Source organism: Emys orbicularis, chromosome 2 (assembly GCF_028017835.1).
Source record: "Emys orbicularis isolate rEmyOrb1 chromosome 2, rEmyOrb1.hap1, whole genome shotgun sequence".
NCBI classification, from domain to species: Eukaryota; Metazoa; Chordata; order Testudines; family Emydidae; genus Emys; species Emys orbicularis.
This window is the reverse complement of record NC_088684.1, coordinates 80337490-80471620: the sequence shown is the minus strand read 5'-3', so window position 1 is coordinate 80471620 and position 134131 is coordinate 80337490. Positions and strand designations below refer to the sequence as shown.

The following is a 134131-nucleotide window of genomic DNA, read 5'->3' as shown; positions in this document are numbered from 1 at the left end:
GCACGGCATTTACAGAGACTGACAAAAGATACAGCCCCTTCTCTGAAAGGTTAGATCAACATTTCCAGACCAGGACACCTACAGTTAGGCATCTAAATCCATATTTTGGTACCTACATACATGTGGCCTGATTTCCAAAAATGGTGAACACCCACAAACCTCTTGAAGTCAATGGGAGCTGTAGGTGCTCGATACCTTTGGAAAATCAGGAGTTAGAAGCCTAATTTTAGCCACACAAGTTGAAAATGTTGGTCTTTACAGTCTAAGAGCCAGATCCTGCTCCCACTCAAATCAATTATCCACAGGAGTAGAGTGGAGTTCTCAGTTGGCGAACACTAAACCATGATAATAGACAAAGGCAAGAGGTAAGCAAGATGGCACAAGGATTAACATAATCGGATTATGTTAAAGATCCAGGAAGAAAATTGTCCAATTGTACAGGATTAGAAGAGAGAGATGAGACAAATGGCGAAAAATGGCAAGCGAGCTATTGAAGAAGTGGGGTTTCAGGAGGGATTTGACGGAGAATGGAAGAGGGATGTAATTCCTGAAAGAGGGAGAGGCGCAAGAAAGGCTCCCAGGTGAGTGTGGGAGGAGCCAAATGGAGGAACAACGTGTGGAGAGTGCGCCAAGCACAGAGGGTGAGGAGCGATCAGAAATATGAGCAAGGGCAGGGCCTTAGAGAGCAGGGTGAGGAGTTTGAACATCATGCAAAAGAGACAGGGAGCCAGTGAAGGCGCTTGAGGAGCACAGTGGACAGTTATTTTAACAGTAGCATGTTGAATGCCTTGGAAGGGAGTGGGAGTCAGAGTAAGGAACGTGGGGTGGAGGGGGAATGCAGCTGCCCTTCCTTTGCCAAAAGCAGAAGGAGAACTCTCCTCATGCGTGACAGGAGCTGGGAGGGTGCAACGTGAAGAATATTCAGAAGTGGGAACAGAAGGAAGAGCTGGTGCTTGCTGAGAAGTTTCTGGGGCTCCCAGGCTTCCTGCCAGGGGTGGAGCAGCAGCAATAGCAAGAGGAAGCCTTCAAAAAAAGAGAGCCAGCTTTTCCAGAGGGGCTAAGCCCCTGCCGTTCTCATTCAGTTCAATGGGAATGGAGGGTGCGCAGCACCCCTTGAGGCTGCTTTAGTTTAGGTTCCTACGTATGGATTTAGGACCCTAAATTTAGGCCCCCAAGTTTGAAAAGTTTGGCCTTTGTCTGTTACCAGCGTCTCCAAAGAGAGCAATACTGGGTCACATTCTGGTGTGCAATTCAAACCAGTCAGATTGTGTTGCTGCTTGTCTTATAACCCTGAGTGCCCCAAAATTCTTCTGCTACTCGTGGATCCTTGCCTGGGACATGCACACAGCCAGCAGCCAGCATACCCTCTGTGTTCTGTATGCTGTCCAGCCCTGATCCCAACTCCCCCCCCAGTCCCGAACTTTCCCAAACTCATGTGCTCTTCAGTGTCCAGTACCCTCCTGCAACGTTCAGAAGAAGATGATGATCCATTTGCTTCTTTAAAGAGACAAAACCCACCAGTTTGCTGCATTAACTGGAGTTAACTAACATTTGAATTCAAATACAGCACTGTTGGATTAGATTAAAAGTAAAACAAGTATTGTTAACAAAAGAAGAGAGGATTTTAAGCAAGTTTAAGAGATAAAGTTGAAATGGTTACAAGCAAATAAAAGTGAAAATTTGCATCTAAAAGATTAAAACAATCTAGCAAGGTATTTCTCACTCTCAGTCTTCCAGCAAGATGGTGGCTGCCCCCAGTCAGGATCTCCTCCAGAAGCCCAAAAGTGCTGGTTCCTTTGTCTTCTTAAGTGAGAGAGAGAGAGAACTTGGGGTTTTCTGCCCCTTTCTTTTATAGTCCAGTGAACCTTTGAGGTGGATTCTAGGTTACCCCTCTAAGTACAGTTTATTCAAGCTGTAGGGAAGCCAACATGGAGTGTGGTGGTGAAGGAAGCGGTTCCCTTCCCCCCATTGGTATTTGCAGGAAACGGAACATTTGCATTTTAGCAATCTCCACCCTCTGTGTCTTGATGGTCCTGTTTACTGCTTATATGTAAACTGAAGTTAACCCACATTCCTTTGTCTAGTGCAGACCTGTTTACCAAACTCCCCTGACATGCCTGGGCTAAGCACACTTTAGCTGTAATTTTAGCATATATCCATAACTTCATACACACTGCATACATACTTCACGTAAGAATATGAATGATCAGCAAGTTATTTGTTTTCAAATGATACCTCACAAGGCATATTTTGTACAAGGAGTATTACAACACTGTGTAGGGTGTGAATACCTACGTGCTTGGGGTTACTATGGTCTTCTCTGCTTCCCACTTTGTCCAGTATAATGTTTGCCCAGCACCCATTGCAAGGGCTCAGTCCCAGGGAGTTTAACAAACACAAACACACATTTTTAGATTTGTAAGTACGCTGAAATGAGGCAGCTGTTTGTTTTGTCCATGGTGGGCAATTTAGCTAATGTGATGCTGAATTCATCTGTTTAAAATACCCAGATGCTACAGCAATGAGTGCATAAAAATCATTCAATAAATAATGGAAAAGTAGATTTTTTTTTTACATTAAAAAAAGAAAATGGGAAAAGTAGTGGTTTGCTACTGTACATCAGTTATTTAACATGACATCTAACTGTAGTAACATTCCATCAACATCCACTATTACTCATGATTCATAAATAGGTTTATGACTGCGGTGGAGCTGTTACTGCCAAGTCAATTATATATATTTTACAATAATAAATTATATATATTGAACTGAGAATGCTGGTGTGTTGATTGCTTGCATTTTTGTAGGGGGAAAATGTGGCTCATGGAGTGATTATTAGGGTACTGAGAACACAGCATAAGAGGATGCTAAATCTGCAGTTATTTTTACGTGGGGAGAGATTGAAAATAAATATTTAATCCTATGTTACCAGCACTTAAAAACAACAAACAAACAAAAAATCAGAAAGACCAACCAATTGGCTAAACCTTTCTGATTTCTTCTATCCCCTCTTCCTCCTGGACACCTAAGCCCCAGCTCAGCAAGGTACATAAACGTGGACCTAATGTTAGCATCATGAGTAGTCCCACTGAAGTCAGGACTACTCAAGTGCTTAAGTATTTTGCTGAACTGGGGCCCTATATACTAACTCTAACAGGTTCTGGCACTAGCGATTCCAGTCAGCTTTCTAAGTCCTCTATCATTCATTCTTCAGTAATGAGAAGTAACTATGAACTACTGTATGTTCTTCAGTTCATAAAACTTCCAGGAGTATTAGCTTCAATATAGTCTTTCAAAGGAAATTCAGTATTGATACCTGGCTGTGTGTTTCTAATCTGCAACTATGAAAGATTGTTGTAAAGTCTTAAGGCCCCAAGCCTGGTCTCTTTGCCTAGAGGAAAAACAAACCCCAGAGAATGGGAAAGGAAGGCAAAAAAGGAGAAGAAAGTTGGGACGGTTTTGGGAAACTGCAGGACAGTTTGATGCTGCAGCAATGTCCAAAATAGCTTAAAGGTGACTGTACAGGAAGAGACATGTTTGTGTTCCTTTTTGCATCTTTACAATGGACAAGGAAGCTTGAAAGTATGCTTCTGATGGCTTTCCTTTACATACAGAAGGACTAGAGAACTAATAGGATTTAGCTGTGAAACTAAAACTAGAGATTGTAACACATTTTTAGACTGTTTAAAATGCTTTGTTTTTGTGTACACCTATTTAACTCCAACTCCCAAGAAGCACTTGGGAGAAAAAGCTCTTTCTGAAGGATTCAACAACTGTATCCCTTTGCATGATGACTCAGAAATCTTCCCCTGCAGTTCTCTGCTTCCCCAAGGAGTTCTGTAATCTCCTTTGCTGTTACTGGACTTGGTATGTCTGATATTTCTAAAGCTCCAAAACTCAAACAGAACAAACATTTTCAAGGGGGTATATGTGGGAGGGAAGGTCAGGCAGTCAGTATTTATTAAAAAGAGTAAAAAAAAAAAAAAGTCATTTCTTTTGCAGGTCACTTTTAAAGTCCATTACACACTTTGTTCAAAGTATAGGGAGGTAATGGTCAAGCTGAAGACACAGACGGTCTGTAGAGCAACATACAAATCTTGGGGAGGAGAGGAGGGAAAAAAAGGCAAAAAACTTAATTTGCAACAGAGCAACTTTCCCCAGAAGTCTCTTCTTTCTTGCCTGACATAAATTTAACATGGCTGACTTGTCCCTTTCATCACAACAGGAGACATACATTTACTTTCCCCCTTCTTTAAAGAATGAAGGAATTCAATGCCAGGCACCCACCCCCACTCCTAAGCCTGATTTAGGTCATTCTGCTTCCTCCCACTATTCTGAGTTAAGGAGAAAGTACATTACTGTCTTTTACTCCCATAAGTTTCATACTCACACACATCTATAGCACTCCCAGGCTGCTGGCTTGCCATTCCTGTTCAACAATGAACTTCAGTCCATACAAAACACTACCCCCAGAATTGTCAGTGATTCTCAGTGCTCAGTCCATGCTATTACTGTGCTTAACTCTTTCCATCAGCATCTGGTTATTTTGACAGCTAAGGCCCTTTCTGTTTGCATAATATTGCTCATTTATATCCCCACATGCACTTCATGCTCCTCTGGCTCTGAAGTTCAGGGTGGATTAGAGATCATGGAAAGCTAGGACTGGATGCAGCAGTGTGCTGGGCATGCTGGCCCCCCATCCAACAAAGTACTCAAGCATGTGCTTAATTTTAATGTAAGTCTAGAATTAGCCCCACTCTACTGATGTTCTACGCCTGCCTCATTCTCCAAAGTTAGGCATGTGCTTAAGTGCTTTAGTGACTCAGGGCCAGCATGCTCAGCGCCTTGCAGGCCCCTGAAGTCTTTTCATGTAAGGTTTTGTGGGTCTTCTCTTGCCCGTTTCCATATTGCTGTTTAAAAACAGCTCTTGAAATGTGGCTGACTTCTCTAAAGTGGTTGCAAGCTCTGGATTCAGACTACAACTTGCGCATGTAAACTGTTGCTTTACAGCACTATACAATGGTACATGGCACCGAATCTTGTCTGGACCCACCCGGATGACCAAGTAGACACTCATGTACAGTGTGTGTCTGTGTAACCTCACTATATTCCCACCCTTGTGTTGGGTCTTCATTCAGATTGTAAACCCTTTGAGGCAAGAGAAAACAGGACAAATGCCAAGTTTTGCCAAAAAAAGTTGTGACATTTAGGACAGAGCTTAAAAAAAGGACTGTCCTGGCCAAAATGGGATGTATGGTCACCCTATCTTTATCTACTGCCCGTGAAGTGGCTTGCATGCTTTGAGCACCATGGCAGACACATTGGCATAGGCAGTGCTCTGGTATTACTGTCCTGGTGCATTGGAGGTCACAATGGTATAAATTCCTAAGTCCTGTCTACACTACTGTATCCATCATTGCTACCATGAGGTTGTGCTGATGGTGAATTATGGGTAATTTTTACTGTTCATGTTGTGATCTTGACACTTCCTTGTTCAGATCTTCACAGATTAGCTACCACCAAGCGATATACCTCATAGACAGTGGGCACCATTAAAAACTAGACCCTTACCACCCAGAGTCATTTACCACAATACTTTTCATTTTAAGATTAGGGAATGCCACCTCTTGTCTATAGAGGGCCTAGCACAATTGGGTCTTCTGGGTGCTTCTGTAATACAAATCGAGTAAATAGAGTAAAGCTAAACAGTGAGGTGCGGTAAATATCCAGTTTTTAATGAAACTCACTATAAGAGGCAATGTGTCATTTATTGGAGCTGTTGTCATGCCATTGTAAAGAAAATACTCAGCCTAAGATGTGGCTGACACTGTGTACTAAAGAAGAGAACAACGCGGTCAATTATGCGACCAAAAGGACAGACAGGTCGGGGGATTCCAGAAAATGGGAAAAGATAACAAAGTAGTACTCACCTACCTGTAGGTGCAGAAACATCTCACTTCTCACCTCCTGACCACAGCACAGACTCAGGTAGGTGTGTAACACTCTCCCCCAAAGGAGATATTAAGAGGCCTATACAACATAGAATGGGGAATAGGAAAGATACATTTCCTAAGCATTTTACTAAAAACACTTATTTTCCATCAAAATCGGACTATATTCCAGTCCCTTTGATATATCATCTTAGCAGCACTCTTATGCTTGATGGACACATTAACATTAAAAATGTGAGGGCTTAAAATAACTTAATATACAACTTACAGCAAAGTATTAGAACAGATCAATTTATGTTACAGTATCTTGAAAAAGTCAGCAACGTTCTGTTCACTTTATACAAAAAGCCTGGGTGTTTAAATGCATCAGTGATAAAGTGTGAAGAAAACAGAAGTGAGTGGATCTCATTATTTAAACTAGTGCAAGGAACAATTTAACCCAATTAGCTTGGTCATTACAAAGATTGTCAGTGCTCTTGGGTGTGAATACTGATTTGCTCACAGAAAAGAGACATAGGTCTTTTTTTAAATGTTTCTCCAACAAAGGGGAAGATCAGTCAGAAACAAACATGAATGGATCAGACATGTTAAAAACCGAAGTTATATGGAATATACTTGATTTTTCCTAAACATTGTTTCTTTGTACTTCCCTTCAAAGTACTCAAAGTCCACTGCTCATGCAATATCTGGCAAACAGCATGGCAGTTTGCCTGAGTTGAAGAAACATTATTGAAGTCTGTATTCACAGGCGACTTTAACATTCTACGGAAAGTGCTTGGGTTTTTTTTAGCCTGAAAGTATGTCACAAACATGAATAGAATTATATGCTTGCTCTCCCGAGCCCTCTTTACCTTAGGATAAAATTATACACTTCCAATTACTGGGCCAGTTAAAATCAATACAAAGGTGGGAAAAAATAGATCATTTTTCTTATGGAAGTAACTGTTTTCATTAATTTTTCATTAGTCCTGCTTTTGTTTTGCTATCCATCACTGGAGGAGCTGGTAGGAAGTAGATTACATTTAGGTTATCTTACATGCTTCCAGGATTTAGTAGATATTGCCTGATAAAGCTGCAAGTTTTATGGCTTTAACTTATATTTATCAGTAATGCATCAGAAGAGTATTTTTGGCAGTACTGTTATCTCTGAGCCAACCAGTAGAGTATTTGAGAGTTGCATTGGCTAAGGTTGTTAATATGGTACTCTCTTTGAGCTACACATCCAAACACAGTACTACTGTGAGAAAGATAAGCAGATACTGAAGGACCAAGTTAATGTAGAAGTTTAATCCTCATCTTTTTTATTTCGCAATTTCAATTTTGGATTTTTTTTAAGCTAAAAATCAAGCCATGCCTTGAACAAACGTATCTATTAGCGCCCATCGCTTTAAAAGACTCCTGTCATTGACAAAAATCAAAACTGAACTGTAATCCCTTTAAGCAGGTATATTTTCCTGGATTTTTTTTTTCAGATGGCTAATATGAATTACCAGAACTCTCTCACTTATTATACAGCTTTTTTTTTCTATGCCACCTTAGTTCTATGGAAGGGAATTGAAATATCAGAAATAGAAGATTATAGATACTAATGAAAGAAGTGGCCCAGAGGACAAAGATACAGAACCAAATAGAGGTTATTTAAACCCTTTGATTTTTTGTTTTATAACTAGAACAAGAACAAAATCCAAGTGAATATGCAAGATTAACACAGTAATTATTTTAAAAATTGAAACCGAAAGGCAGTGGCTATAAAGCATCTATGCCACATTTGAGCAAACCATAAAGTAATACATCATAGTATATCAACGTTCCCAAAGTGGTTTTGTATTGCAAATGTAACTGTGAAGGAAAATGAAAGGACAGTGATGGCATGGTGGGTTAGTGCCAGGAACACCTGAGTGTGAATCCTGGCACTGCTACTGCTTTGCTTGCAGCTTTGCACAAATCATTGCTCATTCAGCTTTCCCATCTGTAAGATGAGCATGCTACCACTTACTTCCCTCACAGGCACTGAGATGTTTAATTAAATATTTGTACAATCTTCTGAGCAGGCTAAGTATTACTATGGAGCTGCCCAAATACACCCAAGCAGAACAAATACAATATAGAGGAAAAGGCAAATAGATTCACAACCAATTTCACCATTTATCTGGCAATAACTGTATTCAATGCAAGACACCAAATACAAATCTGAAATATGTTATTTATTAGGAAATTGTAAGGATTAGTGAAACAGCTGCTACAGATCGAACTAGCATCCCATGTGCTGATTTGTAGATCAAGTGTAATTTCTTCTGGATTAATCAATTGAAGCATCAAACATCAATTTATTTGATCCTCACTAATCCATAAATTTGAATGTAATAGAATGGAAAATCAGAACAAATACAACTAACAGTACATTAAGCTAGAGTGTCAATGTAGACTTTATGTATAGATTAAAAAAAGGTTGACACCCAATTGAGGTGAGTACTTAACATGTTGCATACCTATAAATTACAGGCTGCTTAATAGTGGTGACTAGGCAAGGTCAGGCATCCAATATTACATATTTTCCTCAGAAAAAAAAAATACTGACTAGCTACATAGTAGAACAGAAACAGAAAGACTATTTGGTGTTATAGATGAACTCATTTATCAGTCCCAACTCAGAGTACAGAGACAAATCACATGGATCTCTTTCTTTCCTCCACCATCCATCCAAGAAAGCTAATCAAAGCTGTACTCTTAAATGCAATAGAGCTGACCAGTGTAGCTCGGCAAGCGCTCAGCACGACTTGCACGTACAGTCAGAGGAGCTGGTCACTTCAGGGCAAATTTTTCATACTAATGGGAAAATAGGAGGCGTTGTCAGGAATGCAATGTTTAAACTTTGCTGTGAGATGAGGTGTGTTTCTCTCACTCTGATCTGATATTAAAACGTAAACTTTTTTTTAATTTTTTTTTTTTTTAAATACAGGATTGTGGTCAATTGATCATTTTGGCCCAGATTCTCACCTCCTACCCCCATTACGTAGCCCCTTACTCCATGAAATAGTCTAATCAAATCCAAAAGAGATTAATTAAGGAGTAAACTACTATTCAATGTGAGCAATGGGGAGCAGAATCTGGTTCTTAATAGCTAACTTCAGATTTTCTTTTGATAATTTCTCTTGTTTATTTCATGGACATATGGCACAATAAACAATAACGTATTAAACTGCAGGCCAAGTAAGTTATAAAAATATATATATTTACAGAAAACAAAGGTATCCAGAATCTCTCACGGGACATTTCTACTTTTGCAAACAAGTGTCTTATCCAAAAGAGTGACAATTTCAAGTGCTAATATTAACATGCCATAAAACACTGAAGTTAGTCATTGGCTAATATGAAAACAATGCTCTAGCTCAAGTTACAGTTATAAAATGTTGGGAGGAAACTTTTGTACTATCAATTCAACTATATATCTTGCATCTGTGTTGGAAGAAGGGTGGTGATTTGATTTCAACAGTTTCTATCTCAAATACAGAACATCTGATCCAACATACTCAGTTTATTTCTGGGGGCCTGAATAACCAGCTCAGTGAGGTAATAGCCAAAGACAACAGAGACTTAATGCAAAGTATTGATTTTGGTGCTGGTGATCCCTGCAGCCCCTCAAGAAATAATAAACCATTCAAACTGAAGTCTGAGAAAAATCAACTGGTCTGAAGGCCCTGAGGGTTTCTTGGTTTCATTTCCACTGTAAATAAACCGCAGGCAACAAGAATGCCTGCATTCAAATATCAGTTGTCCACTAGAAATGATTCATAATATAGAATTCCTCAGTAAAGAAGTGACAGATTCAAGTAAATTGTTTTATTTCTCTAAAAAATAAACATTGGTCAATAGAATTCGAAGTTCTCTTTTAAAAAAATGTGGACTTTAAAGTGATAAGTCGCTCATGGGAATGCAAAATCTTGTAATTAATGTATGAATCAATTTGAAAAGGTCTATGGAAAATATTCAGGGTCCACGAACAAGTTATTTCTTTGTAAATTAAAAATCAGCTCATTTAGCATAACAATGGGAGCAAGAATAATTGAATGGCTTGCTCAACTTCTATACCTTCAGATGGTCCTCTGTAGCCAGTCAGGCTCCACTGACGTCCCTTCTGGCTTTTGTTACAGCTTCAGTCATATGACTTTTCATCCTATGGATTAACTTCACTGTGCAGCATGACCAACTTAGTCAAATGTCAGTGTGATACAGCCTTCCCTTCCTCCCCCCCAAATTGCTTCCCAATTACTCATGCCCCTGCTAGCCAACAATTGAAAATACGAGCATGCTGACTAGTGCAGTTTAAAAAAGACACAATTCAGCTTTCTCCTAGATTCATGGCAATGAACTGAGAAAAGCAACTGGGCAAAGCTCCTGTTATAAGAGGAGTGGGGAACAGAATTACCAAGTACTTTTTGATATGTAGCAATTCTACAAATGTGACTAAAATAGGGACTTAATTTTTTTCCCACCTGACCAAAGGGAGAGAGGATTGATTAGTTCAGTTTAGGGACTCATCAGATCTGGGATTTTCAAGAGTCACTATATATAAAGACTTGCATTACACAGTGTATATTAAGGTTGAATTTGGGAAAGAACTGTACTTGGTTTCAAAAGTGAAACCGTTGAGCGCTACTTGTAAAAATCCAGTGTTAACTTTTCAAAAAGCAACAATGCTGTCACAGTTCTTTGGAAGTCAGAGTTTTTCCTCCCCCTAAGTTTTATTTGAAGGAAGAGTGTGTCACATGGCATTTTCGAGGACATGCACAGCAGTCCCTTTGATAGTTGCTTAATCAACCTGCCAGACATGTAGAGTTGGAAGCCGGCATTCATTGCAATTTTTCCACTCGGTATAGCTAAATAAAACACACACTGATGGCATAAAATACAGTTAAACTAAGAAAATAGATCAATAAAACTATTGTACACGTAAAAATTATTAGCCTCCAGAAATGAGCTGTCCTTATACTCGTCCTTTCTCTTTCTCTTACTGGATATGTTGCTCATGTGTCTACTGATCAGATTTTCTAAGCAACATTTTAAAGACACATTGTTACAAGCGTGACCTTCATGTGCACCAAACTAATCTGTTTCCTCTCTAAAATCTATGTTTTGTTTATTCCTGCATCTCATTACTTTTCATTAGTCATTCCTTTGTCTGTGACCTCTTACTCCATAACTACAACATAAGTGCAGTGACATTTACATTCAGGGTCTCAGAATGATTTATGACTCAATTCTTAATGAATGAACATTCAGTGAAAGCATATCTGGCCATTCAGGGATTTGGAAAAAGCAGGAAGTTATCTCCGGCTTCAGGGAGCTGAGCAGGTATGTTGTACAAAGAGCCACAAAACTTCCATCTGAACAAAACCCAGAAACTTGAAACAACAGCAACAAAAATGTTTTGTAGTAGAATTTAAGAGGAAAGAGAAAGTGAATTCTTTTGATGCCTGTTTCCCATCCACCCCAATGATCTCTGTGCTTACACAGACCAGAGGACAGGCAGGTGCATTGTAATAAGCCAGAGGCCCCAGTAGCAACATTACACTCAAACAGCCTGGCAGAGTTTCCATAATGTATATTCAAGTTTTTCAGATTCAGTCTCAACCATTTCTGACTACTTTGCACTAATACAAATATCAATCCCTGGGATGTTTCCTTTCCCACCTCTGTGCAAACTAACTACTAACTTTTTGGGGGGCGGGAGGGAGAAGTACAAGCATTTATTTATTTTGTAAGAGGAGTACTTACTATTACTCGAAAACAAGCATTTTAAAATGATGCAGCTATTTCAAGCTTTTCATAAGTGTATACCTACACATAAGCAGGAAACTAAAAACTGTCTACCCAACTTAGATTTCTGGAGTTCCTCTCCTGCACCTCTCCACCCCTCCGCTTCCATAACCTGCTCATTTCAAATCCCAATGGGATGCACTGCCAAGAAGATATTAAATATCCCTCCCTCTCCTAAATGTTAATAAAAAACAGAAAAAATGGTTTACTTTTTTCAGTTATCAGAACTATATTAAAAACCTTGTTACATGGAGTATTTACTTTTCACAATGTTTTTTAAATAAATAGCAAGGTCTCACTGAAATGAATGGAATGCCTGCACCATTGATTCAATAGGATTTTCCATAGTAATATACAGTCATATAGTGTAATATTGCATAAAGAAATACTTTGGATGAAAGATAATGTGGTTGCTGGTGCATCTTATGTGATAAAATCATCAACCCATGAACAGTTTGTGCAGTAGTGTCATTTACGCATTATGTTTACTTTGCAAAGTCTAATTGACATCAACTGGGCATGTGCACAATTGATTTCAATGAAATGTTGCACAATAAGAATAACTTGCAAGGTAACTGTATACAAAGTTACTGCCTAGTAATAAGAATAATAAGGTCGATGGTGTAGCCAAAGGGTCTCACTTCTAGGCAGAAGCTTATTAGCCCTAAACAAGGGAAATTAACAACATTAAAAACAAACATTCTGACTTACAGTCATCAAGGTAATTCAGAGTTACAGCTGCCAACTCCATGTTTAAAAAGGAATGATGTGACTATTATTAGTTATAGGTTTCAGAACATTTACCTGGCATTATTTTCATGACTGATTTCTCTGGGCCAAACTTTTATTATTATTATTAAGTTCGACCAGTATTGAAAATGTTCCCATCACCACAATAGCCTCTTTTCAAACTCAAAGCTTAAAAAACTAGTGTTGAATGTAAACCAGCAATATAGGGTGCACCAGACAGGTTTTCCAATATAGGCCAATGAGAGCATCTATTTCCTGTAACTCACTCTACCATGCATAGGGATTGCAGCTTGCTTACTGTATGCAAGATAACTTACTATTCTGCAACCCTAACAGGACTAGGGGAAGCATAAACAGAGTGAGCTACTGACTGATTATTTTAATTCAATTTCTTTTGCTTTTGTTGGTTTAATCCACACCCTCATTATTTTAAACAGAGTTTATTGTATCCAATACATTATAAAATTTAAAAAATTGTAGGAAAGCAGCAAATTCAAACTAGAGCAACTCTACCAAGTATTAATTCTGGTCCCATTGCAAAAACAAAAAACTCAACTCATTTAAAACAAAAAAAAAAAGGTAACTTTTCACATCTGTGAGGGCAGACAAAAGTGTGTGATGTCTGTACAGACTATGTTTAAAATCTCTGTCAACTAGCTTTCACTGCAATGGATGGATGTTTCCTGAAGTCCTACTGCCTGGTTACCTCTAAAAAGACACCGACATAAACCTCCAAACGCAAATAAACTTGAATCAAGACGTACACACGGGAAAGTGGATGGATCTCTGGTAATGGAAAATGTATCGGAGTACTTTGTCTCCCCCTGATGGTAATGGCTTGTTTACCGTTAAGTGGGCCTAAAGAAGGCCTAGGACACTTAATGGCTATCACAGCACCAACCCTAACTACCCATTTTTTTTCCTTCCTTTGTTTGCATTTCCTATCTTTTGACATATAATTACACCTTGAGGTTATTATTATTACTATTCCAAATGCTCCCGTATGAATTCAGGTGTGGTCTCTATATTTCATACAAAGGCGTCTTTATTCAATTTTAGTTCCAGGACTTGTTTGGTGTCCAAACTGCACATGTAACGTCCCTTTTTTGCATAAAGAAACATGTCCATTTAGTCCAGAGGCTCTTGCTTTATTCGAATGACGGAGGGTGCACGAGATGTCCTTCTGAGTTCTCGCCTCAGTACGTATTCACTGAATTGGGAAGAGTCCACCCCTCCTCCACATGAGCCAACAATCTCAAATCCTCTTTGCTGCAACCTCTCAAGTACCTGCAAAGAGAGTAAATAAATGTAAAAATAAACAACAAAAAACCAAGACTGCTACTACTGGTGAAGGATGATCAACTTGCAGTAGCCAAACTGTGACCTTCTGTAAACTGTGATCCAGGTGAAGAACAAATAACGCACAGCTCTGCTAACAGACTTTGCTAGAATGTCTTAATTAGTAGATTTCCTTTAGATACCATTGCATTCCCCCCCCCCAAACTTTCTAATGCATTTAAAAAAAAAAAAAAAAAAAAAGAGAGACGTTACTTACCTTCCAGTAACTTGAGTTCTTCAATTTGTTGTCCCTATGGGTGCTCCACCATAGAACGTGTGTGCCCCCATGCGCTATCAACCAGAGATTTGAATCTACAGTGTCCGCGGGTCTGCACTTGAGCACCTATGCGTCCTTGTGCTCCAGAGTGAAGATATATAGGGAGGAGTGAACCCACTGCTGCTACAGTTCCTTCTCAACTACAGAGTCAGAGACTCTGCAGCTGATGGGAAGGAGGGCGGGAGGTGAAGCACGACCTCCAGAGCTGAACGCCCCTTGGGAAGCCAATAGTATTGAGAGAACCTTCATGAAGACCCGTGGGGCCATGGAGAGTTAGAAGGGAAGGACACGGTATTGATAGTGTTCTGAGCTGACGATGTAATGTAGAAAACGTTTCTGGGAAGGGTGCATAGCAATGTGAAAATACATGTCTTGAATGTCAAGGGTAGTAAACCATCCCCCCAGATTCAAGGATGGGATTATGATAGCCAGAGTCACCAATCTCAAGTGCTGCAAAAGAATGTAGGTGATTAGTGGGCTTTGGAAACGAGGGCTTATTACTGCTCCCTCTTGTCCTGTGGCAAGTGATCAATAAAATGAGTACATTTTGAATAGTTATTGAAGTCATATTTTGGCATCAGGGCATGATAATTTGTTACTCAAAATTGAAGAGCAGCAGACGAGTGACTCTTCCTGCTGAGGAGGTCTAGGCATTGAGCCTCTTTGTCAGAAGGTGTTAATCTTGAGTGAGTTTGGCGGTTTTTCTTGTTGACTGCATCCACCACAAGGGAGCTGGGGGGGTGGGGTTTGAGGGAAGAAATACTCCAGCCCTTTCACTCATACATAATATTTTTGTCTGTCCATTTGAAGGTATGTGCAAGAGTGGCAGGGATCTGCCATAATTTACAGGCTAGAAACAAGAGCGCCTCATTAATAGGCAGAACTATCTTACTTGGGGGTTGGGGAGGGGAACGCATGGAATGTCCAGAGAGGGCTGAGATACTTGTACCTCCTCTGAGGAGATTTGAAGAGATTCTGCAGGTGGCTTCATTAGGTCCCGGAATACCGTAAAATTGACGGCATAGGAGGGTGTTGGTGGTGGCAGCATCACTGCACCATCGGGGAGGAGGACTTGTGTGAGGAAGTGTCTCCTCTTCTGCAGGTAGCTCCTGAATGTCCTCCAATATTGAGGAGAAATGTGGTACTAGGGACTGTTGCTGCCATGCCAATGGCTGTTGCAGCACCTGTGGGAAGCCCAAACATGGCTTTTTCCGGGCAGGAACCCTACAGAATTGGTGCCCTTAAGAGGTCCAGGGATTCCAATAAGGTGGGTAAGGGGAGAGTCCCCAGGGATATTCGTGTTCTAAAAGCCCAGAGTGCCTTCTGGGCTCTGGTGATTTCTTGCTGGGGTACACTTCAAGCAGCGTAGGATGGTAAGTTAAGGAAGAGCCCTGCCCAGACATTTCAGATTCTGAGGCAGCATCCCATGTCCAGAACTGGAGCTCTTGGTGTTGTTGCCGGAGAAAGAGCTGGGGGCTATGAAGGCACTGGAAGATGGGTGAGTACTGGGAGCCCGACTCCTAGCGTGAGATGAAAGGAGGAGATAACCGGTGGACATATCGATATCAGCAGGTAACTTCTCTCAGTGCCCCTTAAGAGGTAGGGACTCCAGTTCCTCCGAGATAAGCAGACCCTCCTGCAAGAACCACCGCTAGGGTGCTAGAGGCCTCTGGCAATGGGCAGTTGGAACTGGGAGCGGCACCGAAGCTCTAGCTGGGGACGAGAAGTGGGGGCTGTTGACGTCGGTGATGAAGTGGCCACCGAAATGTTATCTCTATGCTCCAAGTGCATGCCACCCAAAGTTAATGGTACTGGAGAGGGAGCAGAGGCTTGAAAGGGCTCTATATGACTTCTTGGAGGGCTTTTGTACCATTGCCTCAGATTATCCTGAGTCTTTGGATTTAGATGAGTCGCGATGTCAAGACGGTGCTCAGGAAGGTGCTTATCAGAACTGTTTGCTGGCAGGCTAATCTGAACAGGACCTCTGCTTAGGTGGTACCGAGGCCTCGGTGCCAATGTCTGTTCAAGCCTTGGAGGTACTCATTATGGGACATGAGGTCTCCCTGGGATCCATTCTAAGGAGGTGAACTACCCTTTTTTCTGGAGGTTCTCTCAGAAGAAAGGCTCTCTTTTCTTGGAGTGCTTCATTTCTGAAACAACCTCAGTCACTTCCGAAGTATTGGGGGGAGGGGAGGAAGGAATCTGACCCCACAGACCTTAAGGAGTGTGCCATGAGGAGAAGCTTCAATCTTGCCTCCCTTTCTTTGTGAAACATGCTTTTAATCCCCGTGCATCTTTGCACTTGGATGGGATGTGAGAGTCTTTGAGACACCAAAGACAACTAGAATGCTTGTGAGTCTGATGAAAATTCTATTATAGGTCTGGCAGGATTTGAATCCTGGAGGCACTGGCATACCCCAGAAGTTAAGCCAATGAGGAAGGCCAAGGAATCAATGCTAAGGAACCCGGGGTGGAGGCAGTCACAAACACACATAAATTTGTGCAAAATTAAAAAAGGAAAGCAAATATTGAAACAAAAACAAAACAAATACTGAGTAAATAAAACAACAGAAATAGCTTCCAGGAAGCACTGGACACCTCAGTTGTTCCGTCTCAAGTGGCCGGCATTTGGGAAGGAACTGGAGTGGTGATGGGTCTGCTCCTCCCTACATACCATTGTTCTGAAGCACAAGATTGTGTAGTGTGCAGGCGCGGACCCATAGAACATTGCGGATTCAAATCTCTGGTTGAGAGTGCAGGGGTGTGCACACATCTTACAGTGGAGCATCCATAGGGACATATACTTGAAGAAGAAAAAGAATTACTTCAGAAAAATTATTCCTAATCTGTCTTTAACTGAACTGATCTCATCTGACCTGGTCACTGAGTGTTACATAGGTAGCATAGTGATGGGTGAGTGGGAGAGGAAAATTTGTAGGCTTAATTTAGAATTTTTTGCAGATACAAGTATCTGTGTCTAAAGCATTACACGGGTGCATCTAAATAAAATAACAACAAAGGTATTGATGAAAATTCCAGAACTGAAAGGTACTTTACCTCCAAACACTTGTTGAATATGGTGCAGTTGCTAAAAGAAGAAAATTCCTTACTGTCACCAGTCCAGGGGATGAGAGAGATAACATTGCAACTGACTAGTTTATTACAAACTTCCTCTAGATCTGCTAAAATTTATCTCCCAGGGTTCCTCAGCCATTTCATGACAGATTTATGTACTATTGCTTCTCATTATTTCAGAATAAAATGGAAGAAATATCCAAAGAAGAACAGGAAGAAATCAGCACGTTTCCATGGACCCTGAAATACATATGCCCATTTTCTCAGAAGCAGACACATGTCCTCATTGATGTTTCTTCATAGAGCAGGAAGAAAGAATAGATCTCACATCCAACACAAAGCATATATGGCAACACAACACATGCCCGAGGGTGTTCCTGATCAAACACAAAAGACTTGACTAACACTGGAGAAGTTGCATAGTTTTCAGAGTAATTTGTTTCAGCAATGTTTGTTCTTTTGCAAGGATGTTTGGAAAAGATACATGTGAAATAATTTGAGGAAGTCTGCCCTAACCTGTGGAACTAACTCATTCTTACTAGCCACCTCAAAGTCTCCAATTGCTTTTGCCCACTGAAACCTTCTGGAGTTAAGGTAAAGAGAGTCAGTCCATTGGCACAAAATCAATCATTGGTCTACTTTTAAAATGATGCACTCATGACTTCGTACCTGAACTGAGTTGAGGTGACAGTATCCATTCAATGGAAACCTGATGACATGGGTGGAGTCGTGATTCCAGCCAGCATTGACGGAATTACACATCACGTCGCCAATTTCTGGAAAAACTTCTTCTATCAAAGATTTATCGCCACTCAGTGTAATCCTCTCTCCAAGATCTGGGGCAACACGCACCACCAAGCACTCGCAGGACCTTGAAAAACGGCTAGTCTCCCGATCCTGTTTCCACCTTTCCATTTCACCTAGCATGGGCTGAAGCTGAAAATACTTTGCCTCTTCATATAGCAAACTGTAGTCCTGAAAGATATATATTTTACTGTGCACAACTAAATATGACGCATTGTGAATATACAGTAACTGCTTATGTGTACGGTTATTCTGGCAAAGAGGCTAGGATAGCTCGAGAGTTGAAACCCCTTCTACACGTTTCATAATTACTACATACACAGTTAAGGAACAAGCAAAAACGGTCTCTTAAAATCTACTGCCTGAAATAATACCTAGAAAAAAGCTTTTTACCTCCATTTTTTTTGAAGTGTGTATTATGGACCACATCAGATTGTCACAGTCCACCTTTCTCTAAATGTTTATCCCCATAGTGATGTCATAAAATGACGACCTGACTGAACAGATGGAACAGAACTAAATCAGGATTCAGAAAATCCATCATTAGGATCCATCATGTCTTACAGCAATACTAGCAGGCACAGTAACAGGTATAAGCATGTAAATGAGGAAGACGGCAATGTTTTTAAAAGTAAAATGATTCAGATATTTGCATAATGATTTGCATATATTACTCCATTTTAAAAATTAAGTATTTTGACTATATCCCTATTTGTCTACAGTATTGTTTCTGCTATGTTGCCTCAAACACAATAGAAAATGCATTCTGAAGCATAGCAAGTATAGAAATTATTTAGAACTGATGCTTGCTTCCAAATTTTACATTTCTATTTTGCTGTTGCTGTATTTTTTTTTTTTTTTAGTTTAACGCATGTATTTGGGAAAAAAAGTGTCTGTATGAAGAAAACCAATGTGAGAATCAGGGAAGATAGAGGAATGTAATGACAACAAAGGAGCAGTAGTAACAAGGTCTATATTGCACTGAAATTGAGCAATAGACTTAATGCTTAATAGGCACATGATAAATGGATAATTGTCCAGCTGCGTTTATAATTAAATGAGAGTCATCAACTAACCCGAGCATCTGTCCTGAAGAGGGAGAGCTATTTGTTTTAAACATGCGTCTTTGTAGAAGACTCAAAATGTGACTGGAAGGGACCTTCTGAACACCACAGTGAATGTGCTGTCTAGAGCTGTTTTTTTTTAAATTTTCAGCAGAATTATAATATAATTATATATTAAACTACTCTGCAAGAGTGAACTATTAATGTTATGAAGAAGGCAGCCTTTAGACATCTATGTTACTTAGGTGGGTCTATACTAGTCATGAATAAAAAAGGATACGTGTGTTGATACCAGAGATTATTCAAAAGGTTGCTGCAATACAGCTCTTAAACTGAAACTAATGTTCATTTCACCAGTCAGGCAAATTAATTTTCCTACTACGTAGACAATTACGGCCAGATTTTCAAAAGAACTCAACATGTTACATGCTTTTAAAGATGAACAAAAGGTTATAGAACATTCTAAATTGCCTTCCATGTTACCTTTCCTATCCCATCCTAATGTCATGTCTCCTTATGTAAACTAATGGCGGGACACACTGCATACTCAGATGTACATTCACAGGGAGAAAGGATGATAAAGATCCCTTCTGAGCCGATCTGTGGCCTCCAGCTTGCATTTCACTGACAACCCTCCCCCCCCACAGGAAGTTCTAAGATTTTCACAATTTTCATGAAAAGATCTCTCTCTCAAAAAAAAAAAAAAAAAGCTTAGTCCAGACTGATAAATATCTGGCTTAGATAATGAGGTTGCAAGAATTCACCCTTGATTTCTCAGCTAAGACACTAAGAACGAGTCACATGTGTGTCTCTCAGGGGTTAAGGGAAAATGAAACTCTGCAGTTCACCCATTATACACATTTTAACGTTATTTACTTTTGGCTGTCAGGACTCACATCATTCTTCCAGTGTCAGCCTGTGATCACAGGACAGAGTCCTTTTAATTGAAGGAGAAGAAGGAGAATTGATGGGGAACCCTCTGCAGAGGTCATATAGTTTAATGCATAAGCATGCATACTATGCTACGGTTAGGAAGGCAAAATTTAGCATTAATACCATTCAAGAAAAGGCCAACAGATGTCACTTTAGTGAGACAAAGCTTACTTCTGCCAAGTGACTAAAAGCATTGTCAAATGCTCCAAACCCACTCCTGCCTCATAGACTATTTTAATTACACTCCCAAATTATCTCCTCTGAGGAGGCGAGACATTTGCAGAATAATTTCAAACACACTTAAGTCACTTAAAATCTCACCTTGAAATCATCAGGAATTAGGAGTTTTGATGTTCGTAGAAAATTCAAGATATATCTGAACATTTGCCCATCTCTGTCAATGAAATAGTGCTGCTTGAGACTGTCCAAAACAATGGGCTCCGTGCCATCAAAAAGCCTTCCAATTCTGGAGAGGAAAAGAGGCGAACACCAAGGTCAAATTACAAACCACATTTTAGCCATTAACCACCAACAGCTACTCACCTTGTTACCGAATAGTAGCACTGCTACAGAAGAGAAGGACACCCAACAGCCTGATTTTGCACCCCCTCACACTGCAGAAAACTCATTCACATGAACAGTTCAATGGCTTCAATGTAGTAAGCTCTTTGACTTCAGTAGGACTATTTTTGCACGTAACTACTACTCAATGTAAAGGCTGCAGATTCTGGCCTTTAAGGAATGCTACTGCTTACTAGGGAGAGCTACATAACAGAAATGGAAACTTCAAGACACGTTTGTTAAACCATGTACAATTAAATAAATTATAAAAATAGTAGGTGAGGAGATTTCATAGTAGAAATGTAATGTGATTGTAGCAGGTGTCTATTAGCTTGTTCTAAAGTTATGGGCACTTTTGTCCACCTTTATAACACCCCCCTCTCCCAAATCTCATGTGCTTAATCTTCCTGCAACATTAACCTTTAGGTCTGAAATTTTCTAGGGTGACCAGACAGCGAATGTGAAAAATTGGGATCGGGTGGGAGGTAATAGGAGCCTATATAAAAAAAAGACCCAAAAATCGGGACTGTCCCTATACAATTTGGACATATAGCCACCCTATCTAGGTTTGGTGTCTAAGGAAAAGATTTGGGGAGGGGGGTAATAAAGTTTGAGCTAAATCCCTCATGCTGTTTTTGAATTTTTTTCAAAGAGAAAGAGAGTGAGTGCACATGTCCATACATTTAATCACTAAAACTCAGCTAAGGGCACTTTTGTGAACAGGGCTGCATCAAATATTGCATAAGTCTGAAATGTCACATGGACAGTTTTCAGGGAGGAGGTCGGGGCTTTGCTTGATTTGGGATCCCACAATTTTAGAGCCTTGTTGCAATTTGCTATACTGTATTCTGCAAATTCTACCTTTTCATTTTCTTAACTGTCATACAGGGGGTGACACCAATTGAAACAATATTAGTTTCTAAATCAATATAGTTAAATTGGAACAAAAACTCTGTACATCTGGCCAAAGTCTCTTTTTCCAGTTGGAACATACAGTCACCACAATGTAAACTACAGAGACTGTTTTCATACTAAAATAGTAATAGAGGGAACAAACCCCCGCCCCCAAACTATTAGATCTCAAATAACTTCCATTGTTGCATGTAATGTTGTTTTAGATGTGTTCGTTCCTGGATATTAGAGAGACAAGGTGGGTGAGGTAGTATCTTTAATTGGACTAACGTCTGCTGGTCCAATAAAGAAAAGGTCTGCATAAGCTCAAAAGTGCATGTCTTCCCCAACAAAAGTTGGTCCAAAAAAAGATATTTCCTCATTCGCCTTGTTTCTCTAGATCACGGGCGGACAAACTTTTTGGCCTGAGGGCCGCATCGGGTTTTGTAAATTGTATGGAGGGCTGGTTAGGGGAGGGGGTCGTGGCTCGGCCCCCACCTCCTATCTGCCTCCCCCCCCCCGAGACTCCTGCCCCCCTGTTCCCTGACGTGCCCCCCCCGGGACCCCTGCCCCATCCACACACCCCTTCTCTCTGTCCCCTGACTGCCCCTGGAACTCTTGCCCCTGACTGCCCCCTGCCACCCCATCCAACATCCCCTCCTTCCTGACTGCCCCCATTCAACCCCGTTCCTCCCCCCGACCCCTATCCACACCCTAGCCCCCTGAGCACCACCCCGAACTCCCCTGCCCTCTATCCAAGCTCCCGTGCTCCCTGCCCCCTTACCGGGCTGCCTGGAGCACCGGTGGTTGGCAGTGCTACAGCCACGCCGCCCGGCTGGAGCTGGGCCACGCCGCCGCCACCACCACGCAGCTCAGAGCACCGGGTCAGGCCTGGCTCTGCAGCTGCGCTGCCCCAGGAGCTCACAGCCCCACCGCCCAGAGCATTGTGCCGGAGACGGCGAGCTGAGGCTGCGGGGGAGGGAGGACAGCGGGGGAGGGGCTAGTGGCTAGCCTCCCGGGCCAGGAGCTCGGGGGCCGGGCAGGACAGTCCCACGGGCCAGATGTGGCCCATGGGCCGTAGTTTGCCCACCTCTGCTCTAGATAACAAGTAAGACAGAAACAGTGTAAGCATTTCATGATCATAACCCACATTTAAAATCTGCATCTATTCCATTTCAAAATTATGCAAAGAGCAATAAACTGACTTTAAAATGAATCACATACCAGCATAGAATAAGTAGCAAATATCTCAGTGACATGCACTATATTCAGGTTAGGATTCAAACTTAACCTACTCTTTCGGATCAGCTCGGGAGATGACAACTTGAAGAAAAACAGAGGATCATTAACCTCAGATGGTCACCTAAAATTCTGCAGGAAATGCCCCAGGCCGAGGTAATCATTGTTATTACAGTTGGGTGAATAATTTGTAACAGATAACTTACTGAATGCATTTCGCTTCTTTCTCTTTGAAGAAAGATTGCACGATGGGAATAAAATTAAATTATTTTTTTAAAATTATATTTTTAATTTAAAATCAGTTTTTTAATTTAAATTGGATTTCTTAATTTAAAGAAAATAAATTTTTCTTTTTAAAATTAACTAATTTAAAATTACATCTATATTAATATCTAAATTTACTATAATCTATTAAAATCTCAAATTAAATAAAAAAATATTCAACAGAACACGTTTGCTGGCAAAATTTTAAAGAAAGTCAAACCACTGAACTACTAGAAGCTAAGCACCAGAAACCAGAATTTACCTAAATGCTCAACAAGCTTGTGGCAGCAGTAGCCTCTTCTGCAGGCACAGAGAGAATATTTTCTTCATTTCAGTTTATTCAACTATTTCAGTTTAATATTTAATTCATTTAAAGTTGAGAAAGCAATTTGGAGCTGAGAAAGCAGGAAAGTTTGTTTTCCTTTTCTAATCTATGAATAAAAACTAGATATGAGAGGATTAGATCTACTAGTTCTAAAATCTTGAAGGACATGGCGACCAGAAACAAATCAGTTGAGTTTACTAACAAATACTTCCTTTATTTAATACATCAGTTTTAAACACAAAATATGTTTTGATAAACACTTTCCCCCTTCTGTATCCAGCAGATTTAAGGTAGTTTTACTTAATAAAAAAAATTAAAATGCTGTTTTGCATTTTGATTGAATTTCAGTTTCTACCAAATACAGCTTAGCATAAATCATGAGTAAAAAATTTAGTCATTATCTAGTAAATAAGAAATGTGTCATTCACCATCTTTTAACACAATAAAATTGTGAAAGTTAAGCATCTGAATAAAATATTAAGCTATATAATTGCTTGATATAGTGTGCATCCCCCTGGTTAGCAAAAAGAAGTACCAATTTAGTGTAAGATCTATATTTAGTTGCAAATCAATATGTTTGAATAATTATAAACCAAATGAGAATCAACCTTTGTTTCTGAAAATAGCTATGAAGTACAAATGTAAAGCAAGATTTGATTTAAATCAATCCACCCTGGGCTGCACACAGCAATTTTCTAGTCACAATTATTCAACAAACTTTTTCATGCATTTTATTTACTAAATGGCTCACTATTCAAAAATTCAAGTTACGACTGGTCACACAATATAGATTCTGTTCATTGATTTGATGAGCATAATTTACAACTAGGTTTGTGACTCTTGGCATGAAAGTATGCTGGTGAAAATATGCCTTTAAAACTCACTTTCATCAACATTTTGGGCCTGTGACCTTAGTATTCACACTGGAATGCAGAGTGTGTGTAAACATGGCTAAGTATAACTTGTTTTTAATCAGTCAATCAAACTGATATTCACAAACAGCTTTTTGCAGAATTGTTATTTTAATTAAATATTTTAAACTATATGGTTTTATTTCATTATTAATTGGTTAGGAAATTACACCTGGTAGCAGAGGACAGAATCTGGCCTGCAAAAATGTTAAATACTGACAATGATGACCAAGGATTAGAAACAGAGAACCCAGCTTGATTTTCAGTTCCTAGGTTGAGTCTGACGGGTTAGAAAGGCTATATTATTTACTTAGCATGTTTGATCTACAAGTCTCATAGAAACATTAAGCATGGAACCCCAAAGTGCCATTTTTATAATTACTTTCCAGAACAGAATCAGACTTTAATATTAATAGCGTAGGACTGCAAACTCCAGTCAGATACATTTCTGTAAGCATTAACAGCTACTTCATTTTTAGATAAAATTTGCAATTTTTCAACTCCCCTCCCTCAAAATTCAAATCAAGGGAGGGGCTTGTGAGCATTTATCTGATAATGTGTGGTGGAACAGGTGCCATGAATGCAATGCCCCTAAGCAGCAACTGCAGCAGTTGTGACTAGGAAGAATGCGCTGTGCTTGAGATCAAGGAAAACTCTCTGTCCCCTTCCTCCTCCCTCTGCATTCTAGCTTCCTTGGAAACTGAGCAGTAAAAATCTTTGCTGTGTCTTGCTTTGCAGACACTGCCACCTCCCAGATACCTAGTAGGTTCAAGCAATGCTTGCTCTCCCCCACCTGTGATAGGGCTTAGATCAGTGGTTCTCAAAGCCAGTCCGCTGCTTGTTCAGGGAAAGCCCCTGGTGGGCCGGGCCGGTTTGTTTACCTGCCGTGTCCGCAGGTTTGGCCGATCGTGGCTCCCACTGGCCAAGGTTCGCCGCTCCAGGCCAATGGGGACTGCGGGAAGGGCGGCCAGCACATCCCTCGGCCCGTGCCGCTGAGGAGGTTGTGAAGGCTAGGACTATAACAGCGTTTAAAAGAGAACTGGATAAACTCATGGTGGTTAAGTCCATTAATGGCTATTAGCCAGGATGGGTAAGGAATGGTGTCCCTAGCCTCTGTTTGTCAGAGGGTGGAGATGGATGGCAGGAGAGAGAGATCACTTGATCATTGCCTGTTAGGTTCACTCCCTCTGGGGCACCTGGCATTGGCCACTGTCGGTAGACCGGATACTGGGCTGGATGGACCTTGGGTCTGACCCGGTACGGCCGTTCTTATGTTCTTATGGAGCAGCGAACTGCGGTCAGTGGGAGCCACGACTGGCCAAACTTGCGGATGGGGCAGGTAAACAAACTGGCCCAGCCCGCCAGGGGCTTTCCCTGAACAAGCGGCAGACCAGCTTTGAGAACCACTGGCTTAGAGCGCCCCTTCTAATAAGCTGGCTTACAGGGGAAGGGGACAAAGAAGGAACATTTATTTTACAGTCTTGTCAGCCAGGCCTCCTCTGTTAGTGAATGGTAATGGATGGCTCTTCATCCTACACACACTTTAAATATTAGAAGTTATTTGCATTCTCCTTGGGAGCTGCTCTGACAACTTCTGCCCGAAGTTATTTGTAATCAGGGACGGCTCCAGGCACCAGCCCACCAAGCATATGCTTGGGGCGGCGCCTGGAGGGGGGCGGCACGGCGGGGCACTCCGGCCCGAGAGCGGGGCACGACTGGGCTCGCCGCCCTCCGGCCGCTGGGGAGAGCGGAGCCGCAGCGGGCTCGCCGCCCTCCCCCGGCGCTCCGGCCAGTCGGGGAGAGCGGAGAGCCCCAGCCGGGCTCTCCGCCCGGCTCCCGGCGCTCTGGCCGCTGGGGGCTCTCCGCCCTCCCCCCGGCGCTCTGGCCGCCGGGGAGAGCGGAGAGCCCCGGCCGGGCTCGGCGCCCTCCCCTGCCGCAATGGGGTGGGGAGGGGGGCGGCTGGTGGCTTTTTTGCCTACGGCGGCAAAAAAGCCAGAGCCGGCCCTGTTTGTAATGCAGTAGCATCTAGGCTCCAAAGTAGGATGAAACACCCGTTGTCTAGGCCAGTGGTTCGCAACCAGGAGTCCGGGGTCCCCTGCGGGGCTGCAAACAGGTTTCAGGGGATCCACCAAGCAGGGTTGGTATTAGACTTGTTGGGGCCAAAGGCAGAAAACCAAAGCCCCACCACATGGGGCTGAAGCCTGGTGACCCAAGGCCCACCACCCGAAGCCTTAGCAACTTAGCTTTGCAGGGTCCCCTCTGGCTCTTATATGCAGAAAAACAGTAGTTATGAGCCATGGAGTTTTTATAGCATGTTGGGGGGGGGGGGGCTCAGAAGGAAAAAGGTTGAGAACCCCTGCTACAAAACACACAACACACGGTCCCTGCTCCAAAAAGCTTACAATTTGTCATCAAGGCAGCGCTCCCCCAGCCACCCTAAGTCCCATAACAGAAATTGCAAATTTTACTGTAAAGTAGTAATTAAGAAGTTATTTGCATGAAATTACACACACACACACACACAAAATACCTAAACATTAAATATTGAAAGAATGTAGGTAAGCCAAGAGCCATCCTTGAACAATGCTGTGAAGTTTTTGCACCTAAGGTTTGAATATATTAGAGTTTGAATAAACTAACTCTCCTTCACCCATAATGCAGCTTCTCCTTCTGCTTGGTCTGACATTGAAATTATAATGCTTAAATGACATCAGTCTGCTGGCATGAAACAGGATTGTGAAGTCATGTTTATTATAATTTCACTTCCAAAGAAAGATTGGAAGATATGGTTTCCTCCCCACGCTCCCTGACAACCTTGGTTTAAAACACACAGATGATGACCAGCAAAGATAGCAAAAAAATTATGACAAATTTATAACAGATGAATGGATTTCAAAATACGGAAGTGGTTTGAAGGTAGCTTGCAAAGCAAGTTGATAATAATATACAGATTTAGCCAAACAGCAAGGATAAAGGGTAAAAAGCTGTAGTACATTTAGAGGAAAATGTGCTTAAAACATATTTAATTAAAAGTTAGCCTGGAATTTTCTGTATACAAGGAAAATTAACGTCCCATGGGTTGAAAAGGTGACCTCCAAAGAGCAAAAGTTAATGTCTCTGGCTTTAAGTATCATATTCCACAGTCAGCAAACTACTGCTTCTAAGGTTGAAAAAAAAAAAAAAACTATTCTAAAACTCAACTTCAATCAGAGAATGTTATTTTAAGAGCCTAAAACAGGCACTATTATTTTTGGAAAGGAAGGATGGGACACAGAAGAGACCAATCTTTTACTCTAGTACGTACTTTAGAGGACATTTCCCCCATAAACAAGCAAACAACAGAATTTTCAGTCTGATTCTCGAAAGAAAATCCAGACATTTGAGCAATGGAAGGTGACATTACTAAAAGGAACACCTGTCTTCTTCAAAAGACAACCCCCAGTTTGGCTCTCAAATGAAAAGCCTCGCTGAAACCCTGCCTGCAGGAAAATTATAAAAAAATTGATTTTCTGCTAGTGTCTTGTGCCTCAGTAGAGAATTCAGGGAAGAAGAAAAAACGGCCAGTGCTAATGAAAAACAGAATATTCCACAGATTTCATAATATGTATAGATAACAGATTACAATCCTGCTGATTGATGATTAGAGACTTCACTGAATTACAGGTGGCAAAAATTCCTCTATACTAGACAGAAACATAGGAGGCTGAAATAGGAGCAAACACTGATTGTCTACAAGTATTTGGATCATTACATTACTTTTGCTCTAAAGTAGAATGAACACAAAACAAGGACAGCAGAAAGAAAGTATGAAATGCAAGTTTATTACTGAATATATTTGTTTCCACTGACACTATTAACTAAAAAACAAATAAATCAATCTGACTGAAAATTTTATATGTACTATTTTATAGGTAGCCGCAAAGATTATTATGACAAAACAATAAGGGAAAAAAGTTATTTCCTTTGTGTATTTCACAAGATTTTTTATATAGTCATCATCACTGTTTCCCCTTTCCTTTGCATCTTGCACAGAGAATGGGGGAAGAAGGAAAACTGCAAGTTAGGAATGCGACTGTTTAAGCCACAACACTGGCAGGCAGAATCCACAGGCAGGTGAGTACAATGAACTACTTGCAACTCTTTTACAAACTGACTAGATCTCAAGCTGACTGTGTCCCTTTACCAAAGGTTTTCCCTTCAGAGCCTATTTTCTCCTTTTGCTTGCTCCAGCAATGAAGTAATAGTCCTGTGTTTATGACACCACAGCATGCTGATGGTACTGACAGAGAGAGAAATGCGCAGCTAGACTATTTAAGCTTGGTACAACCATATGATCCTGAGCTTTTAGTTATTTTACAGTGGACTGCTTTCAGATTAACAATCTGCTTTTCATCTCACAGACCTTGTGTCAGACATTTCCAGAATGACTGAATGCAAAGGGAGATTTGTCTCAATCTGCATGACAAAGTTGCCATGTAAACATGATACAACCACAGAAATGTGCATTTTTCAGTGACAAAATATACAACATAACTTTAACCAACCAGATAGTCAGTTGTAACCGTCACTGTGAATACTACGCTAACCCTTTCTATTTTAACCATCTCTGCTTCTCTATGTATAACAGAAGGTTTTAAGTTTGAGAGTCCTGGAGATCTCCTTGGAATAGATAGGCCTTACATTATTAGATCGACTAAATCTTAATAGAAGAGGCATGAATGCAATGAGTATAAAGAGACAGAGCAGTGAGGGAATAGTGTATTAAAACTAGCTGTCCTATAGAGGAAGTTTTTATAAAGAAGCCAGCAGAGAGCAAGCAAGCATCAGGTACAGCAAGTCAATTATGGACAGGAAAGGAGTATTAAACACTGAGATACATAGGTGCTGCCGCACCCCCTGGCTTGAAGTGGTTTCCGTTATATACAGGGCTTACAGTTTGGTTCAGTGGCTCTCAGCACCCCCACTATACAAATTGTTCCAGCACCCCTGCTGAGATATACAAGAAAATGTTATAGGGAAAACTCAGGGGGAGTTTTTAAAGAATTCTCTACAGAGACATCTTGCTAAAGAATATAAGGGAATAGAATACTTTACACAAAGGCCATTTCAAACATTTTAGGATTGGTATATAAATGTGGAAGCAAAAGAAGTATGAAAATCAAAGGTCAACTCAGGGGGCTATACAATTCTCATTAAAAACGGAGATAGATGAAAGGGGCAAGTAGTCTTACATGTAGAGTATAGTTTGTAAGCACCAGATTGGGAGATTTGAAATGATGAGCAAGGTGGAATCATTAGGGGACACATTAGAGACAATAAAATGAAACAAGGCATTTGCTATAAGCTGCCTTATCACAAGCAGCACCTACAGGAGACAAACGCAAACAAAACGTTTTATGAAATGAACTAGCAGAACTAACCCACATGGACAAACTGTCACATTAATTGGAAAAGAATAAATTGAGCAACACATTTGTAATCACAACAGAAGAATGCTCCGTATCCTAGAGAGAGAACAGAAAAGAAGGAATTTTTCATTAGTTGTGGGTAATAAAGACAAGACTGGAGATATAGAGGTGAGCAAGTAACTAAGTTATACAAAATAGAGAAGGAAAGTTGGGACACACGACTGGAGCAAATGTTGGGGAGAATTCAAGTGGAACAAGCAATAATGGGAAGAGGCCCCCAAAAAGAAAACTGAAGCACCCTAGTTTCTAGCTGCTTGATAAATAGCTTGTTTTCCTTGATAGGTCAAATTCTTAGTGTCACCGTTTAACATGTGATCTACCAACCTAGGACACTGACATCACACTGGCAATAACCACCTAGCTATGCCTTTATTAAGAGTTGAGGCTCTTGATTCAGAAATGTAGATCCAAGCATCAGTGTTGAATGGGAGGGAAGCCCTGCTATGTCAGAGTCACCAGTATGCTGACAGCTGCTAAGATCCTGGCCAAACTAAAAGGGTGTTTCACTCCAGATGGTGAATTTACTTACCTTTAGTTACCTGAAGTAGAGCAAGTACAGCAATTCTCTTTGGCTTGTGTGACATATTAGCGCATAGCTCACAGGTGGGGGTGTAGTAACCAAGATGGAAGAATTTCTAGTAGAGGTAGGTTGCAAAAAGTAGGCTCTGTACAATCGCTACAGGGATATTTCAAATGTCTGTGGCCAAGTAAGGGAATATCATTTACCAGCTCTGATGCCCATTTGTAGAAGTGAAAAGAGTAGTTGGGAGGGGATGCTAAGAACCAGTGACTCATGGCTGGAATACTACATATGTGGGCAGAAGGAAGCCATCTCCCACAGGCAAGCCATTACATTCAGGGCAAGGCTGTAAAGCAGTATTCCAAAACTTTAGGTGATGAAAAAAGTTTTGCTGAGTTTCTTTTGGTTCCCATTTGAGTTTCCTCTCTTGTCTCTGTACATTTCAGTCAGTTTCCATGTGTGCCGTAGAGATACAGAAATGTAATATAGGAACAAAAGCAAAAGGATGCAACCTGAACATATACAATTACTCTATAAACCAGGCAAGTAAGTAATCTAGAGGCACATTCTATACTCTGCTGTCTATGATCAGCTCTCATGCTCTGTCCCCCGGCCCCACTAATTTTTCAGGTTTCCTGCACACTGGATCCAATGAAGAGAAGAACAGAACCAAAACCATAAAGGTCCACATCTCCTATACAGGGCCGGCTCTGGCTTTTTTGCCGCCCCAGGCCGGGGGGGGGGGCTCCGCTCTCCCGCCGGGGGGAGGGCGGCCGGAGCCCCGGGGCGAGGGCGGCGAGCCCCGGCGGGGGCTCGGCTCTCCCCCCCTCCCCCCCGGTGGCCAGAGCGGCGGGGGCAGGGCGGCGAGCCCCGGCTGTGGCCCCGCTCTCCCCGGCGGCCCGAGCGCCCCTCCAGGTGCCGCCCCAAGCACCAGCTTGGTTGCCTGGTGCCTGGAGCCGGCCCTGCTCCTATAACATCTGTTATCTTGCAAATATGCCTCATAAGTTCTTCAGGTTTTAAAACATATCAAAACATTTTTTTCATAAAATTGCTTAAACTGATCAATCATGCAAATACTTTCTCCAGCCACATTTTTGTAATCAAGTTCTCTTGGCTATAATAACATTTCACAGAAATTTTAACAAATACTCTGCTTGCCAAGAGAATTTTACTAAACTCAAATCCAATTCCATTGAAGTGTGTTATTTAGAATATAACTTGAGGGAGGCTTCTTATTAACTTAGTAACAACCACCATGTCCTTTTGCCCAGGATATTACCAAGTTATCAGGAAGTACCCTCCAATTATTCAAGTGGAATGGCAAATTAGCTACTTTGAGGCTAATAATTTGTGAAGTGTTTCTTTTATCAGGTTTATGAAATAGAAATTCAGATGGTCAAGTTCGTTGTGAGTACACAGTACAGAGGATGGTAGGGAAATACGAGTGTATATTGTACAATTACTGAAAATCACCAAGCAATTGAGTCACTAACAAATAGCATCCCTGTGCTTTGGCTAGCTGAGACTATTCTAGCCTGTGTATTTTAGGATATTGTGCCGCTTTTGTGATCATTGATATTATATTATAACACTAAACTGTGTTTCAGAAATCATATTAAAAAAAAAAAATCTTGGTCCAGTCCCTCTCTCATTTTAGTTTACAAAACTTTCCTTTAAAAAATGTACATATGACTAATGTCTATCTTTAACTAGTTTCAGTTCTTGCACACTTAACTTCTACATTGACACTGGGGAGTTAAAGTTAAAAGAGTAACAGTTATCTCTGAATCAGCAAAACCACAAAAAAGTCTAAAATTTAAGAACAGTAGATAATGCAGTTAAAATAATGCTTCTCACACAACATACACAGACAACCCTGACTTCTGCCCCTTTCAAGGAGGATATTAAAGAACTGGGTGTCACATTGCCTTAGGCAGGAGTTGTGCTGGACACATAAAATGACAACATTGGTAAGGGAGGCTTAAAGAACTTGACTTTCCTTGTTCCTAGTGCCATGCTGCTGTTAACTGGGGCTGCCTAGCCACTCAGCTAGAAATTCCATCTATTACTATTTAAGTAGCAGTTTCCTCTCACTAATCATTGCTTCCTCCTTTCCCCTTCTCTAAAGAAGAGCTTCTACAGATACGGCAAAAATGCACATTCCTTTCCTGTTGTAAGAGTTACACAAACTGTGTCCACAGTTAAACCCATGAGGGTAAGATTTTGCAACCCCTTAGCTCTGTACAATGGATCACAAGCTTGATTTAGCAGTTTATCCTATAGGATTACCCCATAATGGAGGGGGAAAAGCCACCTGATGAATTAAGGCTGCAGCAAAGCCTCTCACTACCTAGCAAATCAAACTAACAAGAAAGGAACTTTTAAAAGCCTTCCCTGGTTAATTACCAAACCTCTGCTCTAGTACTGGCAAGCAAGCGAAGATGATATTATTACTCAAAGAATTGTATCTTGTACAGTATAAATTACAACAAAAATTATATACTTCAGCACAAAAATGGCCACGCAGTTTAAAGGTCACGCATTACACAAATTCTTATTACAAGCAGATCTGGCAGCACTGCCTTTTATTAAAGTTGTCCCATACTTCTCACTATAAGACCCTGTTTTCAGTTGCTCATAATTTTGCCACTTTTAACATTTTGGCTGAAATTTTCCATACTGGGTATCTGCCTCCAGCTGATTTTTTTTTTTTTTCATTTAATCCAAAAACAGTTCAGCCATTTCTGAGAATGAGGCTTGGGAAAATATGTTGTTTTGTCCATGTTAAAAACTCTGGCAAACTTTATTTGAAATGCTCTAGCGCCTGCGAGCTTTGAAGCACGGAGTTGAAATTTGGCAGGAGTATGGCCTTACTGTCAGGGATGTGCCTTTTGACTTCTTATGAAAATCCACCCAAATCTGACCAAGTTATAAGCCTGGGGTGGGAAAATCGTAGTTTGCACCAGCTTAGTAGAAACTCTGATTTTCAGCAGCTAAAATCTCTGGATTCTGTACTCACTGAGCATGCTCCATCCTCTTACAGCTCCTAGTGCTGACCAGACTGCACATGCACCATCCCCACAGAGCAACTGAGCAAGCTCCAGCCCAGGCCTAGAAGGATGAAGCCAGACTTTTCCTAAAATTGCTCCCAGCTACTCCAGGCTGGGATAGGACCAGGCACTGTCCCTCCTGTGCTGGCCTCCTTGAAAATGACCACTTCCCACCCCCTCCAGTAGCAGCCACACAGCGCAGAGGAGGAAGCCTTCTGAGTTGAATGCAGACAGGATAAAAGCTGGATCCGGGGACAGAGAAAGGAGTAGACTGGGACAAGAAGCCTGGTGAGATGAGGAGCCAGTTGGCTGGTGGTGAGATTGGACAAGAAATGGGAGGGGGGAAGGAAGGAGATTGGGACTAGGAACCAGTGGGGGGGATGGGGATCAAGGAGTGAGAGGCAGATATGACAAGGAACTGTAGTGCAGGGGGAGAACTTGGACTGCCTGGGCAAAGAGATTGGGACAAGGAGCCAGTGAGGCAATGGGGGGGAGGGGGAGACCAAGATGGGATGAGGTCCCCAGGGAGGGAGGTTGAGAATGGGAGCCACTGGTGGAGGAGGAGAGAGACATGTCAGACATTGAGATGAGAAGGGGAACTAGGACTGGCCGGGGAAGGAGACTGTGACTGTGGGGAGGGGAAGAAGAAACTAAGGCCTGGTCTACACTAACCCCCCAAGTCGAAGTAAGGTACGCAACTTCAGCTACGTGAATAACGTAGCTGAAGTCGACATACCTTACTTCGAACTTACCGCGGTTCAGACGCGGTCCACACGGGGCAGGCAGGCTCCCCCGTCGACTCCGTGGTACTCCTCTCGTTGAGATGGAGTACCGCAGTCGACGGCGAGCGCTTCCTGGTTCGATTTATCGCGTCCAGACCAGACGCGATAAATCGAACCCGGAAGTTCGATCCCCAGCCGCCGAACTAGCGGCTAAGTATAGACCAGCCCTAAGAGTCTGGCAGGGAAGACTAGGACTCTCTGGGCAAGGAGACTGGCACTGGGATGAGAAGCCTGATGAGTGGAGACTGCGACTGACTAGGTGAGGAGAATGGGATTGGGATAAGTGCCACTGGTGGGGAAGTGACAGGACTGGGACTTGGACAAAAAGGGGAAGAAGAGTCTGTGCCCAGTAGAACACACTCCCCTCCAGAGCCTGGAATCGAACCCAAAATTCCTCAGTCTTACCATTCCTCTGCTGTCAGCAAATATCTGTGAAACCCACTGGCAAAGCATGTCCTCCCCCACTACTGCAGGTCCACACAGAGGATGACAACCTCAGCTTCTCTGTTAGTTCAAGTAGCAGAGGTCTGGGCAGTGGATCTAAAGGTTCCAACCTTGCTGATGACCCATGTGGGTGTCAATATGCCGCCACTGGATGCAATTTGTTTATTTCCAGTTTGCTTTTTTAAAACCTTGTAAAATTATACCACCCCCCACTCCCCAGTTAGAACATTAAGATTGTAAAATGAAACATTCAGAAGTTAGAAAATACCAGAATTAAGGATTGTTTGTGCAACCCTAATTGGGCCCCCCGTGTGCTTGCATTATGATACAGCAGGGATCGGCAACCTTTGGCACATGGAAGCGGAAGCAGCGCATGCTGAGGGATGTGCTGGCCGCCGCTTCCCGCAGCCCCCAATGGCCTGGAGCGGCGAACTGCGGCCAGTGGGAGCCGCGATCGGCCGAACCTGCGGATGCGGCAGGTAAATAAACCGGCCCAGCCCACCAGGGTGCTTACCCTGGCGGGCCACGTGCCAAAGGTTGCCGATCCCTGTGATACAGTCTTGAGTTATATGATTGCATACTATTTTTTCCACAGGACCCTGGCCTCCTTCAGTGCACAGCATGGACCTATTCTGGGGATGAATCAGGGGTGTGTAGTGAAGAAGGCTGTTTTCTGTAGGACGCTGATGGAACCCATTGGCCTTCAAAGGAGTCTAAGGAGTCAGTGGATACTGCCCAGAACTCTGCACAGATGAATGACTTTCTGCAGAAAAGGACCTAGGGGTTACAGTGGACGAGAAGCTGGATATGAGTCAACAGTGTTGCCAAGAAGGCTAATGGCATTTTGGGCTGTATAAGTAGGAGCATTGCCAGCAGATCGAGGGACGCGATTGTTCCCCTCTATTTGACATTGGTGAGGCCTCATCTGGAGTACTGTGTCCAGTTTTGGGCCCCACACTACAAGGATGTGGAAAAATTGGAGGGAGTCCAGCAGAGGGCAACAAAAATGAGTAGGGGGCTGGAGCACATGACTTATGAGGAGAGGCTGAGGGAACTGGGATTGTTTAGTCTGCAGAAGAGAAGAATGAGGGGGGATTGGATAGCTGCTTTCAACTACCTGAAAGGGGGTTCCAAAGAAGATGGATCTAGACTGTTCTCAGTGGTACCAGATGACAGAACAAGGAGTAATGGTCTCAAGTTGCAGTGGGGGAGGTTTAGGTTGGATATTAGGAAAAACTTTTTCACTAGGAGGGTGGTGAAGCACTGGAATGGGTTACCTAGGGAGGTGGTGGAATCTCCTTCCTTAGAGGTTTTTAAGGTCAGGCTTGACAAAGCCCTGGCTGGGATGATTTAGTTGGGAATTGGTCCTGCTTTGAGCAGCGGGTTGGACTAGATGATCTCCTGAGGTCCCTTCCAACCCTGATATTCTATGATTCTAGGACTTCACAAAGGATCAGAAATAGGCCCCACAATTGCAGAGCAGTGCCCCCTATCCCCCGTCCAGCTTCTTCCTCCTGGAGTGATGGAACGTCATCTTGGCTTGCACCAAGAGGCTGACAAGGAGTCTCACAACTTTGGGGAGCCATGGATGGGGTGTGCATAAATGAGATGCGGGGAGAAGTGCAGCCAGAACCTCAGTAAGCTGAAACAGGATGCAACCTGATGCACCCTACACAGAGGTGCACAAGGATCTCCCTCTTGCTGAAGAGAGGGCAGGTGCTGAATTAATGAATCGCGCCAGGTACACACCTGTGCTCATGGCTCCGTAGAGGAGCCGTCAACTAATATCCACGGCAGGTCATTGAACCGGAGTAGAGTACAGACTGGCCCACTAGGGTCCCTCCTCAGGTGGCAGCAGGGCCCACCACTGGATCGGACATGAGGCCAGGGAAGCAGGTGGCATGAAGCACAAGTGTGCAAAGATATTTTCTGGGTGCAGTTCTGAGGCAAACCAGCTGGATATTGTTCAGCCAACTTAGGGGGCATGTCAAGTGCGGCTAGGGAGGCTTGCGGGGCAGGGGCCCAATGATGATTTCAGGAAGGTCAGGGGTGAAGGGTAGATGGGGAGCACCCTCCCACAGGACCCACTCAAAGAGAAAAAAAAAGTAGGGGGAGGCAAGGCTGCTCTCACCTCCTCGAGCACATGACAGGGGACAGTGGGGGACACAGGGTTGGCAGCCCCATGCACCGGCTGGGCCCCGGGGGGAGAGGGGGGAAGAGAGGTGGGCTCAGTCCCTCTGATTGTAGTCTGGGAGGTCTCAGCTTCTGCTGGCACCAGCCAGGACCACCCTGCAGTACACTAAAGGGGACTCTGCCACCTGCAGAGGCACAGGTGTATTGGAGTGAGGTAGGGGACTTCAGGAAGAGAAAGGAGGGTCTCCTTGTTAAGGCAGTTGAATGCTGCACTGGAGAACTGGATTTTATCCCTGCCTGTGCTGCAACATTCGTGTGTGATGCTGAGCATGTCACTTAAACTAAACTTTTCACATGTGGTCTGATTGTGTGTTTTCCATTTGTGGGTGTCCACCTTGAGACCCAGGGGCCTGATTTGCAGAAATGCTGAGCACTCACAGCTGCAGCTGACATTAGCAGGAGCAGTGCTTTGAATATCTAAAAGTGCTATATAATATTACTTAGACTCAGGGCCGGCTCCAGGGTTTTTGCCGCCCCAAGCAGAAAAAAAAAAAAAAAAAAGCCGCGATTGCGATCTGCTCTACCGCCGCCGCTTCAGTCTTCGGCGTCTGGTCCTTTGCTCCGAGAGGGAGTGAGGGACCTGCCACTGAATTGCTGCCGAAGATCCAGACGTGCCGCCCCTCTCCGTTGGCCGCCCCAAGCACCTGCTTGTTGGGCTGGTGCCAGCCCTGCTTAGACTGAACAATCACCTTCTCATTATCTCATATTGGGCACCTAAAATTAATGGACATTTTTTGACCTTAATTGCTCTCTGTCTCAGTTCCCCTTCTGTAAAACAGAGTTTTACTCTCCTCTCTCAGAGGTGTCGTGAAGATAAATTAATTAATTGTTAGTGAAGCACTTGGCTATTCTACTGATGAGCACATGAGGAAATTAATAATTCTGTCTTCAGAACAGGGGTTTGAATAGTGTGCAGTAAATAAGGCCTTGGGCTACATAATGAACGAGAGAGAAAAACAAATATTGAATAGCTGCTTATTAATTGATCACTATCCATTCTATGCACCAAATGAAGCAGAGGTCCTGTCGAAAAAAAATAGTATGAGATCAAGTAATTAAAGACTGTATCATAATGCACACACATAAGGGCACCAAATTAAGGTTGTAAAGGCAGCCTTAATACTGGCATTTCCTAACTTTTCAGTGCTTAATTTTGCAACCCTAATGATGTTTTTGACGTACTGGTGTGTATAATTTTATTGAACAGAAGCTATAATGTAGTGTATATATTTTATTATATTCGTCACCCTTTCCCACATTCTTATAGTGTTGCTTAACTTCTCAGGGCCACAGTCTACCAACCCCTACTCATGGTGAACTGCAGCTTACTCTACTAGAGTGTAAACTCTTTGGGGGCAGGAACTACTTCTATGTAACAGTATCTAAGAAGGGGGGAGGGAGAGAGAAGGGGGAGATATTACCTATACACAAGTAAGCAATAGCAGTTTAAGAGTTTGTCTACACGGTGTATGTACTTCTTTAGCTATCTTAGTTTGTACCCATTACAACAAAATTTACATGCTCCCTAGCAAGGGCACAGCTATGCTGGCACGAAGTTGCTTAAATCTGACTAACTTATGCTTGCACGCAGGGTAACTCTGACTGGGTTGGGCCTAGGATATTAGAGGGAGAAGGTGGGTGAGGCAATATTGTCTACTGGACCAACTTCTGTTTGAGAGAGAGAGAGAGAGAGATTTTTGAGCCACACAGAGTTCCTCCTCAGGTCTGGGAAAGGTACTGCCAGCATCACGTAGTTATGGTGCTGTAAGGCTGGGAGTACAAGCTCTGTGTGGCTCGAAAACTTCTCTTTCTCACCACCAGAAGTTGGTCCAATAAAAAGGTATTACCTCAGCCACCTTATCTAACTTATTCCTGTAAATTTACAGAAATATGCTATACTGATAACTGCATTCACACTAGAGGTTGTACTGCTTTAACTACTTCAGTTTAAAAAAAAAAAAAAAGTCACACCCCTAACCAAAATATTTAAGTCAGTACAAAACCTATATAGACAAGGCCAAAAAGTTTCCAGACACAGGAAATTCCATGTCAGAACAGGTTACAAGCAGTAAGTAACAACTAATGCATGCGGTAGAAGTGTTAGTCACACCTGCATCCTGCTTATAGGGGAGGTGATAAATATAATTCTAAAAAGCATATAGGTAAGTGTTTCAGTTGACAAAACATTCACAAAACAATAGTTTTATTGTTGATTAGGTTAGTTGCTGTCATGTGTATAATCCCTACAGCAGTAGCTTTCCCTATTGAACTAAGAAGGTATTTGCGTAGGGGAAGGTGAAGACGGAAGAAAGTTATTTAGAATAGGAAAGAAATGAAGATACAAATTATGAAAGCAGTAACATGATTCACAGAGAAGTTACTGGACAATAGTGAGTAGCCGGGTGAGCTGATATCATTAAGGGCTTGTATGCAGGGAGTTTTATTCAGGAAAACTGTTCCACATTTACTCTAGAATAAGAGCATCCACAGATGGCGTTAGAGTACTTTATTCCAAATCAACTTTATCCACTTTGAAGCAGATTAACTCAGAATCAGGCACTCTGATTCCAGAATAAGGGTATCCACATAGTTAATCCAGAATAATTAATCCATTTTAAAATTTACTCTCTACCTTATTCCAGATTAATTTTAATGTGCAGACAAGCCCTAAATCTACTGGTCACTCACTAGCTTTCCAGAAAATGCCACATATCAAGTCACTGATTATTACCCTAAAATATGTTTAAAATTTAAAATGCTCACATGACTTTCAGTAGCTGGAAAATAAGTATAGTGAAGTATGCATATTAACTACAATACAACATTGTATTTTGATGGATATCAGTATCTGGAATAAAGAGAATGGATTTACCTGATAGAAAATGTTAATTTAAATACAAAACAAGCACAGCTAGTGGCATTACTAGCTAAGAATCAGTAACATCCCTAAATCTATGCATCCTCTTGCCCTGCGGATCTTGTCCTCAAGCCTAAGAACTGATTTTTTATGCTCTTTCGTAAATCAGCTTTAGCAGAGGCAATTATATAAAAGATTACCAATATGAAGGAATATGAGACAAGCCCATTATATTAGTCCCATATTTTGTAAGTGTGTGCACTTATTTTTGTGTATGACATATACACACAAACTGGGGACGTGAAAGTGCATCAGTATGATCATACAGGATAAACCTTACAGGACAATTGTAATCAGTTAAGCAGATAGCTCCATTATAGCCTATGGAGTATGTGAATTTACACCAGCCAAGGATATTGTCCTATATGTCTGCTGTTTTCTTATTGGCTGGAAACCTGGCTTCTCCTTGTAACACCAATCCCTCTGCTGTCTTCTCCGGGCAAAAAGCTGCCTCTTAAACACCTGCCACTATCAATTGACAGGAGCATCTCCAGAGGCATGCTATAGAAACATAGCTTCTGGTTTTTTTTATGGAGGCAATCAGTCCTGGTTAGGATGAGTAGGAGATAACAGCACATCAGCTTGGGTCCTGCCAAGAAAACAATTTCTTGAACCTAGACCATTTCCACTCACAATCCCTAAACAGGACAGAGTTGTTCCACAATACGAGGTGAAAGTGAGAACAGACTGACGGTAAGTTGTAGTGCTAGGAACCCAGGATATGCACCGAGAAATCTTTGCATCTCTCACAATTGACCACAGTGCCAATGTGGACTTCACTGCTGTTCTGCAGTGTGGTAATGCTACATCAATTTAGTCATCTTGCTTTAGCCTAACTTGTGATTGCTCAATTCAAGGTTTCACTTTGAAGACAAACTCTCACACTTGGCTCCTGCATCCTGATCTTTTTTTAAACCCTACCCAATCTCTGTGGGCGTGGTTTGGCCTGGTCTAAGAGTACCAAGAAAGACCAATGATTAAAGTGAAAAAAAAATTCAGTCAAAAGTTTCATAAGATGGCTTGACTGGAGGGAGCAAAAGAAATGGGTGCAGCATTACTGGCTAGAAGTATCTACCATAGGCGTGCGCAGCACATTTCATTAGGGTGTGCACCCAGGGAAATTTTTTTTTTTTTTTTTTAAAGGCGAACATCATAAAGGTTAGGGTGTGGGAGGGGGTGCTGTGTGCAGGAAGGGGCTCAGGGCAAGGGATTGGGGCAGAGGAGGGGTGTGGGGTGTATGAGGGGGCTCAGGGAAGGGGGTTGGGCTGCAGGAGGGGTGCAGGGTGCAGCAGGGGGCTCAGGGCAGGGGGCTGGGGTTCAGGAGGGGTGCAGTGTGCAGGAAGGGGCTCAGGGCAAGGGATTGGGACACAGGAGGGGTGCAGAGTGCAGGATGGGGCTCAGGGCAGGGGATTGGGGTGCAGGAGAGGTGCGGCGGGGCTCAGGGCAGGGGATTAGGGTGCAGGAGGGGTACAGGGTGCAGGCAGGGAGTTGTGGGGCAGGGGGTTGGGTGCAGGAGGCGTTCGGGCTCTGGCTTGGCCCGGCGCCGCTTACCAGCAGCAGCACACTCCCTGCCTGCCAGTGCCCCACGCCGTGCCACTCACCACGTCCCCGCACAGCCCCGGGGGAGGGGAGGGGCGGCACAGGGCTCTGCACACTGCCCTTGCCACGCCTCCAGGTACCTCCCCTGAAGCTCCCATTGGCCGCGGTTCCCCGTTCCCGGCCAATGAGAGCTTCGGGAGGCGGTGCCTGGAGCAAACCCCTGGCCCCAGAGACATGGTGCCCTGATGGCTGCTTCTGAAAGCAGCGCGGGGCCTGCGGCACCACGGGGGGCAAATCCCGCGGGCCGGATCCAAAGCCCTGAGGGGCCAGATCCGGATGCGGCCCATGGGCATTAGGGTGTGCCTGGGCACACCCGGCACACCCCGTGCGCACGCCTATGGTATCTACATAAATTACCTTTCTGCCTGCCTTTTGATGGATTAAAGAGGCAAATCCATTCTCTCTCTCTCCCTCTCTCTCTCTCATTAGTTTTCAAACGTGTTTCTATTGAGAGACATTTCTTAAGAGAGTCTCTTGTGGACCACCCAACCTCATAATACTGTTCCTACATCTTTCCCTGTCCCTATGACAGTGTTTCATTAATACAGACAAATTATATTAGGACTATAATAAGACAAGATGAAAATAAATGTCCGCTGATGTGGTCATGAATGTGCCTCCATTTCACATCCACGCTGTTTATATCACCACCCTAATGGTATTGATTTTGTTTCTTAGCACTAGATTTCCTTTGCCTGCCTATAGTCCCCACTGCTCCTTTCTCTCTAGGTCTCATGCCAGTTTTGTTCTGGCCTGAACTTCTTTGCTACCTCTCCAATTTTGGTGTCATACAGTTTTTCATGACTTTTGCATTTACTTGGAGGAAATATCTTTCTTTGTTGGCTGTTAAGGAGCCAATCAGAGTGCAGAGAGGTGCTCAATTTCGGTCTTCCACATTCTGAGTTTAATTTTTTAAGTAAAACAAAAAACCTCATTAGAAACCCTTGAAAAAAGGTTCTGGACTGAGCTCAGCCAATAGAACCACCACCGCTTGAAGACAGACCTAATGCAACAGAAGGAGTTCTGAGGACGACCAGCAGGACTCTGAACATAATGTGAGAACAACTGCCCTATTTCACTTCTACAAAACAGAAGTGTGTTATAAGCATTGGATTTGTGTGTGGTACCAAACATCAGTGTTTTTCATCCGTTTCCGGATCCCTTATATTTGTCACACTTTCAGTGTTTAAGTAGTACACATAGGAAAGGATGAATTGCCTCTGGGATTGAGCTTAGATTTTTAATAGAAATAAAACTAAAGTGACTCGGATGGGGTAGTGCCACTGAGGCAGTAGTTAGGCCAGCTGTTCTATTTTCAATCCAATGCTTTTTGCCTTGTAATGGCACCAACCAGGCAGCAACTTTCAATAACGTCCCGTTTAACTTTCACTTTAAATAAACAGAAGAGAGGAACATGAAACACACCTGATTTAGGCTTTTGTTTCTATTTTTAAAGTAAAAAAGTAAACATTTACCTGAACCCAGGCCTCTTCAGCTCTTAGAAAGCAGCAGCCATTCAGTTATGGAAAGCTATTCCATTAATCCAAAGAGAAAGTCAAAAAGTGATTACAGTTTTGTTGCTGTTAGCCAGCCAGCTAGTAGCCTGATGACTAAACCTATTGGCTAGAGGCTTGTATGAAAGATGAGCCCCGCCTAAGGCCCACCTTTGTCAGACCAGCTACTGGGATTTGGAAGAATATGAAGATTCTTATCAGGTTTATACCTGCACTACTCCTCCTTTCATATCACCTTCTTATCAGTAGGTGTCTGATAAATTTAAAACTCTCTGTATTCTTCTCTTTGGCTGCTGGAAAGCAGCAGCACTCTCTCCATTCCCTTCCACTTCCTGGGTGCTGGGGTGGGGGAGTTTGGAAAAGGCGTAGATAGGCATCTCTGCTACTTTAGCCCTCCTCCAACTTACCAGCTCCTGTGACCAGAGTCATCTCCACTTCTCCAATATTGCATCCTTCTCACCACTGAATAGGTCTAATACCTGCCTCAGAGCTTTCCTCAGCAGCAATACAGTTTCACAGTAGCAGTAAAAATTGACAAGATTTTTTGGGGGGGGGAAATCTCTGAGCAGCAAGATTATGAATTGGTACTATGTATGACAATGAAGTCACTGGGCCAAGGAAACAGTTAGCCGGGTGGTTAAGGAACTCATGTAGGATGTGGGACACCTAAGTCTCTGCTCCAATGACTAATTATTTATATACAGTGGAACATCTTGAACATGAGAGAGACCCACATCAAAATATCCCATAGCCAGGTGGATAGAGTGCTCTCCTGTAATATGGGAGTCCCAAATTCAAATCCCTTCTCCGCATCAGGCAGAGAGGAGAATTTAAACTTGGATCTCCCACATTCCAGTGCCCTCACAACTGGACAAAAATGTATAAGGAGGATATTACCACTTGGGGGAGGGGGAGACACCATACAGTATTTTTTGGCAAATAAACTACTTGTCAAAATTTTTTTGCCTAGCTCTACTCAGAAGTTACCATCACCATATCATCTCACCCCCACCACCAGTGGCGAATTAGGATTCTGAATCATGTCACTGCAGATGTAGCCTAAAATTCCATGTCAGAAGTGTATCTCCAATTGCATCTGGAAACCTCTAGTGAGAAGAGAGGCTGAATACCATTTGATGAATATTTGAAAGGCTCTATCATTCATGTTGAAGAGACTATAAAACACGTAACTAGTCTAAGACACTTGAAGGTGTGTGTTATTGGGTAATACCTAATTAGATTTGTTGACAGCATTCTGCCTTTGGAATCATCATGACCAACAATGCACCCCAGTGTGCAGAAAGCAAAACAGACAAAAAAAACACCCACAAAAAAAGAAAAGAAAAATGAAAGATCTTTTCATGCCAATATCTCTGATTAAAAAAAAAAGAAAAAAAGAAAAAACCCAGAATAGACATTTATTTTTAGAACAGAATAGTTTTCAAAACTTTCCTTATTGTTTAGGTTGTAGCATTGCTAACAACAGCCAGGAAATTCATCGGAGAGGCCTAAATCATGATCCTGTATTTAACTCCATAAAACTCTGCCAGCAAGAGCTAAAAATGCAGTGACAGTCAGTTTCCTTTTTTCTTCCTCTGCTTTATCTTTTATCTATCGTTACCAATTAAATCTTGTAAGGATGCATATGATACAAATATGAAGGAAAGCAAACAAGGTGTTCTGATCCAACGCAACATATGTGTTGTTATAAATACTTAACTATATTTTTCATACTGAAAAGAAATGCTTGTAACACTTCCGAAACAATTGCTTTACATTTCAAACATGTAAAATGTAATATGGTTAATGACAAGAAGAGAAGCTTTCCAGCTCTCAATTCCCTGCTTTCGTTGAGTTTACCCTACTCACTGTGGCACTATATTTAAGCATATTGCAGTATTTTCTCTGAATTTCACCCTCAAATACCACCTAATTCCTTCTGCAATGTATCGTCAAGAGGATGATGTTTTGATGAAGTATCACACATGGGGCCCTCAAGAGGATGAATTCAATGGAATACGCTTAGAAGATCATTTTTCTCTTTTGTATTGACTGCTCAGACTGCTCCAAGACAGGAAGGGTTTTCATTTTTTATGTAAGCTGTAAGGCCCCCAGGGTCTTCCAAAGTGTTTAAAAGAAATCAATTTTCAGATGGGTAGAAGGGGCCTAGGAAAGCCTAATGAGCCTGGGCAGCAGTTTTGGAACTCATTTAGCTTGAATCCCAAACAAGTTCAGGCAACCTGAAACCTAACTTTTAGCCAAGTAGCTCTCCAGCATGGAGAGCGTCTCAGCTCTCAGTATTTGGTACTGTTTAGAACAATGGTTCTCAAACTTTTTTTTTCGTGGACCACCTGCAAATTGCTGAGGCTCTTGGCGGACCACTTAATGATCTTTCCAAATGTTGTTTGTACCGTTAGCTGACTATTGTATACATGGCCGGTGCAAGGATATTTTGCGCCCTAGGTGAAACTTCCACCTTGTGCCCCCCCCCCCCCCCCCCGATGTCCAGCCCCCACCTTCCTACGGCCAAGTTCCCCCCAGGGGCCCAGATGTTCACAAAGTGCAGGGGGCATGAGGGGGCTGCAAAGAGGAGGGTCGTATGGGGGCTCTTCCAGGGGGTGAAGGTGACAGAGAGGGGGGTGCATGGGATTGTTGCAAGGGGTGGAGGTGGCCAAGGGGTGGAGGGGGTGGGAGGGAGTGGCACAATGGAGGAGTGGGCAGGAGGGGGTTGTTGCAAGGGGCTGGCAGGCGGGGGGGTGTCTGTGCCCAGGGTTGTTGCAGGGGGGTGAAGGTGGCACGGAGGGGTTGGCACAAGGGAGGAGTGGGCAGAAGGGAGATGGCAGGTGGAGGGGGGGGTCCCGAGGTTGATGCAGGGGTGAAGGTGACCGTGGCTGGCTGAGGGGGAGGGGCGGGGGGCGTTGCTGAGTGGAGGTTGCCCAGAGGCAAAAGTGGCAGGACAGGGTGGGCTGTTGGGGCGGGGGGTGCACAGGGGAGAAGGTAGCTGGTCAGTGGGTGTTGGAGGGGGTGGCGCTGGCTGGAGGAGGGGTGCCCGGGTTGCTCCCACATACACCATTCCCTAGGCCAGCTGCGCCTTCTTCCCCGTGCCGCGGGCCGAGCCGGGCTCTCCGCTGCCCCCGGGGCTCTCAGCTGTGGCACAGGCAGCCAGCCCCCCCATGCCCGAACCTGCTGCCACCGCCGAGAGCCCGACTTGGCCCGCGGCGCGGGGAAGAAGGCGCAGCTGCTAGCGCTAGACCTTCCCCTTCCCCGCTCTGCTGCCGGCTGCTCCGCTGGGGGGAGGGACTGGCCGTGCTGAGGGCAGCCCCTCTGAAGCTGGGAGCAGCGGCAGCCTTGTGCTCCGCTGTTTTAAAAAAAAAAAAAAAAAAAAAAATTTGGGGGAACCGCTTTTTTGACGCCCCCAACCACTTGGTGCCCTAGGCGGCCGCCTAGTGGTTGCACCGGCCCTGATTGTATAGCGCTTTTATTTTTTTTTATATATATATATATATATATATATATATATATATATATATATAAAAAAAAATATATATATATATATATATATATATATATATAAATATATATATATATATATATATATATATATATATATATATATATATATATATATATATTTTAACATTTGTGTTTCACAAATAAAAGCACACAACTCATATTTTTATACCAGTAGTCTTACCTTTCTAATGCAATGGATGTGCCCTCTCTCCCTCGCCGCAGAAGCACCCGAACTGGGGGCTGGGAAGGAGCAGGCATCTCTCCCGGTCTCCCAAGCCGTGGCAGCCCCCGAGCTTGGGGGGATGGGGGGGAAGAGTGGGGTCTCTCCCTCTCTCACCCACGGTGGCAGCCCCCGAGCTCTGGCTGGGAAGGAGATGGGTCTCTCCCCCGCCAGCGCAGCCCAGAACTGGAGCTGGGAAGAAGGGGTGTCTCTCCCCAGCAGCCGCAGCCCTGGAGCTGGAGAAAGTTGCCTCTTTCTCTGGCTGCCACAGCCCTGCGTGCCCCAAATTCCCCCCTCTTCTCACCCCTCTCCCCCCTCCTACCTAGCCCTTATTCCCCCAAGGCCACCACCTCACCTTACATGTGCGTCTTCTCCAGGGTCCAGGCACCTAATTAGTGGAGCCACGCCTGCGCGGCTCCACTAATTAGGCCCTTCACTCTCCTGTGTGCAGCCGCCCTGGTGCACACCTTAGAGTGAACTATCCGCGGACCAACGGAATGGAGCTCGCAGACCACTGGTGGTCCGCGGACCACAGTTTGAGAACCTCTGGTTTAGAATTTGTGGTTAGCTTTTGTGTAGAGCTATAAATTATAGTATGTATTTGGGAAACACAATAAGAAGTTGCATAAAAATACAAATAATCACCACTGCTAATGAAGATAAACAGCAGTGTAGTTACTAAGCAAGCTAGCATTTGGCACTTATGTAGTAGCAGGAAACTATTATCCTGTGACAATGTTCTAGTCCACTGAAGTTGTAGCAAAATTATATTCAGGCAGCCCAGAAAAACAAGTTCATTGTCTGGCAGAAAAATATTTCCAATTCAATACTACAACATATAATATATATATATATATATATATATATATATATATACACACACACACACACACACACACACTTTTAAAATGACAGTATAGTAAACACTTTGGGAATTTGGGGAGTATATAGTCCATTGTATGTTCTGAAGTGACACTTTTATGGGAAATGCTCTATGTGTTCTAGCATTCTATGTTACAATAAAGAGTCCATGGGCATATTCTGAGGCAAACAATGCAAAGAGTTTGGGGGCAAGGGCTTCTGGCATGCTGAGTGCCTGCAATCTCCCTTGATGTTAGTGGGAGCACAGTGCAGAATTGGTCCCTTAATCACTAATGTTGGTTTGTGTGTATTTAACACGTTGTAGCTTCCGATCTGCAACAATTCTCAACAGAGGAGAACTTCCAGTCCATTTGAATATGGACTAATGGAGAATAAATAATTTTTAATGAAAAGAAATGGCATTTTCTTAGGTCATTTCAAGAGCAATAATGTATTGCATTCTGATTTGCACTGTAACTCTAACACACTAACAAGCTCCATTGTGCTCTAGTAAATACACACCTAAGGTGGGTTTGCAGCCAAGTGCCTTTATATGTTAATAGACCAATAAAATATGCTCTGTCACATTTAATACCATTATGCTTAACTGTTTAGATATTCAAAAAATCCTATCCTTTCACTATAAAAAAAAAAGATAATAGCAGCCATTCTAGAATCTTCTGCAGGGACAGTACAAGCTAAGGAGGGTTAGCTCAGGTAAGTACTTAGATGGAAGATCTTTAAAGCAGTGAGTTTCCAGGTTTGTTACCTATCTGATGCCTCTTGTCTTGTACTTAGACTGTAAGCTCTTTGTCTTCTTGTTCTGTTTGTACAGCACCTAGCACAATGAGGTCCTGGTCCATGATTAGGGTTCCTAGGCAGTACAGTACTACAGATGATAATAATGAGATTAAACAAGCAAAGAGATGATACTGTGTATGGCCTTCAAGGAGAGGCAACAGGCTGAATTTGATGCAACAAACAACAAAACTTTTTACAGGCTTCTTCAGGCGGGGATCAATGTGGTCAGAGTTGCAGGAGAGGACGATGAATTTTGCAGTAGTATATTGGACAGGCTTCATTGAAGAGAACTGCATTACAGTAACACAAGTTCCTTAGATTTCTAGTTCCTTGGAACAGACACCATCACTCTTGAGTGCTTAGAAAATCTCTTGCACATAGTGCCCACTATGATAAATGAACAGTAATGGGGAGTTTAGAGAGGCAGTGGTCACAGTCATTACAACAAGAAATGGTCACTGCTGGTTTTATCAATATGGATGGGCAAGGAAAGAGGTGGATCATGTTGATGTTACAGAGAAAGAGAGAGAACATTGCCTGGGTATGAAGGGAGAAGGACAGAGTGAAAAAGGTCATTGGGAGATGAGAATAGTAGAGCTGTCAAAATGGAGATGGAAGAGGGAGTAGGGAAAGAGATGAGAAGTGCAGTTTAGATAAACTGGGCTGAATTAATATCTTGTGTTTAAGGTATGTTTGGCCAACTGAATTTGAGATAGTGGTGGGACATCCAGTAAGAAGTGTCAGAGAGAGATGGAGATGTGTGGCTAGACTGGGATGGAAGTTGGGGACAAGAAGAGCGGTAGATATGGAAGCCACCAGCAAGAGGACGTAGCTGAAATTATGGAAGCAGAGTGTTGCTGGAGAAGAGGGTAAGATGGAGAAGAGATGACCAACGTCGGACCACTGAATGACAACAGGGAAAAGGAGGGGGGAAAAACAAGTTATCACCAGAAATGGCCCTGAAGGAGAGGTCAAGCAGAAGACCTAGGAGCACACAGCTGAATAACCCCGGGGATTGGGGAGAGGGGAGGAACAACTGATAATATTGTAGGCAGCTAACCAACAAAGTACAACATGAACAGATATGATTCTTTGATTCTGCTAGGAAGGAGTCACTAGTGACCTTGATAAGGGTGGTTTTTGGAACAGAGAAATAAAAATCCAGATGAGAAAGGGATCAAGACACAAGCTGAAGTAAAACTGGACAGCAGAAATAGGCGGCTGGTGGGGATCAGAAAAAAGATTTTTTCCAGGATGGAGGATAACAGCATGGATGTAAACTATGGAGAGATGCCAGAAAAGAGCGAGAGAGAGACCCATAGAAGAGGGGGAGAAGAGGATGACACTTGGCAGCAAGGGATGGAGCTGAGTGGGCAGACAAAGCAGTTGGAGATGGACAAGGAAAGGAAACCTCAGAGTTGGACATTGGGGTGAAGGAGGACACGGTAGAAACTAGGGATAAGGGAGTATGAAGCTAAGTCACTACCTCATTTAAGAAAATAGCAAAACAGTAAAGTCAAGGGCACTTGCATGCTACAGGAATAGACAATATTCCATTGGCTAGTACCTATGCATTAGAAAGTGTGGTTACCATAAGTCCCTGAGCAATCTTCCCACCCCACTTACCCTCTCTTTAAAAGAGTTCTGCAAAAGGAGTCCCATGAAATAGGAAACGTAAATGGATGCTAAGGCAGCAGGAAAGCTGATTACTGCCAGAAAGACACATTCCAGAACTTGGCATCTATAGCCTGAAGCTCCAAACACACCCCATGATTGGCTGGTAGTGTTGACTCCAAAGGTGGAAGCAGTGTGTGTTTAGATCTGCAATTATATACGTAACATATGCCAATTTGCTTACCAACTACACTGCAATTTAGAAAAGACCAATATAACATAAGCCAGTTATGTGGGAGTAAGATCATATGCTAGGACAAATATACAGAATTTCATGAATACAGAGATTGAATAGCATATGGGGAGTGGTGGCGCAATACAAAGTATTTAACCTTGAGATCACTGAAAATACTACTTAGCAGCTATCTGATGACTCTTCAGTGTCTTATGTGACATCATCAGTCCAGTTCCTAGTGGACCTTCATCACATTTCCTTTCTCTGATTTAAAAGGGCCACAGATCCAACCCTCCCTTGTTTTGAGTATTTTGTTGGACAGTAGGGTGAAAAGTCTTATTTGGTTCATTAAGTTATACTGTGCAGTAGGAATGAACAGTTTGTTGCAGTGAGAAAATAATGCAGAAGCTTTGAACTATGCGGGATTAAAGTATTTAGTATAATCATCATACTTCAGCATTCTGATGCTTCCCTTTTATAACTATGTATTACTGACAATACCAGGTGTATAGGAGGTTGAAAGTATTTTAGATCCAAAATGACAAAGAGGAAGGTATGTTTTGCACATTATAATCCTATTGGTTAAAAAAAAAAAGCATATACGTTTTTTTTAAGCTACATGTTTGCACTCCACAAGTTTGACAAGAGTCATCAATTGCTCATCTCAATTACTGGCTTCTAAATACAGTATTTGCACTTACACACTGCTTGCTTTTAATCATGATCTCAAAGCACTTTACAAGGTGGGATTTTCATTATCTTACATAAAAAGAAATGGAAAGACTCCATAGTTACATAACATGTCTCGGGTCACAGAGCAGGTCAGCGATAGACTCAACAAATAAACGAGATCTGATTCTTCGCCAGCTTCTAACCTTTAAGTCATACTCCCTTCTAAGCCGAAGAACCAGCCACGGGCCACGTAAAATAAAAGCTAAATAACTAGATGAGCAAATCTGGTTCAGATACACAACCTGAAACTTTGCCAAAAATTTGAATGAAATCAAAAACGTAGAAAGTTCAAAAAAGTTTGATGAGTCTTCTGCCTTCAACAGTCATAGTAGAAAATGCTGAAAAACTATAACCTAGACCATTGCCATGATATTACATGACCTGCTGAAGTCCAACACTACTGGAAATCTCATGAGAAAGTTTGATCTTTTCAGAACTAGAAACGCTTGTGGTTTGCCAATCACTAAATGTAAGACGACTCCTCAAGTCCTTGGCAATTTTTGTTTTAACTTTTTGTTTTAACGCTCTTGTGAGAAAGGTCCCTAAAAAGGGACAGGAGGAAAGGGATGAGAAGGGACTGGAACTGGATAGCATACCCTTTGTCTACAATTTTCAGGACCCCAGAGCCTGAAGCAATCCCAGTCCAAGCTCCCCTAAAATAAGAAGCAGTTGCCAAAGGGTAAGCAGTTAGAATCACCACAGGATTTCCCCCCCCCCCCCATTCTATCAGGCTCTCAACATTAGCATCTAATCTGCTGCTGCTAGGAGCCCTAGACTGTGGGGCAGAAGAGGGCCACATATGGTGGAATCTGTGTCTTCCCCAGCGGCTCTAGGCTCCTCTCTAGCTGATAATACTGGGCAAAGGTGCACTGTCTGAAGGATAATTGGCTGGCATGTTTGCTTCCTCCTTGAGGCTGGAACATAAAGGCCTAAAGAGTGTAGAGTTGCCCTTGATTCTTAAGGAACAAAGGACCTGATCCTTTCCAGAGTTAAAGTTTGTTACCTTCAAATGGGGGGAAAGGGGTCCGTCTCAATTGTGAGGATCTCCCTGGGGAACTCCCAAGTCTGAAGCCATGATGACCACCTCATTGTTACTGTTGTGGCCATAGTAATTGCAGCCCTGTCAGACACATCCAGCATAACCTGCAAGACAGTGCAGGCAGACAGCTGATCTCTGCCATAATAGTCTTCATCTCTTCCTGGTGTTTGGGAGCTTGTCTTTAAACAGACAACTTATCCCAATTTAAACAGACATCTGGAGAGGAGAGTCTGGTGATTCACCACCTGTAGCTGGATGCCAGCTGATGAATATATCTTCCATCCAAAAAGAGTTCCAATTTCTTCAGGCCCTTCTTTTTTCGTGTGGGTTTCTGAGGTCCCTGTTGTTTTGACCACTCCTGAATAGCAGCCACTACAAGACAACCAAGTGCTGAATGTGAGCAAAAATATTCGAATCCCTGGCAAAGAACCTGGTACCTCCTGTCAGCTCATTTCAGAATGGCTGGAATGGATGATTGTGCGTGTCATACGTTTTTCACTGGCATCAAGAGTCGCTCATTTATGGACATGGTGTGGAAGCATGTAGAATCTCCAAGAGTTTGATGTCATTTCTCCTTAACTACCTCCAGGGGTATACCCAGGGTCTCTGCCATGTGGCTTATCAGATCCTGGAACACCTTGAATTCATTCACTGAGGCAGCTGTGGGCACTGCCTCATCTGGGAAAGGAGGAGGAGATTACAGAAGTGATAGTTTTTCCTTCTCCTTGCAGCTGATGCTTTTCCTCACTTTCCTTCTCCTTCTTGTCCAGTATCTGAGGCTGTACCAGCTGCTTTTTTGAAATAGTTAACTCTCTCTTTGGGAAGGGTGATCTAGTCTTGGAGACAGTGGATAGTGCAGGTTTTCTGGAGTACTGCTGTGCCACAGGCATCCAATAGGGCCTTAGATAGTAAGGATATGAATATTGAAGTGAAGGACACCTGGAGGGTAGCAGGAGGGCTATAAGTGCTATATCTTTTCCTGATACCTCTCATTGAATCTCTTCCCAACTCTTACTATGCTACCCAGGAAGGGGTGGGAGACTAGTCTCAACTATGTCCAGCGGAGGAGGAGAAAAGGTGTATTCTTCCTCCCCCCGCCACAAGCTATATTGGGAGGATCTTGTGCCCGTATGCAGAAGTCACTGCTGGAGATAGGATGCCTCTTTAACCTGACATACAGATGACTTATGGGGGGAGGGTGGGGAGGAAGCTAGTGGTTTTGATACCACCACCCTCAAGGAGAGATGACTGATACTGGGCCCACAGTAAGTCACTCTGTGCTATGTATGGTTTAGATACCAAGATAGCTGGTGCTGAGATACTAGGTACCACAAGACATTGTATCAAGTGCCAAGTATTGAAGCACTCTTTGTCAACGCTCCTGGTACCAATTCACTCTGCGCTGGGGTCTGTATCAAGAGAAGCACAGTCCACCAATTTAATGGGTACTGTATGTGCTCTCCTTGCAGTTGGTATGGAGGCACTGGCTGGTGCCTTTGCAGGCTTCTGGCCCTTAGAAGATTGTACCTGACACAAATCGTGTCTGATGACTCTCGTGTCTCAATTGCTAGGTGCCAGAGATGGTGACCTGTGCCTTGGCTCATCCCTGGAGCAATGCTCCTTTCTGCCCATCAGAGGATAGAAATACCAAAATAGTGGCAGATGAACGGGGCCTTTGAGGAGATGGGGCTACTCAGGCTGGAATCTCGGCTCTCTGGAGCAATACGGGTATGTGCAAAAAACCAAAACCAAGTTGTGGCAGCAAGTCTCAGAGCTCGGGTCAACTGAGTAGGCTCATGCTATGGGGCTAAAAATAGCAGTGTAGGTAGGGGGTTTCCATTTGGGCTGGAGCCCGGAATCTGAGGCCCACCCTCCTTTGTTTGGTTTCAGAGCCCAGGCTCCAGCCTAAGCAGGAACAGCTACACTGCTATTTTTTGTCCAGTAGCACAAACCCCATGAGCCTGACTCAGTTGACCCAGGCTTTGAGACTCATTGCTGTGTTTTTTATTTTGTTTTGTTTGCAATGTAGATGTACCCTAAGGGAGTGACTATATGAGTAAGGCCTGGCTGTAGCCTTCCTCTCGATGTTCAAGGAAGCTTGCATTGATCGGTCAAGGAGGAACAACTTCACGTGAGTTTCCCTGGGTCCGAGTGAGTTTTGAGAAGAATGACATGCCAACATTGCTATTGAATGCGTCTCTCATCTAGGCAGAGTAGGAGCATCAGTAGCCATCAGGCACAGAAGCATATCACAAGGGATAGGTACTGAATCTTGGAGATTTAGCTTCTGCCCTGTTGCTAGCACACGTCTATAGGGCGAAAGTAGGATCTATACTAATTGAAGCTTATTTAAAAAGTAATTAATAAGTATTTAGCCAATAGGCTATTAACTATACAACTAATTAAATAAAATAACTAGTTAGTCTTGCTTAGTTGGCTAGAATCCTAACAGTGTGCAAAGAAAGGATGGACACTGCACAGCTTCCATCTCATAGCTATAGGCAATAAGAAGGAACCAAAGGATGGTTGGGCTTTATGCCCTTAGGTGGAGGGGCTGGGGGAAAAGGACGTATGAGGGTACTGTAGGTCGAAGCATGGCCACAGGCACTGCTGGCCAAAAAAATCCGATCTTGCGCACATGTAAGCCCAGAGTGGAATCCACATGGACAATCACTCAGAGAAGATCTCAGTTGAACCATGTCAGTTTCATGGTTCATTTTGGGGAGATGTGAAACTGGTACCATGTGCCTCCAATGATAAACACACGGCATTTAATAAATAAGGTCCACATTTTTACAAGAATCATGCCTTCTTTCTGTTCATTTCTGTTTTCTACATTAGCCAAAGTAGAGATCAACAGTAACACTGGTTCAAGTTCTGGAATTTTGCCACAAAAAACTGCTAATCCAAGGGACCAGTTATATATGTAAAGTTGAATGTCAGGTTCTTGTAAACTGCTGGGGCTAGAATTTAATGTAGTGTATCACTGGAAAGTTTATATTCCCAACTCGCCAATAAATATAAAAATAAATGAGTGTGCTGGAAGACATCATGATTACCATCTTATCACCTCACAGCCCTTGACCTGACTTCCAAACTGGTTTAGTAATTGCTCTTTTGAGGCTGCCAGTGCTAAAAATTGTGTTTTAAACTTTCTAGAAGTGGCTGTGAATCCTCACTATCAAGTAGTTTAATCTGTGTAATTTGCTCATCTACTGGTTCAAGAGACATGGACTACTGAAACAACAACAAAACATTGCAGACTTTACAAGACACAAGACAGCTGTTACCTGGGGGTTGTGGGGTTTTTTTGTTTTTTTTTTTTTAAGTCAGTATTTTTGTTATTACATTTTAAATTTATTAAGTTCCTGATTCTAACATAGGCAGCTGCCATTTCCACTTTCATAAAGTGTTACAATGGCACATTGAACTGAGAGGAGAAAAGATTAAGCTGAAATTCTGTCCCACCATATGATTTTTTATTTTCTTCACTTAAATTCGCTGGACCAGCATATTGCCTCTAACTTGGAAACAGTAGCTACATATATTAGCAGAAATGGCTTCTCAAATTTCCTAGAAGAGGAAAACAAGAGGAGTACAAATATTTCTTTAAAGCTTCCATGACTTTATCAATAGCCTGATCCTGAGACATGCTGAATTGTCCCAACTCCATTTCATATGGTTGTTCTGTACTTCCCTAAGAGAGGTTCCCAACAGGGCTAGAACCAGTTTTGTAGACCACTACAAATGCTTTCTGGGTTAAACTTTTCTATACACTGTTCCTGGACCAGGAGAAAAATTTTCAGTTCTTGTTGGATGAATCACACCTCTCATATTGCTTTTGCCCCTTCATGATGCCTCCGTCTCCCCCTCCTCATACACACAAGAGGCAGTGCTCCTTGTTCTGAAAAGAAATGCCCTATCAGGTAGGCTAAACTTTTTATCTTCTGTTTTTCTTTCTTTCCATAAGCATTCTCTCTCTCTCGGTGCCTTTAGTATTATAATACTACTGTCACACTTACTAAGACTATACGCTATATTGTATTAGCAGAGGGAGAAAAAAAGTGTCATTGCAGTGAATTGTATGCTCAGAACAGAGCCCTAGGCTTTAAAATGGACTATATAGGTTATAAAAAAGGGAAGTACAGCTACAGAACCTGAAGATTTTTTTAACCAAAAAAAAAAAAAAAAAAAAAAAAAAAACCACAAACCACAGATAAAAGCAAAGAGCTTAAACTGCTAAATGGTTTGACTGCATAATTGTTCCAAGGATTCTTGTTATTATTGTTATTGAACTAGATGAACAGTAGGTGTGAAGTGTGACGCTTTAGAGCAATCATGTGACAGACTGTGATCAGGAAATATGGTAATTTGCAATGTAGAGGGAACTCTCTCAAAGCAGAAGCAGTAAATTGACTTGTGCAGTGAATGCACATTTACAGAACTTGTGAAATGCCCCAATTATACCTGTGATTTAAACAGGAGGGATATGATGCCGCCAAGAAGAAATACTATAGCAGAGGATGCTTGAATAGCCCAGCTGTGATGTTCTGTATAGAACTGGTCAAAAAAAATTTAGTCAATGATTTACTGACAAAAAAATGCCCTTTTGCAAAAATTTTCGATTTTACTGCCGAATTTTCATTTTCTCTGACTCTCCAGTCCTGGAGCTAGTGGCTCAGGTGCACTGAACAGCCAGAGTTTTTTGGTTCTACCAAAGCTGATTTTTTCTTGAAATCCCTTCCTGTGACAAAATTCATGTTTTTGATGTTTCATCCCAGTTCAGGACAAAAATGTTGCCAAAACTGAAATGTTTTGTGGAAAGGAATTCCCATTTCTTGGCCAGCTTTAATTATGAACATCACTTTTGTGTGTAGCTCCTTTTTTCTGACTTTGGGGTGCAACTTTTTATTTCTTTATCTGTTAGAGTGAGGAATTCAAATCTTGCCCATGTAAAGCTCACCAAGGGTATGTTCAGTGCTCTTAGGAAAAAGAAAGAAAAAAAAAAAAAGAATAGACCCCACCCCACCCCTGTGATGGACCTTTACTCCATTGACATCACATAATTTGTCTGTGGATGTGAAAATTTCCTAGCACTAATTAATACTCATGATCTACAGGGATCCCCAACTCATTAGAGTATAATTGGGGATATAAGAGCAGATTTAGGATTCCACAGATAATTGCAATTGTTTTAAAAATACAAATGATCTAATAAGGTTTTAAGTTAGTGCTATTAGACATAGGTTACAATCTTAACTGTATTTAAAACTGTGTTGTCTGGGATTACATGTTGACAGTGTGGGAAAGTAAATGTTGCTCAAAATTTTGTTTTCAATTGTATGTAACCATGTCATTTGTAACCATGTCATTAGATTTTTCATATATGAAGTCAGAGAAAATTAGTGCATATTAATGAACTTTATGCAAGGGTTAAGAACATCTGCCTTGGTGCCAACTTTATTTTAGGTCATAAACAAAGGAATTTGTCAAGATGCGTCTTTAGTCTGAGGTGTACGGTAGGAGAGGAAGAAAGATCAACCTGTCACCTCCTACCTACTCAGAAACACTAAGTTCATTTTAAAGCAAAGGACAAATGTAACATTTTGAGAATAGAGTCCCATCATGTCTAAGCACAAAACTGAATCAATGAAATACATGCAATGCAATCTTTACAATTACCTGGAGTCAGGGTATTTAGTAAGCGTGGCCAAGCTGCTGGTGTACATGTGCCCACCCACATCAATATGAACTGGTGCGTTGGATTTTGTGAGCTGTGCTGGAGTGGGGATGCCTTGATTGTTCAACGGTGATGCAGGGGATCTAGTGATCAGAGGTCTTGACATATTTGGCCGACTGTCCTGTAAAGAGACAGACATGAGTCAGGAATTTCCTTAAGGCTGCCCGGCTGCCCCAAAAAGACACAGATGCCCACTGAACAGTGAATAGACACCTATCACTAATCTCATCTTCAGCCTGCAACTTTAATTTTATTACGTCAGAGACTGGTATTAGTTTTTTCTTTAAAAATATTAGTTCAACTTTTAAACTTAAATATAGTTTTGTTGAATAAAGTGGAATAAAGTATAATTATAAAACCCTCAAAAAAAGAGACATGAAACCATTAGTGTTGAATAAAAAAAGTTGTTTCTGAATACTATTCATTATAAAACTATTCCATATAAAATAGGAATACTCACTTATTTAAGAGCTATACTAATAGTTTTAAAGGAGTCAGAAAGGATAAAAACAATACACACTTTTTAAAATTAAAAAGCACACAGGATTTGGGTTTCTTTCCAAATCCCACTCATTGCTATGCAGTTAGGACAGATAAATACAAACCCTCAGCTCTTCCATTCTGCAAAGGCGTCTCTTGAATTTCCAATCCACATATCACGAAAAGAAAAGAGGAAACACCTGGACTAGCCAACTGTTCATGTACTGTAAAACAATGGGCACCCACAGCCTTTGAGAAAGACATTTTCCATTAAAAATTATACTATAGTGACAAGTGCCCCTATGTGCCCCAAACAGACTGCTGTTCTGAGCAGCTTCCCAATCCAAAGCAAGCTCCGAAAGTAGAACAGAAACAGATGCTGATGAAACAAATTTTTAGTCACAGAGGAGGAATAAGTGTAGTGCAATCTGTGCATGCAATAGGGTGGGGCAGGGTGAAGTGCTTTGCAGAAGCCAGTAAGGCAGGCTATTTTCAAAGCTCTGGAATTCAAACAAACTCGGTCTAGATTTGTTTTGAGACAATTTCACTTCTTACTACAGGCAGGATACATATTCAGTGGAATCCTATTAATACATGCTGAGAACTGGTAATTATTGAATTTTTCATTTAAAAAAATAAGCAAAATAGTGAGAAATCAAAAAACATGCTTTGTTCGTTTGGCAAGTCATTTAGTTGTAAGAGGTAATGGATTCTTCGTACATCACTATGATATTAAGTCTGAGAAGCAGGGAGAAAAAACAGCGGAGTGCAAGAATTATGGGGTATTCAGATTAATGAGGTTCTTTTGTGTTTAAAAAAATTTATAAATTTTTACATTGCTCTTAAAGACAAACTATAAAGGCAGTATGAGGTAGATACTTGTCTAACTGAAATAATGTAGTGGCCACTGTTGCCAATAAATTCAAACACAAGGCATCTATAAACCATAATATATTTAAACAACTTTCATACACAAAAGTGAACTTGGGTCAAATATAGACAAGAAGGAAGGGGATGGAGTAAAAAGTCTGGCTAATTTTTGCTCATAAAATACACCTTAACATTTGCAGAATATCAATCTTAAGAACTAGAATTTCTTGAGGACCTGCTTGGGGCAGAACGAAGACGAGTCCAGACAAAATACTAGACATACACGCTACACAAAACCCTGGCATCTATTATAAATGTGGTGTGGCACAACCACCACCCCAAGATGCTACTGATCTGCATAATGAGATTGGGTTAAAAGTATTCAAAATAAAAAAGGCTACAGGAAAGTAGCCGGAGAAGTGACAGGGAAAGGAAAATGCAAAAATGACACAAACTGGAAATAAATGTGATAATTAATAGCCATGACAGGAGTAAAGAAAAGCACATTAAGTAAGAGCTTTAAAAATTAACTAGAAAAGGTGATTAAAACCAAAAACAAATTCTGTGAGGTGTATGCAATGCACTATATTACCTCCCTTTCTAGTATTTTTTTTGTCCAACACACATTCCTGTTACAATTTAGCACACTGCAGCTCCATGGAGTCTGAAATACTTTTTCAATTGGACATATCGTACTGTATATCCTGCCTCGGGGTTCTCAGGAGAAAATGAACAGATTTGCAGGGTTAATAATGTAGTTAGACTGGGACCTCATTCAGCATAACTGTGATAGTGCAAGGTGTACAAATTGGTAAAAAAAAGAAAAAGTACAGCATAACAGACCATTGCAAGGATGGCAGATTAGAATGTGGAATTACCACAGTTTTTAGTTAAGTCACAAGAGGAATGAAAGTGGTTTCCAGGTGTAAGCTATAACCAACTAGGCTATCATTCATAAACAATTTTTAACCTTAAAATTCCATGAAATAAAGATTCCTACAAAACTTTGCGATCCTGTTTAACTCTAGAGCATTCTTCCTTTCAAGCCACCTGAATCTGTTGTTCCTGAAGGAAGAATGCCCATATCTCAAAATGTAGTTGTTAAATAGAACAAGGTTAAAATTTACTCCACCCTTAGCTTACTATTTGGCACATCTCACTGGACATGTCTAGTTAGCTACAGTTTTAGGGCCACTCTGAAAGAGGACAATATGACTTGCAGTATGGTGGTGCCTAGAGAACTTAAATCAGGATGGGTTCCCATTGTGCTACACGCCACAATAAACCGTTTATAATCTTAAGAGGTACAATCCTCAAGCATAACATGAAGCAACACCGTCCAGCGGACAGAGCACAAGACTATTTTAATAACTGTTAAATTGTTCAGAATTAAAAGGGAAATCAGTGCATGCCATGGGAGAAATGAAGATGTAGATTTGATGACCGAGTGACCAGCCCCTTATAATAGTTCCCCAATAAATACATTACTTGTACTGGGTTAGTATGAATGAGGAACTGAACAATGAAAGGCAAAGGGGTTGACGGGAAAAAACGTTCATAGCCAGAAATTGTTAATAAAAAGGAAATTATTGATCAAACAAGACGTTTAATTTGGCATTTGTATTGTGTTTGTGCACAATTACAATTCCCATTGTCTTAACTGCTTACAAATACAATTACCTTTAAAAATAAAACACAAGAGGGGAAAAAACAAGCAGGTGGTAGAAAAGATCTGAGAACACTGAGGGCCCTGCCCCCACTTCTGTAGTCTCATGTGGCCATTCGGGATACAATGGATGGAACAGTTACTGTTTTAAGACTGGGGATATTTGGACATTGTTCTTGAAGCAGACAACAATTTGGTTTATAAAAACGGAGTCCATTCATTACAGGGGGCACTGTTAAGGACAGCAATGCCCCCCCCATAGACAGCAGCCCCCATATTTTTTTACCCTCTCATCTTTCACTTTATTCTTGTTCCTTACAGTTTTTTCAATCATGATCCAATTTTAAAAGCCAATGCATATTTCAATTATTTTGAATCACTGAAATTTTGTTCAACATGCCTATTTCAGATACCTGTGAATTACTGATCAGCAGCAGAGTGTTTGAAGGGATTTGACTCCAGGCACATTTCAAATGGTGACATTGGATCCTAAATCCAGGAACACTTTTTAACTGATATTGGGATCAAAAGCACTACGGAAGCCTAGAACGATAGGCAGATCAATTTTTTATAATTTAGCCAAGTTAAAAAAAATTGCAGTTTACAGTATGCCTTTAAAGGCTGTGATTGAGAACACTGAAATTAAAAATATTTTAAACAGTTAAGAGTTTCTCTGCTTCCTTGCTGAAATTTACAGGGGTCTTCTCAACAAAGGACACTGGGTGGTCCAAGAGCGCCACTAAACATGCTTAGACCTGCCCTTCTTCCTGCTCCTCTGTGCCCACTCCTGCCTGCCTATTCAACAACAGCCTAGGATGTGAAACCGTGCAATTTCTAACCTCCTCCCCTGGGACTTACAGAAGTTCTTGGCAGTGAAAAGTCTTTTCCCCGGGCAGGGGTTTGAGGAGTATACAGAAGGCAGTCCTTGGCTCCCTCTTTCTCCTCCAATTCTTGCTGCTCCCCAACTCCATTCAGAGGTTTTGAGAAAGAGAGATTTCCCTGGCCCAGATTCAGAAGCAGCAACAGCCCTTTTGCAGGAATTGGGGAAGAGTGAAGTCAGCTAACCATCAGGGAAGTACATGGGTGTGATGTCAACATGCCGGTACATGACAGAGGAAATGCAATTATCATCCATAAAACAGGGGAAAACTATACACAAAGATTGCCAAATGCACCAAGCTAAACTAACTGAAAGACACTGATTCCCCTCTGTCTCGGGTAATATCCAGACGGAAGCGTCATTTACCAGTTGACTGTAAACTCCTTTAAGCAGGAAACTGGAATTTTTTTACTCAAGTCAGAAACAAAAATATTATGCATCTCACTGTTAAATTCTGATACAAACAGGCTGAGGTAATTCACTGGGGGACAGACATCTAGAGATAAAATTCTAGCAGAACCACAGCAGGGATAGATTCACCATGACATTTTGAGTATGCCCAAACATAACTATAATCTAGGTAACATTACACACGTTCCACATATTCTTTGTAAACCTTTATTTTCAGGTCCCTCTGACTTCCTTGAAAGTATCATTTGTCCTGCAGTTTCATAAATTTGAGACCTACAGTTGCACTGTCTTTCTGTTAAACACAAACATAGGTAACTTTGTTTTAATATTGTTAACCAAGCAGACCATGTTGTGTCTTATAGGAGAGCTCCACTTGCCAGTAGAGGGACAAGGACAGGAATGGACGGACTGACAGAGTGTTAAGGCTTCCCCACCCTAACGGCTGATCTCCACCAGCCCTGGGCTCAGTGAGGCTTTGAGCAGCTCTTCTAGTTTATGCCAATGATATAATGGATCCTATGTAACAAAGCTCTGCTCTGCCATATTCCTCCCTGTCCATTTCTTTCACTGGCAGACTCGTATTCCAGGGAAATTCCCTGCTGACTATTTGTGGCCAGATTCCAGCCCTTTGCGCCACAAAGAAGCCAGATGATATTTCAGAATCGAGCCCGAAGTTTGTTTCCATCTGCCATTTTTGTTTTCTTAACTGAAAGAAGTTTGAAGACTTTCAAATTAAATTTTCCATGGACTTGGTCCTCATTCAAGACAGCGGACTCTGACCCTCTGAAGAAGTCTCATTTACAAACAAAGCTGTGTTTGGAATTTGCACTAGACTGCACACACAAGTCAGATTTTGCATGATCAAAGGCTGTATGGTCAACAGAATTTAGTAGCCATTCTAGAGAAAGCAAAATTTAGATGCACCAGGCATAAGGTGTCAGAGTAAAGGCCAACAAATCTGCTGTGACTATTCCAAGGATGTCTAAGTGGGGGGGAAGGACACCTGTAATTTCAAACCATTTATTCCATTAAGATGCTTATCTCCACTCTTAACTGGCTTCTACTGTTCTGATGTAAAACTGTGCTTTTGGAGAGACTGGGAGGATGACTGATTTGCTTCATCAGTTTGATTCTTCTATACTATACAAACTGCCTCATTCAATAGGTTTCAAGGAGCGTATATTCCCAGTGATTTTAATTAAGCTACCACCACCAGAAAGGTAAACGAAGATAAGATTCTGCCAGATACAGCAAGAGAGTCAACATTTGCCAACATTCTAAATAGGGATACCACTGTATGAAACAGTTAACATTAAGCGCTTTAAAAAAGTTAGAGCCTCCAGAGAGTATCACTTTCAGTATCAAAGACGGACTCAATAGCAGCCTATGGGCACCATAGGTACAAGACACTTTGCCTCTAAGCTCCTGTCATTAGAAACAGCTTTCCTGTAAGTGAGAGAAATTACCTGAGTTTTATATGAAAGAAGATATACAAGAAGTTGTGTGCAACGCGCTTTCAGAAGTTTTTCCGCTGACAATAGGACTGAAAGTACGGCATGCCTACTAAGGTCAATTTTCCCTTCTAAGTACCTATCACTGATGCCAATGAGTAGCAGTGCTGATCTGAATATCTTGGACCACTGAACCCTTGGTGTAGCAGGTGCAACTTGAAATTACTTTCATAGATGCTGCACTTAGAAACATCAGGGCTGAATTTAGTCCTTGGTTTTTTGCATGCTAGCATTAGGTTGTCACTGCAGCATGACAATACTACTCTAACAAGACAGTGGACAAAGATCTAACAATATTAAAGCTTCTTTCAAGTTCCTCTTAAGAATTCCCTTTTCGCTCTGTACTTGGAAGAAAATAAAACCCTTCCTCTTAAACAAAGAATTTTTTTTAAAAGAATCCTTAAAAATCAAGGATTTAGATTGCCCTGATTTATCAACTCCAAGTGGAGATTTCTGCCCTAGCAGGAAGTTCCTCTTCAATTTTTGTAGTGTCTTCACAAGCAGGTGAATAACATTCTCTTTTATTGATTTAAAGGGGAAGAATGAAGGTCTTTCTGAGCTGTGTTTGTGCATCTTGAATTTCTAGAAAGATCACTAACTTCCTAAACATGGCGTCAAAATTTGAATAAATACTGGTCAGGCTATTCTTGTACTGAGCTTATGGTCTTAGCCGGATACGTCTCACCAAGAGGATTAACAAATACCCAAAACAACAAGAGCTACTAATTTTCCCCCTCTCCAAATTAAAATTCTCTTTCTTTGCTGGTACGTGAAGGAAGATTAATACCACTTATAAAAGCATGTCTGAAGAGTTAGGCATGCCTATTTTAAAAATCCACCTCTGCTATAGAGAAGTCTACTTTGTCTCCTCAGAAGAAGACGAGGCAGAATCTTACTGGACCAACTTCTGTTGGTAAAAGAAAGAGAAAGCTTTCACTGAGGAAGAGCTCTGTGCAGCTCCAAAGCTTGTCTCTTTCAGGAACAGAAGGAAGCTGGTCCAATAGAATATATTACCTCACCTACCTTGTCTCTCTCATATCCTGGAACCAACACAGCTTCAACACTGCAAACTTCTAAAGAATCAGTTAACTGTCCATTTGAACAGGAATTTTTTTAAATAAAAAACCCAGTAGAGTTTTTTTTTTTTTTTTTTTTAAAAAGCACAACAAAAATATATACAAATCAACTTTGCATGAGAAAATTTCTACTATAGTTTCTGGAGTACCTCCCCTTGGGAGTGTTCCAGAAGGCTGTCTATCTCTTTACAAAGTGAGGCTAACACCCATTGTAAAACTGCCAGAGGCACATTAGATGTTTGTTCTCCCCCTAGCACTTTCAGCCTCAGAAGTAGAAGGAACACTGCCAGTTACCATCTCTGCTGAGAAAGCACGAGATACAATTTCACCCTGGGAAAACTGCTGAATGGGGATGTTCTGGTGTGGCGTAGGCCTTGCCTGCACAATCCAATGGCTCTTTTGAATCAGAGAGGCCTGAAACAGTGCTGATGAAAAACATAGCATCTCCCTTACAATCAGCCAGGCTCCTGCTTCCCTCTGTACTTAAATATGTTTTATTAATTTGCCCAGCAGCAGAAAGAGCTCATTCTAACTCATTTATAGAATACGCATTTTTGGAGACATTATCAACTTGAAGTCCAAACAATTAAGAAAGGGATTAGCTGTACAGGAGAAACAGTGAAACTTACTATATAGAAAGTGCTGTCAAATGCAAAAATTGACCACAATGGAAAAAAAAAATTTTTTAATGTTTCTTGTAACGATTGTTGGCAAAATCTTTTCAGACTGACATGCAATTTTAAGTGGACTGTGTCCCTTTAATACTCATGGGAATAAAAAAAAAAAAAAAAATCATACAGAAAGACATTTCTAGCAATAATAATCCAATTACAGAACAACAGACAGGAAAAAGAATTGATCAGAAGTACAGTAAGAAGGTATTTATAATATACATAATTTGAGGTGAAAAGATAAAACCAGTACCATGAGTAAGCAACTCCAATTCAGAATCTGGTGTAGAATTAAGGAACAGCAGTGTTGAAGAGCAAGCTTGCGTTATAAACTACTCATACCGGCGTCAATACAAAACTACTGTCCATGGCCAGAAAGTGTTCTCTGATGAGAGGGCTTTATTATTGTTTCTGGCACCACCAACCAGGTGATAGATAATGTATAAATATAAAGAAGGCATGATCTCTGTCCCAAAGGAAAATACACTAAATGGATAAAAAGAGGTGGAAAGGGGATAAAACATAAGTAAAGTGATCAAGATACATCACTTTGACAACACTTTTTGTGGGTTCCCCCCCCCCCCATTTATTTGAAGTTCTGGTTTGATTGTACAGTTTTGTAACTAGTAAGTGTGTTCTAAATTCAAACTGCATCTTTATGCTTTGATAGTTTGAAAAAAGTTTTGTTCTAACCATGGGACAGTATTCCTGCCTTCATCCCTAAATGTACCACACATATGACTATTAGGGATCGTTTGGGGAATAAGACGGCAGGGGAGGAGGAAATAAGGTAGAACATAGTTATTGGCTTACAGAACAGAATAATTCTGGGCTTGGCAAGAAGGAGACCATCTGGCATATGAACAAAGAATATTTTATATTTGGTTCATTTGAATCCGTTATGTGTAAAAGATACGTTGCGATACAAGCTAAGAAATAGAGTTTTGATGATTACTGTTTTCGGATTTCTTTGAGTGGCTATAGGAGCTGCCAAATGGGTATCTGTGTCACATAAGCTAATTTTAGCATTTTTGCCCACAAGGGTGGATTAACCACAGATCCATATAACCATGCACTATATAAGGGGGCCACTGCTGCCGCCACCACCAGGCAGCTACTGCTGATCCCATGAAGCTGTGACCAGCTAACTAGTTTAAGGCAGAATTATCTGTCTGCAACTAACTTTGCTACCTAGGCATCCTACTGAAAATGTCACAGGAAGCTCTTCCCACTCTGGGATTTTATTTGAGAAAGGCTTTTTGTTGATACCATAGCATGATACAATGTACACATTTTCTTGAGAAGTGCAAACATTTTTATTCCATAGAGATTTGCAGGTGAGATATGCAATCCAAGCACTTCTAGATCTGGTTCATGCTTCTTTGGTTTTAGATGCCTTGTGAAAACAGATGATAGAGATTCTACGTTTGATTACTTAGTGAAGATTTAAAATGGTGAAGCCTGGAGAAGAAACAAGTAGATGGGGCATTATATGTGGGGCATCACATATAAGATAGTGAACGGCATAAAGAAAGTAAATGGGGCATTCCTATTTAACTCCTCTGGTACCTGGCAAGGCAAGAAATAAAGAGACTTAAAAACACACAAAAGACAACTCATTGCCACAATATTAGAGGGCAAGAGCGAAGGAAGAATCACATGAGGATTAGACAATTTTTAGGAAATTGTAATTTAAAGAAAACCCACAGCAACAGGCAGTACCAACAGGAAGGCTAATACCAAATGTAAAAACACAAAGATTTTAATTAATATGCCTAATTTAAACTTCCTAGGATCCTCACACTACAGAGCAGAAACCAGCAGCTAGCAGAAGCCAATCACTAACTGGTAGGGGTTGGGAATAAATTCTCTCTCTGAACCAGTTACTCCTGAACTGCCCACTTCAGAAGAGCATGCACAAGAAACCCTGAAGCATCTGGTACTGGCCATTTTCAGGCACAAATTATGGACTCGATGGACAACTAGTCTAAACTGATACAGCAGACATAGGCAAAATTCTCTTTATGTGATAGAATGGTCTTAAGACATTATAAAAGCTAAACAAAAAAGTTACATTGAAGCCTTGTCTCATTGATCAGCAACTACAAAAGAACACCCTAAAAACAAAAGGCCCCCTACCACATGTATCTGAAGTCAGAGTAATCACAATTACATTGGTGAAAGGCTAGCAGTGTATGAATTTCTGCTAGGAGCTGTGCAGGTAGAGATTCTCTCCAAAGGTCCAAACCTGACAGCTCTGAACTGCCCTTAGCATCTCTGAAGGAAGACACACTACAAAAGGATGGGGAAATAGACTGACAGAAACACTGAAAAATACAGTAATCTTCTTAATACTAAACTTAGGTTCAGATACTAAAATGCACCTGAGCGCCCAGATCCTGCTTAACGTAAAAAAGTCAATTGTAGTTCTGAGACTGAAAAAAAAAAAGACATTTTAAAGAAAGACTGTATACCACACGTGGTAGCTCATTTGTTATCTCTGAAAAATTCTGCTTGCTTTTCAGACACCCGTTTATCCTATGTGTAATATGGAGCATGCCACACTCTCATGGAAAGTAGTTAAAACACAATATATTAATAGGCAAATCAATCACAGTACAGTATCTTCGCACAAGTAACTAACTTGAACAAAGGAAATACTTGCCTCACTCTTAGAAAGAAGAGTTTGACATTTCTCTTGCAAAAATACTATGCTATAAATCCATTATAGGTAGGCTGTACCATTATCTACTCCATGTTCATCAATTACAATAGAATGACATGTTCAGACCTGATTTTTCTTTAGTCAAAGTTGGATTTTAATTCTATAAAGTGGATGCTTTAAATAAAATAAGGGGAAATGACTTGGCCTGTAATTATGTTTCTTTGAAACTATGTTACAGGATTCTCAACTCTTGGGTGTCATGCTCCCAGCATAAGAGAGAGAAGAGCTCCCTTCACACTAAGATCTGTTCTCTGACATAATGTAGGCCAAGGAACCAACAGTGCCTTCTCTGGAAGGGAGGAGACAGAAAGAGAGCAGAGACACTGAAGTGCTGCTGCTCCTGCAAGGTGAGGAGGAAGCAGAGGCATCATCAGGTAGAGAAAGAGATGCTGTGAAGCAGAGGGCCCTAGGAGAAAGGATGGGAGGGAGGAGATAGATTTAATTTGTAGAGGGCAGAGCATTAACTAAGGGCAGAACTGATTTGACTGGAAGGTGGGGGAAGAGTGAGGATGTACCAATGGAAACTAAATAAAGGTGAGCGTTGAGGAATTCTCTCCCTCCCCCGCAAGCCCTGTACATATCGTAGGCAAGGTATGTAACAATGCCCATAGTTAAGGCTGCACAAGGATTTCCTTTCGAGAAGGCGCTCTCTCTAGTTCTTATTACTTTGTTCAACTCATCTTTCAAGCTGAAATTTTTCGTCTCACTCAGCTCAGGGGCATGTATTTGGAAAGCTTTAAATTTAGCAGTAATTCTTAAGCCACAGATTGCCTTTGGTGGTCACATTCTAAAACCAACTTGGTTTTAGACACATTTTGAACATTTACATTGACTTTTGTTGAATTTGAATATTATATAAATATTTACATAAACATAAACAAACAAACAAAAAATTAAACCAGTGGGAAGCACTAAATCTCATACTACTTTCATTGGCACTGCCATGCAAAGTAAACAATTTCTATCACAAGGATTATCTGGGAGGGTATGCATATTCCTCATTTCATATAATATTTGAAGGAACTATGGCATGAGATGAGGCTAATAGAATTTATAAATCCAATCCTAACTGGAAATAGCTAGATGGCAACCAGGCCAAGGGGTCTTGTCATCCAGATGTGACAAGAGGCCCTGTTCTTTTGATCCCTCTAGTAATTCAGGAACCAAAGATATTTTTATATGGAGGTGTGCCATAGGTAATAAAAACACTATTGCAGCTAATGGGGTTAACAGTCACCATACAGCGTGAGCTGCTGCTTGCCGGCTCTGACAAAACCTCTGGGCAAGTTTTCAAAAGTGTTCAACACCTAGCAGCTTCGTTGAGAATATCTAGTTCCTGTAAAGAGCTCTTCACTTGACCACAAGCAAGAACAAGCTGCCTGGGAATTTCTAGAAGGCTGAGGTAATGGTAGCTGGTGGAATGCAACCAACAGGGATGGGGAGGTCACATGATGTCATCCACAGCCACTACCTTTGGAGCCAAAAAGCTTTAAACAAGGGGAGTTATGCACTGGGACCAGGAAACCCAAGAGAGAACACAGCAAGTATGGAATGCTTAGAGCAGTATGAGTTACATGGAAAAGCAGAGTTTTATTTAAAAGAATTGAGCAGAACCCCAAATTAGCTAGAGCGTATATGTACAAACTGGAATCAATGGGTCATGTTTTTCATTGATACGCATGATAAAGGGTCTAATGATTTACTGAAAGCCACTTCCTTCCATCCAAAATCTGGTGCCACTTGGTATCTTTAGCTTAAGAACTTGAAGACCCATTTTCCTTTCCTTCTGGCTTGTTTGCCACTCTGATGCTTGGTTGTATTATTCCTGTTTTGAGCTAAATTAAATAGGAGAAGCAAAGCTTTAACTCAGTAGTAGTAATAAATGGGGTTAGCCTGGCATTGATCTGTGTAAAGGGGCCAAAGCTAGGAATGCCAGAAGCAAAATGTGGCCAGTGAACTCTACTGCACCAAACACTGACCTGCAGCTGAATTCTTAGCCCAGATTACAACAGAAGCAGACTTGCTTCTCAGAACAAAGGATATTCAGGCAGCACATTAGTAAGTGAAACTGTTTTTATAACAGCAGATGGAGGAGACACTGACCATTTAAAAAAACTAGTATTTTTTAGAAAGGTGACTAAGTAATACAGCACACACACGTATCTTGTTTTGCATTCCTATTGCACTGACCAAACATTAGGACCACACTCCAAAGAAACATCATTATTCTTCATCTTTGATAAATATCTTCAGTAAATGAGAATACCACTGCAGGAGTTAAAAAGCAACTATTTCAAGTGCAGCATGTTTTAAATTTTAATATTTTGCAGAGTGAGGTAAAACAAATCTCAAAATCCTACAGAATCAGGAGTCTCGAGTTTCATACAAGGGAAGGCCCTTTTTACATTTATTACTTAAAATTCAGTCAACAACATTTACAGAATGCAGTATTCCCACAATAGTTAGGAAACATGGCCCAGATTAACTTGGTACAATGCAAAGCAGCTGGAGGGTGCCGGTGAATCTGGCCCCATGACCATCAAGTTTAATAAAATATATATATATATATATATATATATATATATATGGAGATATACCTATCTCATAGAACTCGAAGGGACCCCAAAAGATCATTGAGTCCAGCCCCCTGCCTTCACTAGCAGGACCAAGTACTGATTTTGCCCCAGATCCCTAAGTGGTCCCCTCAAGGATTGAACTCACAACCCTGGGTTTAGCAAGCCAATGCTCAAACCACTGAGCTATCCCTCTCCCCACTACACATATGGTTTGGAATAAGATGCTTTTTACCCACATTGTGCTGTGATCACATCTGAGCTCAAACCAAGCAAGGTCAGTCCAGGTCAGTATTTGAATAGAGAATCTAACACCTAGGCACTACAAGAACTGGTACTGGCGATTTGGGTAGTGGTATTCCAAGTCCGTACTGAGTCAATAAACAGGCATGACATTAGGCATTAGACATGACAATATTTCTGGAAAGGCCAATAAATGAGGTATTGGCCACCTGTAAAGATCCAAAGAATCACCTTTGGATCTTTGACCACATTTTGTAAGGTTAAATTTGCTGTTCAAACTCCTGTAGGGAACAGTGAAACTGTCAAAAATCACCGTTCGTTTCATACCGATGTTTGGCAAAGCTAAGAGATGATGGCTTGTGGACAACCTTTGAATTCACAGCATTTGTTTTTAGACACTGTACCAAGTACTAGTCAGTGCTCATTTGCATGATTTAGAATTACAGTCTTAAAGCTCAATCCAATGTCCACTGAAGTCAATAGGGATCTTCCCATTGACTTAAATGGGAGCTGGACAAGGCCTATTGAGAGTTTCTACCAACAATAAAAGGAGAGGGGGGGGGGGGGAGGAGGATAAAAAAAAAAAAAAAAAAAAAAAAGATGTTCCCCCAGGGGTCTGTACTGGGACCAGTCCTATTCAACATATTCATAAATGATCTGGAAAAAGGGGCAAACAGTGAGGTGGAAAAATTTGCAGATGATACAAAACTACTCAAGATACTTAAGTCCCAGGCAGACTGCGAAGAGCTACAAAAAGATCTCTCAAAACTGGGTGACTGGGCAACAAAATGGCAGATGAAATTCAGTGTCGATAAATACATACAAAGTAATGCACATTGGAAAACATAATTCCAACTATACATATAAAATGATGGGGTCTAAGTAGCTGTTACCACTCAAGAAAGAGATCTTGGAGTCATCGTGGATAGTTCTCTGAAATCATCCACTCAATGTGCAGCAGCAGTCAAAAAAGCAAACAGAATGTTGGGAATCATTAAGAAAGGGATAGATAATAAGACAGAAAATATCATATTGCCTCTATATAAATCCATGGTATGCCCACATCTTGACTACTGCGTGCAGATGTGGTCTCCCCATGTCAAAAAAGATATATTGGAATTGGAAAAGGTTCAGAAAAGAGCAACAAAAATGATTAGGGGTATGGAACAGCTTTCATATGAGGAGAGATTAATAAAGACTGGGACTTTACAGCTTGGAAGAGAAACGACTAAGGGGGATATGATAGAGGTCTATAAAATCATGACTGGTGTGGAGAAAGTAAATAAGGAAATATTATTTACTCCTGCTCATAACACAAGAACTATGGGTCAACCAAATGAAATTAATAGGCAGCAGGTTTAAAACAAACAAAAGGAAGTATTTCTTCACACAACGCAATGCACAGTCAACCTGTGGAACTCTTTGCCAGAGGATGTTGTGAAGGCCAAGACTATAATAGGGTTCAAAAAAGAACTAGATAAATTCATGGAGGATAGGTCCATCAATGGCTATTAGCCAGGATGGGTAGGGATGATGTACGTAGCCTCTGTTTGCCAGAAGCTGGAAATGGGCGACAGGGACTGGATCACTTGATGATTACTTATTTATTCCCTCTGGGGCACTTGGCATTGGCCACTGTCGGAAGATAGGCTCCTGGGCTAGATGGACCTTTGGTCTGACCCAGTTTGGCCGTTCTTATGTTCTTAGAAAAAGACCATACTAGGTCTCAGATGTTCTGTTGATTTGATTAAAAAATCAAATCAACAGGTCATACAAAGTGCGGTCTTTCTCTGATCAATTTTCATATTTTAACACTACGTGCCAATTAACATGAACATTTATTTTAGAATGAGAATAGTAAAATACCCAACCATTGTTGAAACCTTATAAGCAAATTGTAACAGTCCTCCTTCTCCATGCTGCCCAGGAAGCCTCATTCCAGCACTATTTTTAAATAAAATTTTTGGAAAAAAAACAAAACAAAAAAATCCACCAGGGGGAGGCTAAACCCAGGATTGCGAGTTCAATCCTTGAGGGGGCCATTTAGGGATCTAGGGGCAAAAATCTGTCTGGGGATTGGTCCTGCTTTGAGCCGGGGGTTGGACTAGATGACCTCCTGAAGTCCCTTCCAACCCTGATATTCTAGGATTCTACGATAGCTTGTGGGAGGTCAAGTAAGTTACTTTGAAAAACCATATGGCTCAGATTTGAGAGACTTTTGAACTACACTTGAGATATAAAGCTGCAATACTGTACTACACACTTAAATGCCACTTGTTTGACCCTCCTCCTCCAAGCCCATTATGGTTTGGTTCCATTCTTCAGTGGTGTTCTGTGGTAGCTATGATGTCAGAGCACGGGACATGTGGTTGCCATAACAGAGTGGAAACAGGCCAACTGATTTATGAGGACTTACAATCAACAAAACCAAAAGTTTTTGATTCACTTATATGATGAATGCCCCTTTTACCTTCTCCACATGGGGAATTCAGCATGTAACCTTACATTTAAATAGTTGCATTTATCTGAAGGTCAGTACTCAGCTCCCTTCAAGGGAAGGGGTAACTAATTCAAGAAGTTATGTTAAATTTGATATTCCATTAAGCACATCACATTTTCCTCAATGTTCAATAGCAAGATATTCAATTACTCAATTTTGTACACCTAGATCTGTAACAATGTGGCTCTAAATTACCACAAACTATTAACTGAAACAGTAACAGCAAAAGGTGTAGGCCAGGAGTTCTCAAACTGGGGGTCAGAACCCCTAGGGGGTCGTGAGATTACATGGGGGGGGGGGGGTCACGAGCTGTCAACCTCCACGCCAAACCCCGCTTTGCCTCCAGCATTTATAATGGTGTTAAATATATTTAAAAAGTGTTTTTAATTTATGAAGGGGGTTGCACTAAGGGGTCACCAGTAAAAAAAAAAGCTTGAGAGCCACCGGTGTAGGCCCTTAAATATTTATTTAATTACTTAAAGTAGTACATAGAACTACATATTTAGTTCAAATTCTATAAGCTTTACATATGTAATGAACAGAGGGCAGACACGCATTACATAAAAACATCTTAAGTCTAGCATTTTAATTTCTTTAGTCACCTTCCACGTTAAATATGTTCAGAAATATTCTAGGACACATATGAAGCTATAGCAACATCCGCAACTAAATGCATGGTCGTATGCAACATAAAACTAAATGCTATTTCTTCCCCTACTCCAACTATAGAGCTTGGGAAAGGGGGAGGGAGATATGCAGTTTGTATTTCTGTAATAAGAGTTTGTTAAAGAGAAAGCAGTCATGAAGGAATGCAAGCTCCTAAACATCATTTGAATCCAGCTGCAAACAACACAGCAGTGTGTTACTCAAAAAGGCTGGTCAAAACATTACTTCGAGTGAATATGTTCTTGATATGGTAAATTCAGCACAGGATAATTTACCTTTAAAAGAGTCACCTTAATCACACCAATCAATTTAGAAGTGTCCTTAGGAGGGCAATTTTGACAGTGTATTGACCACCACTTACGTTAAGTCTCAATCATGTAATATTAAATAATGAAGATTCAATACTGAAGATTAGTGTTCTTATGTTTTAGTATAGTACCTCTTCTTCTGATATAGCATCAGAAACTGTTTCCCCATTAAATACTTACATTATTCTTTTAAACGAGAGTTATATAAGACTGTATAAACAAACAGTAAGATCTTCCCCCCCCATAGACTATGTGCCAACATAATTATGTAATACAATGTGCAAGTTTATATACCCCAGATGGAACTCATTAAGGCCAAGTTTTTTTTGTTTTTTTTTAAACTAATGGTTTATCTGGAATTTTGAAATCACCAAGAACTGCACTTGAAATTACACAAAGAGCTGGTCTACACACAAACACACTGAAATAAGTAGATCTGTTCTAATTCATCCTGCATTATTTCAGTGCAAGTCTGTGCATCCTATTTCTATTTATGTTACAGTGATTCCTCCCCACACCCCAAGTTAAGGGCACTTATTTGTGACACAGTCAATCCAATTAAACTTTTCATTGCAAAGCATTGTTACAAATAAGCCACATCCACTGTTGGCAAAAAAAGATGCTACTCCATTAAAATTGATGCATAAACACAATTTTAAGTGACAAGAAGATTGGAAAAATATAAATAGGAAAATATTTTGAAGGAACCATGGATACTGTTCCCTAACTAAAGATCTAGACAGAAGCCCAGTTTTAAGCACCACTGAGATCCACAAACTCCCTGCTTGGCTGCCGCTTAACCCCATAGGCACCTACATTTTGACTGTAAAAGTTCTCTAGCATCTAAGTTTCTGCCTCTGAGCATATGCACTGCTGCATCCCTCTACACATCAGGATACCTAAGCCCCAGTGCAATTTTCAAACCAGGGGAAGACAGACACTCCTCCTCCGGATTGGTATGCAGGCCTCAACCTGGTAGGCCAGCTTGGAGCATGCCTATTGGATTGTGCCCCATTCAAAATACTGGCAGCACTGCAGTCTCCCATATACAACTTTAGCCCAGTGGTTAGAGCACTTACCAGGTATGTGGGAGAGAGCAGTTTAATCCCCTTCCTTCACCTGGCCTGATGAGAAAGGATTTGAACATGGATCTCTAACCTCTCAGGAAAGTACCTTAACGGCCAGGCTATGAAAAGCAACAGAGCGTCCTGTGGCACCTTTAAGACTAACAGAAGTATTGGAGCATAAGCTTTCGTGGGTGAATGCCCACTTCATCAGACGCAAGTAATGGAAATTTCCAGAGGCAGGTATAAATCAGTATGGAGATAACAAGGTTAGTTCAATCAGGGAGGGTGAGGTGCTCTGCTAGCAGTTGAGGTGTGAACACTAAAAGGAGGAGAAACTGCTTCTGTAGTTGGATAGCCATTCACAGTCTTTGTTTAATCCTGATCTGATGGTGTCAAATTTGCAAATGAACTGGAGCTCAGCAGTTTCTCTTTGGAGTCTGGTCCTGAAGTTTTTTTGCTGTAAGATGGCTACCTTTACATCTGCTATTGTGTGGCCAGGGAGGTTGAAGTGTTCTCCTACAGGTTTTTGTATATGGCCATTCCTGATATCTGACTTGTGTCCATTTATCCTCTTGCATAGTGACTGTCCAGTTTGGCCAATGTACATAGCAGAGGGGCATTGCTGGGGAGGGAAGGAACTTTATAATTTGTGTTATTAATGAACAAGGTACAAACAAAACTAAGCCTAACTATTACAGACCGCTTCTATATTATGATGGGTGTGCCAATACAAGGGACTTAAGAAGGTATTAAAGTGCTGTTATGACATCTTTAAATAATTTATTCTCCGCTTTTGCCCTTTTTGAAGCTTGGATTCAGCCTCACGTGTATGTCTTAGACCATAGAAAGAAACTAACATATTTGCTGTGTCTACCTTAAGTTCTTATATGGCACCCATTATTGTAGTATCTGAGCACCTCACAATCTAGCCACACTCCTAAAAGGGAAACCAGAATACTAGTGGTAGCAAATGCATTACAAGCATTTTTTCATTTGTTTGTTTTAATCAATCAAAATCTGATTTCTAGACGCTAACTTGACTCCTCAGAGTCAGGTTAGAAGGGGCTGGGCACACTGACGTGGAAATATTCTTTGCTCCTTAGAATGTCTTTTATGCTCTCTCTGTCTATCTGCGTCTATGGAGACTCATTTACTTCCGCTCTGGAAGGAGTTGCATCCAGCCCTCCTTAGCTAGAAACAGTTTTTGCCCAAGGCAGGAATCAAAGGGGCAGAGGGAAACAGCAAGGATTTTGGGGGGCAAGAGGACCTCACTCCAAATCCAGACAAATACCTAAACTGATCTGCTAATTAAGTGATGAGTGAACAAAAAAACATTATTAAAATCAGGTCAATTACATTTCCGAGATGTCAAAAACAGAGCAGGGAGCAATGATGCAGGTTTTTCATCACTGCCATCAAAAAGTGCAAGGAAAGAGTTAAGATTTGGTAATTAGTCTTAGTCTCCCTAAAAAAAGGGAAGGGAGTCTGCTACTTTTGAAAGGTATCACACTGACAGTCCAGGAGACCATCAATAGAACAAATACACCATGGGCAGAGCAAGTTTCCTCACACTGCTGTCAGTGTGCCTTGACCTGAAGAAACAGACCTCTAGGGATGAGTGTGGTTTATTCTCTATGCCCATTTAATCCTTTAACTCTCTACCGAGACTGCCATCAAGAGTGACAATTAGTGTCAGTTGCGATGGTTTCTTTTGTAGTGTGTCCACTAGGAACGGAACGAAGACCACTCATTCTTTCATGTACGCCACCAAACAGCTTTCTGAATATCTAACAGCTTTCAATCACTACATATCTTGACTTGGGTTTGAACCAACAATTTAGAAGTGAAAGGCCAGGAATCCCATTACCAATCTCTCAGACCAGCAGTTCTCAACTGGGGGTCTAGGGCCCCCTTTGGGGCCACAAACAGGTTTCAGGGGGTCCACCAAGCAGGGTCAGCATTAGACTCACTGGGACCCAGGGTAGAAAGCTGAAGCCGGAGCCCCGCCACAGCAGGGCTGAAACCGAACCCCACGCCAAGCAACTTAGCTTCATGGGGCCTCCTCCTTTGGCATGGGGCCATGGGCAATTGCCCTGCTTGATACCCTCTAACGCTGGCTCTGGCTTTTATATGCCGAAACAGTTGTTGTGGCACAGGTGGGCTGTGGAATTTTTATAGCATGTTGGGGGGCCTCAAAGAAAAAGGTTGACAACCCCTGTCTTAGACCACATGGATTATTCCAACTTCACCCCAAACACTTCTATTTCCTTGTTCTATGAGGAACTCCTACTTTAATCCTAAAGCATTAAAAAACAATGCTTTCACTACATTGTTCACTCTAGCGACAAACAATACAAAACTCGTCCACTTTTATAGCTTATAAAATTTTTAAACTCTATTTTCTATCACAACTAAATGGCATCTTCTACAGCAGGGGTTCTCAACCTTTTTCTTTCTGAGCCCCCTCCCCCTCAAACATGCTATAAAAACTCCACTGCCCGCTTATGTCACAACAGTTTTTCTGCATATAAAAGCCAGGACCAGCATTAGTGGGTAGCAAGCAGGGCAACTGCCCGGGGCCCCATGTCATAGAGGGCACTGTGAAGCGAAATTGCTCAGGCTTCAACTTCAGCCCCGAGTAGCAGGGCTTGGGGCCCTGGGCTACAGCCCCATGCAGCAGGACTTCGGCTTTCTGTCACGGGCCCCAGAAAGTCTAATGCCGTCCCTGCTTGATGGACCCCCTGAAACCTGCTCACGGCACCCTCCAGGTTGAGAACCACTATTCTACAGTGACACCCTATCGTTTTGCCAAAACACAGTACAGTTGTTTTACATGACTTTACACACCATTAGCATATGGCTACCAGATCATAATCACTGTCTGATTTATTACAAACTGAAAATTTAAAAAACCAAAACAAAAAAAACCAAAACCACACCTTGCTTCAATTGCACTTGTAAAATGAGCGTTTAAAAATACATTGAGTCATGCTCTATCTTTGCTTATGGTATGGAGGTAAGTGTGATTTATAATGAATTTTTATTAAGGACTACAAGCTTGAGAAGAAGACTTCTCATAACGGAGATAAAAGGAGGGTTAGTTCAGAGTTTAAGAAATGGTTTACAAATAAATTATTGGAATAAGATTTATACATTATATAGTAGTTACCCTTTTAAAAATAATCAGTTTGATAAAAATATTTTATCAAAGATACCACTGTACCAACTGGAAACTAATATTTCCTTAATTCTAAGGCTCTGAGTTTGCTTCTCAAGGTACAAATAATCAGAACTCTGTATTTAATAACAGAACGTACCACTGAAGCATGCAAAGTTGCCACATACCATATAATTGAATGCACAATGAAAATACTGCCTTAAGACAGAATAGCTAGAATACAAAAGAGTTTCTAGAAATATAAGCATTAGAAGGAATAATCTAACAATAACATTAGCATTTCACTAAGAGACACTGGAAGGTGTTTGACTAAAAAAAAAAAAAAAAAAAAAGTGAGCGCTCAAAGAAATGTGCATATCTTCCTTTTCCCTAACACCACTGACTCCATCAATCCTGCCACCACCATACTGTCCCCAACATACAACCCCCCCCACACAAAACAACAAGTGAAAGAGTTTGTTCAGCAATCCAGAAGGAATAAGGCTTACTCTGAAACCAGGAAATCACTGGGTTCTTTTCAGGAATTTTACAAAGCAGCTTGAAGAGTAATGGAGTAGATCACAGTTAATACAGTAGTTTGATCAAAAACATGTTTCCCCTATTTCCTTATGGAGTTTAAATTAGATGTGCATGAGAAACTGATCCAGACACTACGTCACAGGAGATATTGCGAGTAGCTTAGGGAAATTAGTTTACTGTGCTTTAGAAGTAAAAACAGTGTTATCCTTAATTGCCACAAACTACATTATTGAAAATTGATTTCTTATTTTTCAGGCACTTATTCAAGAGCCCAGATTTGAAATAAAACTTTGCAATAAAAACTTTATGGTGATCCATTGGTTTAATTTCAGCTTTGTTTCAGGTAGGAGAAGACACTCCTTCAACCACACTTTCACATGGACGATAGGAACCCAATATTTCAGTTGGTTTTGTGACAGCATCTCTTAACTGCTTTGATAGCTGAAGGAAATAAATCAAATGCAAAACCTATTTCAAGTAATCAATTCACTGTTCTTTTGATTTTCCTTTTATGCCTCCACCTTAAAGACAACAATTTGCTCTCTTTCTCCTTCCTCACAACCCATTACTTATCTCTAAATCTTCTCCACACCTTTGTTTCAGTCTCTGCTCAGTTTATATTTGGCTGATTCACACACTTCCCTTCTCTCTTTTCTGGTTACCTTTCTCCTATTATACTCTCACCTCCCCCAACATCACACTTGCACAGATACTCCAGCACATGGTGCTCAACCACAGGACTGTTTTTATGGTTTTTGGGGTAGCCAGTGACCCAATTCTTGTTATCTAATTTAAAATAAAGGGGATGGAGGTTGGAGAAGGAAGAGCAGGAAGGAAATCACAATGACAAAAACCTCAGCTTTATTTACTGGATTTGTATACATGTTGAAGGTTATTTCAGAGAAAGAAATCTGAGATTAGCATGGAGTCTAAGGATACGTCTACACTCAGGGCCGGCTCTAGCCTTTGTGCCGCCCCAAGCGGCGAAGTGGAAAAAAAAAAAAAAAAAAAAAGCCAATCGGCGGCACTTCGGCAGCAGCTCAATCGCGCCGCTTCATTCTTCTGCGGCAATTCGGCGGCGGATCCTTCGCTCCCTCTCTTCCTCTTCGGCGGCACTTCAAAGAGGAACAGAGGGACCCGCCACCGAAGACTCGGACGTGCCGCCCCTTTCCATTGGCCGCCCCAAGCACCTGCTTCCTTCGCTGGTGCCGGCCCTGCTACGCTGCATTTTAAAATCCACAGCAGCAAATCTCAGAGCCCAGATCTACAGACTTGGGCTCGCAGAGATCACACTACAGCACTAAAGACAGTTCTGTAGATGTTGTGGGTCAGGCAAGGAAGACCACCCCCTCCCTGGGCTCCACTAGCCCAAGCTGCAGCTTCTACACTGCTGTTTTTAGTGTTGGAGTGCCAGCCCAAGTTTGCAGACCTGGGCTTTTACACTCTGCCATGGGTTTGAAAATGTAGTGTAGACATATCCTAAAGGGCCTCAAAATTCAAAGAACCCAGATCTACAGGCTCCATAACTTTTAATGTAGTGTCACAGAGTTTGGGTCAACATTTGCACTTCTACTATTTCTATTTGTTTGTGTGAGCCAGAACAAAATCAAGATCATGCTGCAGTGCTATAAGAGAAAGACACAGCTAGAAGTAGTAAAAATGTACGTCACTGAACTAGGCAAATATAACTACTACATAGGAGGAGCATGTATTGTAAATTGAATAATAAGATGCTATTGTTGTGGAGTCCGTTTTTTGACCATAGCTACACTAACAATTTGTGACAGTCTCCATCTCCCTATTAAATCTTAGCTGCAGATTTCCTAGTTTTGTTATCAAGGTCACTGACATCGCAACCCACATAAACAAGGTTTGAAAGAAACATTCCCCTGCTTTATGGTACTTCAAATATTTGGATAGAGAAGTATGTCCAACCACCAAATTAGCAGTGGAAGTTGGGGGAGGATTTTTAAACAATGATTTGGGCATAGTCTAGTGTAATATCTGATACATCATTTGCGGAACAACTGCATTCTACCCTTGCAGGAGAACAGACTTCATCTGATGGCTCTGTACCTCTAAATACTATGACCCTAAAAATCTCTAAAACAACTGAAATACTATGCAAAACCAGCTGAAATTTTACACAGTCAAATACGTGCATCACTGTAACAATTACTACAAATTCTGTGTTCAGTGTGTCAGGTCTGGGACACCTTTTGTATTTCTAACACTGCATGTACCCATTAATTGTCAGGAAGTGAGTATATTTATAGAAATTTAACATTACTATAACTATTCATTTGTCTCAGTTTATATTTTGAAGAAACTGACCAGGCTACAGTCACATTTTAAAAGGGTTCCCCTTAGCTGTGTTACTAACACCATGTTCCTGAACTGAATACAAAAAAAAAAATTAAAAATCTGTTATTTCTGCTATGTTCCTACTCTTTGCAATTCACTTAAAGTATATTTTTAGTTCCATACACCAGCACAATGTTTGGGTTTAAATAATTAGTGAAAACATTTCTATTTAATGTAAGATTTAGTAACATTTTGAAATATTTCTAGTTTTAGGTCCAAGCTACTTGATAACAGCAAGTGGGTAATAGCCTATTTTGACAAATTACATTCTTACTCAGCTATAGTGAACCTGGGACACTTCTTAGCTGCTCCTCAACATTCTCTGATTTAGACATTTTTGCAAAATGCTTTAGAATTAATGAAACAGCTTATGTTTAAAGTGCTTTTAATGGAAACAGTCATAACAAATGTAATCAGCGAGTGTCAAACTGTACCCAAGGCTCATTTTGGAGAGAGATATCAGTACAACATATGACCAGACAACTGAATGTTTTAATTTGAGGAAGTATATTTTTTGGCCAAGTTGACAAAATTAAGAGAGGCGCTTTTTAAAAATAATGCATTATTTATGCTGGATATCCAATAGAAGGGGACTTCTAATGGTTTTTGAAGAGATTAAAAAAAATAACACTGCTTTAAAAATGTACCAAATGCTCAAAAATAAAAAAATCCAACAAAAACAAAAAACCTAGGACAAAGAGAAGGAAGCTTTCAGCATGTGTTAAAGAAGTGTCAGATTGGAAGTTCTGTTTATTCACAAAAAAATTCCTTGGCTATACTATAAATACCACTTTGGATTACCGGAATTGAACATCTTAAAAATCTAGTTTGTTTTATCACTAGATCTACTATTGACAAAGACAGTGACATGAAAAAAGGTAATAAAGCAGAGTAGTTATAGTTTCATTTTTGTTTATAACTGATATCTGGAAAATTTTACTTGTAGGCTCTTGGGCACCATGTTGCAATGTTTGGGTTGCAACCACTAATGGAGAATGTTCGTTTTAAATGTTTCCATTGGAATTATTAAAAAATAAAATTAACTCATGGAAACACTGGCCTTCAGTTTGACAAAAAGCTTAGTTTTTACATAGCTGTAGGGACAATTTAGCTTCACAGGGTCCCTTTAACTTCAAAAGGGGACCTTTCATCATCTTGCAGCCCTGTTTTTGCTGGCTACTATTTGGTGAAACCTCACAGCACGTGTTCTGTTGGTGATATCACACTCAGTATAGAACCCCATTGTAAACAAAGCGTGTTCTTATATACAATAATGCTTTAGTGTCTAAAAATTTAGGGTTTGCAATATAGATATTTTTTAAAAGTCTTTGAAGCCCGTGAAATAGTAATCAGAAAATACTTAGTTATGGGCCTGCTTCAGTGCACAGCAGACTCCTTGTAGAGTAGGACATCACCAGCAGAACACATGCAGTAGTGTCGCCAACTAAAAGCCAACAAAAAGAAAAATGCAAGATATGTTAAATGTAATGCCCCCATTTCTTTGGTAATTTGGCACATTACATTTAAGTCATTTTAATTTTTATACTCCAAAACAATCTCCGCAAGTCATCTTTTGTCTTCAAATTCTTTATAAAAAGGTCTATTGGAAATGTAGGAGAGAAAAAAAAAATCAGTTATAAACCTGCTATGGGTTCTAGACAGCGCATCTACAAGCAAATTTTAATCAAGACAGAGGATACATTATAATAAAATTCTTGTACCAAGATCACAATCACAGTTCACTGAATCAAGTTTAAACTAATAATAAAAATCTTTCCAAAAAAGGTCCCTATAAAAAGTGAGATCTTGTGTCTATTACAAACTTTTTAAACAGTAGAATTTCTAAGCCAATGACTTGCAATGAATGGCAGATTCAACAGAGATGGGCACTGAAGAAAAAACAAGCCTTAATTTTCCATATCAACATATCAAATATTCATAAAATTCAAGAGCTGAATGATTAGAGACAGAGGAGAACCCTTAAACAGGTAACTAATTTGCACATATTCTGCATATATATATATATATATATATATATATATATGTGCATGCAAATTATATATATGCCATTCAGTGCCTTTGATTCTTTAGCCTGTGGGGTTGTCTATTATGACAGCTAAGCCCCCATCTATACTTTCCAACTCATCTGCAGAACTATCACTACTAGATGCCACCTCCCCAAACTAGGTTTCCTTCTAATTATGCATCAAGACTGTATGTGATAATTACAGCACTTACCGTCACTTACACATTGCTAAATAGCATGTGATCCTTCCCTTGTATTACAGCAAGCACATGAAAAGTAGCTATTTGTCCCTTATTAAAGAGGCGAAGGAAGGAAGGAAACTACGGTACTTATCCTATATTTGAAATACAGCGAAGGCTGGGAGAGAGGAAGGTTAGGTGTAAAACAACCCAAACCAATCCCCCAAACAAAAACAGATCATCCCAGCTGAATTAAGTTCTTGATAACACTGAAAAGTGAAACCCTCTGTTTAGGCAAAGGTTTGGCTAAACACATCACATTCCACATCCAAAAACAAAAAAAATACCATGATAGGAAGATCAGAGCTCTCAATGCTTCTTTCCCAGATTCTCTCTCTATAACCCTGCCATAACACTTGGTAATCTACCCATTGATGACAATGGGTATCACCAATAGGGAAGTGTCCTGTTCTAGAGGATGCTTTTGATAACCCTTAACTACCACAACAGATACTCATGTGCATGGATAGCTTACTAATGAAATTAGATGCCTCCCCTCCCCCCGCATCAATAACTCAAACCCAAGCTCCCTGTTAGACAGCACAGAATGCTATCCGTTTAAGATTCTAATATTCTTTAGCCTACCTCTAGCAATTCAAGACCAAACAACAAAAATTTGACAAACTGTCCTTCATTCAGACCCACTGTGCTTTGTTACCATTTTAAGCCACACTGTAAGAGCATACATTTAACATCATCACACAAAGTAAACACATTCATAAAGGTAGTACAAACTTAAGGATAGAATGCCACTGAAAATTATGGAGATATCCTATTTGGAATTTCTCCACAAACTCTTAAGGATTCTGAATATGGAAGAGTGATAATGCACAGATTAAATGTAAACATCTTAAAACATGGTGAGGTTATAGATGCACATAAACAAGTTATGTTGTGATTCTCACCGAAATTGTGGTTCAGTCCCCATGTGGATAAGCAGTAGTGTGTGTACTGGAGGGAGGAGATGAAGCCTTACTAGCGAAAGGTTAAAACCAGAAATTCCCTTCCACATGAACCCTTGTGTCTTGTCTCCCATCTACAGAATACCTCCTATCAGAGCACTGCCCTCCTCCAAACAGACTGCAGAGCTCCAAACTTTGGACACCTCTCCCCCACCATAGGATCAGCAGGAGAAACTTCACTCTTATCCTCATTGCTGCTCAGTATTGAAAAGCAGCTACACTCAAATGTTCTCCCCCCTCACCCCCCCCCCCCCCAACAAGCTACCAGGAGAAGAGGTTGGGAAGAAGACACAATTGTTTCCTTCCTGTACCACATAAGGATTTTTTGGGTTTAGTGTCATCAGGGAAGTGAGTTCCCTTCCTCCAAAGTTGTGTGTTGTATTTTCTTTTAATAAATAAAACATTATGATATAGCACATGACAGCTCTGGTTGCTGAAAGGAAATAAAGTTATTTTCTAATTAGTGCATTTAATCTTTAACAAAGATGAAGTATTAGTTTCCCTTATTTTTAGAAAGGGGGACTGCAATTGAAATAAAGGTGCAATGTGAAATTGAACTGTGTTTTCATATGTTTATGTAGTCAACATGTAATTCACATAAACATGGAATGTCTATTTAATTAAAATGCATCTGTCTTGATTACAAAAATGCACAGCTGCAAATATGTGCCCATGTGTATTACAAGCACCATGTCTTGGTACTCACAAAGTTTAGTGGAAAGTTATATACTCCATATGTAGAAAAGGAGTTCAGTTATTTCTAAAACTAAAAATTGCATTCAAACACATTAAAGGTACTTGCCTTCATTAAGAATTAAGTGCTTAGCACATTTGAAGTTTCATATTAATTTGTTTGAGTTGTCAGAGTGCAAAGATGCATACAAGATTGTAAAACACATGAAAGAGGTGTTTTTTCATATGGATAGCTGAAAAACAACCAAATGGGATTATATATGTCTCATGTCTGCCCACTATTCCCCCAGAGTTACATATAGATTGTATTAGCATAAAAAAATCTCAGGAAAAAGAGTGCCCCCAACCATAATTATATACATTTGTGATCACTAATAAATCTATTTTAGATCATACACAATTCTGTTACTGATATTTATTCATTGAATCCAAAACACATGATATATATAAAAAAAATTAACTGGCACAAAGATATTTGTTACCATATCCTTAATTATTTCTTTTGGGGGAAGAAAAAAAAAAAAAAAAAAAAGAAGAGTATGTGCTTCTGAAACAACAGAAAGGCAAAAAAGGACACCTGGAAGAGAGATGATGAACAAAAGGTCTTCTAAAGTCACTGAAAATCTACAACATAGCTAATTCGGTTCCAGCTTCTAACACAATAGTGGGTGTACCATGGTCTGTTATCAAGTATATAGCCAAGGGCACCAGACAATACAACCCCACATTCAATTTAATTACAGCCCATGGCTTTTGCAGAAGTGGTGTGTTTCAAAGGGTTTAAGCACTCATTTATTTCTAGACCTACATGAAATAAGGCAGCTCACTGTCATACAGACTCACCAATTAGACTGAACAGTTTCTGATCTCTTGCTCTCTGGAAGGAGAACAGTGGGCAACGAGAAGCCTTTTACAGCACAATCCCACAAGCTTTTTAAAAAGCTTTCAGCTTCCTGTAACATTAAAAGTTTGAGCATTTCAGCTTTGATGTTCATAGAACAAGAGTACTGACTTAATCATTTCAGATTCTGTAGAATACTAAAAAAAGCTTTGTCGATGCAACACTCCAGTCATGATGGTCTTTTCTTTCCTTGATTGTATCAAAAAGGTCATCTGTCTGATTTATACAAAATTGATTTCTTGTTGCTTCTTATCAAAGTCTTCTGAAGGCTTGCCCCATGAAAGTCTACAATAGTTCATTTTGACCTAATGGCATGATGCAATTAGCAGAAAAGCCTGGTCAACTCCTCATCAGTAACTCATACTTTTAACAGGGTTGTCAATTAAATCGCAGTTAACTCACGCGATTAACTAAAAAAAATTAATCACTATTAATCGCACTGTTAAACAATAGAATACCAACTGAAATTTATTAAATATTTTTGGATGTTTTTCTACATTTTCAAATATATCGATTTAAATTACAACACAATACAAAGTGTGTAGTGCTCACTTTATATTATTTTTTATTACAAATATTTGCACTGTAAAAAATGATAAACAAAAGAAATAGTATTTTTCAATTCAGCTCCTACAAGTCCTGCAGTGCAATCTCAATCATGAAAGTGCAACTTACAAATGTAGTTTTTTTTTTGTTATATAACTGCACTCAAAATCAATGTAAAACTTTAGAGCCTACAAGTCCACTCAGTCCTACTTCTTGTTCAGCCAATCGTTAAGAGAAACATGCGTCTGACGAAGTGGGTATTTACCCACGAAAGCTTATGCTCCAATACGTCTGTTAGTCTATAAGGTGCCACAGGACTCTGCCGCTTTTTACAGATCCAGACTAACAAGGCTAGCTGTCTGATAAGAGAAACAAGTTTGTTTACATTTACGGGAGGTAATGCTGCCCACTTAATTAGTCACCTGAAAGTGAAAAAAAATGCATTAAATAAATTTGTGACTGAACTCCTTGGGGGAGAATTGTATATCCCCTGCAAGTAAAACCGAGCATTCTGCCATATATTCCATGTTATAGCAGTCTTGGATGATGACCCAGCACATGTTCGTTTTACAACACTTTCACTGCAAATTTGACAAAACGCAAAGAAGATACCAATGTGAGATTTCTAAAGACAGCTACAGCACTCAACCCAAGATTTAAGAATCTGAAGTGCCTTCCAAAATCTGAGAGGGACGACGTGTGGAGCATGCTTTTAGAAGTCTTAAAAGAGCAACGCTTTGATGCGGAAATTACAGAACCCAAACCACCAAAAAAGAAAATCAACCTTCTGCTGGTGGCATCTGACTCAGATGATGAACATGAACTCTCTCTCTCTCTCTCTCACCCCCCCCCCCCAACATGTTATTTGCCAATCACTCTTCACCCTGTTTTTGTGTTCCTGCCTTTGAGGCATGAGTCTTGTCTTTTTTTTTGGGGGGGGGGGGGTAGAGAGATATTAAAGTAGTGCCTGGAGTCCCAGTCCCATTGTGCTATGCACTATATGAACATATACCAAAGCAAGGGCCCTGCTCTGAAGAGTCTACATTCTAAGTAACTTTGTCATCTTATATGCTTGTACAGCACCAAGCACTAGGCTTTGGTTTTACTATGGTACAAACACAAATTTTAAAGCAAACAGAATTATTTTTCCAGTTTTATAGTAATGTTATATTTCTAGTTTCAAGAATTAAACCAAGCAGAAAAGGTCATACCCCAAAACGAACCAAAACTCCAGACAGTCTTATCAGCTGTGTCTGCTGCATACTTAAGGAGATAAAGTACTTTTTTTCCCCACCTCTTGCCTTTTCAAAACTTGAAATCAGAACCAGCTTTCTAATTCTGTCAGCATATGGCTTTTCTTTGAAGCATTTAAGGCAATGAAAACTCACATGCTCCGTAACAGAAAGCTGGCCCTGGTTTCAACTTCGAAAGCCTGACGAACACTTGCAACATAGAGTGATGACAAACGCAAACACTGCTCATGCTTTAACTATTTTAAGTTTGGTAGGTATATATTTTGATATTTATGGAATTCTTCAGAAGTACCTAGAACACAACTATGCTACAGAACCACCGTAGCAGAAGCTTTTTCTGAAACAATGGGTAATTTTTTCCCCCCTGGCAGAAGCCGGTCTGTTTTCTTAGACTTATTTTTGGCTATTATAACTGTACTAAGTTCAGTATGTATCAAGTCTATAAATCTCAACAGCTACCACATTGCAACATCAAAAGCTTAAACTTCAGCTATTATTCATCTTTCAATAATACTAGATATGAACAACGGCTAAATTACATCCCTCTGTCATCAACTTCAGCTGAAGTACTGTTGTTAGTGGCAGGAAAATTGCTACACTTCAGAGCAAATAAGGACTGAAGGGAAGGTGGTAGCACGATGGTGCAGTACTGTATGTTTAAAATATACTGTATAATGTCTCTCAGGACTGCAACCTAAAGCAATACCTGGATCAAAATGTGTCAAGATGAACACTTAATGTACCTTTCCCTGGCTCAGGAAGAGGCAGTTCTACAGCAGTTCTGCAAACAGAGCTAAAAGACATCTCAGGGTTAAGAAGAAAGATGAAGCAGCAATGATAATCCATAAAATCAATACCCTTCTCAAACTCTCAACTAAATAAATTAAATAAATCCAATTTAATACTTTTGTTTCATTCCTCTTTTATAACTTGCTTAAAGTCACTAATGCTATGAAAAATGTACATATACACAGTGTAAACACACTATGTAACCCAGTTTTCATGGTGGGCTAGATTCTGCCACTTATTCACACTGAGTCGTACCTTATGCCATTAGGGAGGCAGAATCTGTCCCTTTATGAATAAACTCATAATAGAGGTCAATAAAAACACCAGTCTGCAATTGTCAAGTTGACAAATATTACTGATTTCTTGATAACAATGGACTTCAGTATCACACCGCTTGAGGAGATCTACTCAGTTAATAAGGCCTAGAAAGTCTTTTTTATAAGCAATAATGATGAAGGGCCAGGGCATTTCCTGGGGATTAATGACCAGCTGGGAGAGCTGATGGCTTGAAGCAATGCCTCGGGCCATTAACCCAAGCCAGTCATTAATTTCCCCAGGAAATGCCCTGGACCTTGATCATTATAGCTATATTATACAAAGGTAGCTAAAGGAGAAAAAGTTTAACATTGACTTTCTATTTAAAAATGGAAAGAAAAAAAAAAATCTATCCTACATTTATAAAGCAAAGATATTTTCATTCTGTGATATGTCCCATAAGAAAAAAAACGCACTTCTGTTCCAACTGATGCTGGAATGAGCAGTTAACTTCCCCCAACTATCAGTAAAGATTAATTTAAATCAGTTTTGTAAAGAAAGCAAAATGAGTCTTTTCTTCAGAAGTGAGTGTGTAGTTTGTTCACCATTAAATGAGCTAAACAAGGATGAATTGAATGTTCCCATATAATTACATCAAAATTCACGCTAACATTGTCACTGAGTGCTCATTTTCTTTCTTGATAAGGTCAAGAAAGAAAACATCCTGTGTCTCTTAAAATCTACTTTATATATTTCTGTCTTAATAGCCTGGCTTTTTGTCTGCAATTGTCATTGGTATTAAAAAAAAAAAAAAAAAGATAATAGAACACTTAAACTTCTCCTTAGGTAAGCTTTATGTAAGCATTATAATAAGTAGTAGAAATTTCAAGGTAAGGCCTGGTATCAAACCATACAGTATTATGACTCAAGGAGAATTACATTAACTAAGACGAATAAAGTGGCCCATCTTGATAAAAGTAAAAGTGTGTTTATTCATACACATCTGTCTGTCAAGCCTTATTCCCTTTGTCTCTTCCTTACTCATGTACACAGAGCTATTCTAAACTAAAATACCTTTAAAGTTTTAAAATCTCTTTCCAAGTCATAAGCCAATGAATGGGTAAGTTTATGGTTAGAAATATAGTGAATAGAGTTAGCTTATATCTGAAATAATAAGCTAGAACAAAAACACTATCTGCTCATAATCAACCCTCTAAGCTATTAAAAGACACCAGATATACACAGCAGGAGATCAAACTACAGTATTGCACTCAAGTGACCAAAACCCCCACTAGTAAGGAGAGGTCACATGTATTTTAGACAATATAAATACTATAATTCACAGAAAGATTCTTTTTTCAATTAGCCTTCAGGCTAGTTGATTAGCTGGCAAACTGTTTGAAAGGGTCAGTTTGTCCAGAACTGGTATTTCCACTTTGGAAACCGCTCAGGCATGTCATATACCTGTGTTCACTGAACAGTGCTCTTTCAGGCATATGACAGATGATTATTGCTTGACCACCAGAATGTCAGAGGGTTTTTTGTAATCACCTACTGCAGCTAGCATTAAAAGTATTGCCCGAAACACGGAGTGCAACATAAGTGAAGAAAGTTTTACAGATTTAGTTAGAATGAATTCCTACTTCCAACTCAACAGTAAAAGTGCTCTTCAGTATCTCTTTTAATTAAGTGTCCTAAGGTAACTTTGGGTTTAAACACACCAAAAAAAAAATAAAAATAAACGGGAAAGGATTGGGGGAAGGGTGCATGTGTGCAGGTGGAAAGGTTGCTGATGCATACACCAAGACCTATACCTATTCAATGTTTTTGACAAGGCTACTTTGCTTATATGAAACATACCTACCCAATCTGATCTCATTCCACAGCTACACTATGGCTAACTCAAGGAATTATAGGACACGGTCTATTTTGATGCAATGGTAACTAATGCAACTGTGCAAATAAAGCCAATTTACTTTTTTTAAAGAATGGTTGCCAGGAAACAGAGCTATTTTAATAAATACACAAGATGAATGCAATTGTCAATTAACTCTCTTGCGAACTTCTACAGTTTAAAATTACACCCTCCTTACTAAGGTGTAATTGAGTATTTTCTTGGCTGTTTCCTGCATTTATGAGGTTATTTAAACAACTCATTAGCACATCAAGAACACCATGCATGCTAATTATCTTTCAAATTCTTATTTAATATTTTGACTTGATTTACATAACTCTCACTTCTACTGTAAAAAGAAAACAGGAGCCTGCACAGTCCATTTACTAATCCTATTGTTCTGGGAACACAATTCTAAACTTTTGCTTAGCAGTGATTTGGGATTTCATACTTCCTTCTTCTCACAAACAAAGTGATTAACACTAAGCTTGCTCTAAGTCACAGAGAGCCCAAACTTGCAGCTAACACCAGTGCAGTTACTTAGAGAGCTCCGGGGGGGAGGGAGGGAGGGAGAGCACGGAAGTTTAGTAACTTGCAACAAGACTATTTCATGCCTGTACAGTGAGACTTGCACTAGAGGGCCAAAGAGGCAGCAGCTGCCTGTCTGAAGTGTGGCCGCTCTGGGACTGCTCCCAGGGTGTGCACTGTGCTTTGGTCCTTGCAAGGGGGTCTGGTGTTGGCTGGAGCAGGCGGGGGAGGGTTTGGGAAGCGAAGAGGGGGTTGTGTATAGAGATGGGTCGGGTTTTCTTGTTACCTGTGTGGGGGAAACAATAGCAGGTGAAACTACTGTGGGTGAGTTGGTGCTTCTGTGCCCATTGGCTTCGGGGAGGAGGAGAGGCAGGGGATCGTGTTTCACTGACACCACCACCACGGAGGCAGCGGCAGTAGCAGCGTCCAGGGGCTCGGCGGGACGGAGGCAGAGTCTTTTGGGGGACGAGGAGGGGCCGCAAGCATCCCCCCCGGCCGCAGCCGCCCCAGTGTACACCGCCTCGTAGAGGGAGCGCTTGGCCGGGGTCACAGCGGCCGCTTCTGCCTTCACGTGGGGGACGTCGCTGTCTTTGGGGAGGATGTAGGTGTTGGCTGGGGCGGGCGGGGGCCGGTGCCGGTGCCCGCCGTTGAGGATGGCCTGGGCGGCGGTGTAGCAGCCCCCTGCCGCCCCGGCGGGGTGCGGGTGGTGCCCGCCCAGCTTGGTGCCGATGCCGGCGATGCTGTTGAGGGTGGCGATGGAGACGGCGCCGATGCAGTGGTTGGTGTAGGTCTTGGAGAGCTTGGCCGCCTTGGAGAGCATCTGCATGCGGGTGCCCAGCAGGTTCTTGCCGATGGCCTTGTTCTCGTACCAGGTGACATCGCCCTCGCTGCAGTGGTCCCGCGGCCGCTGGAAGAAGGCCTTGCAGAGCGGGTTGCGCTTGGCCAGGTACTTGACGAAGCTGGAGTAGGGGCAAAACTCGGTGCCCGTCTCGTACATGCGGGGCAGGTTCTCCTCGTCGCTGCTCTCCGCCCGCTTCTTGCTCCAAGAGGAGGAGCGCGACTTGTGGTAGGGCCCCAGGGACTTGAAGTAGACGAACTTGCGGCCGTCCTCGTCCATGGCCAGCCCGAAGGAGTCCTCCTCCAGCTCGCGCTGGTTCTCGCGGCCCCGCGTGCAAAAGTACATGCAGGTCTCGAACCAGACCTTGTTGAGCAGCCCGAAGGGGCTCTGCGTGCTGAACACGCTGCAGGTGTACAGCTTGCGAAGGTCCGCCCGCGTGATGGCTTGTTTCTGCACCACCGGCCCCGCGCCCTGCTCCTCCAGCTTGCGGATCACCGCCGCCAGCGTCAGGTTGGCGGCGCGCAGCTCCGGGTCCTTGGTCAGGTCCAGGGTGCGGCAGTAGGGCGGCTCGTTGAGGTAGCGGTTGAGGGAGCTGCGGATGCTGATGAGCGAGGATTTGGAGTAGAGCTGGCCGCTCTTGGAGCGGGCCTCGGCGTAGAAGGAGCGCAGCACCCGGCACAGCGCCCCCTTGTCCATGGTCTCGAAGTCCGGGCTCTGGGACTTCTCGCTCAGGTACTCCCGGAAGATGCGCACCGCGTAGCGGGTGGCCAGCCGGGTGTTCTCGCTCAGCCGGGCCCGCTCGGGGCGCTGCAGCAGCAGGTCGGTCTCCGGGTCCGAGTCCTCCGCGCCCCGGGCGCTAGCGGGGACTGGGGCGCCCCCAACTGCTGCTGCCCCGATGCCGCCGCCACAGCCGCCTCCAAGGCGGCCGCCACCGCCGCCGCAAGAGGAGTCCAGCCCGCCGCTGCCCCGGTCCATACTGATCATAAGGACCGGCTCAGGCTCCAGCGGCTCCTCCTCGCCGTCCCACTCCAGCCCCATTTCCTCCTCCTCCTCCTCTTCCTCGTCCAGTAGCAGGAGCCCCCCATCGGCGCCGTCCTCCTCGTCCCCCGTTATCTGCACCTCCTGGATCTCATCGTCGTCCTCCCCGTCCTCGTCCTCCCCCGCGCTGCAGTAGTGGTGGGGGCGGTGGGTGCCGCCGCGGCCCGGCGGCCGGTCCCCCCCATTGTTCTCCCCGCCGCCGCTGCCGGTGTTCCAGTCGCCGCCGCTGCCAGGCATTCTCGCCATATTGCCGTCTCCCTGCCAGTCCTCGGGCAGGGCGCATGCGCTATATTGGACCGCAGCGCTGGAGAGCTTTTGTGTTTAATGACCTTCAGCTACCGGGAGGCAAAGCTGGGTTCTTAAAGGGGCCGCGCGCTCCCAGCGGCGGCGGGGGCTGCCGCGCGGCTGGAGAGGGAAGGGAGAGCGCGGCGGGGGGAGGGCGGCGAGGCATGCGGCGGTGCGCGGTAGGGGGGGACGCCAGCGGAGCGAGCGCCGGCCTCAGCACCCAGGCTGCGGGAGCTACTTACCCTCACTCCCTGCCGGCCAGCCCGCGGGCTCTAAGTGATGCCTGGAGAGCAGCACAGCGCCCCCCCCGCCCCTCATCGCCCCGGGATCTAGCCCCGTGCTGGGCGCTGGAGCAGCCTCTCGAGCGGGTAAGGAAGGGAGAGCGCGGGGCAGCCCGTTCCCCCCCGGCCCCGCGAGAGCCGCAGCAGGTGAGCCACGGGGGCAGGCATCGCACACGGGCGCCTCGGCTCCTCCCTGCCTCGCCGCTCTACCAAGCCCCCAGCAGCAGCGTGTAACTCACTCTCGGACTCCGGCGGGAGTGAAACTTCGTGTCATCACTTCAGCCTGGCTCCCCCTTGCCCTCGGTGCCGCTTCGGACCAGGCTCGGGTTCCTTGACACTACAGCGGCCGGGGAGCAGAGACCCGGCTGTATAAGCAGTAGGTACAGGTCCCGCTCAAAGTCCTTTCCTAGACCGATCTGCTCTCCCCCCACTGCTAGCTAAAAACCGACTCGCAGCCTTGCTGTGGAGGGCTTTGCAAACAGCCCGCTTGTTTCCTGCCTTGTTGTTAAGAAACCAGCAAGTAGCACAGGAAGCCGCCGGGGCTAGGAAAACCCACACAACACTCCGCAGGCAACGAGGCAGTCCAGATCTATCCGGACCGCGGGGACAGGCAGCTGCACATACGCAAAGCACCGCGCTAGCCTTGCGGAGCACAGGCACCAACATTTTCCTAGGCTACAGCTTTGCAAAAAGCCTTAAACTTATTTTTAGCTTCATCATTTTCAAACTAGATCCCACAGTGGCAAAATCCAACAGTTTGGTACCCTCTAAGCAGCCCCGAGTCATGCTCCGTTTCCCATTTCTATCATTCGTTTCCTTCTGATAAGTTTGTGAAATCTTCAGAATGTCATCTCCGTGTTATTCTGATCATTTTTCTCCCTTCCTCTCACTTTTTCCCTACATTGTAAGCTTTCAAAAACTTAGTCAAAGCAGCACGAAAACATACGCAGCGTCTTCCTTTTACAAACACCCCCCCCCCAAACAATATAGAAAGGAAGTGATCAGAAACTTTAAACACCATCACTACTTAATATCACAAATCTGGATAGATTAATTGAGGTTTACTCGGTGCTTTTGCTCCTCCCCTATCCTCCTCACTGACCAAAAATACCCTTCCCCCACCCTTTTCTGTAGTTGGTGTATTTTCAACTAGAACAAAGGTGGGAAGGAATCATGTGAAGACACAGACCAGTCAGAACAAGTACCAGAATACCCCAGATATGATTCATAGTTAAAAGGGGAGTCTGTGGATATTGTGATCCACAAAAGGTGATGGAAAGTTATAAAAACAAAATTCACTTGGGGAATGTCAATAATAAGGGGTTGGTTGTAGAGCAATTTTGTTAAACCGGATCACCTCTTTCCAAGATGGCACAAATGTCAGAAAGAACCCATAACACATTTTAACTCTAATAATAATTTTCATTTGTTTTAAAATGCCCACCTCAGTTTATTTGCAAGAATCTATCACCCTGTTAGCTTACCACTAATAATCCTCTCTTTTATAAACAGGTAATGTCTGGAGCCATGGTAGGGGGCAGTTTATATGGAGTTCAGTTCTGCAGTACAATGATCCATAAAAACTATGGATGAATAATACAAAGCTAGTCTAAGAGGCAAAATTTGAAGGGGGGAGTGCACATTCTTTAGTAATCTTATTGGAGCATGTGAAAGAATGATAGCAATCCTATCTCTCTTGAGAAGAAGGACTCTGCTTCTATCTATATATGGCTCACCTATAAGTAACTACAGTATAAAGTGTGATCATATTTTGACAAGGGACTTGGTAAAAGCAGGATCTGGGGGGTTCTACATGTAGTGTGTCAATTTCCAGATCAGAAGTTCTGAGTTTACAGGTGTGTGTTTTTGTTTGTTTGTTTTTAAACCTACAGCTTTGAAAGCCAAGATGGTGTTTTGTGTGTGCTTCACCACCAGAAATATTCAGTAGGCCAAATGATGCTTCCAATTACAGTTGTGCATGTGTATTGCCTTCACTTGGGCTGCATAGATAAAACAGAGAGCATAATTTGAACAAAATGGAGATCCTATTGCAGGGCTACCTGTCTCACTTAGTTAACAGTTCTGTTGATCAGTCACACACAAAAAAATCCAATTTTTTCTTATGCTGCCATATTTTTGCAGTAATGAGAGGAAAAGTTAAAATAAATAAAAACCATCAGAGAAACTGAATACTCAGGAGAAAGCAGAACTGCCTAATAAAGTTTTGCCATTTTTGGTCACTTTTTAGACTACAAATTCACTTTTACAGCCTTTTTAGCCTTGGTTCTATTTCACTGCATGTAACACATACATTTATATTAGAAAATTACTGTGGGATGAGCCCCCTCCCCCCCAAAAAAATTACCATTATTATATTCTCTGAACAGAATTCTTTATGCTCAATGGAAAGCTGCTTTTCAGACCACCCTCCCAAAATAAAAAAAAATTAATTATTTGCACCTCCACTAACAGGTTAGTTACACCCATGTATGGCACAGTTCAGTTTATATTTCATCAGTAAGAATTTTCTAACTCCATTCAGCTAAATATTTGTAGGCAAAGCTTGATATTTCTCACTATACTATGAAGTTCAAATATGGTAGCATGTTCCTGATATAGATTCAGATTCAATACAAATTTAAGTTCCTCCTCCACTCCACCGCTAGTACTGTGAGAGTTTTGTTGGCTGTTGAACAGTTTGCGGCTATTTTTTGTCAGACAGGTGATTTCTTGATATAGTTTTATAAATTGAAATATTTGCCCTAAGCTGCTACTGTGGGCGGTCATTACACCTGAAATCAATCTTAATTGCAAAATTGATGGTTGGTGATTAAAGCGGGTATACTCATCTGTAGGAAATTCTTTAATGCTGAGAACTAAGGACTTTTACTCTTTAAGCCTTCTAGAACAATTTTCAGTTTAAGTAATCCATATGAGTCACAGACCAGACAGCCAGTTATTTTACACAAGGCTAAGCTTCAGTTCCATATAGCCACTCGAGGAGGAACACATACATGAAGCTTGCCCAAGCGATAGCACTCTTTCTGCTGCACTAAAATTATTAACGGTAATTGCAATAGAGACAAATTAGTATGTAGAATTGATGTAAAAATTTTAGAACAGCTTAGACAAATTTGAAATAAGCACAACATGATGCTACAGAAAAAAAGCTTAACTACCATGCCCAAAATATAATTGAAAGGAATATTGTGTTACACCAGAGTAATTACACAGGAGTCAAAGAAGTTACTGTGCTTACACTAATGTAACAGAGCAGAGTATTAAAGGCAGTCATCATATAGGGAGATTTTTTTTTACTATCCAAATAATCTCCTGATACAAATAACTTTCTATCATCTGCTATTTGCAGCCCAGTCCTGAGCCAGAATCTACGAGACTGTACACGGAGGAGGACTTTAAGTCAGAACAGACATTTACAAAGCTGAGAGACTATGCTGTGGATAAGACCTGAAAGACACAAATGAGAAATTCTTCACCTTCGAAAAAGTCAATCTCAAGGGCTAGTGATCTGTGAGTGTCCTAGAGTTTATTTTTAAATGTAATTCCCATATGTGCTAAAAACAATTAGCTAATTAACAACTGACTTCCATTTTTAAAAATTGTTCCTTTTATTGTATAGGAGGATCACAGTAAACATGAACGCATGTATCTAAAAAAATTCAGTACCCCTGAGGGCAAAAGGAAGTAAAACTTATTTTTAAAATTTAAAAAAAGAAAAGCCATCAGCTTGACAGCTTCTATGTCTGGGTGTTCTTTCAATCATTGATTCCTGATTACAGGAAATCTACAACGTTGAGAGACCTGGAGTTGCATGTGGAGTCAAGTACATAATGAGTAAGTAAGTAAAAGAACTTTGAGTGAGGTTGGAGAGGAGAAAGGACACACCGGGCAACCTTAATATAAACATCACTATATATTCTAGACACCTCAAACAAACAGGAGGGAATTTAGAGAACAAAAATAGTTTACAATGGATTGTAATTGGGGAGAAATTAACAGTTCATCTTGAATATGAGGTAAGAAGTCTTCCTGGAGGTGAGACTTAGCCTGCACAGGTGTATCCCAAAAGAACTGGAAGCCCTATTGCTCAAGACATTTAAAACTAGATTGGACTGTAGAGAATAATTCTACATTGCCCAACCCCCTTTGCCAAAGTCATCTAATTCTAACTGTCATGGTATTACTTAAACCATGATCAACACATCTACTCCACCTTCCATGGAGCTCAAAACCCCAGTTCTGCAATGAGCACTGAACATTGTAGGACTGGGGCCTATTCTAACATAAGCCCTGTGCACACTGATAAAATAATGTATATTCCAAGCAGTATTAAACACATTTTAACTAACAGGATGTTAAACACCAAGTAACACTATCAACGTACCTGCCCCATTGATGTTCACCACTGGCCTCAGTTTCCCTTTTTTCCCCCAATGCCCTTAAGTATTCATATGCCACAGAACTAGTATTCCAAATTGAGAAGTATTCCAAATTGCTGTAATAAATCAGTCTTGCTCCTGTCCCGATCCCTCTGCACAGGCAGCTCACCAGTTCCACAGTTCTTCCCCAGGCAGCTATCCTTTTGAAGGCTGCTGTGAAAAGCCCCACACCAGATCTTTCCAGTTCCTAATCTCCTTCAACCTGAACTCAGTCACCGGTCCCCATTATTCTTCCTGGTCATGCGTCCCTTCTAGTCAGGTGCTTCATGGGGATTTCCCCCAAGAGCTAAAAATACCCAGAAGTCCATCCTTAAAAGGCCAAGTGGTGTAATGGACATGCTAAGCCTATTTGAGCCCTCCGTAGTGGGCAGAGCCCAGAAGGGGATTCCATTTATGAAAACACCAACATTTTCCCCCTTAACAGAGGCTAGGGAGAAACAGAACACAAGGGTCACCTAAGTGGCTTGTGGAAATGAAGAGTGGGGGTTAGGAGATCAGTGTTCAGAATGAGGGATTTGGAAGGGGTCATTGAGAAGACACCCACTATTACCAAAAAAAAGGGTGCCATCGAATACCACCCAGAGGAATTCTGCCCAGAAGTGCGATCCAACAAGTGTAAGGGGTTAGGTCCCTCCTGCTGCACTGAGAAATGGCTGTTTGGGGAAGTGCTAAAATGACCCTATTTAATCCTTGAGAAGAAGTGGGTTCCTCCCAGAAAAAAACAAATGATCATCCCTGAAGGGAAGGAAGAGGTTGCAAAAAACACAAAAACAAAACAAGGATCAACTACTTATGGGGGACAAATAATGCAAAAACAGAGATGGGAGTGAGGTTACAGAGTAAAAACAAGGAATTCAGAGGACACTGAACAAAGAACCACAATGCCCACCACTCAGAGAACAAGTCCTAGGAGTCAGTGGATGCCACTCAGTCGACCCAGAGAAACTCTGCTTGAATATATGAACAAACAGGTGACAGGAAATAGGCCCCCCAGTCCCAGATAATCCACCTCCTTGTCTAGCTTCCTCTTCCTGGATTAATGGGAGGTCATCTTGGACAATGCTAGAAGCAGAGTGATGAAGTCTCTGGACTTTGTGGGACCACAGATAGGATGTACATAAATAAAAAGGGGTGAGGGGATATGCAGCAAAACTTTAATAAAAGATTGTGGAAGAGGCAGAAAAGGGCCTGCAAACTGGCCCACTGTGGGTATGTATACTCCAGAGTCTCCCTCTGACTGCAAAAAGGCCAAGTGTTGAGGACTTCATGAACCATACCAAAAACACATCCATGGTCACAGCTCCACGGAACAGCCACCAACCCATATTCCTGGCAGGCTATGGAACTAAGGTGAAATGCAAGCTGGCTCACCATGGAGCCTCTCCTTTGGAAGGTAGTAAAAGGTCCGGTCACTAGGCATCTGGGTGGGGTAGGAGGGTGAGGAAATGGATGGTATGGAACACGACTACATGCATAGAGTGGTTTAGGAGGCATGGTTCATTGACAGACTGTCTGGATGTCATTAAGCCAGCTCTGATAGTGCGCTGGAGGGAGCCAGTGGAACAGGCACAATGTGATGTGTTTACGCAGTAGAGCAGTGGCTTTCAAACTTTTTTTCTGGAGACCCAGGAAATGAGGGAAATCCCGTGACCCAACGGAGCTGGGGATGAGGGGCTTGGAGTGTGGGAGGGGGCTCTGGGCTGGGGCAGCGGGTTGGGGTGCAGGAGGGGATCAGGGCTCTGGACTGAGGGTGCAGGCTCTGGGGTGGGGCCAGGCATGAAGGGTTTGGGGTGCAGGAAGGGGCTCTGAGTTTGAGGGGGGACTCAGGGTTGGGGCAGGGGGTTGTGGCACGGACTTACCTCTGGCAGCTCCCGGTCAGCGGAGCAGCTGAGGTGCAGAGGCACTGCGTCCTGGAAGCAGCCAGCAGCAGGTCTGGCTCCTAGGCGGGAGGTGGGAGCAGCACGCAGAGCCCTGTGCCCCCCCACCTAGGAGGCCCACTTCTGGAGCACAGCGCGGTGTCGGAACAGGTAGGGACTAGCCTACCTTAGCTGGGCAACACCACCGACAGGATTTAACAGCCCGGTCAGCAGTGCTGACCAGAGCTACTGTGACCCGTGCCTTCCATTCTGTGACCCAGTGCTGAGTCGCGATCCACAGTTTGAAAACCACTGGTCTACACATTTAACATGGAGAGAGTTAAAAAAAAAAAAAAAAAAAAAAGGACCTTTTGATGCTCCTATTTTCAGCTGCAAAAGAAGGGGATGCATTTTTGCTCCCAAAAAATACAGAAGAGCAATGCTCTCAGGTCTCTTGAGCCATTTGAAGTAATGTTTTATTGGTGCATTCCCATTTATAGAAGTTTTAGCAGCTTTTTCAGAAGTTGTTTGAGGTTACTATGGAATGCATTATTATTTAATGTTTAAGTAAATATTAATGTTTCAGCTTATATTTTTCTTTGATTCTGTGATGTTGACTGCAATTTAAAACAGCTAGCTGGTTTCTAGTATATGATAAGGGTTTGTTTAGTGTAGTAATTGTAAAGTGGTTGTCTTTGTTTTGTAGTGCACTTTAGGAGTTCCTTTTGTGGTGTCATTGTTGTGAGGAGCGCACCACTAAGTAGGGTTGCCAGCTTTCTAGTCACACAAAACCAAACACCCTAGCCCCGCCCTTTCCCCAAGCCCACACCCCTGCCCTGCCCCAAGGCCCCGCCCCCATTGACTATATTTCCCCTCCCTCAGTGGCTCGCTCTCCCCCACCCTCACTCACTTTCACTGGGCTGGGGTTGGGGTGGGGTGAGGGCTCTAACTAGGGGTGTGTGGGCTCCAGGGTGGGGCCAGAACTGAGGGGCTCAGGGTGCAGGAGGGGGCTCCCGCTGGGGATGAGGGGTTTGGGGTGCAGGAGGGGGCTCCAGGCTGAGGGATTTGGAATGTGGGAGGGGGCTGCGGGTTGAGGCAGGGGATTGGGGTGCAGGAGTACAGGCTCTGGGCTGGGGGTGCAGGCAGGGGCTCCAGGCTGGGGGGGTGGGGCTGAGGGATTCGGAGTGCAGGAGGGGACTGAGGATTGAGACAGGGGGTTGGGGTGCAGGAGGGGGTGCAGTCTCTGGGGTGGGGCCAGGGTTGAGGTGTTTGGGGTGCAGGAGGGGGCTCAGGGCTGGGGGTTAGGGCTCGTGGTTGGGGTGCGGGCTTACCTCGGGCAGCTCCCAGTTAGCAGTGCATTGAGGCTAAGGCAAGCTTCCTGCCTGTCCTGGCACCACGCTGGGCCCTGGAAGTGTCCAGCAGCAGGTTCAGGTCCAGGTCCTGGGGCGGGGGAGGGCAGGAGGCACCGCGCGCTGCTCTTGCCCACAGGCGCGCACACACACACACACACAGCGCAGCCAATGGGAGTGCAGAGCCCTGTGCATGCTCCCCCTCCCCCCGCCTAGGAGCCGGACCTGCTAGCCACTTCGGGGGCACAGTGCGGTGCCAGGAAAGGTAGGTACTAGCCTTCCTTAGCCCTGCAGCACTGCCAACCAGACTTTTAACGGCCCCGTCAGCGGTGCCGACTGGAGCCGCCAGGGTCCCTTTTCAACCGGGCATTCCAGGCAAAAGCCAGACACCTGGCAACTCTACCACTAAGTGTCTGTCTATCTGGGTAAAAACGGTGGGTTTTTCCAATCAAATTGGAATTAGAAAAGGTACAGAAAAGAGCAACAAATAATTAGGAATATGGAACAGCTTTCATATGAGGAGAGATTAATAAGACTGGGACTTTTCAACTTGGAAAAGAGAGGACTAAGGGGGGGGGGAATATGATAGAGGTCTATAAAATCATGACTGGTGTGGAAAAAGTAAATAAGGAAGTGTTATTTACTCCTTCTCATAATACAAGAGCTAGAGGTCACCAAATGAAATTAATAGGCAGCAGGTTTAAAACAAACAAAAGGAAGTATTTTCCCCACACACACACACACCGCAGAGTCAATCTGTGGAACACTTTGCCAGAGGATGTTGTGAAGGCCAAGACTATAACAGGCTTAAAAAAAAAAAAAAAAAAAAAAACAGATAAGTTCCTGGAGGATAGGTCCATCAATGGCTATTAGCCAGGATGGGCAGGGATGGTGTCCCTACCCTCGGTTTGCCAGAAGCTGGGAATGGATCGCTTGATTATTACCTGTTCTGTTCATTCTCTCTGGGGCACCCAGCATTGGCCACTGTTGGAAGACAAGATAGTGGGCTAAATGGACTTTTGATCTGACCCAGTATGGCTGTTCCATTCTTAAAGTTCTTTAACTTGATTGAAAACCCCTCCTCACATTTCTGTAGACACATTTTAACCCTTTTAAAATTGGATCCGCTCAGATGATACACAAAACATATTGTCCTTAAAAATTGCTGTAGCTTCCCTCAGACTGATTTAGCAAAGAAAATGCAGATATGACTGACACTCAAATACAATTATTTAGTTTCTTTTTTCTGTCTTAGCTTCATTTGGTATTGTTTTGGCAAAGCAGGTTTATACAATTCCTGCACCTACATCTGCTCTTGGCCAATTCAAGAAGTTTTCTGGCATCATAATAATGGAATGACATAATTAATATTGCCTTTTCACTGCAATGTCAGATATATAAATCTCTAGTTATGCTGTAAGATTTATACACACAAACTATATTAGTAGAATATGCACCAAGGATTACGCTAGGATATAAAGTTTATCCTTTGAAGGGGGAAGAAAAAAAAAAAAAAAAAAAAGCATAGCCCCTTATTGAGCGAGAATAAACTGCATATCCTTCCTGTTGTCTACGATATATTTTATTCATATCTCTAAAAGTTTTAGACTATTAGTGTGTTTGGCACTATATTAATGGGAATGAAAATGAGCAGAATTGTTTATGTGCCATGACAATTTGGTTTGGCTGATACTTGAGAGGGACTAGGACATGATGTTGGTGTATATAACTATTCATGTGAAGTCTGTGGTGAGATCTGGTCAGAATTTCAGTGCTTGAGGTTTAAAAGGCAGAGGCCAGGATGTAAGACAGAGCTTAAGGCATGTAGGCTGCAGCTGAAATATATTCTATATTATTTAGGTTAAAGGCTCAAGACAGTAAAAAAACTGAAACAGTTCTACATTTTTAAGTAAAGAAAGCAAAGAGTGCGCGCGAAAGAGAGTGCACGCATGCGTGTACTTCTGCTAAAAGCAGAAGAAAAGGAAGACTTGCTGATTGTTGCAAGTGTATTTTGTTGGGCATATGGTATGTTTAAAAAAGGATAGTAAAGTATATTTAATATGCAACCCTGTTCAGACATCCGTTTCATCACCACTAAGCTGCCCCTTGTTTTAGTTAGCTGCTTGCTTATCAGAGTGAAAGATTAAGGGCCTGATCCAAAGCCCATCAAAATCAGTGGGAGTGGGGTATTTTCCCATTTGAACATCACAATTTAGGGTCCTTTCCTGATAAAAATAAATTAAAAAAAAAAAAAAAAAAAAAAAGACAAATTATTCTGTCTTGCCAGACTGTCTCAGAGCCATCATTTTGTGCATTCCAGGGCTGAAATTGTTATAGAATTATTTGATAGAGGAGTCCTTGGTTCTTAGGACTTCTGAGCTTTGTTAAAACAAGCAAACAAAAAAAAACAAGGTCACAATTAAAATGTACAAGTGCACAATCTCTCCATGAGCAGCCTTGGAAAATGGTTATCAAGTTATTTCAAATATTTTTCTCCAAGTTAATGTGGCAGTTACCCCTTTGTGGAGCTGTTCCTACAATTTAGCTTATTTATTTGTGTACTGTCAGTTTCTTTCTTTCAGAATGGTGTCAAAGCACCCACTGCACAGAAAAACAAGTTGCAAAAATCAAAGCCCCAGTGTATCAGGATACAAAAGTGTGAAATCCAGGCCCATTGCTTTCCATTCTGGCTTTAATGATCATAAAAACCTGCTCTAGGGCCCGACTAATCTGCCAGAAAATTATTATTGAGCCCTGGTAACTCAGTTATATGTGAAGACTTAATGTTGTTTCTTGTGCCAACTGAATGTTCTACACCAACCTCATGTGGTGTCCTGCACCTGGCTGAGAAATATGAGGCATTATACTGTATAGGAAAGGAAGTCTATTAATTCCCAGGCAGCTGTAAACAATTTAACCACCTCTGTCCCAACAACCTGACATTTTATATCAGTCTGGTTTTCCAAATTTAAGTAAAGTTTCCCAGGGAATGGATGGTTTGGCAAATTCATAAAATGACAGATAAAAACCTTTGTTCACTGGTATGAATGCAGCCCATGCCGCAACATCCATGACAGCGCTGCCAATCCTTGAGTCTCACAATTTTGTGTGTTTCTCTTAAAGCTCCATATGCTGGAATCAAGAGATTGCATGAAAATTTTTAACTTTACTTTTGTTTAAATTGAAGCTTCTAGCTCTCATGGTTGCAGAGACAAGCTTGAAAATGTGAAGTGAGTGCACCCTAAAGGCAAAGAAAAAGAACCCACATTTAAAAAAAAAAAAAAAAAAAAACACACCCCTCATGATTTTTAAGCTAGTCTCATGATTTTTGAATGCTTGGGGTTGGTAATGCTGTGGTCAAAGGATACGAGGCCAGTATGAAATAAGTTGTTAGTTTGGGCCTATTTCCTAATGGATAGGTCCCGACATCTTGGCAACTTTGACGACAGTCTCAGAAAAGGGGTCAAAGACTGAGAATGAACTGCTTTTGGCATCAAAAGGTTCAGGACCAGATTTTCAAGAGTGCCTAGCCCCAATTAGTGGATGCTAAGACCTCTGTATCCGATACTCTCATTTTGGCACCTAAATGAAGTGGCCAGTTTTTCCACAAAGACTCATCGCCCAGTAGTTCCCAGTTTTTTTCCAATGGGATCTAAGAGTTAGTGGGTGCAAAGCTCATTTGAAAACCTGGACCTCAGTCATTTAGGCATCTTGGCAGAACAGCATGAGAACACTTGCAGAGATTTACCTATTTCTGTCTTAGTACTTGTATCTAGTACTATTCACCTGGTTACCTTTATTAAACTCTATTTTGCAATATTTTTTGTAATAATGACGGTATGCTTCTGCCCATCTCTAGAGCTAGCATTGCACGTCCTCAGTTCTCTTTTTTGGCTTCTGTAGTTTTAATTAAAACCTCAAAAAACTTATTTTATTTCTTCTCAGGGAGGCCTATTTGATATTGAGATCTTCAAAAAGTTTGTTTTAAAAATAAAAAAACCCCTCTAAATCCAACAGTGTCTGAATGTTTATGGAATCTTAGTAATACGCATAGCACAGAGATAGAATTACATAAAAGACTCCCTTAAAAGACCAGGATTATTTTGGAATGATTTAGAGATAGGCAAAACTCTTGCATCTCAAAATAGGGGCTAGCTTGAGTTTGTTCATCTCTCCTTCCCAAATGAGCTTGTCAGAGCCAAGAGAGTTAGGGTTTGTTTTTTAAATAGCTGCTTGACTCCTACTGAATTGTTCTGATTAAGTCAAGGGAGAAGGCACCTCACTACACCACTGAATATACCAGGGAAAACCCTAACATTCCTTTGAGGTAATTAGTAATTAACATTCCATTGGCAGCAAATCAATTTTCACATGCACTTCCTAGCTTTAGTCACATCTGAAATAATACAAGAAGAGAATTCTCATACCATATTTTGGGTCAAACAAGGAAGCGGTGCACATCTCATGAGCAAGCTTGTTCTTTATGGTTTTTGTAATCATCCCCACCTGATGGGGTTGCTGAAGTGCTGTAGCACACTATCCCTTTTTAGTACTTAGAGTGCCAAGTGTACCACAACTCAGAGGCACCTCAGTTGCTATGTCAAATAGGTTCTGTCATCTGGTGGGTCCCAATAAGCATTCTGAAACATGACTTGACTAGGGCTGGAGAAAAGGTTGCCATTAGCTTAGTTTCCCCTCTTAGTTCATTTCTGCCCTAGAGGTACTTGGGTATCTTGCAGGTCCCCTGGCCAGGGCTAAGGACTGCCCAACATATTCTTTGTGGCCCCTTCATGTTGCTGTTCCGCTTTTACACAGCTCCACATCTAGGTCGGGAGCAGCTTTTCTAGCTCCTTACCCACTGGCTCTCAAAAGATAACTACCTTCAAATACCACGCTGCCTCAGCGAATCACTCTTGACCAACTGTCGTCCCAACTGCCAAAGAACGTTTTCCTTTTCAGCCAACCTATGACTGTTCAGCAGATTCATCACAGCTCACTCTTGTACAGTATTTTTCGTGCACATCATTTTCTTCCAGCATGCATGCATTTTTTTTTTATTTAATTTATTTTATTTATGCCACTATTTCAGCAAGTACAGAGGGGTTCATTGCTAGATAATCACATTATCAACATGGCAGAACTACATAGGCAACTCTCATATTCAAGAGGAAAAAAATGCTTTTTATAAAGGAATGAGCAGTCATTGCTCAAGGCACTAGTTGGAACAGATCAATAACGGCTCTCCTTCACGCTGCAAAATACATTTATAAAAGGCCTATATGGGGCAGCGGGTGGATGTTACCTTTTTCTATGGTCTCACCATGAACACAAAGTTTGTGGCGTATCTCTCAAAATCCAAGGACAGAGAGCATTACCTCACTCCACTGTGCCTCTAACAAGCCAGCCAATTGTACAATCTTATTTTGTCATACTTTAAATTTTAGCACAGGTATTCTGAACTGAACTGGACACCACACTTGTAGGCAGAGGACTGCTATATCTAGAGCAGGCTAACTTGTTTTCTATTAAAAAGTGTCAACCAAAAAATCATTTAAAACAACTTTTAAAAAACTGGGGGGGGGGGGGAATTATATTTAATTTTTAGTTTCAAAATCATGGGGAAATGTCCACTTTTTCCTCACTGTTTTTAGTTTCCTCCTCCTGCCCCCCCCTTCACACTGGAAAATGTGATACAAGTTACAAGTGAGAGAAAGTAACACTCTTCTTCTCTTACTTTTCAACTGGAAAGAAGGGAAAAGTGGTGGTAGGGGAAAACATTTTCGGGGGGGAGAGGCAGGAGTGAAAAATGAAAAAGGTCACAAAAGTAATAATAAAGGTGAGAGAAAGTTGGAAAAACCCACACATTCTCTCATTCCCCTACTTCTCCCCAACACACACACACCTCCTTTTTTCCAATCTTTTCCAATGGGACAAAGGAAGAGATGCTAGAGGAGGGGATTATAATAAATAAATAATAATAATTTGACAACAGAAACAAAGTGAAGATGAAAATTTTCATTTAATTTTTAAATTCTTTTTATCAAAAAAAAATCAAATGCTCACATTTTTGTTTCCACCAAAATAGGATTATTCAATAATTTTTTAACTTTATCAGGCAAATCTCCTGTGTATGGTACAGTGATAACCTCTGTTCACCATGTGGCTCTGCTTTTTGACCAAAGTCAATAATATAGGCCAAACCTCTGCAGAGTAGCTAGTTGAAATGACATTAACAAACAAGTCTTCACAGATGTAACAGACAAACCAGCATTTGATTCACCATCCAGGTCATCCTCAGAGACCCATTCCTTCCAATAAAAGACATTAATTTCTATTCCTTCTCAAAAGGACAATGTATCAAAAATCAAATCCCAGTCATCTGTTACCTGTTCATGCTGGGGTGGGCTTATGTTTAGGAACTTTTGCCCGCTTTTTAGAACGGAGTAAAAAAGAACCTCCATAAGTAACACAATGTGAAGTAGTTGGTCAAGAAAGAAGCAGCCACAGTATAGACAGCAATAGCTGTAGCGGAGAACACATGCAATGCAAAAAAAAAAAAAAAAAAAAAAAAAAAAGACAAATGGACATTAGTATAGATCTTAATGATGTAATCAATCAGTTTTGAAAGAGATTTGCTGGATAATGAAGTGGCTAGGTTTGTCACATGGACATTACACACATATTGCTGATGACCGCAAACCAATACTTCATGAACAAGTCAAAAAAGAAAAACCCAAACAAAATCCCCTGGATCCAAATCCCCAAGAATACTCTCTAGCCCAGTGATTGGGGCACACCTGCGGAGAGAGAGCTGACCCAAGTTCAAATTCCTTCTCCACATCAGGCAGAGCAGGGAATTGAACTCTGGGTCTCCCACAACCCAGCTGAGTGGCACCACCCCTTTCTGCTCCTCCTGCTGCCCCTTTTAGACAAGAGAGTTGCTTTAGTTCTAACAGGAATTATTTTGGGGAGTCCCGTGGATGTGTTATACAGGAGGTCCCTTCTGACCTTGGAATCTATGAATCTGTGGAAAAATTCTCTGTTCTAATAGGACCCATTATTTCCTAGTCCCACAGGAAACACCACATCTTTGCATCCTCAGGTACATAGTATTGATCAGCTAATACAGCCCCAAAAGAGGTATTCCACCTCAGCTGTTTGCAGTTGTCTGAGAACTATGATCCATGCTATGCTGTTTATATTCACTGCAAAATGCATAAGCCTTCAGGGAAAATCCATTGGTAATCTGGGCACCAGAGCTAAACACTTTCCAGTAAAATCAGCCATATCAAATATTTGGCTTTGTTTCTTCAGAGGTTAGACTGGGGAACACGAGACTCCCTCTTGCTCTGCACAGTCATAGCGCAACAACTTTTTTTAGATCATTGGCATTAAGCCTCAATAATACTGGTACGGCTGCTGCTCTAACAATATCTGTATCACTTTCATACAAGAATTTACCATTCCACAGATGAGAGATTTGTTTACTAGAGGTTTTCCAAAAGGGGCAAATACAAATATATGGTTGGATGATTTTTAGAGTAAACTGAACAATACTGGAAATGCTAGCTCTTGACCTGTGGAAAACTCCACTGTTGCAGAATATGGCGTCCAAAAGCTTTCAGTGTAGCTGTGCAATATAGTTAAGCGTGTGCAGCTCCACGCTTGTCATTTCTCACTCTAGATAATCAAGATAAAAACAAGTCACTATTTTCCCCTCAGCTTTTCTCTCCTCCATTCTAACCATAACCACAATGGAGCAGGGTTGGAAAGGACACAGGACCTCCATTCCTCAGGCCTCAGAAAATCAGTGTAAGGGTTGGGTTAGCCAGGAGCGACCATGAGAGCCAGGGATAGTAAGAGGCAGGTAGCTGGAGGGAGCCTGTGGCAGCTGGAGGGGATGGGGGTTGTTGAGGAGGCAAGGGATTGGAGTGGGGCTTGGAGACTGATAGACTGAAAATAAGTGTTAGGAGATTCTGGAGCAGCTTTTCCCATTCTGTCCCTGCTTCCCATTTGTCTTCCTTCTTATGTCCTTATCCCCTTTCACCTCCTGCCCACCTTTCAACCCCTGCTATCCATTCTGTCCCCCAGTCTGTGCTCATTTCACCTTCCAACTGCTCTCTGACCTACAGATCCACCAGGGGAGCACAAAAATGGAGCAAGAGGCAGCCTGGCTTCTCGCAGTTTCTCCATCACAGCTACCTCTAATGGACAAGAGGGAACACCATGGGAGAATTCTTACAGCCCTGCTGGATGTATGGTGTCTCCCTGCAGCAGGGAGACACAACAGGCCTGCCAGATGCACATGTCCCACCTGAGATGCATACCACTTAGCAGCATTGTCTTAGGTCCAAATCCTGGTTCCACAAGCAAAGCCTAGGTAAAGGAGATTTGCTGGCAAAAACTACACAGCGTCCAACTTGCTGGCTTGTAGTGATTCCTCCTTTCCCGCAGCCCTCTTCAACATCTGTATAATTTCTGCTAGCAAGACTATTTTGTTTTGGCTTTGCTTGTGGAACCAAGATTTGGACCTTAGACAGGGCTCCCAAGCAGCACACATCTTACATGACTCATGCCTTATCATGCCTTGGCAGCCTTATCCAGTAGAGTAATTTTGCTCCAAAAGGGGACAGAGGACAATAAGAAGATCCCTCCAAAAGCACCATAAGTCCACCCTGCCTTCCTTCACTGCCACCCTAAAAAAGTTTCAGCACCACCAGTTTCTATCTGTCTGTCCGAATTGAAAAAAACCAAACAAACTCCCAAGCATTTACTGTGGCCTTCTCCTGCCTTTCCTCTTATGGTGCCTCTTTAACTGGCTCCTGTTTTGCATGGCAGCAGTCTTCAGATAACATGCTAAGTTCTCACCTTCCCACTAAATGCCCAGGCTCTTCTCTTTCCCCTTCCAGACTTCTACATGAAGGCCTTCCAGGCTTCTCTACTTCCCACAAATTCCTTCTGAGATCCTCCTACCAGTCTCGCCCCAGCCTTCCCCAGACTCACCTCATTCTCTTTCTCCCCACAAACACCTAGCACTCTCGTCCCTCTGCAATAGGGGAATCTTTTGGAAGGAGGCTGCAACTGCAATTTGCTCCTGCCTTGTGAGCATAGCTGCTAAACACACATTAGGCATGGGTTGTCATGGCAAGAAAAGACAGGGAGGGGTGAGGGAGAGAATCCACTGAGCTGTTGCTCAATGTACCATCAGACTTTGCTCTTTTCTCCTCCTGTGTCGTCCGTTCCCCCCCCCCCCCCCCCCCAGCCAAAACTTGGTGGAAGAACACGGTTGTTCACAACAAATTTGAAAGTTGTGAAAAGGAGATATTCCCCCATCCCGTTACCCAGCATAGATCTATAGCCCTGTTGCACCTCCTCACATCCCTGCTTGAATGTCACGACAGCTGGCTACTCCAGTGCCCCAATGGCAACTTGGGGCTCAGAGAGCCAGTTGTCTAGACACTGCTGGTGTGTATGGGAAAGAGATGATGCAGCCCATTGTCTCCCCTTTTTCTGTGGGCTACATCATCTGAATACATGTGTACAGACCCACCTGCTAAGTCCTTTCCAAGCCACATTTCAGCCTCCCCACCATGGCAAATGGCATAAAGCCACTGCAGAGGGTGGTGGGGGTGCTGCTGCTGCTGGGGAACCTGACCCTTAGAACTGTTCTAAGTATTGCCAACCTCAAGCATTCAAATATGAGTCAGACCCAAAGAAATCATGAGATTGGCTTAAAAATCATGACTTAAAAAAATACATTTTGGGTTTTTGTTTTACTAGGTTGCATCCACTTCACGTTTTCAAGTTTTTCCCTGCACCCATGAGGGCTAAAAAAACCTCACCTTCCTTTAAGTAAATCTGAGAAGCTCTTGATTCTAGAGGCTGGGGCTTTAAGAAGTATACCCAAAAATCATAAGACTCGATAAAAATCATCAGAGCTGGCAACACTGACCACCACTCTATTCCCACCCAAGGCTAAAATTCTTCACCATAGACATTCCTCATATTTATGATAGACTAGTCAAACAGCAAGATGCTCTGAAAAGCATAGGGTGAGTTCCTATGTTTTAACACTGCTATGTGGACAAAAAGCCAACTGATTGCATTTCTTCTTCCTGCAGCAAACTGGGTTAGCCGAGAGCTTGACGGAATGAGAATAGCAGGTTTTTTTAAGTACTGCTTCTAGACCTGGCATCAGCACTTGTATTGCCATCACCAGTCAGACATCAGAAGCAACACACACTATGGGAAGTGTATGTAATCCAGGCAGGCCCATACTAGACCAACAGAAGTAGGGAGCGAAAAGAGAATGTGAGCGGGAAGAGGGCACAGAAGAAATCCATTCCCAGGAACATTTTGAAACACTGACTTCAATTTCCTGCAGTTTAGAAAAATCAAGTTGCTTCAAAACAAATTTTTATTAAAAAAAAAAAATAGAATTCTGTGCTAGGATTCTGTGCCTCTGGCAAGTTATGTTCTGTTAATTGCCAATTGCCTTGCACCAAAGCCACAAGTCCCCAAATGCCCTTGCACATTTCTCATCAAATAAGCACACATACAAACAACAACATTCAAGCAGTCATTACCAGAACTGTCAAAACACAAAAAAACCAAAATAAAACAAAAAAGACACACCAAGGCAGGTTAGCGCTTTCTCTTTCATAGAAACATTGGTCTCTCATGCCCCTGCTTCTGATCATCTGCCAGGGCTTCTGAAAGTCTGTTGAGCTGCCACTCTCTGTCTGCCCTTGCTTGAAGACAGGGAGTGGGCTCCAGGGACAGCCCCTCAGAACTGAGCATATATAGTATTCACACACTTAGATTTTCAACTTTATCTGGTTTCTATCAGGAACTTTGGGCAGCCTAGACTTAAATTAATTTTCGGAATGTTCCCCTGTGATTTCTTCTCACCTATCCATGCTCTCCAATAGCTCCCCTTTGCTCCCTCCACAACTCTCCTCTGCCTCCTCCTCACAGTATCTCCATCTCCTCATCCCGCTTGCCCTCTGCCATTCCCCACCTTCTCCACCTCTGCCATGATGCCCATAAAACCCAGCCTACTGATCCTGACTAGACAGGTGACAAGTTTCCTCTTTGTTCCTTTTCCTATTTCCTTCCAACCTATTACTAATCCACACAAAAGCAACCTACAATACCTGTAATGAACAAAGCTGTGCCAATTCTTCACCATAATCTTTTGCTTGTATGTTGGATCCACAATCCACTATCTTGCATCTGTTTGGGTCTTTAGATTGCAAGCCCTTCAGGCCAGCGATTGTCTTTTTTGTGTTTGTCCAGTGCCCAGCACAATGGAGCCCTAGACCTTGGGGCACTATCATATATAAATATTTACTACTAAATATAATAATTAGACTCTCAGAAATTTAACATCGGTCTCTCAGGGGTACTCTGATGCTTAATTCATTAAAGCTGGCAGAGCATTTTGAGCTCTTTGGATGGAATGTGCTATAGAATCACAGAAATGTAGAGCTGGAAGGCACCTTGAGATGTCATCTAGTCCAGCCCCCTGCGCTGAGGCAGGACCAAGTAAACCTAGACCATCCCTGACAGGTGTCTGTCTAGCCTGTTCTTAACCTCCAGTTATGGGAATTCTACAACCTCCCTTGGAGCCTATTCCAGAGTTTGACTATCCTTATAAAAGTTTTTCTGGATATCTAACCTAAATCTCCCTTGCTGCAGATTAAGCCCATTACTTCTTGTCCTACCATCAGTGGACATGGAGAACAATTGACCACCATTCTCTTTAGAACAGCCCTTAACATTTTTGAAGGTTTGTTATCAGCCGCCCCCCCCCCCCCAAGTCTTCTTTTCTCAAGACTAACCGTGCCCAGTTTTTTTTTTTTTTTTTTTTTAAACTTTTCCTCATAGGTCAGGATTTCTAAACCTTTAATTTTTCCCCTCTCCCATCTGGACTCTCTACAATTTGTCCACATCTTTCATTAAGCATGGTGTTCCACAATGGGACACAGTACTACAGCGGAGGCTTCACCAGTGCCAAGTAGAGAGGAATAATTTCTTCCCTCGTCTTACATACAACACTCCTGTTAATATACCCCAGAATGGCATTATCCTTTTTCACAACTGCATCACATTATTGACTCATTCAATTTGTGATCCACTATAAACTATGGCCCTACCAAATTCATGGCCGTGAAAAACACTTCACAGACCACGAAAGCGGATCTCTCCTGTGAAATGTGGTTATTGTAGGGGAGGGGCAGGGCTGGGGGCACCCTAGCCAGGGGCTCCTACCGTGGGCTAGGCTCCAGCTGCTAGTCCTGGCTCAGGCTGGGGAGGGACAGGACTTCAGGCTCCAGAAGTGGCCCCTGCCGGGGAAGAGGGTCAGACCCACCTCCAGGAACCTTCCCCAGCTGGCAGCCCACGACTGGGGTGCAGAGGCTTCCAGGAAAACCCAGATGTATGGTAACCCATCCCCTGTGACACTCACTTCTGCACGCTGTCTGCCCAGCTCTGAAGGCAGCGTCCTTGCCTCAGCAGCAGTGCAGAAGTAAGGGTGTCAATCTCATGACTCTCCTACAATAGCCTTGCGACACCCTCCCCCATGATCCATTTTTGGGTCAGGACCCCCACAGTTACAACACTGACATTTCAGATGTAACCATCTGAAACCATGAATTTGACCATATATATATATATATATATATATATATATATATATGACTGCAAAATTGACTAAAATGGACTGTGAATTTGGTAGGGCCCCAACTATAACCCACAGACTCTTTTCAGCAGTACTACAACCTAGCCAGTTATCCCCATGTTATAGGTAGGCTACGATTTTTCCTTCCTAAATGAAGTACTTGGCATTTGTCATTATTGAGTATCATCTTGTTGATTTCAGATCAATTCTCCAATTTATCAAAGTCATTTTGAACTCCAATCCTGTCCTCCAGAGTGCTTGCAACCCTTCCTAGCTTGTTATTAGCTGCAGATTTTATAAGCCCTCTCCACTCCATTATCCAAGTCATTAATGAAATTATTGAGTAGTACCAGACCCAGGGACTGACCCCACTACGTATGCCCTCCCTGTTTGAGAGTCAATCACAGATAATGTGACAAGATGGTCGATATAGTATGGTGGGTCCTGCGCTTTTCTTGGTGGGGGGGGCTAAAATACCACCCCTTACCCCTGCTCTTGGGGCACCGAGGGCCCCACTAGTGGCCCAGGAAGGTGGTAAAGGAGGGAAGCGGGGGAGGGGGTCTGGGTTTGCTCCTCACTCTGAGACCCAGCCCCTCTCAACCCCTGCAGGTTCTTACCCTCTTCCCCCTTGGGTGGGGTACCTTCAGTCCTTAAATGCTGGGGGAGGGAATGTCCCTCCCCTGCTGGGGCAGGGTCTCCCTTACTCCGGTTTTCTGTTCCTCCAAGCTCCAGTCCTCTCTCCTTCCCCCTGACTGCCTGAAGCAGGGGGTTTTATTTGGTTTGTAACAGGGCCTTAATTGATTACAGGTGCTCCAATTAACCTGTAGCAACCCTCCCTAGTCTACAGGGAACCACGCCTTAATTAACCTAGGGTTTATATACTTCCCTTCTACCACTTCCCACTGCGCCCTGGCCCTCCTGTATCACATATTCCCCTCCCCTGCTCAACGCCATGGGGTTGGGCTACTTGGGACGAAAGACAGTGTTATCGTGATAGGCCGTCCGCGTTGCTGTGTTGGCTGCCGGCTCTATGCTGGATCCGGAAGTGAAAAGGTTGTAGGGACAGGAACCATCTAGTCACTCGTGCATTCCTCTCCTTATTTGTGTGCATCCATTGGAGTGGGGCATGGTCCGTCACAAGGGTGAACTGCCGCCCAAGTAGGTAGTACCGTAGAATCTCCATGGCCCATTTAATTGCCAGGCATTCCTTTTCTACTACGGCGTACCGTTGCTCCCTGGGCAGGAGCTTTCGGCTGAGGTAAAGGATTGGGTGCTCTTCATCTCCCACCATCTGTGAAAGGACGGCCCCAAGTCCTACCTCCGAGGCGTCTGTTTGTAGGATAAATTCCTTTGTGAAATCTGGGGCTATGAGCACTGGATGGCTGCAAAGGGTTGTCCTTAGGTCTGTGAAAGCTTCCTCTGTCCACTTAACTATCTCCGGGCCCCGAGCTCTTATCAGGTTCGTCAGAGGCGCTGCCCTTGTGGCGAAGTGAGGGATGAACCGGCGATAGTACCCTACTATCCCTAAGAATGCTCTGACTTGTTTTTTTGCGGATTGGGCGGGGCCATTTCTGTATTGCCTCCACTTTGTTCCACTGGGGCTTCACCAGGCCCCTTCCGACTACATACCCGAGATATCTGGCCTCGGCTAGCCCTATTGCACATTTGGATGGGTTAGCGGTGAGGCCAGCCTGTCTAAGAGTATCTAGTACCGCTTCCACTTTCCCCAGGTGTGTCTCCCAGTCAGGACTATGGATTACCACGTCATCTAAATAGGCAGAAGCATACTTGGCATGGGGTCGAAGTAATCTGTCCATCAATCGTTGGAAAGTTGTGGGGGCCCCATGGAGCACAAAAGGGAGGACAGTATATTGGAAGAGGCCGTCAGGTGTAGAGAAAGCGGTTTTTTCCTTGGCGTCCTCAGCCAGGGGGATCTGCCAGTAGCCTTTTGTCAAGTCCAAGGTGGTCAAGTATCGGGCCTTGCCTAACTGATCCACCAGCTCATCAACACGTGGTATCGGGTAGGCATCGAACTGGGATACCTCATTTAACTTCCGAAAGTCATTACAAAACCTCAGGGTGCCATCAGGCTTGGGGACCAAGACAATAGGACTGGACCACTGGCTGTGGGATTCCTCAATCACCCCAAGTTCCAGCATCTTCTTTACTTCTGCCCTAATTTCTTCTTCTTGCCTCCGGTATGCAATATGGTTTTATGGTCACCCTTGCTCTGGGACAGGTGACAATGTGGTGTTGGATCAGCGTCGTACGGCCTGGTTGTGTGGAGAACACATCTTGGTTCCGCTGGATCATTTCGATGACTTCTGTTCGTTGTTCTGGGGCTAATTCAGGGGATATCCTTACCTGCCCTTGTGGGCCATCTGCCTGGGGTGTGGCCGGCAGGATGGCCAGGCACATCTCCCGATCGTGCCAGGGTTTCAGTAAGTTGACATGATAGATCTGCTCTGGCCTTCGGCAGTCTGGCTGCTTTACCTTATAATTCACCTCCCCAACAGCTTCCATGATCTCATAGGGTCCATGCCAACTAGCCAGGAGCTTACTTTCTGCTGTTGGTACCAGCACCCGTTCTCCTGGTTGAAATTTCCGTGTTTTTGCCCGACGATTGTAGTAGGTTTGTTGGGCCTCTTGTGCTTTCTCCAAATGCTCTCGTACTATGGGGGTCACTTGGGCTATTCGTTCTCTCATCTGGGCTACGTGTGCAATGACATTCTTCCCTGGGTTGGGTTGTTCCTCCCATTCCTCCTTCGCGATGTCTAATATGCCACGTGGGTGGCATCCATACAGTAGCTCGAAGGGGGAGAAATCAGTAGAGGCTTGGGGAACTGCCAATTAAGACTGGGTAGGGGAGCTTGGGGACCACCCCTGCAGTCATCTTGGTAGTACTTCCCTGGATCTCAATCCGGATTGGAATTGTGGGGTAGAAATTTACTGTGCCATGGACACATGTCACTCCAGTGCTCTTGGCCTGGCTCAGTTGGTCTTGCCCCACTAATTTCCCTGAGACCAATGTGACAGCACTCCCAGAGTCCACCAAAGCTATGGTCTGGATGCCATTCATCTTTACTGGCCTGGTGTACTCATGTTGAGCCATCGCAACCCCCACCAGGCTGATTAGGCCACATTGGTCCCCGGAATCCCCCAGATTACATTGCATGGGCTCCTCCCTGTTGGGGCACTGGGCTGCTATATGCCCCAACTCCCCACACTCATAACAGCAATATCTCATTCCGGGGGTTGCCCTCTGTCTTGGGCCCTCTGACTCGCTTTCCCAACCCTCTTCCCCCGGACCTACAGGTACCTTTGGGGCCTCAGGCCGCTCCTTGGTGCCTGTTCTTCCAGCTATGGCTTTCCTGGAGTTCTCGATGATCCGGGGCCTCGGGGTTGGGACTGGTTTCCTAAAACGCTGTGTTTCACCTCCCGGGTTTTCGAACAGTTCACGGGCTGCCAGTTGTCTCTCTACAAGGGTGACTGGTTCATCATAGGTGAAGGGGTCATTTTGGCCTACCCAGGCTCGGAGGCCCAAGGGTAGTCCCCTCGTATAGTGGTCCAGCACCAGGAGCTCCATCATTTTCTCTGAGCTGAGAGCCTCCGGGCGTAACCACTTCCGGGCTAGGTGGATTAGGTCAAATAGTTGTGATCGCGGTGTCTTGTCTTCACAGTACTGCCATTCATGGAACCTCCGGGCTCTCAAGGCCATTGTTACCCCTGCCCTGGCTAGGATCTCCGCCTTCAGTCAGGGGTAATCTGCTGCCTCCTCTGTGGTCATATCATAGTAGGCCCTCTGGGCCTCCCCGTACAAAAATGGGGCAAGGATCCCTGACCACTGGTCTCGGGGCCAGGCCTCCCTCAGAGCTGTCCTCTCAAAAGCCAGGAGGTACGCCTCCACATCATCCTCCCGGGTCATTTTCTGCAGACAGTAGCTGGCCTGTATGGTCCGTGTCCCATCATACCCGCAGCTCAGCTCCGTAAGGACCTTCACTTGGTTCACTAGTTCCTGCAGCATGGCTCGATCTTGGGTGGCCTGGGTCATCAGCAGGTGATTGGTCTCTTGCTGCAGCCGCATGGCCTCCTGTTGGGCAGCTGCCTGGACCCGGGTAGCCTCCTGCTGGGCGGCAGTGGCTTGCACCAGTGCTTTGACCAGATCCTCCATCTTGAGGCAGGGTGGTTGTGACCCACTCTGGATTATGTTCACAGCGCAGAGATCCCACTCCTGACACCACATGTGACAAGATGGTCAATATAGTATGATGGGTCCTGCGCTTTTCTTGGTGGGGAGGGGCTAAAATACCACCCCTTACCCCTGCTCTTGGGGCACCGAGGGCCCCACTAGTGGCCCAGGAAGGTGGTAAAGGAGGGAAGCGGGGGAGGGTCCTCACTCTGAGACCCAGCCCCTCTCAACCCCTGCAGGTTCTTACCCTCTTCCCCCTTGGGTGGGGTACCTTCAGTCCTTAAATGCTGGGGGAGGGAATGTCCCTCCCCTGCTGGGGCAGGGTCTCCCTTACTCCGGTTTTCTGTTCCTCCAAGCTCCAGTCCTCTCTCCTTCCCCCTGACTGCCTGAAGCAGGGGGTTTTATTTGGTTTCTAACAGGGCCTTAATTGATTACAGGTGCTCCAATTAACCTGTAGCAACCCTCCCTAGTCTATAGGGAACCACGCCTTAATTAACCTAGGGTTTATATACTTCCCTTCTACCACTTCCCACTGCTCCCTGGCCCTCCTGTATCACAATAAGTATAGTCTTTCAGCCAGTTGTGCACCCACTTCATAGTAATTTCATCTGGACTGCATTTCCTTAGTTTGCTTATGAGAACGTCATGTGAGACTGTGTCAAAAGCCTTACTAAAAATCTAGATATAAAATGTCCAGTTACAGTCCACAAGCAGATTTCACAACTCTGCATCCTTCTAAATTACAGTATGCTCTGGACCATTCTCAGGACTGGTCTACACTTAATTTTACTGGCATACGTTAATTAGTGGGTGATTTTTTAAAGAACCAATGCAGTTATACTGGTATAATCCTTAGTGTGGACACTGCTATACCACTATAAAGGGGACATATCTGTATAGCTTGTTCCTCTTCTCATATGGAAATAACTATACTGATATATATACTTCTACACTGCTATAAATGCCTCCAAATTGGGGTGGGGGGGGGGAAGGAAGGTTGTACCACTGTAACTATACTGGTATAAAACTTTCTAATGTAGAATTTTAGAGACTCCCACCTTGAGAAATGAGCTTGAGATGTCACAAACATCTAGGTTATAAAAATATTCTGTGCAAAAACCCTGCAAGATATACATACATGCAGATCAAGATTCTCACACACACGCACAAAAACCCTTACATTTCAGTAATGTTAGATTCTGACAGAACTCCATACAAGCCATGGAAGGGTTAGGTCACACTTACAACAGTAACACAGGCAACGTGTCTGGGTAATGAGAGCCAGTTTCCACAAAGATTTCTGCAGTCTCACATGCTTTTGTTTCTGAAGTCAGTTAATCATTAATATGGATTAACTCCTGTGCCCTATGGACACTTTACTAGGGTATTAATAACATGCAAGGATGTACAGATACGCAGTGAAATTTTTAAAAGTCTCTAAATTTTTAAAGACTATGCATAATGATAAAAGTCAAAGGCCCTATGGAATATTAAATGCATACAATTCTGGTATTGCGGACAAGAATCAGCACATTCTTACATGCATGCAGTTTCCTGATATTTTAGGCCATGCATATAATATAAGATCCACACAAATGTGTAAACAAATGGAAACATAATAAAGCAGTGTGGTAGGGTGACCGCCCATCCCAAATTGGGTGGACAGTCCCCAAATGCAGAGTTCAGCCCGGAACCAGGACTTGAATGACTCCAAGACAGCATTTGTCCAAGTTTCTCTGCAGCACCACTCTGCACTCCTGCCTGAGCCTCAGGGTAGAGTTACCAACTTTCTAATCCCACAAAACCAAAGACCCTTGTCCTGCCCCTTCCCCTGAGGCCACGCCCCCCTCCCCTGCCCCTTCCCCAAGGCCCTGCCCCCCACTCACTACTTTACCCCCTCCTTTGGTGGCTCGCTCTCCCCCACCCTCACTCACTTTCACTGGGCTGGGGTGCGGGAGGGGGTGAGGCCTCTAACTGGGGGTGCAGGCTCTGGGGTGGGGCCAGAAATGAGGGGTTCAGGATGCAGGAAGGGGTGCCGGGCTGGGGGTTGGGGTACAGGAGGGGGTGAGGGGTTCAGGGTGCAGGAGGGGGCTGTGGGTTGAGGAAGGGGGTTGGGGTGCAGGAGGTGAGGGCTCCATCTGGGGGTGCAGGCTCTGGGGTGGGGCCAGGGATGAGGGGTTTGGGGGGGCTCAGGGCTGGGGCACAGGGTTACCTCTGGTGGCTCCCGGTCAGCAGCGCAGCAGGGGGACTAAGGCAGGCTTCGTGCCTGTCCTGGCACCGCAGAGCACCCCCGAAGCGGCCAACAGGTGGCTCTGCGCACTGCTCTTGCCTGCAGGCACCGCCCCAAAAGCTCCCATTGGCTGCAGTTCCAGACAGTGGGAGTGCGGAGCTAGTGCTCAGGGCGGGAGCAGTGCACAGAGCCCTGTGCCCCCCCCCCCCACCCATCTTAGCGCTGCAGCACTGCCAACCAGACTTTTAATAACCCTGTCAGCAGTGCTGACCGGAGCTGCCAGAGTCCCTTTTCGACTGGGTGTTCTGGTTGAAAAATGGACACCTGGTCATCTTAGCTCAGCGGCAGCCCCAGCCTCTTCCCAGTGTGTGTGTGTGTGTGTGTGGGGGGGGGATGGGAGGGAGGGGCCCGAGGTGAGCCTTAGCTCCCTTTTGCACCAAGGCCACACCCCCTGCTCCGCATCTCCCCCAAGGCCCCGGCCAGGCCAGAACTAGAAGCAGTAGTAAGAGCCACCCAGGGAGACTGGGCCAAGCCCCAGACCCTACAGCTGCCCATGGCAGTGCACCCCAGGGGGTGGGGACACAGGCTGGTGGCTGCTCTCTGGTACCATGCCCCACCACTTGGGGCAGGTGCGAGTCCAGACCACCCCACAGTGGCCCAGGTTCCCTGTGCGACTCTTACCACTGCTTGGCTCCAGCTTCCAGCCTGGCCAGGGCTTTGGAGGAAGAGAAGGAGCAAGGGAGGGACTCCTGCATGTGTCTCACTTTTGCCTTTTAAAAGATGGTCACCCTAAGCATGGACAGTGATTAAGGTGAGACTTGGGACTGGATTCTGCTCCTATTGATGTCAATGAGTGTGTGAGAAGCTGAATGACAGCATGGAGAATTAGATTCTATCCCTGCCTCTGCCACAAAATACTTACACAATGCTGAACAAGTCACTTAAACCAAACATTTTACAGGTGGCCATTAACTAAAAGAGAACTGGATAAATTCATGGTGGTTAAGTCCATTAATGGCTATTAGCCAGGATGGGTAAGGAATGGTGTCCCTAGCCTCTGTTTGTCAGAGGATGGAGATGGATGGCAGGAGAGAGATCACTTGATCATTGCCTGTTAGGTTCACTCCCTCTGGGGCACCTGACATTGGCCACTGTCGGTAGACAGGATACTGGGCTAGATGGACCTTTGGTCTGACCCGGTACGGCCGTTTTTATGTTCTTAACTGTACGTTAATCGTGCAGCTGTCCCACTTTGGATAAATAATTGAAGATTAATTGGAGCAGGGGGACTGGATCCTAAGTCTCGGTGAGCACTAACCACTAGGCTATAGAATCACTGATACTTGCTCTCTCCCTGGCCCAATAGCTCTTTAATTCTTTATCCAACATGAAACAGCTTCAACAGTAGAGACTGAGGCAGCCCCACATCAGACTATGCTGTATCCCAGTGGCTAGTGCCTGAGAGGTGGCAGATTCCCCTGTTCAAATCCTTTCTGCTCAGGTGGAGGGGACTTGAACTGCAGTCTTCCAAAGCCCAGATGAGTTCTCTAACCACTGGGCTAAAAGACATGAGGGAGGTCATCCTCGTTGTCACCCCCAACCCCCTCTTTTGTGAGAGCTTGCATATGGGGCCCAATCCAATAAGTGGGCTCCAATCTTCCGAATTCATGCATCATACTGAGGCTTAAGAGTCTGGACACCTAGAGGGAGGCAGCAGCGAACATAACCAGAGGCAGAAACATAGGTACCTAGGGAATTTTACTGCAAAAATGTAGGTGCCTACCAGGTTCAGCAGCAGCTGAGTGGGGGTTTTGTGAATTCCAGTAGTGCCTGATTCTGGGATTTAGGCACTTAAGTGTCTTTGGGAATCTAGCCCTAGATCTGCAACAACATATCCCACAAGACACAATGCTGGAACAATTTGTATAGTGAGGGTGCTGAGAGCCATTGAACCAGACTGTAAACCCTGTATATGAGGGAAACCACTCCAAGCCAGGGGGTGCAGCAGCACCCCCCCACACCCCTAGTTCCCGCACCTATGACAAGACAGATTCCAGACAATATTCACAAGGACTCTCAAGCCCCAGGCAAATCCTCGGACAACTGTTAGATTTTGCCTGTGTGACTGTTAAGTAACATGCATGTATGAGGCCTATCTGGACAGACGCTGTTGCAAGGCTCACTGAGAATAGTGCGCCAGTCTCCCTAGCCAAGTCTCTGTCCCTTGTGAGGTTGTCGTCTCTCTTGTGATTGATTAAACCAAAACATGCTTGCAAAGGCACCTCCTTCATTTCAGCTCCATCATTTGTTGTACCCATGATGGATGCTTCAAAACTTCAAGGGAGCTCAGATGGCTCAACTCACAATTCAAAGCCTCTGGACATGGGTGGAGACCAATCTCCATATAAATACTCTGTAATTCAGGGCAATCTAGCCTGCAAGGCACTCCTACCTCATCTGAAGTACAGCTCTGTTCAGATTTTAAGTGGACAATACAATTGTCCTCTAATATTATTTTAGCTAACAGACATGCTGAGCAGTTCAGCCATTCCAAATCTTTATAGCCTCTCAACATAGGTATGTCTATCACTTCATTACACCTGCAGCAGCTCTCCATTTTCCAGGGAAAGAATGTCTTTGCAGAAAGCACTTCACCTAGCATGAGTGGTCTCTCCAAATCACTAGCTACCATTCTGTTCCTGAGGTGGGGAACCCCTCTGGTGGGCCTCTTTGGCATGGAACACAAAACTAAACACAACCTAATCTGATCCAAAGGCAAGAGTCATCCGGGACATCCAACAGATTCATTCCTCTTGGACAATAGCCAGATGTTTCTATGGATCTTCCTGCCGACTCCTCTCATCGTCAGGATATTGAGGAAGATCAGACAGGATGACCAACATGGTGGAAGGACGTAGGTAAGTTATGCATGCAACCACAGGCACTGTTATCCGAGTCCTGATGTTTTGCGCACAACACCTACAGTATGGATTCATGCAAGCAGTAAAAAAAAAAAAAAAAGTTACTGTGGTAATAGTTATTTTCTGATAGGTTACACTCACCCATGTAGTATCAGTGTCAATACCATCCATCTGCTGTAACTGAGTAGATATTTGGGCAGGGTTGCTGAAAGGGACTCATTTATGTTTGTTTCTATCTTAATCAGGAACTGCAGGGTCAGCCTAATAATGAGTTCATATTTGTCTTTTTAGCATACTCCATATGTGTATTAAAAAAAAAAAAAAAAAAAAAATCAGTAAACTTCACAGAGGGTGGTTTTCCATGCTAAAATGGAGAGACTTTGTTCCCATTTTCTTTTTTTTTTAGGCAGTTTAGTGGCTAGAGCTCTGGTCTGGGACTCAGGAGACATAGGTTGTCTTCCTGGTTCTGCCACTGACTTGCTTGGTGACCAAGGACAAGTCACTTCACTGTGCCTCAGCTTGTGCCTGTCTTTCTGTAAAATGGGGATAATGACAGATACTGCTCCTTTGCAAAGTGCTTTGAGAGCTGCTGATGAAAAGTGACATCTAAGAGCAAGGTTGTATTATTATTTTGTTCTTACTGTGTCCAGATGCCATGATGCCCAAACAATATATGGTTCTACCTGGATAACATTGGTAAAAGTGGTGTCCACATAGATTATTGCCAGAGTTCAGACAGGAGGACATGCACAACTCAGTCCTACTTCCTGTTGCTACTGAAGTCCATGGCAAAATTTGCATGGCATTCAGTGGAGCAGGACTGGGTCTTACACAGTTTTGTCTTGTTGCCCCTTTGGCCTGAGCAGTTAGCTAATATTCAGGGTCTTGCAAGATGGTTTCTCTTGGAGGAGAAAAGGAGGATATGAGTCAAGTATATTAACAATAACTTTCATCATAGCCTGTAAAGGTGCGCATGGGAAAAGTTCCTCCAGTCATGCACTACACGCTCCCTTATATTTCATGGGCTTCTCTGTAAGACACAACATGTCGGCACGGTCATTGATTAGAAATTTAGTGTTCAATAGTCTCAGTCCATTAGAACTTTCAAATGCTGCAGCAGAGCAGCTGCACCACTATAGCGCTTAGTGAAGTCGCTATCTACGCCAACAGGAGAGCTTCTCCCGTTGGCGTAGGTATTCCACCTCCCCGAGAGGCGGTAGCTATGTTGACGTCAGAAGTCCTCCCGTCGACATAGCGCTGTCTACATCGGGGGCTAGGTCGGTATACCTGCATCGCTCAGGGGTGTTGATTTTCCACACCCTTGAGCGACGTAGTTATACTGACATAAGTCTGTAGTGTAGTCCAAGCCACCAAAATACTTTGAAATTGAACGGAGGGAAGTATAGATCAGTGCACAATCAGTGAAAAGACCAAAAGGTAGCACAGTGTCCCCCTGAGTAGTTAAAGAACTACAAAATCTAAACAGGGAATATAACCTTCAAAAAATAATAATTTTGTTAATAGGAGCATAAACTTTAATTATAGTGGACCACTAGGTCCACTATAATATTACCCACTAGAGTCAGACGGGGATTCTAGGAATTCTCTCCTCTTCAGTTGTATGTGTGATTTGATATGCATTAGCGTTAGTCAGGTTTTGATTTTAACATGTGAAATAAAACCCACATGCTGTACGTGGAAGCATAGTTCAATCTAATGTCTCACCATTGTGATTTGTGTTCTGGCAAGCCTCCTCATTTTAGTTTTTCCTTCTCTAAATAATTTCCCCCCTACAATTTCCATTGGTGAGCTTTGGACCCTGAGATACTGCAGGCTACAGAATCAGAAAGATCAGTATTTTGAACTCTGATTATTCACAAGCAACCTGTAATCCTCACATCCCACAAACATCATATTTGCTGCAAGATTAAAGGAGCTCATTCTGTGCTTTAATCATATCCTATTCCTTCCCATAAACTAGCATTTCTCCTAATTCAAGCTTCCTCTCAATTCTTTCTTGGCCATCCCAGAACATTCAAGATTTCATGTAAGCACATTTTTAAATGAAAATAAGTTTTCCAGTAGAAATGTGACCACTGTGGAAGAATTTAATAAAAAAAAAAAAAAAAAAAAGCGCAGCCATTGGAATAGGAAAAGTAGCCTCTAGATTGGAAAGTCTCCATAGGGGGACAATATGTAGGGCTCGATCCTGTTCGCTTTGAAATCCATGGCATCTTTACCATTGGCTAGTAGGAGGTAAGATCAAGCTCATAACAATGAACTGGAAATCTGCAGGGAGGTTATCCCTTACCAGATGGATTTCTGACTTCATTGTTGCACTGACATGGAACATAAAATAGATGTCATGAGAACGAACTAGGTTTTCACAAACAGCACATGAACTTTACTTCAAAGTCATAAACTGTATACAAGCTCTCCTCCCTGGTTACTAGAATCTTACACCCTGGAATTATTTTGACAATATTTGCAAGTTAATGCAACTATAATAGACTTTGAATAGGTTTATAGCTCCATGTTTACTGATCTCCAAAACAACAAAACAATTAAAAATAAGTCATATTTAAAATAGACTAACTTTCTGATTGTGTTGCCACCAATTAGTGGTTCACAGGCTTCTTTTTGTGTGGAATCTCCTAGATCCTTAGGTTGGCTTTGTGTAAGGACAACCCACACACACACCCCTCTACTCACACCATATCCTGATGCAGTTCTGGTCCTCTCTCCTTTTTTGGTTCATTTTCTCACTTCCACCTGTTCTCTATTTCCTGATCTTTTCTGTGCATTTTTTCCTTCCCCACTTTCTCTCATTCTTATGCTTTTTGATAACTTTTATACAGTCGTCTCCCCCATTAGCGCCAATCACATATCTCTGTTCATCAGAAGGCTACACACTGCTTCTTCTAGCATACAGAGTCTGATGGCACAATGAATTAGATGCTGGGTAAGTGATGTAGCCACTCTCATGGCAGCATCATGCGGAGACATCAAGCACATCCATCCACCATCAAGATGGTAGTCCATAACCAGCTGGCACGCTGTTTGTTCTTGAGCTCCACGGGGGCAGGACAGGGAGCTTAAGCAGTCCCAACAGTAAAGATGTAAGTTAAACTGCCTGCGACAACGTATCCTGTTGTAATGAAGGAGGATCTTTTGGTTCATATGGCTGTTCTAAGGGGCATGCAAGAGCTGAATCAGAGAGACTAGGGGACACAGGTCTGAGTAGTCCAACTACAGTTATTGATCCAACCACAGGTTGCTGCTGATCCTTAGAAAGGTTGTGTCTGATTTACTGTTTGAGAGGCTCAACTATTTCAGAAAAGGGGCATCTTGACTTTAGCTGGTGTTTTTGGTGGGGCTTTAAGATGCAATCATGAAGTAAGCCATCTTGATAGTTGACTGTGTGCAATAATGCAGCCAGGGCCCTGACTTCATGCCTAATAGCTTGGGGAGCAATGCCAGCCAGGACCAGAAGGCTGGCATGCTGCTGAAGATGGGTGGCATCTATTGAACTGAGTGAATTATAGTAAGCTCTTGCCCTTAGTGGCATCTATGTCCAGGAGATCCACAGGTAAATTATGAAGTGGGTAAGATATATATTTCCTTGTATCAGTTTTCAATTTGCTGACATTCCATTTTACTAAATGTCCTCTTGGTGAGAATGTGAACTGTTTCTTTAAATCTATAACAAAGCCAGATTTTGGGGGGTGGGGAAGGGGTGAGTTCTGGACAGAAGCTTTTCAGAAATGAAGTGTGCCTCCTCAACACCATTCTTTATTTTGTACATATTTGTGTGTGTCCTTCCTTACAGGTCTCCTCTCTAACCTTAAAAGCCCCAATATTTAGACTTCCATTTGAGTATTCCTGTGCTTCTAATTTTTTTTTTTTTTTAAATCACCCATCTTTGGGCTCCTTTATTTCTTTTTTAAGACAAGGTGACCAAAACTGACCCCATATTTCAGGGGTGAGAATTTGGGTGGTGCCTCTTAGGTGCAGCACAGAACTCGCAGTCAAGAGGGAGAGCCGTGTGAGAGTCCTGGAAGAAAAGTGCCAGAGCACTTTCGGTACTTCTGGCATAGAAGTACTGGCATGCCCCCAAAAGTGCTACAATGGCATTCAAGAGCGTTCTGCCATGATTTGAGCCCTGGCTTTAAGCCACCTTTGTGCCCTCCCAATCCTGGACTGCTCCAGGGACTGGAGAGGCTCCCAGCATCACTTAGACAACTCTGGGGCCTAAGTCAGAGCAGCCACCCCAGGCTGCCCTGGGAGATGCAGTGCTATTCAGAATCTCCACAGCCCTGCCAGCAGCACTCCCCCTCCCACCTGCAGCCAGGTCCCCTACACCAGAGCTTGCAAGAGGTGCTTGGAAGGCAGCCTAACAGTTATCTACCTGCACCAAAGAAATCATCCCCCAGCTGGAACCTTGGCTTTAAGAGCCTCTTTATGCCCATCTTCCCTCTGCCCCCCCCCCACCCCCCCAATGGCACTCTAGCCCCTTAACCCGGCTCAATGGGGCTGGAGCGGGTGTAAGGATCTCAACCCAGGTGAGAGCATATAGTTGAACTAAATTGAACTATTTTCTATCCCATTCTTTATATGCCCTCATGTTTTGTTTGCTTCTCCCCACCCCCCAACTTGAGGATAGGTTTTAATTGATTTGTTCACAAGGATGCCCAGGTCTTTCCCCAATTCAGTACAGTTTTTTAGAATCCAGTAACGCGTAGGAATAGTTCACATTATTTCTACTTGTCTGTATTACATTGCATTGTCAACACTGAATTCCACTGTGCTCCTTCACCAAGCTTTATTAGGTTCCAAGTTATCCAGTCTTCTCTGGTCTTGACTAAATAATTATGTCTCATTTGCAAATCTGTCACCTCACTATTCAGATATTTATTAAATGTATTAAAAATTAGTCCTAGAGAACACTTTTGTATGTTCATCTAAACTATTTATAACTCCCTAATTATTTTCAACCAATTTTCCTGGTCAAAGATTAGCACCTTTGTAAAAGAGACAACATTTGCCATCCTCCCATTCTCTGATACAGCAAGATAACGGATTGTAATGAGTACAATTTTATTAGCAACTACCAGCCACTTCATTCACCAAGGATTCTGAAGAAATTTAGGAATGTCACCTGAGCTGGATGTCTTGATACTTTATCATTGTGATTCTCTACTTCCTCTTCTAACACCTCAATCTTAGACAGGGCCCCATTTTTATTATCTGAATAGAGTTGGTATGGGGTGGGTATCTTCCCAGCATCCTCCCTGCTTAAGACCAAAGCAAAGAAATAATTTAGCCTCTCCAATGTCCTTGTCATCTTTAATTGCACCCTTCACTCTCAGCTAGTCTAGCAGACCCACCAATTCTCTTGAAAATATTTGATTTTTTTTAAAAAAAAACTTATTTGGCTATTTGCTCTTGAAAATTTCCTCCTAGACTGCCTACTTCCCATTTTACATTTTTCCTGCCTTAGTTTAGGTTCCTTTCCTGTGCCAAGGCTAGATTTCTATTTCCTGAAGGTCACCTGTTTGGTTCATCACACTGTTTGTTTGGTCTTGCCTTTCTGCTTCCTTTTTGGTTTCAGGGTATGCATACCTTCTGTGACACAATTATGGTATGCTTAAGTAATTCCATGCTGAGGCTAAGGGTTTTAATTTCTCTCTTTTTTTTTTTTTTTTTTTTTTTTTAAACTAGTTTCCTCCTCTTGCCAAAACCATCTCTTTCCTCCAAACCCAGGGCATTTATTGGTTTATAATTTTTACTTCAATACAGTGCAGGTGTTAGTTGTCATGCTTCTCTTCCCGCCCCAAAAGGCTTTCACTGGGTCCTACTTTTTGTCTGTTTGGCTTTTTTCTTTTCTTTAATACTAGCCCAGACACAAGACTCTTAAGTTTCAGTTGTTTGTCACAGTTGCATTTCACACAGACAGCAAATGCAACCTTAAGCAAAGGTCTTTGCAGGGCATTTAGGGGGAAAATGACAAGTTATTTGGTGCTGAAACATGCTTCACAAAGATCAAGGACACTAGCAGGATTCTAGAAAAGAGCTGGATGTGTTATCAATCTGACATGCTCCAGGGAGTAAGTGGAAAACAAGAGAAAAGTCTTGGTTTAAAACCTAAAAACACCACGTGCTTTGTTTGATCATCTCACAGCTATTTTAGGACACTTTAATCAGTTTAAAAACCAGGTGCACAGCATTTAAACCTGGAGAGAGAAAACAAGTATTGAGAGAAAAATGCCAAAAGCTTGAGAGAAAGGGGTTGAGAGGGATGGGAAGATCTTTTCCTGTTCCCACTGAGGCCAATGAGAGCAGAGGGACCTGAAGTGGAAAGAGAGGAGAAAGACTAGGATCTGAACATGAGCAAGATGTTTCGAGTTGGAGGCTGAGGACTGACAGCTTTACTAAGTGAGAGACTGAAGGATTGAGGCTCCAGAGCTGCAACCTACCAGATCACTATGCATGTACACTCACTGACTTCACTGGGGCTCTGCAAGGGTACAGGGTCCACCGGCTTGTGGCCTGCAGAAGTCAGTGGAGGATGAGGGGCCATCTGCTCCGATACAGCTGTAGGCTTGGGATCAGAGTTGTGGGAGGGAGGAAGAAACAAACCCACTTTTTTGTACTATATCCTGTGTGGTCCAACAGCGTGCATAAGGAAGGAAACGTTACGTTCAAATCAGCTGTTTTAAAGGGAATCCATGACAGGGGAACGTCACAGATCATTTTAGGGCACAGAGTAATTTTTTTATTATAATATATCACACACACACACCCAGCAACTGACCCTTGGCAGCCTGTGTAAAAGAGCTTCAAACTATCTGAACTATACAAAAAGAAATAAAAAAACATGCCCGCTAGGGCTGAAAAATCACTTTTGCAATAGATGACTTTTAACTTTACGTCAGAAAATGTTTGGAAGGCATAATTTTAAAGTGTTAGGGAAATGTGTGCGATAACTGCTTGGGTGAAAGAGCAAATATAGTCCATGGTTAGATTTACATAATGGTCACAGCAAGTAGTGAGAGGCTGGCAGAGCCAGCTGCCCATCAAGTGGGGGCAAAGGGAAGCACAGAGCTAAGCTTTGAAAATCTGATAGATTCCATTGATTTTCACAGGAAATGTTACAACCCCCCCCAAGCAGCTTCATCTGTAGTGGAGGTGGAAGGATAAGAAGATGGAGAGAAAAGAAAAAAACAAAAAAAAAACCAAACACACCCCACTACCACACCACTGGCTTCCACTGCTAAACAATGCAGTCCAACCTCCTCTTCTTTTAGAGTTGCAGAGAAGATACCAGCCTTAGGGCCAGTTCCAATATCCTCAGAAGTAGCCCTACTGACTTCAGGCTCATGTGAAAAATCTTGCAGGATTGGGCCCCAACTGAAAGCACGCAAAACAAAGACCAAACAAACCAGTATGTGTGTGGGGTGGTGAGATATATCCTAACTAAACAGGATCTGAAAGTAGTTCCACTTAGAATTTTTTTCTGAGTGCTACAGGAAAAGAGAGGTGCCAAGGAAGAAGGGAAGGGAGAGGAATAGGCAGATATAGAGCAGGTGAGAAATACAAAGTTTTGGTCATACTTGAGGTATCCAAGTTTCACATTAAAAATTAGGTTATAAACCCCTTTTGTTGTCCCTAGCATCCAGCTAGTTTGGTCATCCCAAATAGCGCTTTTGAAGAGTTTGGTATTCCTAATTTACCACAATGTTAATTAGTCTATTTAAACTGGGGACAAGCCAGCAGTCCTTATGGCCTCATACTGCAACCTACTAAGCAGGAATGGGAGTGGAAGGTACTTAGCACCTTACAGAATTGGGCCCTGTGCTACTATATAGGGGGATCAGACTACTCCATATTTCACTCCCAGCAGGGCTTAAATGGGGGCTCTCTTAGGACACATTAAAAATCATAAGTCTACTTGTCCTGTCCAATTTGTAATTCAGATTTTCCATTTGATGTTCACCATAAACACCAAAGAGAAATGACCTGACTGAATTTATTTGGAACCTAATGTTGCATTAGTGTAACCAATACAAAACACTCCTATGACATACTATCAAAGAGTTAAAAAGGAATTGCACACCTCAACAGCCAAACGCACAAACGCATCTTGGAAAAACAAATTAAATTACTATATTTCATATGCTGCACTTCTACAGCCCCTTCCACCCAATGATCAAACAGCCCTTTACATTAATTAAGCCTCACAACACCCATATGTAAAAATTATTATCCCCTTGTACAGATGGGGAAACGGAGGTACACAACAGTTAAACAATAAGCCCAAGATCACATAGCAGGAGATCTGGGAATAGAACTTTTGACTCCCGGTGATGTGCTTTAGCCACAAGACCATCCTTAAGTCTCCTTCCCGCTGATGGCTTTTGAACTAGCTTTAAAAGATCCAGTGAGACACAGTGAGAGGAGGAGTGATAGATAACTAGATTAGATAGCTAGAGGCAATAGAAGTGATTAGAAACATGTAGGGGGGTTTCTAAACAGAGAAAGATTAAGACTAGAACTATTTTATTTGGAAAGGAGAAAGATGACAAAATTGAGGTACATAAAATAATAAATGGTTTGAACAAGGAGAAACCAGATGCCTTTAATAACAAAAGGAGTCGAGGGCACCTGATCAAATTTAAAAAAGGCATCAGCATTTAAATGAGTAAGAGGGTTAGTTTATGTATAGATAAACTGTGGTATTTAAATCTGTAGTATATTATTGAGGCAAATAGCTTATTAAGATTTTAAAATAATTTAATGTTTATATGAATCTGCAGTTACACTAGCTAGAATAATATAATAAATGAATTACCACCTAACTCTTACAGAAGACTTTTCATCCATAGAGCTCCAAGTGCTTTACATTTTACAGATGGGAAAACTGGGGCACAGAGGAAAAGTAACTTGTCCAAGGTCACAAGCAGAACCAGAAATAGAATCCAGGTATCCTGAGTCCCAGTCCAGTGCCAGAGCTAGTGGATTACACAGCCCTTTCCCTCAGCTTTTCACAAAATACCTTCTATACCTTTTCCCACATGGACCCCTGTATTTGGTACAACCTCCCTGACATCATCCACAAGGTCCAGCCAGTCTCATATTTCAGACCACACTGATCACAACTCAGATCAGGAAGAAGTTTCCCTCATTACTATCTTGGCTCATGACACTATAGTGTAAAATAGAGTCACTATGGTAGTATAGAGAAAACCACATTGGAACCTTCTCTCACAAATAGCATAAAATCCCTCTCTGTGAGCAGGTTATAACTATGTTTCAACTCAAATGGAAGCTCTTCCTTAAACCACTCTGGTCATCTAGAACTTTGGGGTAGGCAGCATATAGTTCTATACACATTTAAGAGCAAGAGCTAAATTAATATAGAGGATTTTAGCCCAGGGATAAATCAGATACATACCAAACTCCACTTTGCACTATGGAGAAATCCTCTCTAACCCTGCACTCTTCTCCTGTAGCTATCAGCTCTTGCTTGAAGGCACCCAGCCCTATTTATGAATGCCTAATTGGATGATGAGCCTCACCTGCTGTGAGTACTCCAGGTTCAACAGATAACTCAGGCCCAGATCCACAAAGGGATTTGGGTACTACTGCTATACACAAAAAAGAAAACACCCACTCAGTTACCACCTAATCCTGTAGTCACCTAAATTCACAAGGTGCATTTCCCCTGTAAAAGTTCCCTAGGCATCTATGCTTCTGCCAGTGACCATGCATACCGCTGCCTCAGGGAAGCATGTGGGCCCCTATTTCACACCTAAGCCCCAGCTCAATCTTTAAACCAGGTGAAGATAGGCACTGCCCTGCCTATCTCACCTGCAGGTGTGCTCAGAGCTTACCTAACTCCACCCAAAACAGGGGATGGAGGCTCAGGAACTCATCTGGGATGTGGGAGATCCCAATTCAGGGCTTAATTTGTAATGAAAGAGGTGCCGGGGCTCAAGCAATTTTTTTACATTCAGAACTGATGGAGCAAGCCTAGAGGTGCTCAGTCCTAACAAGCCCCGGCACAAATTAAGCACTGTCCCAATTCACTACTCCCCTCTGCCTGATGAGGAGAAGGGTCTCCCACCTCTCAGGTAAATGCCCTAGCCACTGGACTATACGATAGTCTAATGTGGGGCTCGCTCAATCTCTTCTGTTGAAGCTATTCAGCTTGGCATTAACTAATTTAATATTAATTGGGCCAGCAAAAGAGCGAGAATGACTCTGTAGTCCAATGGTTGAGATGTTTATCTGAGAGATGGGAAATGCCTGTTCAAATCCCTTCTCCTCAGTGGGCAAAGAGGGAAACTGAAACAGGGTCTCCCACATCCTGGATGAGTACGTTAAAACCACTGAGCTAAAGGTTATAAGAGAGCACCCCTCTCCAGCCCCCGCTGTGTGTGGAGGTAGGCATGCACATAAGCTGCTTTTGCAAGAATGGCTGAGGCACCTGACTCAAGGAGAGCATTGCCAGTTGTGGACAGTAAGCAGAGATAAGTGTTTCTCTTCAGCCTGGACTTAAGTACTTAGCTTGGTGTCAGGGGTGGGACTTATGACTTGCCCCTCTCATTGGTATCTCCCATCAGCTGTCTTAGGCAGCTCCATGCCTCTTGTGCTGGCTTTTGTGGATGCCATTCTCAGACACGTGTCTCTCCCTATGCATAGTATAGGGAGCTTAGGTGCCTAACACAGGGTTTGTGGATTCCAGTGATTTTCAAGGCACCTAT

At 42.7% G+C, this 134131-nt stretch overlaps 1 protein-coding gene across 2 annotated transcripts; it reads right to left on the bottom strand.

Moving 5' to 3' along the window:
• Positions 1-13646: 13646 nt before the first annotated feature.
• Positions 13647-93358, bottom strand: KCTD1 (potassium channel tetramerization domain containing 1). 2 transcript variants are annotated; one of them, XM_065399688.1, is made up of 6 exons: positions 93034-93358; positions 91523-92961; positions 57385-57563; positions 20331-20475; positions 17878-18183; positions 13647-13805 (listed from the first exon to the last, which is right to left on the bottom strand). In XM_065399688.1, exons 1-6 carry the CDS (start codon positions 93356-93358, stop codon positions 13647-13649), a joined length of 2553 nt encoding a protein of 850 aa, XP_065255760.1. The 2 variants fall into 2 exon arrangements, with proteins under 2 accessions (XP_065255760.1, XP_065255759.1); XM_065399687.1 differs by having other exon boundaries at positions 91523-93358.
• Positions 93359-134131: the final 40773 nt, after the last annotated feature.

Coding starts and splice junctions, on each gene's coding strand:
- KCTD1 (XM_065399687.1), bottom strand. CDS start 93,358: ATGGCGAGAATGCCTGGCAGCGGCGGCGACTGGAACACCGGCAGCGGC. Junction 57,564..91,522: donor CTATTGTTTCCCCCACACAG/GTAACAAGAAAA, acceptor GTCTCTTTACAG/GACAGTCGGCCAAATATGTC. Junction 18,184..20,330: donor TAATTCCTGATGATTTCAAG/GTGAGATTTTAA, acceptor TATATCTTTCAG/GACTACAGTTTGCTATATGA.